General features: G+C 33.8%; 9 protein-coding genes and 1 pseudogene across 10 annotated transcripts; 3 read left to right on the plus strand and 7 right to left on the minus strand.

The window, feature by feature from the left end:
• Window positions 1-12,573: 12,573 nt before the first annotated feature.
• LOC133181070 (integral membrane protein 2B-like) lies at window positions 12,574-21,643 on the minus strand. Of its 2 annotated transcripts, XM_061315612.1 has the most exons (7): window positions 21,491-21,643; window positions 20,805-20,960; window positions 20,331-20,351; window positions 16,802-17,122; window positions 16,513-16,623; window positions 15,242-15,395; window positions 12,574-14,001 (listed from the first exon to the last, which is right to left on the minus strand). In XM_061315612.1, exons 1-7 carry the CDS (start codon window positions 21,569-21,571, stop codon window positions 13,910-13,912), a joined length of 936 nt encoding a protein of 311 aa, XP_061171596.1. In that variant the 5' UTR covers window positions 21,572-21,643; the 3' UTR covers window positions 12,574-13,909. The 2 variants fall into 2 exon arrangements, with proteins under 2 accessions (XP_061171596.1, XP_061171597.1); XM_061315613.1 differs by lacking the exon at window positions 20,331-20,351.
• Window positions 21,644-22,126: 483 nt separating this feature from the next.
• On the minus strand, window positions 22,127-22,984 carry LOC133181367 (uncharacterized). Its single transcript, XM_061315884.1, has one exon. It carries the CDS (start codon window positions 22,982-22,984, stop codon window positions 22,127-22,129), a length of 858 nt encoding a protein of 285 aa, XP_061171868.1.
• A 1,605-nt stretch (window positions 22,985-24,589) lies between these two features.
• Window positions 24,590-29,413, plus strand: LOC133181071 (uncharacterized). Its single transcript, XM_061315614.1, has 2 exons — window positions 24,590-24,666; window positions 25,390-29,413. The coding sequence occupies exons 1-2, from the start codon at window positions 24,609-24,611 to the stop codon at window positions 29,328-29,330; spliced, it is 3,999 nt and encodes a 1,332-aa protein (XP_061171598.1). The 5' UTR covers window positions 24,590-24,608; the 3' UTR covers window positions 29,331-29,413.
• A 1,112-nt stretch (window positions 29,414-30,525) lies between these two features.
• LOC133181081 (uncharacterized) lies at window positions 30,526-85,333 on the minus strand. The gene is made up of 64 exons (XM_061315624.1): window positions 84,893-85,333; window positions 73,553-73,703; window positions 67,512-67,665; window positions 66,356-66,421; window positions 65,964-66,038; window positions 65,659-65,721; window positions 65,308-65,385; window positions 62,586-62,654; window positions 62,405-62,476; window positions 62,167-62,244; window positions 61,552-61,623; window positions 61,345-61,416; window positions 61,087-61,239; window positions 60,362-60,439; window positions 59,944-60,078; window positions 58,883-59,032; window positions 58,201-58,347; window positions 57,834-57,899; window positions 57,578-57,721; window positions 56,745-56,885; window positions 55,944-56,084; window positions 54,908-55,048; window positions 54,120-54,260; window positions 53,697-53,840; window positions 53,495-53,566; window positions 52,952-53,095; window positions 52,233-52,451; window positions 48,760-48,947; window positions 48,184-48,301; window positions 46,430-46,626; window positions 46,175-46,241; window positions 45,802-46,020; window positions 45,545-45,634; window positions 44,970-45,148; window positions 44,596-44,699; window positions 44,267-44,498; window positions 44,044-44,160; window positions 43,643-43,836; window positions 43,135-43,304; window positions 42,770-43,026; window positions 42,426-42,545; window positions 41,776-41,984; window positions 41,311-41,467; window positions 41,052-41,221; window positions 40,615-40,777; window positions 39,776-40,086; window positions 39,361-39,615; window positions 38,846-38,995; window positions 38,480-38,584; window positions 38,157-38,264; window positions 36,840-37,050; window positions 36,489-36,612; window positions 35,776-35,957; window positions 35,352-35,582; window positions 34,914-35,095; window positions 34,471-34,643; window positions 34,069-34,212; window positions 33,903-33,980; window positions 33,267-33,469; window positions 33,071-33,141; window positions 32,846-32,911; window positions 32,507-32,630; window positions 32,004-32,077; window positions 30,526-31,511 (listed from the first exon to the last, which is right to left on the minus strand). Exons 2-64 carry the CDS (start codon window positions 73,665-73,667, stop codon window positions 31,470-31,472), a joined length of 8,715 nt encoding a protein of 2,904 aa, XP_061171608.1. The 5' UTR covers window positions 73,668-73,703; window positions 84,893-85,333; the 3' UTR covers window positions 30,526-31,469.
• Window positions 85,334-90,019: 4,686 nt separating this feature from the next.
• On the plus strand, window positions 90,020-106,948 carry LOC133181072 (uncharacterized). Its single transcript, XM_061315615.1, has 5 exons — window positions 90,020-90,127; window positions 93,143-93,425; window positions 95,129-95,258; window positions 99,580-99,743; window positions 103,750-106,948. The coding sequence occupies exons 1-5, from the start codon at window positions 90,060-90,062 to the stop codon at window positions 104,095-104,097; spliced, it is 993 nt and encodes a 330-aa protein (XP_061171599.1). The 5' UTR covers window positions 90,020-90,059; the 3' UTR covers window positions 104,098-106,948.
• A 1,155-nt stretch (window positions 106,949-108,103) lies between these two features.
• Window positions 108,104-113,437, plus strand: LOC133181073 (uncharacterized). Its single transcript, XM_061315616.1, has 6 exons — window positions 108,104-108,547; window positions 109,753-109,953; window positions 110,278-110,961; window positions 111,211-111,262; window positions 111,470-111,545; window positions 112,249-113,437. Exons 1-4 carry the CDS (start codon window positions 108,112-108,114, stop codon window positions 111,234-111,236), a joined length of 1,347 nt encoding a protein of 448 aa, XP_061171600.1. The 5' UTR covers window positions 108,104-108,111; the 3' UTR covers window positions 111,237-111,262; window positions 111,470-111,545; window positions 112,249-113,437.
• A 6,027-nt stretch (window positions 113,438-119,464) lies between these two features.
• Window positions 119,465-123,400, minus strand: LOC133181424 (uncharacterized; annotated as a pseudogene).
• Window positions 123,401-128,930: 5,530 nt separating this feature from the next.
• Window positions 128,931-130,921, minus strand: LOC133181425 (3-[(3aS,4S,7aS)-7a-methyl-1,5-dioxo-octahydro-1H-inden-4-yl]propanoyl:CoA ligase-like). The gene has a single exon (XM_061315935.1). The coding sequence runs from the start codon at window positions 130,919-130,921 to the stop codon at window positions 129,227-129,229; it is 1,695 nt and encodes a 564-aa protein (XP_061171919.1). The 3' UTR covers window positions 128,931-129,226.
• Window positions 130,922-134,874: 3,953 nt separating this feature from the next.
• LOC133181426 (3-[(3aS,4S,7aS)-7a-methyl-1,5-dioxo-octahydro-1H-inden-4-yl]propanoyl:CoA ligase-like) lies at window positions 134,875-136,867 on the minus strand. Its single transcript, XM_061315936.1, has one exon. The coding sequence runs from the start codon at window positions 136,865-136,867 to the stop codon at window positions 135,173-135,175; it is 1,695 nt and encodes a 564-aa protein (XP_061171920.1). The 3' UTR covers window positions 134,875-135,172.
• Window positions 136,868-141,124: 4,257 nt separating this feature from the next.
• Window positions 141,125-142,819, minus strand: LOC133181370 (3-[(3aS,4S,7aS)-7a-methyl-1,5-dioxo-octahydro-1H-inden-4-yl]propanoyl:CoA ligase-like). The gene has a single exon (XM_061315885.1). It carries the CDS (start codon window positions 142,817-142,819, stop codon window positions 141,125-141,127), a length of 1,695 nt encoding a protein of 564 aa, XP_061171869.1.
• Between the last annotated feature and the right edge of the window lie 1,360 nt (window positions 142,820-144,179).

Raw genomic sequence — 144,179 nt, forward strand, 5'->3', positions numbered from 1 at the left:
TCATGTTGCTTGAAATTGTTGTAGAATTTCTTAAAATATACTTGAGAAACTGCTGGTGATTGTTGTGTTTTTTCCCCTACAATTGTTAGCTACTAATTTGTAAATAACCATGTGAAGAAAATTTAGTTTATTTTCAATTACTTTGATTTATATTTGTATGATTTCTCTCTCTCTCTCTCTCTCTCTCTCTCTCTCTCTCTCTCTCTCTCTGGCGCTTTAGCAAAACAAACAAATATTAAAGAACATTAAAGAACATTATATTTAAAATAGAGTGTGATTTTGTTCATATGTACATGTTTACTTCTCTTAGCCTTTGCACTGCTTACACAGTCAGATTTGTCGAGAGTTTGGAATTTCTTATCATTTCTTTAGTGAAAAGGATAATTGCTAATTTATTCTTTTTATTCTTTATAAAGGCATAATCAAACTGAAAAATATTTAATTTATTCTGGTACTTTAACTTTTTAGAGGGCATACATTTTTCTGAAATTGGATGGGAGGTTACAATGAAATCATTTTTTTATTCCTTTACCCAAATATATTTCTTCCTTTTTAGCTCACCTGAGCTGAAAACTCAAGTGAGCTTTTCTGATCACATTTTGTCCGTCGTCCGTCTGTCCGTCCGTCCGTCTGTAAACTTTTCACATTTTTGACTTCTTCTCCAAAACCACTGGGCCAATTTCAACCAAACTTGCCATGAAGCATCCTTGGGTAAAGGGTATTCAAGTTTGTTCAAATGGAGGGCCACGCCCTCTTTCAAGGGGAGATAATTAGGAATTAGTGAAAAATCATGGCATCATTTAAAAATCTTCTTCTCAGAACCACTGGGCCAGGAAAGATGAAACTTATGTTGAAACATCCTCAGGTAGTGTAGATTCAAATTTGTTCAAATCATGACCCCCAGGGGTAGGGTGGGGCCACAATGGGGGATCAAAGTTTTACATAGAAATATATAGGAAAATATCTTTAAAAATCTTCTTCTTAAGAACAGCAAAGCCATGATTGGTCATATTTATATGGAAGCATCCTCAGGAAGTGTAGATTCAAGTTTGTTCAAATCCTGACCCCCGGGGGTCGGGTGGGGCCACAATGGGGGATCAAAGTTTTACATAGAAATATATAGGAAAATATCTTTAAAAATCTTCTTCTTAAGAACAGCAAAGCCATGATTGGTCATATTTATATGGAAGCATCCTCAGGTTGTGTAGATTCAAGTTTGTTCAAGTCATGACATCCCCCCCCCCCGGATAGTATGGGGTCACAATGGGGGATCAAAGTTTACAGAGGATTATATAGGAAAAAATCTTTTTCTCAAGAACAGAAAAGCCATGATTAGTCAAATTAATATGGAGGCATCCTTGGGAGTGTAGAATGAAATTTGTTCATTTGTTCAAATGAGGGCCCCAGGAGGTAGGATCGGGCCACAATGGGGGATCATAGTTTTACAAATGAATACATGGGGAAAAATCTGCTGCTCAAGAACAGCAAAGCCATTTGTTATAGTGATATTAAAGCATCATTAGGTAGTTTAAAATTCAACCCCCCACCCCCACCCCCCGTAAACTTTTCAATACTGAACTGATTTTTGCTTATTATTCTAGCCAATGTGCTCAGGTGAGCGATGTGGCCCATGGGCCTCTTGTTTTAAATATTGTCTTAGTACAGATACACCAATGTTACAGGACAATGACATCGAAATAACATCTGAGTAATTTGTCTGACCTAAAGAATCGATCTATAAGAGATCATTCACTGTTTTACATTCATTTAAATGATACTAGTAAATTTACAATTATAGTAACTGTAATCCCCCTTCCCCCTTCCAATTTAACCTTATTTTTGCAGTAGTGTTATCATTGTTATTCGCTCTGACCATGAAAAATTGCAAACGTTATAATTTTATAATTACAATTCAAATAATTTGACATATGAAACTCCGGATTTTACATTTATATACAAAAGATCTCAATAAAAGTTGTAAAAGGGAGCAAAGAAGATCATTACCAATTGTAAATATACAAATGGTGATATATTTCTCATTCAGTGATGAATAATCTATATTTTATTAAAAAGGAATTAAGAGAAGAGAAAAGTTTGGCCTTTCAAAATATACTGGTAAGCAATTTATTATTAATTAATAGAACAAACTTAGTAGTAAAAATCCTCTTTTATCTTAGCAATTGATGACCAACACAAAGCATTCACAAGCGAAGTAAATGCTAAAGGGTGAATTAAAAAAAAATGACCACCAAACTGAATTTTTTTGGCAAAATTCAACTACTTGTAACATATTTTTCACTTATATCATCATATTGCAAATGCATTCTAGTTTAAAATCCTGAAGTGGCAATAGAATAGACAATTGGATTAAAAAGTTTCAGAATTTTTATTAGTAAAATTTCTTTTGAAAAAAGAAAATATCATTACACCTTAAAAGACTTTCTAAAATACAAAATCACAAGAAATTATAGTTTTTATGCTTCAAAATGGTAAAAGGGGTATAAATGATTAAATCTAGACCTTGAATGAGTATCTTTTCTTGTACATGTGACAAAAAATTGGCTTTTTGATTGTTATTTTACATTATTTTTTCAATTCTGGTTTGAAAAGTTTTAATATGAAAAAAATATGAAGCAATAAAATTTCCCAAAATTCACTTTTTTGTCCGTTCAAGTCAATTCTTTAAATCTAAGCCAAAAAAGAATTGTTATATACAAGTTCTCTTACAAAAAATACTAGATTTTGAAGTGACCCTATGTTACATTATTGTGTTGCACTCCTGACATCTGATATGTATTTTATTTAACATTGTTTTAAAAATTATAACACACAATAACCCATTCTTACTTTGTAAATCAATTTGTCATGTTGATATTTTTCATCGTTTACAGCAGGTTTTTCATATTTTGAAGACCTTAAAACATGATTATTTGCAAAGTATAACATACATAAATTGTATTTAAAAATATGTGAAATGATGAAAACTATTCCCTGAATTGACTGTAAAATTTCTGTAATTTGTTGATAGACGTAGTGTTTTGAACATCAAATAGTATCAAGCATTTTTTTCAACTTATTTTTTAGTAAAGATAGTTAAAAAGCATCGGTAATTATGAAGCAGTTTTGTTGCACTCCTGACTGCAGTAAAGTTTAAAATTAAAACCATAGAACACAAAAATTCACAAAGTGTTGGCAACATCAACTGGTAATGAAATTGTGCAATACTTATAGTCCAATACTTCATAATTAAAACAGATGAAAGTATTTAAAATTCACATTTTATCTGGAATTATACCTATTGTATGCCAAAAAACTAGCTTAAATGTATATTTAGAAGATAAAATATATTTTAAAGCATATTTTCCTTTATAAGAAAAACACAGTAACCCACCAGAAAAATTCTACTCATCATTTTTTCTTTATTTTTATTGTTATTGGATGATTTATAATTCTAACATATTTGTTGCACTCCTGACCAAAAGCATTGGGGCCTTTAAAGTAGAATTGTGAAGTGAAAATTACATAAGAACTTGTTCTGTTGTTTCAGTGAAGTTGAGGAGGAATTACTTGAATTTAATGACAATGTTTTAGTGTGTTTATTTTTAACGTTCATTAAAAAAATCACAAAAAAGATAAAAACACATCTGAATTGATAAAATTGAAAAAGAAGGATTTTAATAATAAAACTGTCAATAATTTAGCATTAAATTATACAAAAAGATCATTATTAATAAATGAATACTTCTAAGCATGAATAGAAATCTTTTCGTCAAACAACTTGAATCTTTAAAAAATGTGTTGCACTCCTGACCATAGAAATATGGATCTGAAGCACAGACAGATCCTGTAATTGATAAATCTATTTGGTAAAAATGTTCTTTGTGTCTTTATTTTCCAAAATAAAAATCAGAAAATCATATAATGATAATAGTTTTTTCATGCTTGGGAGCAAAACATCAAACTCCTGACATTTTTGGGTATGCACATATACTTGACTCTCATTAATGCTGCTTGTGATTTATATAACATTTTTAAGTTTTAAAATGTATATCAGTTATTATTTTACACTTCCAAAATTCTTTTTTGTCTTAATTTTCTATCAGAATTTTACAATTATTGTTTTCTTGGCAACACTATATTTTTTCTGTTGCACTCCTGACATGGTATAACATTTTTTTAAACATCAGTCATGACCACAACTTGATTAAACAAAAGTTATGACAGTCCACATATAAAGCTAAATACTTTGAATATTATCAGGAAAGTCTTTATTTTCAACATGAAGCATTATATTTTATTTCACAGATCTCCAAAAAATATTGAAATTTCAAAATGTCACAAAAAGGTGTTGCACTCCTGACAATTTTAGCATCATTTTTGGGCATAACTTTTATGTTAATTGAGATATCAACGAGATATTTGGCAGGTATTTAGACACTATCTAAAGACATATGCTGAGGTATAGAAATCTATTTTCATTGCCTGTATTTTTACTGTGGGTTGATAAATATGCATTTGGTCATTTTTTTTTAATTCACCCTAAAGGCAATATCCTACTAGTATATTAGTCCGTTAAAAAATATTGTTTTGCTTTAATTTGCTCTTGTATATTTAAATGTATAAATGTCAGAACCTGCAGAGAACACTATACTTTCCAGCAATAATTAAAATCACTTTAAAACATCAGCATGACATCATCTTTTGTTCTTTTAATACTTTCTATTTCTTGAAAGGCCCAAGACAGTCCAAAAAGTCACCTAACTGTCCAGTAAGTTTACAAATATTTCCATTATTAAAAATAATGGACAGAAGCACATATAGTGCATATTGGAATACAAATATAGGAAAAAGGTGTGTCGATCCCAGATTTAAGGTAAGACGACATGTTTCTCAAAAATATGTTTTACATACCTTGGTATTATATAAAAAATTATTCATATTGTCATTCTCTTGTGATTTCTAAATTGTTTTCAATATGTTTTAATAATATAAGTTCATCAAATATTGTGACATTGGCAATTCAAAACATTACCCAAAAAGATTATATAAGAAATATCACCCTCTGGTGTCTTGCCAAAATGCCTGGTAAGGTATCTCAATTTTGGTGAGGAAATTTGAGTAGCTATACTTCAATGACAAATTCTTGGGAAAAAATATATATTTTCGAGGAACGTGTCGTCTGACCTTTAAAAGAAAAAAATGGAAAGGGAGTGGAGGGGTCCAGCCCCCAATTCCCTGTGGTTTGGTCAATAGTCTTCGACCGATTTGTTTCTAACTTAGCGACAAAAGGGCTTATAATTTGGTTGATTTCTTTATCACCCAGCATCGTGATCTCACTGTGTAACATTAATTCTCTCTGTCTATTAAAGAACACAGTCACTGCCCATTTAGATTTCTGCTACTTTTTCTGCGACAAGTCTCTTCTAAATCATCTAAATATTGGTGATTTAATTAATGAAAACTTTCTCCATTTCCCTTTGTTTTTCTGCATCCTTGAATAGTCTTGCCCAAAAAATGAAAAAATTTTTAAAAGAATATCCACTTTGAATTCAAAGTTCATTATCTTGACAATCTTTAAAGCTCAAAATCCAAAATATCACTTGAGAATGACATCTGTATTATTACTAGATTGCTCATAATATCTGAATTCGTTTTGCATCAGAAATATGCTTTCTCCGTTGGAAGAAGTCATGCTTTCAACATCCACAATCACAAGAAAATGGTGTTCGAATCTTTTGCTATGTGATTAAATATTCTTTATTCAGTAACATTTTAAAATAGCACTTACCTGTAACTATTCTCTAAGTTAACAATTACAAGGAATGAAAGTTTCTTTTGGTTGTATTTGTAAACAACCTTTACCTGAGCCAGTCCACTAAGTAGACAATGCTTACTTAATACAATGGATTAGATACAGGTCTAAGAGAGAACATTATGAACACAATAGAGGTAAATGTTTTAAGTAGATTATAGGCCTCAAACTGTTCTTTCTGTGAGAAGAAAGAACTATTGTCGGGCCTAACGGCCTTCCAATAGTTCTCTCCACAGAATGGACAGTTTGAGGTCTATAACCTTTACGGAATTATATTCTGAATATACAGTATTACTTTTTCTGGACTATATGCAAAGCAATATGAATGAGTTGGGACTTTTTAACAGTACACAGAGACATGAGCATAGTCATGGACATGGGTCTTCCAATAAACCTATTATACACGTTGTCTCCTTTGATTCACGACTACCTTATGTAAATAAGCAGTTAGGCCTTCATTACATTCGCCCAAACTTTACTCTGTCCCTCTGAAAGTTTGAATAGTCTATTTGTAAAAGTCAAGGGAAGTCCATATTTGGATTCTTCGACACCAGAATGCAGGCTCCGATCTGTGGATATTGCAACTCATAGGTTCTTAAACCGCCGCGTTTGGCGGAAGAAAATCACGCCCAAACAGCCCGTTTGTTCCTTAAACTTCAATATACCAACAAAGGAATTGACACAGTTAATATAAGTAATATTCTTAATCACAAAATGGTCCAGTCTTGTATTCCACGTTATTTTAAGATGAAATCCACACATTGTATTTCTTACAAATATACATCGACAATTGCTTTTAAACTTTTTAACTATAAAAAACTCTACACTGCCTAGATATCGAGCATGAAATATGTGAAGGGAATATATGTGTGGGAATATGGACCTCCAAAACATCAGATGTGGGATCAGGTGCCATGGAGGAGTGAGCATCCCCTGCCGACCGGTCGCACCCGCCGTGTGCTCCTTGTCATGATCGAGAAATAACGGAAAAATCCGTCGACAATTCAGTGTATGTGTAAATAATGGTCTAACAATTAGTATATGAAAAAAGTCAGTCAGCATTTGAATTAATGATAGATTGTATTTGCTGACAAGGTCATTGTATCGACCATAGAACTTACGAAATGATGACTTTAAACGAGACTGCTGATATTCTTGTTTCATCAACTTGTTTGTCAATAACTTTTCTCGTTTTAGAAATTGTTCATAAGCAGAGCATGCTCTGGCGTATTTCGAATCAACTGAGAGATATAAATTAACCCCGTATGCAGGTGATAAGGGTATATTGCTGCATAAGTAAGGAAAGTTGACGATTAAAAAGTTAAAGTCATCACGTTTATCATAAAGTTTTGTTGTTAGATTTCCATTTATGTGTTTATCTAATAAAATATCTAAATATGAAACAGATATGTCAGACTCTGTGGTATCTTTTATCTCTAGCTCACCGGGATATATCGTGTCGACATAAGAATGGAAATAACCATTGTTAATTGACAATACGTCGTAGATATATCTAAATGTCGAGTTGAAGGCCACTGCACGTGTTTTCTTCTTTTCACGTAAAAGATTTTGAACAAATTCTGCTTCATGTGAATACAAAAATAGATCTGCTAATAACGGGGCGCAGTTGGTAACCATGGGAATTCCAATAGATTGTTGGAAGACCTGGTCTCCAAAACCACATAGATAGTGTCAATCAGAAACTCGAGCATCTTTTTAATGTCAACTTCAGATTACTTCTGTGTACAATCAGATTGTTTTTTAACAAATAATTTTGTAAATGACCAATGACAAGGTAAGTAAATTTACGAGTTCCATTTTTATTGAAAAAGCATCTGAAAGATAATCTTCCAACGTGTTCATGTTCTTCTTTACCCTACAACTATAGTCCTGCTGGACACGTCATTACTGGTGACCTAAATAGAGTTAATAATGAGGACCTTAAATTTTTATAAGAGGGTCAAAGTTTAGGGAACCTCGATCTTTCAACTGGGGTCATAATTTAATAAATAATATGAATTCAGTGGAAGATTATGCCAGACGATGGGCCAAATATGAAAAAGGAGACCTTGACACTTTGTCAGTATGGATTTAATGTATCAGATGGATGTTGAAAACGCACATTAAGCGATTGAGGGGCAATATAAAAACCATCTATCCTTCCGGCTTCGACAATGCAGAAGTGAAACAAGAATTAAATAGATTACGCGATCAGTATATACTGGTCACCTATATATGCAGGTAACTACATTGTCTTTGTTTGTAAGGCTCTTTATTTGAATTCTATTTTAGAGAAACTAGGATTCAATTCTGAGAGTAGTAATCCATCTTATATCCATAGCTCCCTTTCTAAGGAGGAGATTCTTCAAAACCATATGTTTGTTTCAAATATTTTTAATATTCCTAAAAATCAAAATGAATTTGAATTATCTTACCTATACTGGATTCCAAAACTCGATAGTAAATACTCTACCAAACTTCTTTCTTTACTCCTCACTAAAATATTTACAGCAGTGAAGGAGAAACTTTAGGAGTACTGTGCAACAGTATATTTGAGAAGTGGTGTAAATCAAATGTGGATAATTTAAAACTCCAAGGAACTTAAAGAAAATTTGAAATCACAAAATTTTAGCAAAATCAATAACATCAAAACGCACGACTTTGCAACACTTTATACAACCATTCCCCACGATCAATTAAAGTCCTGGCTTTTTGACATCATAGACAGCTGCTTTTTCAATAAAAATAAAACTCGTAAATATACTTACCTTGTCATTAGTCATTTGCAAACTTATTTTGTTAAAAACATTCTGATTCTGTACACACAAGTACTCCGAAGTTGATATTAAAAAGATGATTGAGTTTCTGATTTATGATATCTATATATTTTTTGGAGTTCAGTTGGAATTTCCATGGCTACCAATTGCGCCCCTTATTAGCAGACCTATTTTTGTATTCATATGAACCAGAATTTATTCAAAAACTTCTACATGAGAAGAAGGAAACACTTGATGTGGCCTTCAACTCGACAATTAGATATATCGACGACGTATTATCAATTAACAATAGTTACTTCCATTCATATGTCGATTCCATATTTCCCAGTACGTTTGAAATAAAAGATACCACAGAGTCTGACACATCTGTTTCATATTTGGATAATTTACTAGAAAAGGAATTTAATGGTTACCTAACAACAAAGTTTTATGATAAACGTGATGACTTCAATTTTTCAATCGTCAACTTCCTTTACTTTTGTAGCAATATACTTTTATCACCTGCTTATAGGGGTTGGTCTCTCATTTAATTCGATACGCAAGAGCATGCTCTACGTATGAGCAATTTCTAAAACGAGGCAAGCTATTGACAACCAAGTTGATGAAACAAGGATATCAACAGTCTCGTTTGAAGTCATCATCAAGTTTTATGGTCGAAACAATGACCTTGTCAGTAAATACAACTTTTCATTATATATATAAGTCATATGCTGACTGACATTTTCATACAAATTGTTAGATCAATATTTACACACTGAATTGTCTACGGATTTTCCGGGTTTTTTTCTATCTTGACAAGGAGCACACGGAGGGTGTGACCGGTAGGCAGGGGATGCTTACTCCTCCGTGACACTTGATCACACCTCGGATGTTTCGTGGGTCTGTGTTTGCTCTGTTCCCGGTTTGTATTGTTTATAGGACTTTGAGCTTGAATACTGTTCGTTATCTCCATATTTCTTTTTAACGCATTACTTACTATTTGCATTACAATAACCAAATACATATTTTATAATTAATCTAATCAATATATACACAGTCAAGGATTCTCTTCTACCCTGTTTACCAAATGGTTTTGCACAACATAAACATGGGGGGGGGGGGGTATCAATTTAATAGGTATCTGTATGTATACTCAACCAAAAAGTTAAAGGGTTATATAGATATAAAAAAAAATAAATCTTGAATTCTAATTTAAAAAATGATTGGTATGATCATCCAAGCACTAAAATTTTATTTGTTTCACTTCACTGACATATTGTTATTCGTATCCAAAGCCAAAGGAAGGTCTTCATCCTAGTCAATATTGCATGCTGAGATTTGGTAATTATGTTTGTATGAACAACTATTTTCTGTCAAAACTTAATGCATACAATAATACCGGACAATTTAAAATCTCGTATGAACATATGGATTACAAGTGCCACAAAGACGGTGTCTTAATGTACGGGAAACCGAAAGGGCGCTAAAGTGATGTTACGAAATGGAATGTCACAAGAACCAGTTGGCAGATTGCTCAACAGGTCGCAAAGCATCATTTACGGCGTGTATAACGTTGTATTATTATACTTTTCTGTTATTCAAAGAATTCAGAATTCCAATTAGATAATTTCTTATTCCTATTCGAAAAATTGTGATTAGGATTCCTACTCGATAATTTGTCATTTCTTTTCGATAAATTGTTATTCCTATTGGAATACGATTCCTTTTCCAAAATACGTAATTTCTAAAGATAGGCATAACATGTAGCTTTTGTGAAATATAGAAACATCTCATGTTCCCAGCAATTTTCACCTTTCACACTTGCTTACAAGTTTGCCCTATCTTAAATTCACCCAAACAATGCAGTAATATTTGAATTCGCCCCATGTTAAATTCGCCCACTTCCGATGAGGGCGAAAGAGGCGAAATTAAATGGGGGAAAAATTTTCCATGTATACAGTATTACATTTTTGGTTGATTTTTACATAGAATATAATAACATAAAATGTACAAATACTAATCTTTTTATAAGCACACAACAGTGTCTGCCATTTTTAAAATACCGTGAAATAAAACATCAAATGTAGGGGGAAAAAAGATAATTGCTACATGTAAATGGTAGTTTTTGAAAATTTTGGGGGAAAAAAGGGATTATTACATTTTGCGTTAAAAAATACTGAGTTGATCTCCACGCAAAGTTTTATAATATCAATGCAGTTCATTACATTTTTGTGATCGGCTTTGGCTAATCGCAGTTGTTTCCATAAGAGGCATCCAGCAATGTAACCATTTGCGCATACATGACGCGACGGACTTCTTTGTTTACTATTCACTGACAGCTTCATGTAAATTTATCATAACAAATTTAAAAGTACTAAGGAGCTTTTCATCACTTCCAAAGCGGAAGTACACCTTTTCCCTGTAGAGTAATTGGTGTTTCGAGTAAGTCTAACTCGGGCATTTAGTTTCTTCTTTTATTATGTAATTGACTCTTCTGTACATTCTGTGCCATGACGTAAGCTACAAGTATTTCATCTGAATATTTCACTTCCCGATCACTTTCTTTAAAAGAAATACTTGTTCCTCATTTCATTGTTACATGTACAAAACTCTATTGTTTTGAGAAAGTTTCATAGGTTTTTTCCTGTTTGAAACTTAGGATCTTCTGTGTGCTTTCATCCCTGTTTCTGGAATGCTTTGGCCAATCTTGAATTTTAAACCATTGAGCTATATTTCCTACTTTTGGACACTCCCTTCTTTGTGTCTACGAAACAAAGTTTAATGATTTGTAGCCTTGTAAAGACTTTTATCCAAAGATATTTCCATATACTCAGTACTTCTACACGTTTTTACAAAACGTACGTGGTTTGAACAAACACAAATCTTCTTTATAATATGCTTTAGTCAGTTTGCAAACATTTTCTGCCGAGGAAGATAAAGACTTCTTTATCAAAAAGGTCGTGGACCTTCATTTTAAAGATATTAAAATCTTTACCACTAAAGGATTTGCGGAAAGTTTGGTTGCAAACTGCTCCATGATTATGAAAAAAGACACAAATATGAAAAGATAGATAGCAAAAGGTCACTTATATAATCCTCGCGGCTGAATTTTCCTGGTAAACTAGGTCACAAATAAACCACTAACAACAGCTTCCTTGTATTACTTGCACATTTTTAGTCAACACTTCCCATGACAAGGTTGGGGCCAAATAGGGTTCCTTTCGAACATATCAGAGTTAATTTAAACTTCTTTTAAAGAACACTACACTGTAGTACCACAACACACTGAGAGACATTTCTGCAGAAAGAGGAAATATATGTATATTGACTCTATATTTATGTGCAAGTCAATATGTATGATTTAAACCCCCATCACGTTTCCAAAAACGACCAACGGCCGAAGGATTTTGAGGCAAAAAAAAAAAGGATTCTTCTGGTGACGTCGGGAGTTCATCGGCCGTTGTCTTGCCCGATTTTGACGTCTTTTTTCGTCGGCCGACCATTTTTTATCCATCGGGCCAAGTTATAATTTTTTCTGCGTCGCTTCAAATGAAGCAGTCGTTGAATAGTCCGTCGACCAACTTTCGATCATCGTCCGAATTCGGTGGTCGGTCGGGTTTTCGTAAATGTCGGCCGACAGTGAAAATCAAACTGCGGCTTAGCGAATGATGATCCGGCGACTGCTGGCCGACTTAAAATTATTCAATTTTTGAAAATTATCGGTGTTCTTAGAAATTAATGTGACTGCTCCGCGTCGCCCGATACTACTGTCGGTCGATCATGTTTTTCAGCCGACGATACGAGAAAAATTTGGTCGCATGACCATCGGCTTAAATGTGACCTAGGTGCATGTTAATGTCCTATACATTTGAAGAATTACAACAGTACTATGGCATTTTTTTTTACAAAGTTTTAATGATTCCAAAGATACATGTCATAATATAAACAAACAATAATGTAAATAATGTAACTGTTAAGAAAACAGACAGTTTGAAAGTTAATGAATAAATTTTATAATTTACTTTAATAGATGACACAAATATTAAACATTTAAAATATAGAAATATAACAGAGTTCTTTTCACCCACCTTAACATTTGTTAAGTAAAAAAATTTATATGCAAATAATCTTTAACATAAAAGAACAAATTTGCACCAATAGAAAACTTTTACAATCTTTCTATGGTGTTTGTACTTCTTCCAGTTAAAAAAACAAATAAATATAACCAAAACAAGAACAAATAGGCCCTAAAGGCACTTCATTTATAAACATTCAAAAGAGAGACACAAGATTTCCAGTTTTGAATCATCTTCATTAATATCCTACTTCTCCGAGAATCCCCAAATCTAGCGGCCAGTAGCGGGTCCTCTGAACTCTCTAATATTGGTCTCTATCATTTTTTCCCCAACTGAATCATATTAGGTGGGCCATTATTTAATTAAGTGAAATTTTGTTTTTCAGAATTATACTTTAACACAAAAAAAAAAACCAAAAAACAAAATGTTAACTTTGAAATGAAAGTGGGATTCTTCAAACATCTCTTTTTCCAGATGTTTCAAACAGAATGAATATTGGAAGAAATTATAAGATCTGCTGAACAAATCATCAAAAACATCAACAACTTTTGTCTGCCTTGGAAATTCTACTGAAACTGTTTACAAGGAAAATAAAGGTTCAGTATTAAAAAATTCTACTGACCTTTGTCTTTTGCCATTTCTCCTTTTTTTTTCAAAATTATATACATATATATAAAAAGACTTAAACAAACAAACGTCAAGCCATACAATATGTTTTTTTTTCACTGTATAACATTTTTTTTCTTTGTGAAATACTTTTTTTTGTATTGAATAAACCTTTTCATTTGAGTGTATGATGTTCCAACAAGATGCATTTTAATGCTGGAAAAAATGACAGGTACACTAAAAATATACAACATATGCATTAATAAACTACAGGAAACTAAATATTATAAAGCATATTTCATACGCTCAACAATTTGTGAAAATAACAAAACTCGAGAAATAAAAAAAAATCTTTAAGAAGGCTCTGTCTTTTTTTTTTAGCCTAGGGTAACTTTATAAATAACTGATTAAGATAAAAACTTACTTGGAAATGACTACAGAGCCTTCTTAAACACGTTTTAACATTTTTGAAATACGCATGTATGAGTTCCAAATAATATACAAGTACCATATATACAATAAAGTTTCTTTGTAGAAACTAGGTGGGACTGAATCCCCTGAAGTGCATTGTTTATCAAGAGATCCAAAAACTTCTCTTTCTCACATCAGAAGTTGCTAGTTAGTTCCTACACTCATTAGCACAGCTTTTTTAAATTACTTTAAATCAGCTCCATCTCGATGAAGTTGTTGCTCTTGGGCTCAAAATAGCTGTACATTGCTTTCTTTTCCCCTGCAGCTCGCTTAGCAATGACTGTCAAAAAAACATTATCAAAATAACTGACCACAAAGACCAAGGTACAATGTAAAATTAAAGCCCCTTTACATCCCTTCATTTGATAGGTTGTCTCTCAGAAAAAATTAATGCAATACAAATTAATCAAACACCTGTTATTATGTCTGTTTAAGTTCCCCCCCCCCCATTTTTATGCAAACTGCATAAAAGAAACCAAATGCATAATTATATGTACTATTTAAAAGAAATCTCCTTTGCAAAATATGAAGCAATTTTGAATAACAGCTGACTATTTTGTCTAATGTGACATCATAGAGTACGTGAATTTTTTGAATTTTTTTTAAGAATAAAGCCTAAGAGGACAAAAACACAAAATGTGATGAAGTTTGACAATATATATTTTGTGGATCATAACCTTGTCATTTCCATCCAACTCCATCAAAAACACAGAGTTATCAAGTGTGCTTCATAAGACAATGGACCATTACAAAAAGAAAAACTGTAGATTACTTTTTTCATGTGGGATTAATTTATACTATGTACGTGGTCACAAATTTTCTGCAGATATTTGTCACAGAGTACTTAGAGAGCATTTAAGACGTACAATTTCAATCAAAGAATCCACATAATTTTCTACCCATGGACTGAACAGAAATTGAGATTCCGCAGAATTATGACCCCATGGAAAAAGTGTGTTTACAGTAATTCATTTGTTTTTCTCTGATTATTAATTTTGATAAATGTATCTTTTAGCTATTTTGACAAGAAAGTCATTGCCAATTTTGTTTTGCCATTTTTTGAGTCATTCCCCTTTGAACATTGACAGAAAGGTAAAAACAGCAAAGAAATGACAATGTATACATTTTAAGTTTGGATAACTACTTTTTAAAATTTTTAATTCATTCACATATACATATACTGTATACAGGGATATTTTCGCCCCCTTTTTGCTAGTGGGCAAATTAAAAACAGGGCGAATTCAAAAAGGACCGCATAATCTCTGAAGCAAAACTTTGAATGGGTGAATTTAAAGTGGGGCAAAATTGTTTGCGCTAAGGGGCGAAAAGATCTCACTGTATACAGTAATAATAATAAACACTGACAAATTTACCCTTCTGGGCCCTTTCCCTCTTTTAACTCTGGATTGAAAAAATTCAGTACAACCACAGATCTAAGTGTTTTTCATTTCATTGAGTTAAGTAGCAATTATTGATTTTGAGTGATAATAATTTGACTCAATTGTCAAACCAGTACTTACAATGATCTCCAACCATTCTCTCCATGGTGTAGGTCTGGAAGTAGGAGCACTCCTTCTCAATGTAACGTCCAAGGAATGAAATGTCCTTAAGAGCTGGCAAGGTCACACGGTACTGTTTTCTTAGAACCTCAGCTCTGGGCATGTAGTAACCAGTCTGTAAAATGTTATCATGTCAACATTTAAAAAGAATACAATATTCACAAACATATCTAAAATTATGTAAACTCTAAACAAGAAAGAATGCAGCGTTAATATACTGAAACGCAAAAGAAACGCAACAAGCAGTAATCTACAAATATTTGAATTTTTTATCAAATGATTTTCAAAAAAGAATACAGTAAGGTAAAACTCGATTTATAAACATCAGAGATTTGATAAAAATGTTAAATTATAATCTTTTTACTTTAGAAAGTAACACGTGAATGTTAAAACACCCCCCACCCCGGCCATTCAATTTCAGCGTGCAAGACTGCCATGTACAACAGTTGCAGCTTGATTTCTACGATGCAGTAGGTTCATCAATCTCGGGATCTGTGCGAAAGAAATATTTGCCATTTTTAAATGCCTGTTTTTCAGATGATGAGGTCGAATTTTCTCTAGCCAAGTGCAGCTAGTGTAGTAACCCTTGGACTTCCGGTCCAAGGACTGTTATTCATACTAATGATACGTAAGAGCCTGTTGAGGCGTGATTTGTTGCATATTTGCATCTCTAACTCTCCATCACCTTTATTTTGATATTTTTCAGCTAGAGCAATGGAAATGCGTACTTAAGTCATTTTTAGGAAGCCTTGGCATCTCTTACGGAAAAGAAAGGAGAATTTATTTTTCGTAACATTGCTTCATTACTTATGATAAACAGATACAAATTCTTAAAACCCCATATTATTGCCAAATATTTTGTTAAACATGCAATTTTTTATTTTTGTTAAGCGGACTCAAACTTAACTTCCGGGTAATGGTATGAAAATCATTCGACCGTTAAATTACCGATATTTACAAAGTTGAAAATGTCCTTACTTTTTAGATACAAAATTTTATCCTATATATAATATTTCCCCCTAAAATAGGATGTTGCGTTTCTTTTGCGTTTCAGTATATAAATGTAACAGTACATGAATTTCATAGGCTTTTTAGTTAAAATTTGTTTTCCCTCCGTTTCTTTCATTATGACTGTAAAATTGAGCTTGACATAGGTTTGATTATCCCAAAAAATCTTTTTAAGGGTATGGTGAATGCTTCACCTATCTTTTTTATCAAAATAATATACATACTGCAAATTTTTGAATGAGATCAATCCAGTCCTTTGGAGGAGTCACTTTACTTCTGTCCAGTTTCATTATGTAACAAGACCTCTTGTCATAGTCAACAATGGCTGTGTAATTCTGCATAAAAAGAGAAATATGGTGTCAGATTATATATGTGTTATCATAAAGACTTGGGTGTTCACCATTTTGTGCAATTTTCCAAATTTACCCATTCTTTTATCTTGCTTTTCTCCATCTAATGCAAACTACAACAATAAGTTGTTTTAAATATTCTTTAGGAGTTAAATTTACATACCTTCTGGAAATCATGAAGAATCATAGTATCACGGAAGTCCCTGAAACTTGGCATGTGGATTCTCTCAATCTGGTCATCAATAACCTGGACATCCTCAGAAAGGTCATAGGGCACCATGTGGTGGTGTTCGTGATGTCTGTGGTGTTTGTTTGGCCTTCGGTGTGGCTTCATTGTCTTTCCTTCATTCGATTGCTGGTTGGACTGGAAGTTGGGGGAGAAATGGGGTTCGTCAACTGGTTCCTCAGTCTTGATGCCATTGTTTTGCATGCCTTGGTAATCAACCTGTAGGTCAGCTCTGAATCCGCACCTTCCTCGAGTTATCTGCAGGGAAATTAGGCAATTCTTGATAACTCTGTACGTGTACATCAATGCATAAATACAAAGTTCCTCAATGAGAAATCAAAACCTTTTCAAAAGTATTTTAAAACTTCTTCCATAGAAATTTGCAGCAGAATAACACTTTTTGTAACATAATGTATAATTTGTATCATTTACATATATTGTCATCATTATGGTTACTTACATTTAGATAATATTACATGGTGCTTCAATATTTATAAACCATCTGGTGAACTTTAAAATCTTAATTTTTACATCTATCCAGCAATATATTAGTACTTTTTTATACTTCTACTACTGAACTAATTGGATTGTCATTATGAGGAACACCTGAATTCATCACACAGAAGCATTTTTCCCGATATTTACATGTATTGATTCATTAGCACTGTAGGGGCTATGTTTCATAACCTTCTTACAGGTATTTTAAGCCGAATAACAGTCTACTCTTCCAACTTGGAAAATTATCACTTTTCAGATTTGCAGCTTTTTCTTTTAAACCTTATTAAATGGCAATTATAAAGATTTCATTTCTTTTATTAGTGTGATCAGTGTAATTAATCAATCTAATTAAAATCAGACTTCTTAGATCCATGCCATAAACACTGTGTGATCTTAAGCAGAGTGTATAGGACGTAGATCTAAGAAGTCCGATTTTAATAAGACTGAGCAATTAATTTTAGAATTGTTGTAACTGCTTCATAGTGACTTTGGAGTTTGAAGATAAAACATTAAAACACGGTTACAGTGAACAATAAATTTTTAATTTATAATAAATTCATGCCTATAGCTAAGTGAGTTTCATTCCTTGCAGTTTTAAAACATATTATGAACTCAACTGATGTAATGAATTATGTTTATAATGATTCAAAATAGGTTGTCCCTGGCATTTTGTGTAAGCATATTTTAATGTATATAAAACATACACAATTGTGCAAACATGTATTTGTCTCATACTCATGTGGAAGTTATATAATAATCTTTTCAATCTTGTCAGCATGACAAGACGGTCGGAGTGTAAAAATCTGATGAACACATAAACTCAAGTACTTTATGAACAATCACCCTAAAAATATCACAGATGTGAACAAAACTTCTTTTCATTGGCTATTTGTCAACTCTCTATATTAGGAAGATCTAAAAACTTATGTGTCAACATCGCAAACTCGAGAAAAGAGCAGAAAATGACATGTACTGAAAGTACCCTGTACATCCACTTGTTAACTGATGAGAAATTCATAAACAAGGAAACTGACACAGTGGTGTGGGTTCATTTTATTTCATCTTACTTCCTACATACCACATATAATTTTTCTAACCTGATAATTAAATTTAATCTGCTGTTTAAATAATTTACGTACACTAATCCTGGACAACTGTTCACAGCAATCAAACATAATTTCATGGAGTGATGTCAAGATATATTTCGACTGAATAACAAATACAAAGATAGATTTTCCTTCTTAATGCCAACATCCTTATTTCACAGATTATTATTAAGATGTCGACGTCACTCTCAGTAACGTTACACCTACATCTAATTAGCCCCTGACAATTTTCTTCATAATAAACCACACCATATTGTAACTGAAAACCTCCAACATTATTGTATCATTAAACCCACCTAGACAGATTTTTGTCCTTTATTTAGAAATTCGTATGAGACTTTATACAGGAAGATGACTAGTCTTTCAGTCTCCTGTCTCTGAAGTAAGAAAGTACTTGTGGGCAATTAGTATAACGGGATGTAGATGAAATGATAAATTGTTTCATCTTCTGTCAGAGGGAAACTCAAATTTAACTGATTTTTTGTTTTGTTTAGTTTTTTCATTTTTTTTTTTTGTGTGTTTGTGTGTGTGTATTTTTATGAGTTTGTATTGATAAAGGGTTTTTAAATTACAAATTTTTGACTTTGATCATTTTTAATTTTTGTTTTTGATTTTAATTTTTTTCCCAAAATGTCCTGGCATTAAAGCTAACAATAAATATCTAGAATTATCAACAAATTCAACCACTTAATGAAAATTACTGAAGAGAATTTAGTTTTCATTTATGTAAAGTACACTTGGAACTTCTAATCAAAATTACAACTTCAGTTGATTAGTTTTTTGGTTTGGTTTTGTGACGTAAAATTGTTCAAACCATTTTCAAAGCAAAATACTTCCTCAATACATCTGCATAAAAGCACCCTATTTGACAATGTCATGAACATCAGGAAATCACGTTACCCATGAATTACACAATTAACAAATATTTATACTTTTAAAGCATTTGTAATGACTCAAGCAAAATATTTTTTTACAAATAGTATCTAAAATTAGAATTCTATAGCATTTATCATGTTATTTAGTTCACCAATAATATAAAAATTATAACCTGTCCATTAACTTTGAACACCTGTTTGAAAGTGAGATATAAGGTACCATAGCCGCAGAAATGAAACTCAGACTAAAGGTTTTATCGGTAGATTTTAGTGATGGTGTATTACTAAATATTTTGCTCGGAAAGGAAAAAGGGAGATGAGGCAGAAATGAAGCACTTAGACCCAGCTTTAGAAATTACTCCCTGCATTTTTCTTTTAAATATACATGTATGTGTACCTTTTTCTCTTTCAATACCTATCATGTCTATGTGACAGTTTGTTTCTCTGATATAGACTTATATATACTTGTAATTGTCACATTTAGCTTGTTTAAATATTAGTTTGAATACTATTACTTTCAAAAGCCTGATATAAAAAAAGGATTTTTTTTCATATCTTATCATCTAGTCAATCTGCTTGCCCCCACTCCTCTTTCAGATATGATTTTTACAACTACATATTGAAGGCATTTTCCCCTTGAAATTTTGGGTTAATTTCCCAAGAATTTTGAAGGCTTTCCAACAAGTTAATTCATCCAATTATTCTCAGTCATAAATTCAAAATGAGTGTAAAATTCTTGAAAACATTGTTTGGTCAACATGATCAGGTCTTCTGCTTTAAAACATTGATAGATGGTGTGTGTGTGTGGAGGGGGGGGGGATCAAGTTGTGAAAAAAAGGAAAATAGTTAGAATAGAGCAAGCTATCTACATGCATTATAATGTCATGTGTAGATTTATTGGGGGGGGGGGGGGGGGGGAATTGAGTATTGAGTATTTTAACTTTTAAAAGTATTTGATCTTTAAATATGTACAAATCTCTTACTCACCCCTTTGACATTTTTATAAGTCTACAAAAAAAAAAAGAAAAGACTTATTGTCGTATAACACTAGATTTTCATACGGAAGTAAAATGTATGTACTGTTACAAGCATACTAAGCCTTAAATCTGGGGTAAGACTAGAGAGTGAGAGAGAGAGATCTGCTACAAGCTCGTTATTATTCATTGTTTATGCAGATATAAACTGTTATCGGATAATCCACTGTACACTGATTTATTCAACCCTCATATTATCTTGTGCATTCTATACAAGACATAATTAGTGTAGTCTATCTAGCACAAACAAAACATAAATTAATGTTCATGTGATAATATCATGTATATAAAAGTACACACATCATGTATTTTTCCCTATAAGTAATTCAAGATATTTGTGTGTAGAGCATTATCTCCCTGAAATGCTCCATCTATTGCCGAATGTGGTAACTCAACTAAATGATTGAAGCCTGGCTTAATTCTTTACCTTGTGAGAGAGTCTCCTGTAGAGAAGAACACCACCAGTAATTCCCGCTGCCAGGACAAGAATGGCCACCAAAATCAGAAAGAGGTTGAGCCAGGCCTTGGAGTGGCGTCTACGTGGAGGGACCACATCCACTTCTGCAGGGACTTCTGGTTCAGTCTTCAAAACACATAGCAAATAATTCTTTTTTCACTTCAAAAACATTACCAAGAGCCTATGATGGCATAAATATGGCGTTCATGCGTGTGTGTTTATAAACAGTGTTTAACATATCAAAACATCTTTGTTAGTTCCCCCCCCCCCCCCATTTTTATACAATTACAGAAAATGGGCAGAATATATTGATAATGACAATATCCCCCATTGGATATTTAAATAAGTCTTACTTCGAAACAGTACATGATATAAAATTTGGGGAGGGGGTTGTTATATAACCTATTTGCGGGGGGGGGGGGCATACTCAATGCTAAAAAAAAACTTCAGAGAGCTTTTTATACCATATCTTAATAAACTGTTGTCAGTGGAACTCACATTACTTAAAATTTGTAAAGAAAAACTGTTTTATGTACAGTAAATTTGCTTGTCAGCTGATAATCTAGATAAAACGAAACAAGTCCCTTGTTCAAAGTAAATACTTCAATTCCCATTTTTATAAAATATTTTTCATCATTTCAATAAAAGATACCTACCACAACAGCTGCAAGGAGCTTCTGTTCCAAAATATCCTTCTTCTCATTCTTCTCTTGGTTGTTAACTTTATAAATCGTCATTTTCGTGTGTTCTGTTTACGAGAAGTTTGTTGTCAAAATGGCGTCTTAAAAGTCACTTCAGCTATTTATAGACAACTAGGAACGACAACTCCGTTGTGGGGTTCAGAGAAACTTTCGTATTCACAATTCATATATTATTCGGAAAAAACCAACCGTGTTTATTTTTATCATTGATTGTATAAATTTTCCTGATATGCTTACAGTCCAAAGTGCTTAGAGCGGGTAAACACATTTTATATCACAATACAAAAAAAGAAAAGAAAAGAAAAAAGAAAAATATTTTCGAGGAAAAATTTGTAGGAGGACACTTTTCATTAAAATTACGGGAAAAAAAACGTCCATTTAAAAATGAAAGGTTGCTTTATGAAGTATTTTAAACTTTGCTTTTTTTTCATACAAAAAATATATCGATTTAGATCGAAAAATATATCCAACTTTTTTAATCCCAAAATAACTACTGTATAAGAAATTCGAACACTTGAAAAGATAGAACATGATCATATATAGAATTCTATAGTAAATAGCATCAATAACGGTAGAATTTTACTTACTTACTTACTTAGGCCTGTCGTTCCGTGAGGAACATAAACCATCGACGACAGTCCTCCAATGAACTCGATTCTGGGCTGCTTTTACTGCATCTTGCCAGGTCATGTCCTGTGTCTTTAGCTCTGACTCTGAGTCACGCCTCCAGGTGTTTCTTGGACGTCCCCTTTTTCTTTTGCCCTGTGGATTCCAAGTCAGGGCCTGGCGTGTGATACTGGATGGTGGCTTCCTTAGCGTGTGTCCAATCCAGCCCCACTTCCTCTGTCTGATTTGTACGTCCATTGATTCCTGTCCTGCTCTTTTCCATAGTTCTTCATTTGAGATCCTTTCAGGCCATCGGATGTTGAAGATGCGCCTGAGACAGGTGTTGTAGAATGTCTGGATCTTCTGCAGGGTTGCTTTGGTCGATCTCCACGTCTCTGCACCATACAATAGGATGGACTTTACATTAGAGTTGAGGATCCGCAGTTTGGTGGTAATGCGGATGTTCTTTGAGGCCCAGATGTTCTTTAGCATGGTAAATGCAGTTCTTGCCTTGCCAATTGTTGACCTGATGTCACGGTCTGTGCCACCCTGTCTGTCCACCACACTCCCCAGGTAGATGAAAGACTCAACTTCTTTGATGGGCTCACCACCAACTGTGACTGGTGTTTGGGCAGTGGTGTTTATTTTCATCAATTCTGTTTTCTTCAAGTTGATTTTGAGTCCTGTTCCTGCTGATGTTGTTGCAAGGCGAGTTGTTTTATCCTGCATCCGACTGTGGTTGTGCGAAAGGAGAGCCAGGTCATCGGCAAAGTCTAGATCGTCAAGTTGCGTCAGGAGTGTCCACTGTATACCATTGTTCCTGCCTGATGTGGTAGTCCTCATGATCCAGTCAAGAATTTTATTGATTAATTATTTATTCTCCTGCAAGACTTTATAGTAAAATTATAATGAACATTGCTGTTGAATGAACATAGGTGGTTTTCCAGTATATATACATTAATTCCTTATATGAACTATTACATGTATGTTTGGTAATTCTTATTACCAACTTAATTACAGATTAAAAACCAGAATACCAATTAGTTAACATTAGTCACACCAATACATTTCAGTCGGTAATAAGTGGTGAAAAATATGCTTGTTTTACAGTTTCTACGTATTGACTGAATAGAGTACATAAAGTGTATTAAAAGATACATGTATATATAGGGAGATCATGCGTCAGAGCCCTCACCAGGTTTTTTTGAAGGGGGTGGGGGTGGAGAGGGTCTGGGAAGGGAACCCTCCTAAATCAGAAAAAAAATCTTTACAAATGGGTACACTTGTACAATTTTGATGGAATTTGCATAATTAGAGATGTCAACGGATATTTGAATATTTTTGATATTCAAACGTGACTTTATGATTCGAATATTCGGGTTATTATTTTTTTTTTTAGAATACACAAAATGATATAACTATATGATGAATTTAATTGGAACAGTTGTCACAGTGGAATTATCCCTCATTTACTTATTGGCGATCAACTTTGATCATCCTATTTCTTCTACTACTTTCTGAATATAGATCTACTTAATTTTAAAACTTGAGTGCTTCAGCTTTGTTCTTCAAAAAAAATTATCAAATGTTTGGCGATCTTTAAAAAGGGGGGGTTGGGGGGTTAGTACTGGATTTTCAGTGATTTATAAGAACACTCAGTGAATTCCCGTCTTGTATAATGTGACCAGATCTAGTATCGATGTCAACAAAATGGCCCTTTTTAGACTATGTAAAAGATATGAAGAGTGTACCTATCGGTCTAAAATTCATTGATCTTAAATCATACATGTTTTATAGTATCATTCTGATTTGATGTTGCATGAATTACTTGATTATTTCAGACTACATATTCCCAAGTTTTGAAAATCATTATATTGGAAAATGAGTTAATTAAGAAAACAAAGGTTACAATTATATTTTTTATTAGGCATATACAAGTAATTGTTTAAAATGATATATAATCGGACGATGCAAATATGAAGTAAATCAGAACTTATTTATTTTATCGAATATTCGAATATATTCAAATACTGTCAATTAATGAATAATCGAATATGAATTATTAACAAATTTGACATCCATAGTTTTGTTGCATTCTGAAAGTCATCTTTTCCCAAATATTAAAAAAAATAAAATTAAAATAAAAAAATAAAATAAATGTAGCACTACGCTTTATGCAGGCCTAAAGGCTATTTATAAATCTCAAATTGTTTCTGGCGATACACGTATGCATACATGTTCATGACGTCATAGAGATATAACGAAATAATGAACTGACGTCATGCGCAACTATGTTTTCATAGTTCCTACGTTGAATACTCAGGTAAGACTGTATTAGGCTCTGATGACCAAAGCGATACCAATTCAGACGAACACCACTTTTGTAAAATCTAAGACGAGCGTCTCCTTCTTTTTCAGTTGCAACGAAAGACGATCGAAGTGCATGCTGAGTGTTGTCTTAAAAATCATGGCTAGCCAGGATCAGGAATCGGCATCAAAAGAAACCAACACAGATGTTATTGGAGGTAAATACATCTTGCTAATCATATAATACAATATGCACCAAAAATTATAAAGTTAACATATCATTTACTTGATTTCACACTTGATATATTTACATATTATAAAATCACTCTGGGCTGTGTTTATTTGTGTTGACATTTGAACCATTTTTTTTTTACTGTTCATACACCCTAAGTAAGTAAGGGTGGCAGTAGGTGGAGTGGGTGTAGGAGTCGTTTGCATTTTTCTTAAAATTCAATTGACCCTATTTTGTTTTCCTATCAGGAATCAATATTCATTGGAAGGGGGTGTAACATGTTCGCGTTCAAATAGTGATTTCACTGGAAAGAGGGGGGGGGGGGGTGCCAGTGCATTGAGCTAGAAAGAAAGAAAAAATAGTTCGTTTGTTTTTGTATGAAAAAAAGATCCCAACAAAAAGGCAGATATATCGGATGAAAAAGGAAAGCACTCTGAATTCACTCCCTTGTATTTTGAACCAAAAAATTTTATGATTTTCAATCGAGTATTCATGAAACTTATGCTATACTCACATTAACTACAAGTATTGTGAGTTTCTAATGTCATTTGAACTTTTTAAAAGTTTGCCCCCATCCCCACCACTACTTGGAAATCCTTGAATCTTCCTGTACATGTATATATTTTCGAATTCAAATGTTACGACCCATTAATCAAATTACAGTTAATGTGTAAATGAAACCGCATTTCCATAGCCCTTTCCTTTTCAGATCATTTTACAGAAGAATCCATTGAGGATACATCCTTAGAATGGGACTGTTTTGCGGATGAAAATTATGACATCATATGTCATGCAGAAAAAGTTGATGATTTCTACTGGGCTGACATCAGTGGGATGGGGTGTAATTATAAAACGGATTATCCAAATGGAGATGGACAGAATTTGTTACAAGATCAAAATTCATCCTCTCTGCAAACAACAATCTGGAAACCATTCAAACAGAATATGCCACGTAAAGAAAACTCAGCTGAACTCTTATCCGCAACATCTTCCTTGACTGATTATTTCAGTTGTTTTGATTCAGATTCTGACGACGAGGAAAGAAAAGAAAGGCGGCATTTTGATGCGGAGTTCTCTAGTTTGAATCTCTGCCTAAATATCTCAGTTACAGATAAAAACAACGAGCCCCGAATTTTCATTACCACAAAGACGGAGAAGAAGAAACCGTTTTCAGAAGGAAATTCCAGTTGGCTATATAAAGAGACAGAAGATCTACTTTGCGATGCGTCAGAGTCATCGTCATTTCTATCTGATTTCGATGATTACGAGTTCATGAACTTTTCGGATTTACAGTCAATGGTAAATGAACAGAACGACAAAAGTGTGATGCGGTATCGTCTAGTAGACATTTCAGAGTCAGATATGGAAAATAATCTGGAACATGTTCGTGAGTCAGAGCCAAAGGAATTTATGCCTTCGTGGTGTCAAATTTTCAAACCGATTAGCGAAGAAACGGAAAATGAGGTTACAAAACACGATGTTAGAAGCCTTGTGGAATCTTTTGAGAGTTTGATCAAAGCTGAAGAAGAGGGCTCTAAAACTTCGTATCCAAAAATTAAAAAGGAGGATAAGGCACATTTGAAAGTTGAATCTGAATTGGTTAAAAGGTCTGAAAAGAACTTCGAAACAAATGCAGAGGAAACGGTTTCTACATACATAATCCAATGTGAAGAAGATTTCACAGATGAATGTTTTCATGTCTTTCGAAAGTTAAGCGAACGCATTATACAGGAGAGTTTCCATGAACTAGAACTGGAGTCCCAGTGTGATTTGTCATTCATGAACTCTGGACAAGTTATGCCTTATTGTGGAGGGGTGAAGACATCCACCTCTGAAGAAGATCAAAGCCAATTAATCAACAGAACAAAGTATTTGAACATAGAGGAAGAGATGGTTCGACTTGGTCAAGACACCAATGATGAAAAGTTGAAAATGGCATTGAGAGCTACAAAAACTGAAGATCAGTCAACAACAATTACAATTCATGCACAAATGAATTGCAAAGGAGAAGAAATCGTCAAAAGCATTTTCTATACCCAGGAAAAAATTATTTTGCCTCCTGAAATGCCAATTCAAATAAAGGAGAAATATTTTGAACAAAGCGATGCGCACACATCTATGGACATTGCTACGATAGAAAAAGGGAATATACAGAACGACACGGAAGAAGGCGTATGGCGTAAACAAGGTCAAATGGTACCTGTCGCAGGTACCACTTTGCAAATTCCACCACAAGTGATTATTGGAACATTTACACCAGTTTGCAATGCTTTAGAAAAACACAATGACCAAAGCAACATTTTTGCAGAAAACATTGCCTTGAAGTCTGCAACACTCGGCAAAACGCCAGCTTCTGTCAAGAAAGATACTTCTGTAAGGTATAGTACTGAACAACAAAAACAAGAATATAGCACACATAGTGTATTCAAAATAATTCTAGATCAAGTGAACTATACTTCCGCTCCTGTGCAAGAATACATCCGAGAGGAACAAGAAATGGAGTGGAATGAATTGGGACAAATTGTTCCTGTTGAGGAAGATTGCCTAAAACTTACACAGGAACAAGACGATTATCCACTTCTCCCTTTACAGCAAGAAAAGACAAGTCAGGATAAACAAGAGCAACTGGGTCCTCTGCAAAACACTCCTTGCGGAATTGCAGATAAAGAGAACAATCGTACTCTGGCATCTCTACAGAAAACTTTGTTCGAGTCACAAAAAGTGGATGAGCTGAGTTTTAGGAATACCAAGGGAATGAAGGACGGAAAAAATGTACATGCTGAAGAAGATAGCTTAAAAACTATACAGAAACAAGTTGGATATCCCCTTTTTTTACAAGAAAAGACAAATCAGGAAAAACTAAATCACTTGGATCCTCTGCAAAACACTCCTTTCAGAATTGTAGATAAAGAGAACAATCGTACTCTGGCATCTTTACAGAAAACTTTGTTTGAGTCACAAAAAGGGGATGAACAGAGTTTTAGGAATACCAAGGAAATGAGGTATGGAAAAATTGTACCTGCTAAGGAACAATTACAAGTTGAATCTTTTCCTCTACATCAAACAAGGACAAGTCAGGATAAACCAGAGCAACTAGGTCCTCTGCAAAACAATTTTCATAGAATTGCAGATAAAGGGTACAATCATACTCTGGCGTCTCTACAGAAAACATTGTTTGAGACACAAAAAGGGGACGGACAGAGTTTTAGCAATACTAAAGGAATGAGGAATGGGAAAACTACACAACACACCACAGAGGAATTGTGTGGTCCAGTGTCAAAATACACACAGAAACGTCGATCCAGAATGACACAAGAAAAGCCACAAGAAACTAGGGCAGAGCTTTTAAACGTACGAAACATATCGGAAGTCCTTGGCAAAATTGAGAAAATCTGCAGTGGCAAGACGGTGCATCTCCAGCAGGAGTACACTATCCAAGACAGAAGGTACATACCCGCCGATAGATTCCATCTGGCAACACAACCTTTTGCAATTCCAAACCCTTCCGTTATACCAGGAAATTATGAGTCGGTATCGTTGAACTCTGATGCATATAAATTCGTGAAAGCAAACCCATGGTTAGTACCGGAATCTAATAAGAACACAAAGAATGGGCAGGGAACTTGTCAAGAGGTAAAAGTAGGCGACGGACAAAGAGAAAACACACTCAAGTTGCAATACGAGTCCGAGGAAAGTACAATTAGACTAGAATACACTCATCAAGATGAAGCCAATACAGGCTTACCTGACGAGCAGAAACAGGATCTATCATTGACACCTACAAGGATTCCTGAAGATCAAGGCCCATTTCCAATTACCAAGCATTCCAAGAGGATTATCCAAGATGGCAGAATTGTTTATATTGATGAAAATAGCTGGCGTACACAGAGTAAAGTGGCTAGATTATGCAAAATTTTTGAAAACAGTGGATCAAAAGTACCAAGAATAACTTACCGCATGTCGCAGGAGGCCAACAAATCTCGAGCTGGAAACCAAAAGCTGCGTCTTACCGTAATGGAGGAGGATCCTAAACAAACTAACAGCACAAAAGAAGACAAATCTCCCAGGAGATTTGACTTTGATAGGTACCTCCAAAACAGAGGGGAAAACATAATGACAAGGAAGGGCCACGATGATATCAGTGATGAATCGTATTACCATGTGGCAAAGTTGCTGACTATCCGAATCATTGCCAATGCCAGAATAGAAGTTTCCAGGGAGTATATTGAACAAGATTATTCAAAACAAAAGATAGCGAGGAAAGGAAGATTGGATGCCCCTCCTAAAGCTAGCTTACCACAGTCAACTTGCTGCAGTGCCAATATGATGAATGATAAATTCTGTAAGAGGGGCACAAAAGAATTCTCTCCTCGACATACCAAACAAACATCAGAGCTAACACAATCGCAATGGAATAAGAATAATGAAAATCCAAAGAACGACACACCTTTAAAGGAAAATACTGTGTCAAGTAAAATATGTAAAACTTCAAAGGAAAAATTCCAGCCAAAGGAATATGAAGAAAAGGACACTTCCTGTCAGAGTCAGGGGAGACAAAGAGTGTGGCGCAGGGAGGCAGAGCAGAGTAACGGTTACCTCCCCAACCCTCCAATTGACCAGAAAAGGAAACGTGTTCAATTTGATATCTAAAGCATATCTGTTACCGAGTCATATCTGTGATGTTAAAATATGAAGTATTTAATTTTGTTGTAATAAAATTCAATGCATATCTCTTCCTCTTTTTTTTTTCATTGACAGAGATACTGTGACAATGTAACAAGTATGAAACACACCATTACTGTTTTAATAGTCCATGGAGCTCAATAATCATGGTTGGACCAATCATTTTCAAAAAATTTCAAAAAATTTCAGGTGTCCAATTTCTTATAATATTGTGTATAAAATTTCTATCACATTCTCAGGAAAAATGTATTAACTATCTTCTAGAGTAAATACATACATAGAATGGGGGTAGGGGGCATCGTCGCAAACCACGGCCAAAATGTACGATCCTCTCCCATTCTGGAGAGAGCTAAATGCGGACTCCGGACCGTGGCTTGAGACGATGAGGGGAGCAATGCAAATATATATGAAACAAACAGTACTATAAAATACATTAAATTTCATAGTTAAAATGAGCACAAATATACAGTCAAACTTCGTTATCTCGAACTCGATGGGACCGAGAAAAAACTTCAAGATATCCGAGGATTCGAGATATCGAGGGAAAAATACTTATAGAAAAAGAACTTGGGACTTTCAAATCACTTGACATATCCATGATGTTCGAGATATCTGTGTTCAAGATACCGAAGTTCAACTGACCAATGTCTTACACATGAAGTGGTATTTCAATTGCTTTGAAAGCGAATGCAGGTGAAATTTCATTTCTCAATAAGTTTTTCACCTAGAAAATCAACTTGTTTCATGCTTTGATATGTGAACCTACATGTACTTTGATGAAGTATTGTCATACCAGTAAGTTCAATGTCTTGGTAAATAAAATATTATACCCCCGATATTCATCAATGGTGAAAATTAACATCTTAAACTTCTAGGACCTGATACAATAAACTTCCAATTTTTAAAACAAAGCTCATTACTGAACAGAAATTAAAGTTACTTTGATATTTTCAAATTTCCTTTCTAAAAAGGGTTTAATACCCATTGTGCTATTCAGGTGTGGTTAAAATACAATGTCTTACAATTTAAGACTGGTCATGTTTTATTTTACTCTAATAATAAACACACAACTAGTAACAACAAGTAAGAATCTATAATTAAACCTACTCAAATGATAAGTAACAAGTGATATATTTGTTTTGATGTTTTATTACATCCTCTCCAAAACAAGTCTTGAAAATATTAATAATAAAGAACATTAAAAAAAGAAGGAGAAAAAAGATAAAATAAAAGCCTCAGAATATTGCAACAAGTATAAAATATTGCTGAAAATGTAGGATCTATTAGCTACTCCTTACATATCACAGATATGAGCATCACAGTCTTAAAGGTCATGACCAGCAGTGACCTACAGTAAAACAAACTTATAACGAAGTGCTAGGGACAGACGATTTTGTTTCATTATAAAGAAATTTGCTATATCTGTTAAATTCACAATATATTTAAAAGCTAAGGGGAATGAAAATCCCTTTACTTTAAGTGCCAATTCATTATAAGCATGCTCACTATAAGCATGTTTTACTGTATATACATGTAGATATATGTTTTCATTAGAAAAAAATTAATAAATAAAATTAATGTAAATGTACATATTACCAAACAAAGGAATCAAACATGAAAAAGGGAAAATGAAATATGTATTCACTGCAATACATATTCAATGCACTTCATTTAAATCTCCCTAATTTTCATTTACATGTGTATTTCAAAAAAAAAAAAAAAAAAATTAGTATGCCTTGTGACATGTACATGTATTTTATAAAGCTCTCTAGTTTTGAATTTTAATCAACTACTTTATTTACACTTTTAATTTCTTACTATATAACATTTCAAATATACATAACTTATTTATACACATCAATGTATAATCAAGTGGTGCTAATTAACAAGTGCTAAGCAGCTTAGATGGACGGGTAAAATTTTAAAAATAAAATCTCATTTACAGGTAAATACAAATATGTACATGTATTATCACCAGTTTAATCCATTTGATTGTTGGTGTCTATTTTTTTTGAGAGAGAGAGTTTTCCGTTCACTCTGACTGTGGAAGACATTTTCTATACAACTTGTCACATATCCAAGTCTCACAATTGATTCCACAACAGTCTAAGCATTGGTCAGGGAGTATCTGTCAAAGTCTGAGGTACTCTACAGAACATACAAAACAGTTACATTATCATTTTAATGTTTCAAATATGTGCTGTTATTTACACAAAATTTTATGGAAGATATAATTTGCATGAAGGGAATTTGAAACAATGTAACATATATACTAGGGGATCCAATGCACTGAAATTGACCTGCAGGGAGATACAAGTATTTTCCTCCTTACCTAATTATAGCTTTTATACAGATAACATTTCAATTTGAAACATACATGCACTTGTGTGTCACAAAAATTACAAACATGACCATGCAAAGCACAGAAAAATGTATAATATAGAATTCATTTTTTTATTTGAAGTAGGCCAGTCTAAGTATGTAGTTCACATTTCACGTTAAAACTTTTATCTTGCATGATTTTTTTTTTGGTTTTGTTAAGAGTTAAAGCTCAGAGATGTAAAACGATCATTTTTGTCCTCGCTATTTTATATGAAAGTTTTACTTCATCCTAACAATATAAGTTACCGTTATACTTACATCTACAAAGGAGGGGGTCCCTGAAAATGACACATCCCTATTGTGTGGAGACTGGTCCATCAAAATAGTGGAACCTGGTAACAGACAAACATGTAAAATACAAGGGAAGAAGATTTATTTAACTGCTATAAATATCTTGAATTTGTCTACTGTGAGCTCATACTTGAGGGAAATAAAGAACAATGGTGCAAAATTTTTAATGTGCAGTACGTCATATACATGTACATATTTGTTTTATGAAAACTCAGCACTATACCCACTTAATTATCTCTTCTTTAGAAAAATATACATTTTAAATTCTATAAATCATTTGTTACTCAACAAAGGTAAATACACTATCTATTATGATGCAACACATCTTCTTCTGTGTTACAGAATGTTAGATATTGAGTTTCAGCTTCCCTACAAATCTCATTTCTAAAAGCAATAGAAGTTTGGACTTTTTAAAAAATGTGCTTATATTTAAAGATTTCCTTTTCTTTTGAAGTTTATGAATGACTTACTGGGATTATCATCCATGGTGTAGTGAGCTGACAATGTATACTTGTTGTAATCTCTCTCCATCCCTACTTTTTGCCAGAATTTGCTGACATCTGCATCTGGTATCTGGACATTGTATATCCTTATCTGCAATTCAATATGCAAAGGAATATACAGTAAATTCTTTTCTTGATTTAATTTCCAAAACATTAAATTGGTTTATAAATCAATAAACCCTCAGGAAACATCTTGCAAAACCTTTCTGTGAAATACAGGAGATTTTACAAGGTATTAGGGATGCCATATACCAATCATAACAAAAAATCCTATTACTACTTAATCCAAGGGTGTTATCCACTTACATCATCCAGTATTCCTGTTAAATAATTACTTCCATCAAATCCTATGTACAACACCAAGTCTGATGCCTACAAATATAAACACATGTACATGGAATCAATTGTGTACATAAAGATACTGTACAAGTAAATTTATAAGTGACAACATTTCAAAGTTTTACTTTCCCCTTTGGAATCTTTATTTCCACATTTCACATCACAATCATTAAATTGAAAACAACATCCTACCCAAGTAATTTCTTCAAGGCCTGTAGATTCCACTTCTTTGGTCCCATTGACAAAAAGAGACAGAGTAGCAGCTATAAAAGAAAGTTTAACGAAACTTTTACATGTATTAATTTTGTGCACATTTTTTTTTACAGGTACATGTACATCTCCATCATTTAAATAATTCCTGACACTGTTAGGAGAGTTATGAATTTACCTTGTGCATTGTATCTCATCAACACATGATTATATCTGTTGTCTGTGAGGGAAGTTGTTCCTGTCACGCTGGACGTCTTAACCTGGCTTTTGAAAACCCCTCCCTCCACAAAAAGGCAGAGATCACTTCCGTTTGTACAGAGTATCGGGATCTTGGTGGAAGGGTATCCTGTAGGAAGGTTCACCCAAGCTTCCATGGTAAAACTGAAAGTAAACCATCTCATTTTAATGTCTCTTTGTTCCCAAAAAATATTTCTTTCACCATGTAATGTGCACTAAATGTCGATCCCAACACTTGCAATTTTCAATCCTATATGATCCCATCAGTGGCTCTTATATACTCAGCTTAAGATATGTGAACTGATGATTTTATTTTAAATACCGTATATACTCGCCTATAAGTCGGTTTTTTGGGAGTTAACTTTGGGTCCAAAACTCTTCATCCGACTTATACGCGAGTTATAAAAAAGAATGGTATTTAAGCAGGTCAATCCCTATAATTGAAGCTTTAAAATGCAACCGACTTACAGGCGGACCGACTTATAGGCGAGTATATACGGTATGCTAATTAATCAACGTAATGTATCATGTTTTTAATAAATGTGGGTTCTAATGATAAAATTTCTAGAGGCACTACCTTTTCTCTATTCTCAGCCCGCTCATATTCCCAATAATGCCATATGTAGATCCATCCAAAGATAAAGCCTTGTTGGTTCTGTAAGATAATGTAACATTACACTAAGTATTTCATACCTAACAGTGGGAGGGGGGATTTAACTGCCTGTTCTGATTCTGTAACTGACCTGTCCTTGCATTCAAATCTCATGTCTGACCATATGACCCCTGTCTGGTTGTAAGAGAACACCCCAATCCTTCCTCCAGGAATGGAAACATCATAGAGGGTACCGGAATCAGCAATCATGGTGTCCCCCTCCTTCACGTACAATCTGTGTGAACAAAACACAATGGTAACAGAGGAAGAACTTAAAATCAATTGCATGAATATTTATAAACAAGCTGTAATAATCATCTATCTGTAACAAATTTTATTAACTTAGAATTTGTGTTGTTGATACAGAATTTTATATTTAAATATATTCAATTTATGAAGAAACATTTATTCAGTTTGGTTAACTTTAAGAGCACATTCAACATTTCCTCTAAACATGTACATTTAAGCACATTAAGAGAAGTAAGCAGATAACCTGAGAATTCCCCTTGATGGAGTGTGTTGTATGGTCCACCTATAACTAGTTCTACACTTCCAGCCTGTCAGTGTGGGGTCCTGCCACAACAATCGGGAGTATGACGTCACATCATAACTCTGATATAATGCATTAGCATAATTCTGTCCTACGTTGTTAGTTGTCTGCATAACCTACAAATGTACACACGATGCTCCCATTTTTTTTGCCTCCAATGTGATTAAAAAAATGGTGTCTGATGTTGCCTTTCATGTATTTACAATAGAAAGTGGGTCATTGAAAGAGTGATTGTCAGACAAATAATACTAACAAGAAAATCTTTATAAATCAAGAATGAATGTGTTTACTAATTCAGTATCACATCTTTCATCTAATTCTTCTGTTTGCGATCTTATTACTCTTCAATACACTGTACCATACCACTGCATCAATACGAGACTCACCCTAAGCTGTACCCCTTTGATACCTCCATATATGTTGTAATTTAGATGGACATGTCTCCACAGTGTTATGTAGTATTCCTGGGTGGAGTGATAGCCAAAAATAAACCCTATGTAACCATAGCACTCATCACTCTGGGCATATGTAGTAACAGAATATTCCATGTGATCAAAGTAATGATTCCCTAGGAAAAAAAAACAGCAAGAAAATATTAATCTGTTAGCTGAAAGAAATATAATTCTTATTCAAGAAGCCCAATTCAAATTTTCCATTCATATTAACAAAGTGCAATGAAGACACACATCTTTTTGTTTCATATTTTTTATTGTTATAAAATGATTTCATTTTACCCCTGAGACCTTTGAAATGCTTATTAAATTGTAATAAAAAAATCTAATTTTAATGACATTTCAGGGAGATATGAATTTAAAAAAAAACACCTATATAAGCAGCTGGTTTGAGAGTAGTCTCAGTTTGCCTGACTTCTCTCCCCTTGTCCATGATATGCCAAACAGGTGCCTTCTCTGAGGTCAAGGACGGGTTAAGGTCAATAGAAGTGTAGTCTGTGAAGTTTATGGAGCTGATGTCCTTGTTTTTGGGACAGGCATCAAGGTTGTTCACAACACTGTCCTGGTCAAGGTCACTTTCACAAACATCACCAACTCTATTTCCTTTACAAAAAAAATGTGATATGTACATGTAGAATTTCACTGCCTATAAATTAAGTTTTAATATGAAATTCAAACTGTTGAAATAAAGCTTTTACGTATCAAGATGAGGCATCACTGTTATTTTGTGGAGAAATATGAATATAAATATATTTTCAATTTCTGAAAAATTTCTAAAGGCCCGGATCACAAATACCATTGGCATCAGCTTGGTCTGCATTGGAGACATATACACAGTTGTCCACTGTATTGAGGACTCCATCATTGTCAATGTCCGAGTCACAGAAATCTCCAGTTCCATCCCTGTCAGTGTCAGTCTGCTGGGAGTTTGGAACTTCAGGACAATTATCCTTAAAGTCTGGTATGCCATCACCATCTCTGTAGAAAATACAAGTTTTATAACACTGAATATGCTAGCTGGAAAAATGAATGTAGGTGCATTCCACTATGTTCATTAGCTGCCACTGATATGCCTTATTTTCCAAAGATAATCCCATAAATTGTTCTAACCCGAATACCACAGATGAAGAAGCCTCTAACTTAAAACAGCAATTAAATGGTAGTAAAAATTGATCTTTTTTAATAACTTTTAAAATATATTCAGAACATAATGGCTGGATAAGTACATTAACCTCTTTGAATGAAAATAGCTTCTAGAGACAAACAACATCGGCTTTATGTACGGTACATGTTTATTACAATGTATGTACTACATCATAATGTTTACCCAATATCTTATTTATTCAATCATTTTTGTTTCTCTTAAAAACAATAAAAAAATTCATAAAACTGTTTCAAACACATCTGTAACATAATTCACATGTTAGAAAATGTAACAGTTGCTTTCTCAAGAATCACGTCTGGAAAGAAAGTTCAAAATGTGCAGATGTAGTAGATTTTACAACTTACTTGTCTTGTCCATCACAACTGTCACCCACTCCATTAAAGTTAGAATCTGTCTGGGCAGCATTACTGACTTGTGGACAGTTATCACACTCATCTCCTACACCATCCCCATCTGTGTCAGTCTGGGCTACAAAAGTTAATTCCATTACTGAACAGCTGACTCTACTAGATTTTCAATATGCATATGTATGTACAGTATCTACCAGTATGTCCTTATCAATGATGTGTAGTTAATCTATATGCCCTAAGAAATTTACATAGGGATAGCAACTTGAAAGAGAAGATATTTTCAATTGCATTAAAATAAATTCATCTGCAATACCCTATGTTGACAAGATTAACAAAAATATTTACCAGTGGTAGCCACAAGTGGACAGATGTCAACAGGGTCCAGAAATCCATCGCCATCCTTATCATTGTCCGTGTGACAGACATCCCCCACTCCGTCCCCATTGACATCAGACTGGTCAGGATTGGCTACATTTGGACAGTTATCACAGCGGTCACCAACACCATCAGAGTCAGTATCATTCTGATCATAATTGGCCACATACAGACAGTTATCCTGTGGGAAGTAAAAATGGGACTACTGTAATCAAACACAACAGAGAATACTGGGAACTTACATTTAAGAAATGTTTTTAAGTTTTGTGTGAGTTATTGGTGTGTAAATCACACAGACTTGTCATGTACGCATATTTCATGAAGTGCGCTAGTGCTTCATGAAAAATATGCCTAAGTGCAAGTCTGTGTGATTTACACACCAATAATTCACACTAAACTTAAAAATATTCCTTATATTTACATTTTACAAGACTAGTTTAAAAGCACCAATAATATACTCAATATTTGAATTTCTTGCTGCCCTATATCATTACATTTTTATTTACGTCTCTATAGCCTCATTGTGACGTCACTTTAGCGCAAGTTTCACCGTGTCTATTTCTACGCGTGAGTATACACAAAAATGACTTTCAAATCAATTTCACACTTGGCTTAGTAGAAAAACACAGCAAATGTAAATATTTCCAAGAGGAAAATATTCTGGAGTTTCATGACATTCTTTTTCTCAAATACACTTCTTTCATCAAACCATACATTTCATAGAATGTTTCCTCAGTTGCACAAATGAACAGTCATAGATGTCAAACTGAGAATCACAAATAAAAACTCACGCTTATAATAGTTGTTTTACAGTGCATGTGTACTGGCTTGGTAAGTGAAAGAACATAAAAGTGAAAAGTTCCTTCCAAAAAATAGAAGTTTTCTCCAACAAAGTTCTTGAAAGCTATATAGAGAATTTTTCATAATCCTTGTAATATTTCTCCTAAACTCATTTTCCTGATCCCTATATTCTTCAACTCTCGATGACTTTTGCAACAAAATCTCATACTAACACCTTAACAACTAATCTGAAGTGACATCATACCTGTGATGTGACATCATACCTGTGATGTGACATCATACCTGTGGCGTGACATCATATGTGTGAGTGACATCATACTGTGAGGTGACATCATACCTATGAGGTGACATCATACCTGTGACATGACATCATACCTGTAACATGACATCATGCCTTTGACATGACATCATACCTGTGACATGACATCACACCTGTGACGTGACATCATACCTGTGAGGTGACATACCTGCGAGGTGACATCATACCTGACTATCGTAGATGACATCATTGTCATCATCATCATCACAAGCATCTCCCACACCATCTGTGTCAGCATCCTCCTGCCCACTGTTGGGATCTGATGGACAATTATCCTGAAGACAATAAATTTTTTAAGTATTGTTTCAACAAGATCATTAGTAGATATTCTTATTACTTGCTCCAATTCAGCGACAGTATCATGATTCCAGTCATTTTGTAATTTAAATTTGCATTAATTTACAGCCATTATATACTGTAAACATGTAAGTTTACAGGTAATTTAAGCTGTATTAAATAAGTAGAATGAATCATTCAGACTGTTCCTTACTGAGTTACAGCTGTCTTCAGAGCAGGGCAGTCCTAGTGTAGGGACTCCATCTTGATCTGGATCATCTCCACAAAGGTAACCATTACCTGCCCATCCATTGTTACACTTAAATAAAAACAGATAATAAATTTCTTCAACAAACCTTACAAAAATGCCCAAGAATTTTCTGTAGTACATGTATTTGCTATACAAAACTGTTTTTTCTTTTACAAACCGTGACAAAATATGATGCAATATCTTAGAATACAACAAAAATTTAGTTCTCTAAATCCCCCTCCCCATGACAAAAATATAATGTCTATCTAAATGTGCAAGTCTCAAAATTAACTCTTCATATCCAAATGACTAATTGGCAGTTCTTCTTACCACACACTTGTATTCCTGAGGTCCTGTGTAGTAACACGTGGCATTGGCATCACAGGTGTGTTTACCTGAGAGACAGTAGTCGGCCAACTCACAGCCGGTCACGCTATTACCTACATATCCCTCCTTACAGAATCCACAACTGTAACTACCCTGAAATTTAAACAATCAAACATTAAAACTGATTTCACTATTTTCTAAGAATAATCAACTGTCTTACATTCACAATGGATATTTTCAATTATTCTCCTTCCCACCTACATGTTAATAATTTCGAATTTAGAAGTCCTGTCTACGTGTATACAACTTCTATGTGTCATTAGTCTCATTTTCAAACAAATATGGAAACATTAATGACTGTTTAGAAACTATAATTGTCCTCTATGAAGAAATCATAATGCACAAAAAATATAATTTCTCTCATGCTCCATCCCCACCAACCCCCTACTTTTTTCAGGTAATTCAGATCTTTCTTTCACTTAACACACTCCAGCTGATTTGAATTTGTTCAAACTTACTTGTGTATTTGTACAGTAAGCATTTGGATCACAGCCTCCATTGTTGGATAGACACTCATTGACATCAGAGCAGGTCTGGTACTGTGTAGGATCTAACACATTATTGTACAGCTGGAACGTCCTCCTGCTTATATTGAGAGAAAGCCCATCCTCATAGGTGCCTACATACCCCAGAGGACAGGCCAGACACTGGAACCCAGGCTCTGTGTTTCTACAGCGCTGCATAAAACAGGGTGGTGGAGTAATGGTGGTACACTGTAGATAGAAAGGTCAAAACTGCAACATTTCCTATAGTTTTTGATACCAATTACTTAATATACATGTCTCTTCACTTGATAACACACAAATGAAATTTAACTTACTTCACATATATATTTACTATAAGTAGTAAGGTCTTTTGTAGCCGGAAAATTACCTCATCCACATCTGTACATGTTACTCCATTGCCTGTATATCCTGTGGGACAAGAGAGACATCCATGACTACCATCCATATTATAGCAGAGATCAGGGTGGTAACACAGTGTGGTGCTGCCCAGACAGGGACACTGGGTGGTGGAGCCACACGAGTTACATCCACTGCCATCAGAGGCAGCGTACGTCCCCGCCTCACACGGGTCACAGCGGTCCTTACTAGCTGAGCTGTAGTAACCAGCAGGACAATTCTTACATGTACTTTGTCCTACCTCATCTTGATATTTACCAGGGGAACACATTGTACAGAACTCTGAAAAACAGGATCAAAATTTAGAATTAATGTAATGACAGGTTTAAGTCACATATCAAATATGCATCCAATCTTATTACTCTACCCTTTCAAATTTTTTTTTTTTTCATTTCTTCGTATTCAAATACATGTACATACAGTAGCCTGCTGGTTGTATTCAATTCAAAAGCTAAACACCAAAATTAACAATTAGCATTTTTCATGAACTACCTATACAATGTACACGTACAATTGAACTTCAGTATCTTAAACACTGATATCTCAGACGCCACGGATATGTCGAAGTGATTAAGAAGTCCCAACCACTTATTCTTTAAGTATTTTACCATCAGTTTCTCGAATCCTTGGATATCTCTCAGTTTTTTCTTGGTCCCATTGAGTTCAAGATAAAAAGGTTTGACTGTATTTATTATGATGCAACACCTCTTTGCTTTTCATTTGATCCATTGTTTAGTTAATAACTCTAACACTACACACTACCTTTCACACTGAAAACACTGATAAATCAGAAATGAGAATTCCACTCACTGACATTTCCATCGGAGTAAGTTCCTGTCTGACACTGGTACCTTTTCCCTCCTCTACAGGCGTAGCCTAGCTCACACTGAGTACAGGAGGTGGGGCAGTAGGTGTCATTACAGGTCACGTAGTGGAAGTCTGGACATGGGGTGGCATACCCATCCTTACAAATCTGTAATGGAAAAAAATATTGAAAGTAACATGACAATAAAAATTTAGTCATGTTATATCAGACATTGAAAAGACTGAACATATTAACTGATTTCAATTTTGTGACACCCCCCCCCCCCACCCCCTTTTTTAAAATCAGGAATTAATAATGAAGTCATTAATTAACATACAGGCACTAAAATCTGAAGGTCTTTTTTTTAAATGAAAATACTGAAGTGATTTCTCATATAATCATTTCTGGTATATTACACACTTTAATAACTACTGTAACTCACCCAGCCCTCAGGACATGTGGTACAGGATGCTGCTGCCCCAAAACTGTGCTCTGTGGGTGAGCGACCACAGGTGGAGCCAGAGACTGGGGGGTCACAGCGCCCACAGGGCTTGATGGTGGAGTCTCCCTCACAGTACCACGAGGTTAAACATCTTTGACAGGTTGTGCGGTCTACAAAGCAACAGCTCATATTCAAGTCAATTACTGTTGAATATTTTCATCTCCTGGAACTTAATAACATAATAAAGAACCCTACTTACAATACTGATATTTGGCATAAGAACATCCTTTAAATTCCAGTCTTACACCAATGGCATTGTTCCAGGTGCGTGGGTTAATCCTGATGTAGGTTCCATACACAGCAGGCACCATAGGGACACTTACTACTGTGTCCCTGTCAATGGCTCCCTCAAAAACCTACAAACAGATAGGGAACTTACAGACAAGTCAGATATAGATACATAGAGCAACACCTACAACAGGTAATATAAAACACTGTCTGAATATTATATTCCTGTCAGATGTTCACACTCAAAAACATACAGATAAAGAAACTATATAATGACAAATATCACACTCACTACTGTGTTGTTGTCAGAATTTTTCTAAAATACCTGCAGTTGACCAAGCAGGTTACATACATTTACAAATAGATGTACCATATAATAAGGATGGAGAAGAGTACCTCCTTGTCTAATCCCAAGGGCTGTGTTAATATGACATACCGATGCTCCTGAAGAGTTTGTGTAAGTGTTCCAGCTGACTCCATCAGCACTGTACTGTACAGCAAAACTAGTCACCCAATTGTCCACAGAATCCTGACCTTGTATCTGTACCACGTGGATAAAGGTAGCTTCTGTTAGGTTGACCTCTATGTACTGGCTGGTATCAATGACAGAGGGGACCCAGCCTCCTGTCAAAGACCCCAAGTTGGCTGGAAGAAAAAGCATCATGATTATAATGCAATGCAATTATAATGCAATCACAATTAATACTACATGTACTATATGTAGTATGATAAAGTTTAGACAATGGTTAAATTATACTATCATAAATACTACATAATACAACATTATCAAGATTATCACTGCAGTTTCATCATCATTATATTTACAGTATACAAAAACAGATTTTTTTTTCCTTTTGCTTTTTTTGCAAGTATTGAAAAATGACACCATTTCCAATATCAGATATCAGTATTTTTCCCAATTTCAGGATTGAAATTTCCAAATTTGCTAGGCATATTCAAGTGACTTTGTCAAAATAACCTTGAACAAGACGTACAGTGTATATGTTTGGATTACAAATTGCATAAGATTTATCTGAACCTTCTGACAAGCTATTTTTAAAAGAGAAAACCTTAGTCATATTTTACCAGGCAGTTGTGTCATGTTGAGTCTGCCTCTTTCACCTCCACTGGTAGAGGAAGTAGACGACACAGTGATGTACTTGTCTAGAATGACTCCACTCTCCATTCCCAGCGCATCATCACAGGCTGTACACACACACACAAAAAAAATAACATGTACAAAATGTAATCACTAGCTTACAGTGAAAACTCCTCATGAACTCTTAGGTTTTATTTGAACATTTTTTTTTTTTTTGCTTTTTGTTAATTCAGTGCAAAAATCAAAGTCTTCTTTTTAACAGACACTATAAAAGTCACAAACAAACACACATACATTATCAAGAAGGAATCAAGAAATTGGGTACACATACTGTATTCATAATAGTAATATCCTGGAAGTCTGTGGTAAATTTCCCCGGTGGAGACATTAACAGTCATGGTATAGGGAATGGCTTTGTACTCCACATCAATAAGACATGAGTTGTCAATGTCCACCTCCACAGAGGCGGTGGCTCCACGCGTGGGGCTACCACCATCCACCACAATCACTGTAAACTTCAACAGTGTATTGGCTTCATAAACCTCTTTGTATAGGTCCATGGTGTCATTGAAAATGGAGATAGGGGGACTGGAATGAATATGACTCCAAAATTAGAACCATCAACAATAAATTTTGCAACATTGTGACATACATCTAGAAGTGCTTTTTTGAATCCTGAGTGATAGTCTGACTTACTCCTCTGTGATGGTAGAGATGTAGAAGGAGAGAGCTGAGTTATTTCCACTGTCAATGTCTGTAGCATTCAGATCAGCTAGAGCTGACGACTTGAGAGCAGGGATAGCATTGAGCTTGTACAGAGTCTGTGTTAACTCTGGACAGTTGTCATTGACATCAGACACCTTAACCTGCAAAGCCAAGCAAATCATAATCCTTAGGATCAGGGAAACATGAGTCACGGGTAATAGTTCCCACCTGGGTAACATTGCTATTTATTACTAATAACCTGTGCCAGGTACATGTAACTATAGAGCTACATGTACTTTTGACAGCATTTGTGCCAGTGGAGGGTATAGATTCTTTTAAATCACATTGATTCTTTCCACTATGGGTTTACAGTCAAAACTGTCTTAGAGGCACCTTGAAATCAATGGCTACTCCTTAAAACAGATTAGACTGTATTTACTTTGACAGTGATTGTGCCAATATACATGTCAGTGATTCTGTCCACTATGTGTGGTTTTACCTTAACAGTGATTGTGCCAGTGGAAGGTGGAGTTTTGCCTGTATCCACAACCTCCATCACAACACTGTATGTGGTGTTGACCTCATAGTCTAGACTCGAGTCCAGTGTAAATAGTGCTGTTTCTGTGTTCATCGTAAAGGTTTCTACTGAACCATCATAGCTTTCAGGGGTTATTGTAGATGGGGTGGCACATTCTAAAATTAAGAATTCAAGTAAAAATTCAAGTTCAATGTTTTGGTCAAGCTTACAAAAATTTCTGTTGTAAGTTTTGAATGCAAAGAATATAACAGCTTCATCATTAGTGATAACACATACATATTAATATGACAGATTTTAGCATAGTTTAAACTTAATTTTGTCACTTTCAATGGAGATCCAAGCGGCATTTATAAGACACATACCAACAAAAGTATGACCATTAATGGTGGTATAACTTGGGGCAACTGTAGGTGGAGCCACTGCTGCATTCACATTAGCTGTTGTCTTGTCCTTCAAAGTGAAATGTCTTGCCTCATTTCCTAAAATAACAATCTTTTTTATTAAAACTACAGTTCATCAAATTCAAAGCATACACAAGGATCATAATTTTCAAAGTTTCTACAATTTTCTTAACTCCTAACTAACCTCTGAGAACATTAATGGTAAACGGAGGTCCCACTGAGAAGATATCAGCCAATACAACTTCAGCTACGATACCATTTTGGTGGAAGTCTTCCGCGACTGTAACAATGTAGTCTCTGGGTGGTTCCTCAGCAGGATCCACAATGAACTGGAAGTCTTCCGTCTGAATGTATAGACTGGAGGCACAGGACAGACGTTCCACATGGAAAATTGAGAAGTGGTACCTCTCCCCTACCTGGTAAATGTACAGGAAATTATAAATTATGAATTCAGATTTAATTGTGAAGGCTTGAGATTTGGAAATATATGTAGTTTTACTTTTTTTTCATTACCTCCAGTTCAACATGCACTTGCTCTGCTGGCAAGGTACCGGTGACTACACACAAGCTCGTTGTGGGAGACACCAGACCATACTGTGGTATGATGTAGCTTCCACCTAAAATTACAAATAATCAATGTTTGTGCAACTATTCTCTTTACACTACAGTAAAACTCATTTAGTACGAACACGGATATAGCGAATTCAAGGACGTAGCGAAGTTTTCTTGGATCCCCAGCTATATAAATCTTACGAATTCCTTATACGGGTATAACGAATTACAGATATAACAAAGTAATTTCACAGGTCCCAGTGACTCCATTATAACCGAGTTTTACTGTATCTACTTTCTTTAAAATTTCCATTTTTTGAACTCCAGTATGCTACCTGGGGTACTAGCTGTACTGAGACTGATCTTTTTACAGGGTACATTAGTCCCTGTGTTTCTGGAGCTGATCTCCATCACAAACTTCCCATTGAGGTACAGCCACAGATCATCCCCTCCTCCAATAGTGATAGACTCTGTTCCTTGGAAAACAAATCCAGATCTGATGGCTGAGGTGAATCTGTAATGACAATCTTCAGATTAATTACACACACATATATCAAACTTACTCCAAGTTTATATAATGAAACACAGAGAGTCACACCTGGATTTCTCTATGTACAGAAGATATTGGGTAGGGATCCAGATTTGTAGGATAATTTTTACCATAAATGAGATCATGACCAGCATACTCTATTAAGATCACTTTTTATTCACGAGAACTATATTTTCATGTAATTTTGCGAGAATGATTGCTAGCCTAAGCGTTAGTTTTGTTTTTGAGTATAGTTATACAAGTATAGATTATATACAGCAATAACCAAAATCCTTAAAAATGTTGTCTCACTTATAAATACCAAGTATCGAAAATAAGGTCTCAAAAATTTTGGTGATCTACAGTAAGGGAAAACAGTACCCAAAATTGTGCTCCACACCATAGCAGTCCTTGTCCTGGTTACCGAATCCCATGTTGTCCACAGGGAAGTAGCTGTTCTGGGCAGTAAACCTACAGAATGACACGTAAACACTGTCAATTCAACATATCAAACATGCTCTTATATTTGTTGCAACTCTGGCACAAATGTGGATTAAATACATACAAATGCTGTAAATTTCTCATTCCAAAGTTACACGTCAAATATATCCTTGCAGTGTCCAGAAACCACCCCTTACCTGTGTGTTACTGGGGAGGAAGAAGAGATAAGCGTCAATGTGATATTGTCTTTATATACATAATTCACCGAGGTTCCTGTCTGATCCACGAACCAGCCGGAGAAGGTGTCAGATTTTGGATTAGATGATCGCGACAGCCAGGACCCATACGGACTTGGAACATATGTCGGCTTAGAAATGATGGCATTCGAGAATCCATTAAAATCTGAATTTGTTACACTGTAATAGAACAAAATTGTGCTAAATAACATCATCATTTACCTGTAAGGAATTATAGCACTTGAATTCTTTTCTCTTGAACAATTTGACATGTCTCACTTTGGAGCATTGAATTTCATTTGTATGCAAAAATATCTGCAATGTCTCAACAAACCTATAATCATAGTAAATGATGGGCAATATCCAGTCTGTGGCTCCAACTGTTACATTAGGACTAGTGGCTGTAGAAAAAAGAGGGAATAGTAAAAGTAGCTTTTAAAAACTAATTTGCTATGTGAAACAACCGAGGCAACACTTTATCAAAATTCCTACGGACGTCAGATACCTTAACAGCATGCACATTTCTCTAGTCTTTGATCAGTATTAAAATCAAACATAATTTACAGATATATGCCAGTCTAAATCTTACCAGCAGCAGCCTGTGTAGTGATCACTACTGGTTGACTCTCGGCACTAGTTGCATTAGACATTACCAGAGCCGCTGTACACACGTAGGTGGTGCCTGCAGTGATTCCGTCAGCTGATGTAAAGGTATGCGTGGTGCCATTTACAGAAGCCTGAGAAACCACTCCTCCTGGATTGCTAGTACACGTCAATCTGTATTGCCTACAAAGTCATACGTGTACCTACTTAATTTAATTAGCGACAATGGATAAATGTTTGTCAAATATACTGAGCATTCCCTTTGGCTACCCATTTACCCATTCTCTTACGAGGTTAAAGACATGGACAAAGTGCACAATACAAAGCATTTACAATTCAATAAAATGATTCTTTGATTGTGGTGATCAGTCCTAAATTTAAATTGCCTACTCATTTATATACAGGTAAACTTTGATATCTCGAACTTGGCGGGACTGAGGAAAAACTTTGAGATATCCGAGTGTTCGAGATATCGAAGTTGATGAATTTGGTACCGATATTGTTATGTTACATGTTCTATTCACAGGAAATTACCCCCCCCCCCCCTCCACCACGTGCATAATTTAAGCGGTAAATGTTTCAGTTCGTACTTAGTGATATCTTTTTAAAAATACATTTACATATACACTTCTAACGCATATATTATTATATTCAATACTGCAACACTTACATTTAATTTTTACAAATTTTGATCGCTTTCAATAGTGATAATCATGCTGGTTTCAGGATTTCTGATACCCGTATATGTGTTACGCTTTGTAAATGATAAACCGATCACTGTAGTAAGGATTAAGACGGAAACATGAATTATTGATCTACAATAATTTATTAAAATTGCCAATATGCATAAACAAAAGCAAACTTTGTTTCGATTGTATGAACTTTAAGTTTTCTTTATTACACCACGGTCAGATAATCTAACTATCCCCCGGGCTAGCTACCGGGTCCTTCGTTAGATTGCCTTATCAGACATGATGTGTACTGAAGATTTAGATTTTTGGTACTGACTTTTATACTCAAAATAATGTCTTTAATTGTTTAATTTCTTGAGTTCAATATCACTTTGATGTGTTCAGTGTTTACTTTGATATGTAATAATATGTATAAGCATGTATTTTCGATAAATTTTAATTCCTATTACAGTAATCATTCCCAAGCCGCTGTTTCATTATCGTGTCATCATATCTCTGAGTGTGCATTTAATTAACATCTCCAAATCACCTGGCCTGCATAATTAAATTTAACTACCAAAAACAACAGTTTGGGGCTAATAAGGTGTGATTATCAGCAATAGTCTCATGAAGCCTGTGCTAGACCTAACCGAAATGTTCAACAGACCGTAAAATTAGCATAATGGGATTATTGTGTATTAAGGTGTGAATTCAGCTGAGCGAGAAATTTGTTGGACTTCGAGATAATGCATGTGTTTATAGCACTTGAGACCGTAAATCTACTTCGAGATAAGCGAGGTATTCAAGATTTCCGTGTTCGAGATACTTCAAGATATCCGTGGTATTTGACATATCGGTGTTCGAGATACCAAAGTTTACCTGTATACATTTTTAAAAAGTCTATATAGTCCTGTATAAAATCTGAACCTTTTTGTCACCCTATGTTGACTTTGAGGGTCAAGGCTTCTACAAGATACATGTATTGTACTTGCATGATTGTAATTTTTATAGTTCATATACACAAGCTTTCATCCAAAACAAAAGTATGGGAAATTTGATCAGTAAATACCAGCCACTAGCCACAGCATCAGCAATGTAGGTACTGGAGGACACAGTGTTATTCGGGCGTGTCCAGGACACGGTCAGCTGGGTTGATGAGGGGGACGATGCCACTAGGTTCACTGGGGCTGTAATACAAATTTCTCAAATGAAATTAAGTTAATTCAATAAAAAACATTGTTATGCAAACTATCATGAAATATTTAAATCTTGCTTAAAATATTTAAATCTTGCTTTAAAAAAATTATCCACCTATATTTGGTAATTCCCTTTTCAAAATTACTGGTGTCATTTTTCATGTTAATATATAAATCTTTGGGAAAACAGTTTTTTGAAAATTTCAGAATACGTATATCATTTTGAAAACATTTTTTTTGTTATGTTGCTCAATTAAAATGTAACCTCAAAAAAATTTATTGCCTTAAAATTGAAAAAAGGTGTCTTTTTCATAATAAGAATGTCAGAAATCTGAAGGCATCCCTCTATCTTTTCCTTAACTTGGATCTCTAGTAAAATAATTATTGTTGGATGCTTAGTGAAAAAAATTCTTGTTGTGTGTAAAGACTTCTGAAATACATTTACTTACAGCATAGAAACTTTGTGAGCTGTTGGTTTTCAAAATACATGGGGGAGGTTTTATTGGAGTATCCAAACAGAACTCCTGCGACGGAGGCTGGGGTCCCACACTGACCCCCACTGATGGTACTCTGTACAGCAAGGAGGGTCTCATACAAGTAACAATCACACCCCATCTGTAAGTTCTCATCAAGCTTCCTGAAGAAGAGTAAACATCAACTAGGTTATTTCAATGTCTCTCTGCTTTGGCAAAAAATGATTTAAGCACTGAATGCTGCCAATTTTTTTTGGTTTTTTGTTTTGTTTTTTGGCAATGAATACTGTAAAGTCGCGTGTATTGGCCGCAATGGTGTAAAAGACGCACCCCCAAAGTTGGGGTGAAAATCCTAAAAAAAAAACGCAGGTCCTATGTAAAGTGCGCATCCAAAAAAAAAAACGCAGAAATTGGATGTGGCTTTAATTTTTCTAGTACAGTAACTTAAGGTAAAAATAGGAAAACTTACGAATCTCAAACGAAAGTATCAAGTCAGCTTTTTTACTCTATGTATTATAAGTGTGCATGTGTTAACATTTAAATTTAATCTTTTTAATAATTATCTAACCAGAGATAATAAAAGACAAACCTGTTTATCTTCTTTTCAAATTAATTCCAAGCGTGTTATGAAGTTATGCTTACTGGTACATGTATAATGCATAACAAGCGCAAGTCGGTATTTACATAAACAAAAATCATACCCAAGCAGTATTAGTGTCAAAGGTTTGGCTTTGGGTAATTAAACAGTTCTTGGTATCCATCGATAATTATTTTAGTTAGCTAGTGCAATGAACAATCAGTGCTGTGACCATGATGACGTGCTAAATGAACATTTTAATATTTATGTCTTATGAATATTTTCTTAAATGTGCTTGATTGTATTTTACAAATATGTTTTTATATGTGCTTCTGACTGAAATATGTTTTAATAAAATTCTTTTAAAAAACGTGTCGCTTTCATTGCAGGTGTTGAGGTGATAATTGTTAAATAAACAATGGTCATATCCTATGTGACAACATAGACTGAAGTTATATATAGCAATGACGCGACAATAGAATCCCTAACGATTTTGTACCTCTAATTGCATATCTGAAATTTAAAAAAAATAAAAATGAAAGAAAAAGTGAGCAAGCTCACATACCCCACGCTTCCCCAAAACTCGACAATGCAACACGTAATGAATGGCACAGTGCATTTTAAATACACAGTATAATTCAAAAAAGGGGCATTACTTGCAAAAAATCATCACATCAAAACTTCTTGCATATAAGGACATTCAAATCTTTGTATGTTACAAATTTAACTGGGCTGAAGTTTCTAGATAAATAATGGAATCAAAATTTCTTGGTAATATACAAATCTATACATTATTCTGAAATACCTACAAAGTTTCAGGAAATTCAGTGCCGGAATTATGCTGACAAACTGTTATTTAAATTCCTCAGTGATTTCGATTTGTTAATGAGTGTAAGTCCATGTCCAACACATGACAGTTTACACATTTAAATAATTGATGGAAACAAAATTATGATGTAGTCATTCATATGAATCTGTTTATATACTGTACTTATGAAATTATTTAAGGCAAAGCACACCAATTTGAAGGGGGGGGGGGGGGGGGGGGGGGGGGGGGGGGAGAGAACTATCGAAGATGGTGTGTGTGTGAGTGTGTGTTTGTGTTAAACCATTAATATTTTGATCTCAAAATCAATAGGGGTCTTTTAAGGTCATAAAATATTTCACATAGAATTTCATTATAAAAAGCTGATTCCAGTGGAGTTTCTTATTACCTAGCTGGAAAGTTTCTTCAATAAAAGGCAAAACTCTTAAGGCAAAAATAATGGAATCGGAATTTCCTGGTAATATGCACATCTACACACTGTGTACTAAATATCTACAAAGTTTGTCCAAATTCTGTGCAGCGGTTTAAGAGGAGTTGTGCTGACAAACTGTTCATCTCTATATTCAAGATATGGCCAAAAACCTAAGTTGAAAAGTGCTGAAATTCCCAGAAAAAATAATGGAATCAGAATTTCCTGGTAATATGCACATCTACACACTGTGTACTAAATATCTGCAGAGATTGACCAAATTCTGTGCTGGGGTTTAAGAGGAGTTGCGCAGACAAACTGTTCATCTTTATATTCAAGATATGGCCAAAAATCTAAGTTGAAAAGTGCCGAAATTCCCAGAAAATATAAAGGAATCGGAATTTCCTGGTAATATGCACATCTATACATTGTGTGCTAAATATCTGCAAAGTTTGACCAAATTCTATGCAGCGGTTTAATAGGAGTTGTGCTGACAAACTGTTCACCCCTATATTCAAGATATGGCCAAAAACCTAAGTTGAAAAGTGCCGAAATTCCCAGAAAAATAATGGAATCGGAATTTCCTGGTAATATGCACATCTACACACTGTGTACTAAATATCTGCAAAGTTTGACCAAATTCTGTGCAGCGGTTTATGAGAAGTTGCGCTGACAAAAAAACAGGACTGACGGACTGACTGACTGACTGACACACTGACTGACTGACTGACTGACGGACGGGTCAAAAACATTATACCTCACGCAACTTGTTGCGTGGGGTATAATAAGATATAGAATTAAGGATAATTTAGAATATATCACAAAGATTATAGTTGTTGACTCATTTATAGGAATTAATATATCTAACAGTTATGTCTTAAGCGACATGCAGTTCTTGTATATGATATAGGCGTCGGTAGTTCAAAATGGTGGAATATACAATGGAAATAAAACAAAAACAAAGATCGTTTTTCATTGTGATTTTATTTATGAAACGATCATCTTTTTTTCAACCATAGGGTAGATATATATGACTACAACAGGTAAGGCTGATGCATATGACTCTCTGAAATTAGAGTAATAATAATAAACTTTGACGTAATTGGTTACAAAGAGTAATCAATTCAAATGATCCGGGAAAATGGTCCTCGGCACTGAGAAAGTGACCTGGAAAAAAGGGGGTTGTATTTTGTTCCGATGTATTAAGCGCATCCGTAATTTTAAACAATTTTCTGAAGAAAAAAAGTGCGGCCAATACAAGCGACTTTACAGTACTGTGTCAGAAATCGCAGAAAAAAGTAAATTGTATCATACTGACATGGAAATTACATTCCTGAAACATAGGGATTTGCATTTGAAATGAAATTCTTCCGGAGGGAAAACTTATGCAGGGACTATCCTCTGTATACTTATCATCAATAACCTCCCACATGTAAATTACCAAGCTAACAATTTACTATGAACATGAATCAAAAACTGACAAGTATCAGTCATATTGACTGCCCAGAATAACACTATTACACGTAATCAGCTGGGAGAACAATGAATGTACATATACACTAGTTTAATGATCTATTCTTTCCATCAAAAATATCAAAATCTTTGTATCCTAGATAAGCTGAACACTATTCACTCACAGAGTTTTGAAGATTTTGCTGCCTTCAAAGTCATCGAACGCCTGATACTCAATGGACTGTAATTGATTCTGGGAAATGTCTACAGATCTCAGACTGGTCATGTTTGGTAGCTTAGGGAAGAAGATCAGCTGATTGGATGAGATGTCCAGTGTCTGTAAGGCGGTCAAGGAACTGAAGGATAGAGGCTCCACATAACCGATGGAATTTCCACTCAGGTCCCTGTTAGAGATGGAAAATTGAGCTTTTTAATATTTTGGACATAAAATTACATATAGGTTACTCTTGATGGCTCAAACTTCAATCTCTTGATCTCTCAGTGATCTCTGATCCTGATTTTTAGTCCTATATAACTAAGCAAATATATTCTTGATTTCTCACACTCTCAAAACCTTTGACCTCTCCAAATCAAAATGCAGTCCTGTAATGCATATTCTATTGTAATCTACCCTCAATACCTCAAAGTCGTAACAGATATTTGTTGTAATATTCAACTTCTTAATCTGTAGAGACAATATCAAGGAATAAAAGTACAATGTTCCTATTAATGCACACAATATAACAGATAACATTTTAGCACAAGTTTATTCAGTCAAAAGCTTTTGATAGAAATCATCTTAATAGGCATCATTCATGTAGTCTAGACATTGACAAAGTGAATACGAGATAAACATCAACACATCAGGGGCAAATCTCACCTACTTCCAAAAAATCATACTTACAGATTTTGCAGGTAGATCAGTGGAGTAAATACATCTTTGGATATTGAAGTCAAAAGGTTATTGTCGAGGTCAAGGTCAGTAAGTGATGCCTGATTGAGGAAAGTGGAGGACGTGACAGAGGATATCTTGTTGTTGGTCAGGTCACTGTTAGAAATATTTCAACATTTCATCACACCAGAAATACACGGAGTAAAACCAAGTATTACTTTTACACATAAAACATCCAAATGTTAATTCATTCAACAAACTAGTTCATAGCCAGGTTATTTGATTAAAATTTGTGAAAAAGTTAATTAAATACATGTAATATTACAGTATATATTTCATAGAATCTAACAGCTTTACAGAAACATTAAAACTCCAAGGTAAAACTGCATGTCCAAATAATACAATATACTTGTAACTAGAAAGTTAAATTATTAAATTATGCATTTCTAAATAAATACTTAGAATTTACTTAAATTACTTAATGAGTTTAAATAGTTTTTTTTTTTTGGGGGGGGGGGGGGGGGGAAGAGGAGGTCAGAATATTGAGATACTTACACAGTAGTGAGTGTTGCTTTGTTAGACAGAGCATCTGTTGGGTAGTCAGTTATCACATTGTCTTGGAGGTATCTGAAACAGACAGGACCAATATTTTAAACATACAGGTGTATGTCTTTAACAAGTAAATCTCAGCAACAGGTTATTATAGCCTACATAACAATTATTGTAAGACCTAGATCTATACATTAATAAAACCTACACTTTTCTAACTGACAGGTTATCAAATGCATTGATGGGTATTGATGAGATGTTGTTACTGTATAAAAACAAGGAATCCGAGATGACAGAGCTGTTGGCAAAGATGTTTCCTTGAAGTGAGGTCATGCCATTCCCATACAGATGTCTGAAAAAGATCCATTAATAATCTCTTACAAGTCTAACAATCTCTAACAAGTCTAAAAGAGAGCAAAGAAATATGCTATGCAGTCCATTAACTAAATCTAATGGTTTGATAGTCCAGCTGAAATTCAATTTCCTTTGTCTTCTAGCATTTGATTTATTTTCTTCTCAAAGATTCTGATAGACTTTTTTCATTCTTTGGAATAAACCTCCTTATATCTTGAAACAATCAATCAACCACTTTAACATAATATTTACGAGAACATGAATTTCAAAAACTCACAGATCATCACTGATAGAGATGGTGTCAAAGGTCCCTTCTTCAATGTAATCGATTTGATTGTTCTGAAGAAAGATGTCTCTGGCTTGAACATTCACAAAAGAATCCTTTAGGAGGTAGGTCAACTGCATCCCACTGAGGCTCCTGATAAGATAAAAGTCAGAACATATAGTCTGGCTAAAACCAGGAACTGTCAGCGATTTTTTTCTACCCATTGGGAAAGGGTCCGGTACCGGTTCAATTGGGAAAAATAGCATCGAAGTAGAACAAAGAAGAATTTTCTGTCATTAAACAAATGGAACGTTTTTTCCATTTATTCCAACCTAATTACTTATTACTCTGTGTTTTAAAGAAAAAACAACAAGTATTTATTGTTTTTCATATCAATGTCCCTTGTTTCCGCATTTTCATGCTTTCAATTTGTCAAAATGTATGACACTAAGCTGTCTACACCACAGGTCCCACCATATTACGACTTATCTCTACTTTCGATTTAAGTGGAAGTGAAACAATTAGTTAACTTGTGCAACGTTTCATGTAAAAAGAAACACAATGTCATCGTAGTCTGTTGCTTGGTAGTTAAATGGAGAATTTTTAGTCTTGATATTGGGAAAAATTAACGTTTAATATTTTTGGCACTGGGAATGGTACCGTTTATTGGTACCAGTTATAAAAGGAAAAAAAAGCTGACTGTTTACCAGTTTTCATATATCCTGTTTCACCTATGAATCTATTACGATTATTTCTCTATTATCTCCAGATACATGCAGGTATTTGTTTGGTATACTCACAGCTGATCAATGTTTACATCCACAAAGGCTCGAGACTCCAGCTTCTTCAGGACATTTCCTGTCATGGACAGAGATTGGGAAACACTCACTCCCTTAAAACCCTCAGATCCAATGACTGAAATCTCATTATTCTGAAGAGACCTATTAAAAATAAAAGGCTATTTCAATACAATATCTCTTCAGTTGGTTGGGGGGGGGGGGGAGGGGGAATGAGGAGCATCTTGGAAGTTCTAGCTGCAGAACTGTAGCTCTCCGAAAAAAAAAAAATGACGGACCAGAGAGCTACAGTGCCACCCACAGAAAAAACTGTATATTACTGACCGTGTGTTCCTAACACATTTTTTCACTATTCCCACATCAAAACATTTCCTATAACTGTTGTTAATAGCCCTTCTGGGCCTGAAATTGAGACCATCCAAAATTTCGCCTATTAATACTGCCATTTTGGGTGGCTAGACAATTCGGCCAAACGCGCTTCGTAAAGATGTCAACCACAAGAGTAGTTCAGTAGTAGTTGATAGAGGTCTAAGGAATTTTTTGAAATCGAGCTTTTGTGCAGTTGAGGTAAGAATTTTGAGAAATAAATCCAGAACCGAGCGCAACTTTTTGAACACAATAAATATACAGTTTTTTGGCACTGTAGCTCTCCAGTCCATCAATTTTTTTTTTTCGGAGAGCTATAGTTCTGCAGCTACTTGAAGTTCATGATTGACTGATCTAGTACGAAGATCGAAATACAATCAAGATTCAGACAATGTTTTAACTGTAAGAACGTGCAGAGATACAAAGATCCTCATAAAAAAATATTAATGTCTTATTCATTTTACTGTAAAAACTGAAAATTAAAATAAAAAAATCATAGTTCACTAGTTGTCAAAGATTTATAGACAAATATACTTAGTGATACTCAAAAATATCAGCCTTTTATTCTAATTAAACTTTCTACTAGTTTTATTTACATAAATATATTTATATAGAGTATATTTAGGGGAGTATACCTATCAGTTTACACTATTCATTTATCAAGTATACATACAGGTAGGCCACATTCAGATTATTGAAGACTCCTGTGTTGATTTCCGTGATTCGGTTATTCTGGAGCTGGAGGTGTGTGATTGTTTTATCTGAGAAATCTCCCCCTGTTGGTAGTTTCGTCAGCTCATTATTACCCAGGTACCTGTAAATTACGTCAAAAATGCAAAAAGTTAAGATGCCACACAACAAAGGCTGCCTGGAAAAGACTTGAGCCTCTCTGTGTGGTGAGCTAAAAGCTTGATAATGAGCTTTAATATAGAGAAAAACAAATATCGTAACCCAGAAGGCTTATAAAATGGATCCTGAGGTATTAAAATCTTGTCAGATTTTCCTCACCCCAGTGCAACTCAGCTTGGAAATGTATCCAAAAGTTAAATTCGTTTTAATGTATTTCAATCTGTATGCTTATATGAAAATTGATAAATAACGCTTACGTGTAGGTAAAAGAAAATTGAAGTTTTTTTTTTTTAAACTAGAATAACCTTTATGTAGTTACCATTTCATACTGCAGTCAAACCTCGCTATCTCAAACTCAATGGGACCGAGAAAAACTTAAAAAATTTGAGCTATCGAGGGTAAAATACTTAAAGAATAAGTAGCTTGAACCTTCAAATAATTTCAACATATCCATGGTAATCAACATATCGAAATTCAGCTGTGATTGTATCTTATTTTATCATTCTCATTCTTCCATAAACTCTAGTCAAAAAGTGAGTAGCATAAAAATTGGACAATGGTCTGTATTTAGCACATTTCAAAATCAACTACAGTACAAAATACACAAGTGTATACATGTACTTACAAATAGTTCATAGTTGTAAAATTTTTGAAAGTGCCATCCTCAATGTAGGCAATTTCATTGCTCGCTGCTCTAAAATCTGTAAGTACATTGTCCTCAAACATGGTAACCTTTAACCATCCTAGTTTGTTGTTGTTCAGGTACCTGAAGAAAGAAAATAGAAACAAAGCATTCCTGAAAATGCATTTTTTTAAATAATGGTTCATTTGTATTTGATTTCAAAATACATGTATTTGTGACTTCCACATGACTAAATATTGAACATCTTTCATAGATATTAAGGAAAATGTCACACTTAAAGTTGAAGTTAGATATAAAGATGAAAGTGAAATAAGTAAAATGTATTACAGTCAAAACTCAAGAAACCTACAAAAAAACTTCCAGATATCTGATGATTCTACATATTGAGGTTAAATTACATAAAAAACAAGAGATGTTTGTGAAACACTTATAAACCCCCCCCCCCCCCAATAAATGGAATTTTTCTAAGTCCAAGTTGCATAACTCTGTCAAAAATACACCCTGCTTTAGCTGGGGGCCAATAACATAACGTCACAGTGCACAGTTTCTCTATCACAAGCTATCACAATTATGTCACGATGCATTGCAGCATGTAGTTAATCTTATATCCATATTTTGAACTTGACTGATTGCAACAAAGAATTTATTTGGTTACATAGAAAATAAATTTGTTATCCAGGTCAAATCAAGGGTGTATGGGGATTTACCACAGGTTGTATTCCAAACACCCTGAGGCCAAAGGAAATACACCCTTGATTGAATCTAGATAATTAATATCCCTATATATATAGTGCTGAAGGAAATGAGAAACTTACAAAGTTGCTAAAGAGGTACATCCATCAAATGCATCATCTGGGATATAATCAATTTCATTGTTGTTTAATTGGAGATGAACCAGATTTGACATATCTTTAAAAGGGTTCTTGTGGGTAAATCTAAAATCATTTCCATGAAGATATCTGAAAATAAGCATAGTTATTTTTGTATTAATTTGATATAAATATTCCTTATATATACTCAGTAAATCTTAGAATGGACAAACTCTAAAATATTATTAAACACTAGTCTTACATGTATCTCAGAGTTTTGCAAAAGGTATTGTCTTCCACTGCAAGAATCCCATTATACTGAAGTCCTCTGTAAAATGTAATAAAATCTTCAATCTCAATACATTACAAAAGTATTTAGCGAGTTTCAATAATAAAACTAATGACACAATATTTTGCTCTCATGGGAATCATTAAAGCAAGAGAATGGTAACTTGAAAGACAGTTTACTATTGCTTATAGCTAATTCAGCTCTATGCTTAAAAAAACATCTACATGTACTGAATAAATTACACAAACAGGATGACAATTGGTTTTATAGCTGGCCTAGTAATTTATTCTTGCTCAATGATGAGAAAATTATTTTCAACACTTTCATGAAGATGGCTTACAGAACAGTAAGGTTGGCGTTAGTGAAGGTGTCCGCCTCCAGGAAAGTGATGTCATTGGATCCCAGATACAGCTGTCTGAGACTGGTCAAGTTGGCAGAGCTTCTAACAGTCTGGGGGACATACTTAAAACTATTAGATGATAGCTCCCTGTAAAAAAAAAAGTTAAATAACTGAATACTGCTAACCAACTATTTACTCGCAATTTGTCCGATTGAATACCATCTGCAGCTATAATTTTTAGCAATTGAAGAATATTCTATGAAAACAATTAAACAAATAATCCGCAGTGAGAAATATTTGTAGGTAAAAGAAAGTTGCATCTCATGGATATTTCTCACATGCAAATAAAAATTGGTTCTGAGTATAAATTGATTGCATGGCAATTCATCACTTTGTAGTAAAAATCCTATACATAAACATGTACTTTCACTTGAATGGTAAAGTTAAAATCCTATACAGTAAAACATGCTTATAGCGAACATGCTTCTAATGAATTGATGCTTACAGCGAAGTGATTTTCATTCCCCGTGGCTTTAAAATTTATTGTGAACTTAACGGTTATAGTGAATTATGCTTATAACGAAGCAAAATCCTCAGTCCCTGGCAATTTTTTTCAATCGTGTTTTACTGTACATACATGTACTTTCACTTGAATGGTAAAATATAAGAAAATTGTACACACAGGTAAAACAGTTTGGACAGACAGTCCAGCGCATCATTAGGGAACTTCTCATCTGTAAGGAGATTACTGTCCAGGTACAGATAGGTCAGACTAATCAGGACACAGAAGTAGTCCGACTTCACCTCAGCAATCTTGTTAGCGGATAACTCACTGTAAAGACAAAATAAAAAAAATGTCATACAATAATTATGAAAAGGAATTTTGTAGAAGTTAGAAAGGATATTATTCTCTTAGATAACAATAAAACACTGTAGGTGACAAAAAGGCAAGACCCAAAGAAGAAAAACCTTTTACAAATTGAGCATCATATCACACTAAAAGATACTGGCACTTTATCAAGAAATAAATGATAATACTTTTTAGAAAAAGAGATCTAATTAAAAGCTAAAAATTGGTTTGCCAAAAAAAAAAAAACACTATCTTTTTATATAAGTATCTTTTCACAGATACATATTATCAGCTACACATAGAATACCAAAGAATGTATGTAACTCTGCCCCTCCAGTTAATTCAAACTGAAGCTGATTGAATGTCAGACTAAGGCCAAAAAAAATTAATAAATAGTTTCTCAGGCACGGCCGCATCAGGTCAAAAACGGCCGCATTGATCAATTTTATTGACATTTTGGAAAGGGAAATAACTCAATTTTCTATTTTTCCAAGTTGAAAAAAAGAAAATTGAGTTATTTCCCTTTTCATAACAATAATAGATAGACGTTTTTATTAGATAAACAATATTCTTCTAGTCTATACAGTCCTTTATAAATTAACTTTTAAAGAAATGTTTAGTCTAGAATAGCATAATTTAAAGTTGAGTACATTATAATTAGTATATTAATAGAACAAAAAAGTGAGGATCAGTTAATATCATTTTGTTGAAAGACTGACATGAAAAAAAAGATACCTGCTTTAAAAAAAAAAAAAAAAAAAAAAAAAACCTGCCTGCCGCATTGAATTTTGAAATTTTTGGCCTGAGAAACTATTAAATAATTTTTTATGGCCTAATTTTTTGCTTCTCTAAATGTGCCCTTTCATTCAAGCTTTACCTGATAAACAACTTACAGTTTCTCAATATTTGGCGATTTGGTCCATACTTTGAAGGCTCCTGACTTGGCATTAAAGGTTGAGGTCATGCTCAGACTAAATGCATCTAGGGTGTACTCTATAGGGTTGGTGATTTGGTTAGTGTCTGCATACCTGGAAGGAAATTCAAAACTCAAACACATCTGACATTTAGCATTCTTTTTTTTTCTTGAACTTTTTCTCTTAAAGATGAAAACAAAAAAATTATCGAACATTTCAAATACTGTTTGTTGCACGTTTAAAATCACAAATATAGATCAACTGCTTCTCAATCATTGCTTTTTAAATGAGCAGAATATCACTAGTTCAAATATATGATTATTTTTTTTTTATGTGCACACTACATAAAATATCAATCAACAGATATCTTAATTGTTGGTTACAATTTAATACTTACACTTCCTTCAGAGAGGTGTAAGTTTGCTCAGACAAAACTTGGTGAGGAAAACTTGTTAAGGCATTGTCACTGACCCACCTACAATAATAAAACAAAACCAAATCTGTATTCCTTCAGGAGCAGTCTAGCTATCCTAGCAGGACACTAGCAAAAGTCATGTGTAAAACACTAGATAGCATTGAATTAGTACATTTTTAGAATCCTTCTTACTTCATATGCCAAAAAATTACAAATGAACCATCAGATACCCACAGCTGATCTCGTCTTTAAAAGCTGATCTTGTCTTAAAGACAAGATCACCCATGTGTATCCGAAGATGCAAATGGACTTTATTCTATTTGACCATTACATCAATATTTTAAGCTCTTTACAGGACTATTTTTAAATTCCCTTTGGTCTTGAAAATGACCAGCCCAAGTAAGAATCATCATTAGTTTTGTTAGAACATGCTTTACTAATATAGATCAATTTGACAGACAGATGGGTGCAATATAAGACAAATATGGTGTTTCTTTTTAGCTGGGAAGTAGACATGTACAATATTTAAAAAAAAAAAAGCAACACTTAAAAGAGTCAGTGAGCTAAAAGATGTTCACTGCTTTGACACACTGAAGTGAGCAACATTTTTTATCAAATGACACACAGTAGTACAAAAATTTAAATTCTGTAGTCCAGCTAACTAAACAAGGAACAGAATTAGGACATTTGTAAGAAGTAACACATACAGATTGGTCAGGTTGTCGTTGATGTTCTCAAAGGCATCAAAGTAGATGTTGGTCATCTTCGTTTTCTGGGAGTGAAGTCTCAGTGTCCTAAGAGTGGGCATGTTTGTGAAGTATTTACTCTTTAAGATCTGTAGGTTGTTTCTCACTAAATCCCTGTCAAGAGTAAAACAAACTGGATATTGTACAAGATTTTATGCCTTTTGTTTTCCATTTCCATTTCATTTTTGCGATTGTAAAGGGGTGATACTTTGTACTTACAAGTGCAACAAATTAGGTATGTTTCCAAATACACCTTCTGCCACCGTGGCCAAGTCATTATCATGCAACTCTCTAACAATAAAAAGCGAGGGGAAAACATTAATTTCTGAATTTAAGCAAGTTTCCCAAAATTGATCACTTTAGCTATCAATACTTTTTGCTACTGAATATATTATTGTAAGGACAGTCCAATTACATGATACTCACAGAATGAGCAGTTTCTGTAACTGAGAGAAAGACCCTGGTTGTATGTAATTGATCTGGTTGTTACTAAGATTTCTGCAAAAAAATTTGTAAACCCTTGCATTAATACATAATTATATTAGAAATAAATTTTGGCAACAAATAAATCTTAAAGTGGGCTAAAAGAATGCAAGAAAATAATATGCAAGTTGTACAATTAAGGAATGTTTTTAAGTTTTGTGTGAATTATTGGTGTGTAAATCACACAGACTTGTCACATAGGCATATTTCATGAAGCACTTCTTGAGAAATATGCCTAAGTGCAAGTCTGTGTGATTTACACACCAATAATTCACACTAAACTAAAAACATTCCTTATATCTACATTTTATATGTTTAAAAGCACCAAAAATATATTCAGTTTTTGAATCATTTGCTGCCCTATACCTTACATTATTTATTAACGTACGTCTCTAGCTGTAGCTCTTTGTGACATCACCTTAGTTTCTCCATGCATATTTCTACGCATGAGTATACATGAAAATGGCATTCAAATCAATTTTACAGTTGGCTTAGTAGAAAAACATAGCAAATGTAAATATTGTATTTTTAATGACAATATGGAAAAAAACAACTTACAGGTGTTTTAAATCAGAGTTGACCAAATATGCCAGGTGGGCTTTGGATACTGTTTGAATCTGGTTATCATCTACACTCCTAAAAATACACAAAGATTCCATGTATTTTTTTTTTAAAGCAACTCTAATCAAGTTATTGAACTGTAACTTCTTCACAGTAAGCTGTTTATTTATGAATGGGAGGACTTGAGACCTATCAAACTTTTTGGTACAAAGCTTCAGGTAAAATTGAAACTTACAGAAACTGTACTTTGTTTGCATTTTGGAGGGCTTTTCCAGGAAAATATCGAATGCTATTTCTGCTAAGACCACTGTAATGAAAAAAATAGAAATTACAACTATTTGAAAACATATTTCATTGATATTATACAGGATTTCAAAAAATGTTTTCTTAACTTTTCTCCATTGGCAGCAACTTACATGTATTCCAAATTACTTCCAGAAAACAGATTGTCTGGAACCCATTCAATGTCATTTTTGATGAGCGTTCTGTAGATATAATTTGAAATGTATAACAAAATGCCATAAAATAGTTTCTAACTGAAACATAATAGATAAACCTATATCTGATTCAGTGAAAAAAAACCCAACAAATGTAAACATAGAGAAACAGAAAACTATCCAAATTTAGAAAAAGACTATTATACACTTCTAAGCTTATGACCTTGTCCATATTACCCTGGGTTAAGGTTAAGATGTAACCTTAAGTCACAAGCAACCTTTGTTGCAAGTGTAAGCATTTAAAATTTCTCCATTTCAAAGTTGTGGGTAGAACAAACAATAATTCAATACTTTTGTACCCTGTGTCCCTACTCTCTTCCAAATAACCTTTGTATAAGGCCAAAGTTTTTATTTTTTTTGGTTTACGATTTTCTGTCTCCAAAAAATGCATTGGGTGGTCGAAAAATAAAAATAAAAATAATTTAGGATTCAACAATTTCATTTTAAAATACCAGCAATGTTTATTTTATTGAAAATAATACACGTCAATAGTACTTTTAAGTTTTATTGTCTAGATCACATAACTCTTTTTATTTAATTTTAATTCATTTCTAACTTTAGACTGAATGTCATTTTCATTTAGTTCTGATTTTTGTTTATCAATCAGTGCTTGGTTCATGATGTTCAAATTCTTTTTGTGCTCTTCAGTGATATGTGATGTGTTATAAACCTCAGTATCCCCACAAACTAAAAATAAGGATCCAAATTTAAGTTAAATTTAGATTGAAGAAAAATACAATTTAATTGTTTAACAATATTGAAAGTAATTAACGTTGAAATAAAAGTTATAATAATTTGATAATGCAGCTATCAAATTTAATGTTCCAATAATTTCTCAATCAAGTCCTTCTTTAAATTTTGTCATGTACCTGCACAGTAGGCAATGCTCATTATTTACTTTATAGTAATTCAGAGGGCTCTGATCTCAATTGAGTATCAAATTTGCAAAGATTTGTATATTAAAATTACTTCTATAAATTAACAAAATGTTTTATACACATTTGAATTTATCCAGTGAAATACCAGTCAGCTTTACTTCAACTAAGATGTATCTCTCAACACTAAATTGGCTTCACTATTATCCATGGATTTATCAGCCTATGATTTTGGGAAACACCATTTTTGGGGAATTGGGAAAAAATTATCGGCTATTTGATGAAATTGGAAAATTTTTTAAAATGTTGCTTAAATCATGTATTCAGGGGTAATTCATTTAACATTTCAGCATGAACTCTAATTTGGGCAACCAAACGACAATTAAATATGATCCATCTTCATCATACAATGATACAAGATCAATTATGAATAATAGACTAATAAAGGTAAAATGGACTTCAATGAGTATAAAGTATTTTTACAAATTAGGGTAGTACATGTACATGTGTGTATGAGATTTCAATTTAAGTCATTATAGTATCTGTTTCTGGAGATTATAAACCTCCTGCAAAAATTATACTAAGTACACATTTTCTAAAAGTCCTCTTCACCTGCAGATCAATAGAGTAGGTGGAAATAACTTAATAAATCTATATAATTACACAATATCATCATTTTTAGAAAAACGGAGGAAATTCGGATTAAAAGTTGGCGATGTTTTTTCAGTGTTTTTAAACATGTGTTATGACTGTAGCTTTGCTAAATGAGTCAAATAGATGAAAATTACAGACAATCTGACAATTTTACTTTTTTCCAAAGATAATTAAAAATAAAAGCATTGTTCACCAATTGGGAAAAAAATACTGCCAAATTGGAAAAAACTGAACTCATTTTCAATTGGGAATGAGGCCGAATTTCGGCCCATGAGAAGGCACTGATAAATCCCTGTTATCTATAGGTGTATCCGTGTCTGCTAGGTCGATCAGGGTTGGGCATACACTCTCCAATATTACAGTATGAATTTAGCCAATTGAGACATCGCAATTAGAGAAAGGGATCATGCATCCAAGATTTTATTCACTTTTCCATGCAGAAAAAGTCCTTTAAGTGTGTGTCATTGCTTTCAGTGAGGAATTACCTTGTTACATGACAGAACCGCCATTTTTGGTTTGCACATGTGTTTATTTACGGTCACCTAAATGTTTGTAAAGGGCTCATATATTTATAAGCGCTTATTTGACTAAGATGCATTCTAAAGTTTAAAACCCACCAGTTCAGCTGAGAAAAATCCGGAAAAATATTTCGGAAAAAGACATTATTTTTATTTTCATGATTGGTGAAAATTAGGGTCGGCGGAATCGTAAACCAATTGAAAAAAAAACTTTGGCCTAAGGTCAATTTAAGTCACACCTCTGGTAACAACCTTATTTTTGTATCAAGTAAGAATTTCCAGATTTTTTTTTTGGTTTCAGATACATGTATGCGGACAAGAATTTACTCTTCTTTAATATTCCTACTTCTTTAAAATTTTGACAAATCAATTGACCTGAAAATACCATACCAAATCAATTGATCCGAAATATGCAATTGCATATTTCAAATAGATCTATTTCTACAAACTTTGAAACAAACATATGCAATAGCTTTGAAGAAAATATATGCAAAAAAATATTTTGTCATCAGGACAGAAAGACAGCCAAACATGGTGACCCATATAACCCCTAAACTTTATTGTAGATGGTATGAAAGATTTCATTCTGCATACATCATAGTTAAACTTGATGGCCACGTTGGATTGGTGTGGTTGTGAGGGAAAAACTTGATCTTGTTATCACAGAGCATCCTGTCAAAAAAAAAAAACAATAACAGAAAATAAAACTGAGACTATAACAATTGTTATAGGAAAACCACCAAGGGCACAAAAAAGTGCATGTCAGGTTTGAACAGACAGTTTTTGTTTATCTTTCTTTTATCATGCATTATGACTTAGATATCATAATTACCAAAAAAAAAAACACATTTTAAGGGAGATAACTTTGGTTTCTATTTAAAAGAAGCATATTTTCTTTTATTATACTTGCATGAATTTACTTTCTCCTAATAAAATTATACATACATTCTTTGCATGCTGGTTGTAGAAATATCTGGGAACTGCACTAGACTGGTTTTATAGATGGTCCTACAAACAGCAATAGAATCGTGCTTGTTTCAGTATACTACTATACAGTTAATGATCTTCTGGGAGTACTGGCAAATTATTGAATTAAAAGTTTCTAATCTTTTGGCTGGTGAACTTTTTTTAACAGTTTCCAATGTTCTGTTTCATAAAACTTGCAACAGTTACATGTATAAACATATGGTTTAGGAAATTAAATATATATAGTAATAAGCTGTATTAATGCAATAATCTATATCTCTTACAATTCTTGCAGATTGGTCAGATGAACAAATGTGGCATTGTCAAAGTACTTGAAAGACATGGCATTTATGATGGTTCTAAAATGAGAGCAAAATTTAATGTTTATATAATGATATAATCACTTCAAAGCCAAGTGACATACAAAGGTGGAACCAATTTATCTACAAAAATATTCCAGCTTTCATTTGTATGTAATCAAATAAATATTTGTATTATGTAAGCATCTCTTAACTAAATGTTCATCAGTTCTGTGAAGCATCAATATTTCAAAATACGTCGTACTACAAAACTCAGTAGATACTGTTTATTTGCAGAACCCTCTGCACTAATGCAGGAATTTGTGCGACTCTGACAAATGAGACTTGAACTTCTGTTACTGTTCATTGATACTCACATTTTTGTTACAGATGAAGTGAATGAATTCACAGTCAGGTTATCAAAGGTGTACCCCTTTATAACACTGAAAAAATAAACACATTCTGTATTAACAAAGTTAATTATAATCAAATCTGAGTTCCAAATGTGTTTATCTAATACCTATCTGGTATATGTTCAAAACATGATTGAAATTTATTAATCTCCATACAAGTAGCATGAATAAATCTTTGAGTTACAGTAGACCAACAATTTCTAATGTGCAAGAGATGTCTACACATTCTGCAAATGTCCTTGATTGTTGTAGATCACCAAATTTTGGCAAAACCTTCTTTTCATGAGAGAGTTATTTGGTATTTATAAGCGAGACAAAATTTTCACAACTTTTGATTATTGTCTATATAATCTTTTTAATGCAAATATATGAGAATGAAAATTTTCACAACCAGGTCTCATTGTAATTATGCTAAAAATTAATGTTCTCACGAATAAAAAGTGATTCATAGTATATACTTGCTGGTGCATCTTGTCCCTATGTACTTGCATACATTGTTGATTAATTAATATTTATATTTCTATTTGTTTTCTCTGTGATAACTCTTTGAAAGTTAGGAGAGTTGATTTCTACCGGAATGCAAATTTCGCCAAGCGAAAGGTCAGGAGCTAAGAAGGCCTAATATGCATGTAATTCTCGTGCGGCTGTCTTTGTTTCTGACTCTAAGGAGGCCTAATATGCATGTAATTCTCGTGTGGCTGTCTTTGTGTTTGACGTCAGTGGGCAGGGACTATTGATATTGACATGTGAGGCCTCGTGTAATTTAAATCTATTAGTCTACATTTTTTAAAATCTAAATTTACAATTTTATTTCACAATGAAATGGAAATATAAGGAATCACTGTCTAGTTAGTAGAGTATGCCAGGGACATCAACGATAGTTGGAAACGTGGGATAATTAATGCATAACGGGCTTCGCCCGTTATGCAAATTATCCCACGTTTCCAACTATCGTTGATGCCCTGGCATACTCTACTAACTAGACAGTGATTCCTTAAATACATGCTACATTTTTTGTTTAGTAGAATTCTCAATGACAATTTTAAACAAGTTAAAGAAATAAATATTGGATTACTAAACAGTGTATAGCACTTAATTTGTTTGCAACATCAGAACTTACACTGTGGGACCACTACATCCTGTCACGATTCGCTTCGTCTCGTCACAGTTACACCCCCCACTACACTGCCTCCCCGAGTCAGACCCCGTCGACAGGAAGTAATGGTCTATCACACCTGGACTGTCACTCCACAGTCCCTCAAAGGAGTTTGTAGCTAGAAAACAAATACAAAAATGCCGAAATTTATGTGTATATAGCTCAATATTATTATATCCTCATTTCAGTTCCTCTGGACTTACATATATAGGGTAGTGAAAATTAAAAATCTGTGCAGACTTCTTCCTTTATATCAAATGAAAATTAGGAACAGCAAGATGAAATATTTTTATAACACATTATAGATTTTTTTTTTACTTAAGGACATACGCAACATAGTTTGAACTTTATTGTCTTTTCCCCTGGAGTTGAAGAGTTCCAATACTTGAAGGAACTGTGTGCTACATTTTTATGTCTATATATATATGCTGTTGTACACCTCTTCTAAAACAAGTTTGGATAAACAAAACACCTAGAATATATGTTTAGTAATTTTTGTGTATTTTTCTCTGAATTAATATACATGAATTTTCATCAACTGATATCTTTTCAAAACCCCTGGTAATGCATGCTGATTTTTTGTCTACGAGCATCTGATGGCACTATAATCTTAAATTAAGAATATCTTGAAAAATTATCAGTAGGTAACAGATTTATGTTATTACACATTGGATCTTATTAAAACCCAAGTAACACTTCGAAAAAAAAAAATTCATACTTGAAAATGTACAGACAGATCGAGGCATGCCAGAAACTTTACTATTTATGGTCATGCAATACACATTTGTGGAATTGTTTGCATTGACAGCCAAAATCAAAATCGAAGTTGTCTTTTTAATCATCTAATAAAATGGATATAAATTAGACACTTGATCACATAAAAGTGCCAAGTTAGTTGTACAATTTTATTAGTTCTCAAGATCTTTAAATAAAATCTACATATGCATGTACACATGGTATATGAATACTTGTCAATTAATACTTTTTTGATTAGACAAGGTCCCAAAAGGTCCATACATTTTTAAATCACAGGAGCAAATTACATCATAATTCGGTAATAGATCAATCATTACATATCATATATCCAACATCTGACCCATCCTACATCCATTAATGAATATGTTTTTGTTTAAAATTTAATCAACAACCTTTTATGGTGTTTAAACATGTTTATACCAACACACAGTGCTGTTGATTTAAGATCATCTTTGTGACAAAATCAATAAAACTTTATGTGTTGCATCCAATTATCACAACAAACTGACATTACCCTTTTTTCTCACACCTCAGTAGGATTTAATCTTTGATAAGAAACACAAGGTTCCCAGAGTAATTAAATATTTATTGCACTAGATACAGTGTCAGGAAAATTACTTTCCAAACTAGTTTTAAATTAAATGTACATATCTCTTACCAAAAACAAACTATTATCTCCTTATTTTCCCCCCAAAACCTGATATTAAGAGCAAACCTGAATCTGCACTACCTGCAGGGGATGCTTGCATATTAATATCACTAATAATCATGGTCCTGTTGATCTTGAGAAAAAGATTTTTAAACTATTAAACTTTCCTATTTATTCCTATTAAAACTTTGATCCTCTCGGGGCCCCACCCTACCCCCACCTGATTTGAACAAACTTGAAAGTGCAGAAAGTACACTACCCAGGGATGCTTGCATATCACAATCATTGTCCTAGCTGCTGTACTTGAGAAGAAGAATTTTAAAGAAATTTCCTATACACTTTGAAGATATGTAAAGTTAGCTACTAGTAACTGGCTACGACAAGTCGGTAAAGTTAGCTACTAGTAACCGGCTACTAGTAACTGACTTAAAATGAGAATAAAGCTAGCTACTAGTAACTAGCTACGACAAGTGGGTAAAGCTAGCTACTAGTAACTGGCTAAAACATGTCAATAAAGCTAGCTTCTAGTAGCTGGCTACTAGAAACTGAATTTAAATGTAGTTCTAGTATCTGGTTACATTACAAATATTAATTTAAAGGAAAAAAAATAATGTATTGAATGCCTTTAAAAAAAAATAAATAAGAATCTTGTAATTTTGTTTCGCTAGTCAAAATATCTTATATTAAAATATGCTACTTTTGATCTATACTTGCAGTTTAATACTATTGTTGCGTATGCATTTTCAGTTAGTCATATCTTAGAAAAATCGTAAGTGTTCAATTTCTTTTATATATTACAAAGACCTAACTTCCGTCAGAACAGCCTTCTACTTCTTTTTTTGATTTCACAAACTTTAATTATTTTGTCACAAGTTGTTTAAAAAGTTTATTGATCAAAATAAAATTATATTCTGATCAAAACATATAAAATTTAGTATAACATAGTCAATAAATACAATGGATTTAAAAACGTAAATTTGTTTAGTACAGTTTCATAATATACATAAATGTGCTTTGCAGAGTAAATTTGTACATAAAGTTAACATCCCCCAAGCAGGTAGATATTTAGACAGCAGATATATATACTGATACAGCTGATAAAAAAATTCTTCAAAGTTCTCAACATGACATATTACTAATGATTTATATTTATCTTTTAATATCTCTTCAGCTGCTAGAGAATTTTTGTGAGACATACGTAAAGTTTGCGATACAAATATTAACATCATTGAAGTAACTTCACATTTCACAAAACGCACTAGTAGCTGAAGATATCACTACAGATATCTTGGCAACTTCAGTGCAAGATCATGTGGAGAACCAAACAGGAAGTTTATATCAACAATATAAGATATTAGATATTAGCTAAATAAGAATCCTGTTACTTCAATGATATCAACATTTGTATCCCAAACTTGCATTATATTACATAAAAAGTACGAGTAGCTGAGTATATCACTACAGATATCTTCGTGACTTCAGTGCCAGATCATCGGACGGAATAGATGTCTTCGAAATTTATAAAAGAAACGGCACACTAACAGTTTTTCTAAGATATGACTAATGCAAAATGCATACGCAATGATAGTATTAAACTGCAAGTAGAGATTAAAAGTAGCATATTTTAATATAAGATTATTTGACTAGCGAAAAAATTTTTTTTTAAATGCATTCAATACATTACTTTCATTTTCTTCAAATTAATATTTGTAATTTTAAGCCAGTTACTAGAAGCTACGTACCTTTACTCACATTGCAAGCCAGTTACTAGTAGCTAGCTTTACTCACATGTCGTAGCCAGTTAATAATAGCTAGCTTCATTCACATTTTAAGTCAGATACATGTACTAGTAGCCAGTTACTAGTAGCTAACTTTACCCACTTATCGTAGCCAATTACTAGTAGCTAACTTTACCAACTTGTCGTAACTAGCTACTAGTAGCCAGTTACTAGTAGCATACTAGTAGCCAGTTACTAGTAGCCAACTTTACCCACTTGTCGTAGCCAGCTACTAGTAGCCAGTTACTAGTAGCTAGCTTTACTCACATGTCGTAGCCAGTTAATAATAGCTAGCTTCATTCACATTTTAAGTCAGATACATGTACTAGTAGCCAGTTACTAGTAGCTAACTTTACCCACTTATCGTAGCCAATTACTAGTAGCTAACTTTACCAACTTGTCGTAACTAGCTACTAGTAGCCAGTTACTAGTAGCATACTAGTAGCCAGTTACTAGTAGCCAACTTTACCCACTTGTCATAGCCAGCTACTAGTAGCCAGTTACTAGTAGCTAACTTTACATATCTACACTTTGATCCCTTTTTGGGGTCCCAACCTACCCATGGGGCCATGATTTGAGCAAACTTGAATCTACAAGTACACTACATCAGGAGTTTCATTAATTTTTTTTTTTTTTGGCCCAGTGGTTCTTGAGAAGAATTAAGATTTCTTGACACCTATAGCTACCCTATAATTTGCCTTTCCTTAATTCTTTCCCCTTTTCAGAGGCTCTTATTCTTTATAATATGAACAAATTTGAATCCCCTGCACTCTAAGGTACTTTGGCACAAGCTTGGTTGAAATTGGCCCATTGGTTATACAGAAGATAATGACATTGTGAAAAGTTTATGACATTGACGACGGACAAGGGACAAATTTTGATCAGAACAACAACAGACAAGGGACAAAATTTTGATCAGAAAACCTCACACTAGCCTGTGTTTCAGGTGAGCTTATAATGACATTATACCCCAAAAATATTGGAATAAATTTATATCAGTGGTGCATGGACATAAATTCAATTCAATTCAGTTTACTGACATCACCAAGTTGGCATACTGTCAAAATAAGAAATCAAATGACAGATAACAGAAAAAAAGAGCAGAATATCATAACATAATTGCATGCAATTCAATTTTACACAGTTCCTTATAGACCTTGGCATTGTTTCCTCTGCATAAAGCATTTATCTAAGTAGATACATAAACGTTTTGTAGTACAAATGTATTATATTCACATGGGTTAACAATTTCTTTAATGGGATTAAATTTATTACTTTGTGAAGATTTGCCATGATTTTTACTTCTCACTAGACACAGACATACAGATACATCATACAAGCCCAAACTGCTATACATCTCAACTCTAAATCTGTAGAAATTGTATCTCAAGCAGAATGTAAAGTTTGTTCAGTTCTGTAATAGTTCTCGGGTAAGGCGCATTCAAATTCTATTTAAAACATTAACATGAAAAATTTAGGTCCTGCAGTCTGACCTCTTTCTCATAAATCTTCTCATGAAAGTATAGACTTTGATCTCTGCATAAACAGTAAATGATATTGCTTTATTTTGCAAGCACTTTCTTTTTTTTCTTTTTCTTTTTTTTTTTTTTTTTTTTACAAGTTTTGCATTTTTTTTTGGGGGGGGGGGGGGGCAAGAAATTGTCTCTGCATTAAAAGATTCTGTGAATTAAAAAAAAAATAATTCATTACTCATCATATGAAGGATTGCAAAAATTAAATAAATTTATACATGATTTATGTTAATGTTGCTTTGTTTAGTAAAAATAAAGATATACACAAAACATTAGGGATATTCAGTTAATTTTGAGTATATGTCTGATAATAAATCTGTGGTGTGTTTCCATGTTGATGTTAAAAAGCCCTAAGTTAATAAGTAAATTCTTTTCTATAATATTGGCCCTTGTATGAATCTGCAAACTATAACTGTCAACATGTTTGTATACAGACAGATTTGACTTTCTTTCATAATACAAAGTAAACGATCTGTTAATATTTATTAGATAATTGGTAAACAAACATACCTATGCAAATTTGCTTGCTCAGGATCTGACCAAAGGAAAAATTCAAAGCAAACATTTGACAACTGTACAGTTAATCGTTATGTTAAAATAGAAAATTTGCCTATTGCTCTGCCCTGTATACTGGATTTTTCACACTCCAACATCAATAGTAAATCAAAGACACAAGGCCCTTGAGACACAATGCTCACCTGAGTGGCAACCATCTAGATAAATGAAATGTCTCATTATTGACATGAAGACCATGATTTCAACAATTATGAAGTGCACCCTCAAGGTAAGACAGGCCAGTCAGGAACTATTAGAATGTACTTCAGCCCATGGCAGTCATGTGAGCTAACATTACTTTGCTGTCTCATGAGAAAGCTAGAGAGCAATGAAATATTTGATAATATGATATACAGTCAAACCTCATTATCTTGAATTCAATGGGACTGAGAGAAATTTTTGAGATATCTGAAGATTCAAGATATTGAGGTTAAAATACATAATTAAAGTAAAGGTTGTTCGGATATCAAACTTTGACTTATCCATGGTACTCGAGATATCCATGTTTGAGATAACAAAGTTCAACTTGTGTGCTTAACTTGCATTTTATAATAGATATTTATGTCTTCTGTTGATATGTAACAAGTATGTTTTATGAGTATAACAGACGCTTTTATGTTTTTGTCAGCTTAGGCTCATGTTTCTGTTGTACATGTCTGAAAATAGTCTGACTCTAAATAAAAGTCACTTACTTACTAGTCTAATTTTTATTAGACCTGTAATCTGTTTACTTACTGGCATAGTTGATGCCTAGAGTACCATATCTATCATTCCAGTAGGTAGCCCCCATCCATGTCCCCTCAACTGCACCAACCAACAGGATGAGGGACAGGTAACCATAGGATACCATCTCCTTGGTAACAACTGTCTGTTGTAGTTACATGAACTGAAAATAATTTGACAAGTTTTTTTTTTTTATTTCAATCCTGTCATCAATTCAATTAGAGACAAAATTTTATGCAATTTACAAGTAGCATGTGAACATGCTGCAGCATAAAGTCCCAAATATTGAAACCAAAGAAAAAGGTTGCATGGTTTAGGAAGCCTTTTTAATGACCTGCAGTTAGTATTGTAAAAGTTCACAGTAACCCCCCCCCCCTTTTTTTTATATGTTATAGCTAAACAAACGGGTATGGGAAGGTTTTTAATTTTTGCTCAAATTTGTAATTTTCCACATGCAATTTTTTTCTAATTTAAAGGTACTCTGCTTCTGGAAACATCAAGTACAAGCTACATCATGCATCTACCACATTTTTCCTTTTTTTATACACTGCTCACCTGAAAACATATTATAAATACCATCAAGGATAGATTTACTTTTAATCTATGGTTTCCAAAGCAAAGGTATTTATTAAAATTCACCATTTTGTGGTCTTTGACTCTATAGATATCAATGCTGCAAATCAAACTCATTACAGTAAAACATGCTCATAGCCAAGTGCCACATACAGACAAATTTACTTCATTATAAACTTTTAATTCTTTATAACCGTTCAATTCACAATATATTTTAAAACCATGGGGAAGGAAAACAGCTTCACTGTAAGATTGAATTCATTATAAGCATGTTTGTTGTATAAGCATTCTTTACTGTACTGAAAATTTGGCATTTTCTACACCTTGTCCTTTGATCATGTCATATCACAGAAGATTGTACCTATTTTTTGCTCCTTATATATAAGCTTCTTATGCTGAATTATGATATGCAAGTTAATTGCAAAATTCATCATTTGAAATCTTGCAATAAGCAAATACTGGCAAATGAAACCAGAAATCTCTGACAAGACCGTAGGTCTACTGGTTTGTACTTATCAAAAATGAGGAGAAAAGCAGCACTTGGACTTTAAACCTTGCAACAGCAATAAATAAAGTAATGATCCTTGGTTTAGTCTCTTTTTGTGAAAAGATTTATTGCATTCAGACTCAAACTGTAGGAGGAGTAGCCTTTTAAAAGAATTTTATAGAAATTTTGATTTTAGTAACCATGGCAACATCATTCATCTAAATCAAACACTGGTGCATAGAATCATGTACCTCAGTGTAATCTACTTGTGTGCCAAGTTATATTGAAATCAAACCAAAACTGTAGAAGGAGTGTTTTGAAATTATTTCACAGAAATTCCTATTTTGAATAACATGGCAACACAGTTTATGGAAATCAAAATCTGATAAAGAGAATTATGTATTTCAGTGTAATCTACTTGTGTGCCAAGTTATATTGAAAACACACCAAAACTGTATGAGTAGCACCACTTCGAATGTATTTCACAGAAATTTTTATTTTTTAGTAACCATGGCAACATCTTTCATCAAAATCAAAAACTGATATGAAGAATTATGTATCTAAGTGTAGTCTTATATTTGTATCTCAAGTATTAATATTGAAGTTAGACCAAAACTGTAGGAGTAGCATTTTGAAAGTATATTTCACATATAATTTCTATTTTTAGTAACATGGCAACACTGTTCATCAAAATCAAATAAGAGGCCCGTGGGCCACAATGCTCACCTGAGTAAATTTGGCCCTGCTGTTCTTCACCAGATTTTCCCATTGTAATAGGTATTGTGGCCCCACCCTATCCCCGGGGGTCAAGATTTGAATAATTTAGAATCTTCACTACTCCAGGATGCTTCCTTGTAAGTTTCAGCTTTTCTTGCAGACTGGTTCTTGAGAAAAAGATTTTTAAAGATTTTTCCTATATATTTCAATGTAAAACTTTGATTCCCCATTGTGGTCCCACCCTATCCCCGGGGTAAGGGTGCAACGATAAACCGTTTGACGGTATATCGCGGTATATTTTTCCACGGTTCAATTCACGATACGCTAAACTGATATCGCGGTTCGGTTCAATCGGTCCAGAATTATCCGAATCGTCCGTTTTGTTTCCTTTTTTACAATTTCAAAATGGCTTCCGCGCAAAATGTGAGGTCGCCGATAACGCCTTAACGGAAGTTAAACTCATCTCCAGCATCTTACAGACCTCAGATTTAACACGGAGAAGGACTTAATGTGATTATAAGTTATAGATGTTAAGACAAATGATAAACCCTTTAGATCTAAACGTATTCTTTGGTAATACATGATATGTCATCACCTGTGTATTTCGATGAAAATTCACTGTCTTGTTGACTAAAACATGTTAACATGAGAAATATGACAACTGGTTTTCTACGGAAATAAAATGAATAAAAGAATGAATGTCTTCCTTTTTCATTCCAATTTAAAAGGAAGATTATTAGGAAAGGTCCCCGTAGTTCCCTGTAAATGTTCATCATTGGTTTAGAAAATTGTCAAAACTCAAAGATCTACCTAACAATCCAATTCAAGTTAACAAAATTTTATTTTAACTATTATTAAAATTTATGAACATTTTATATAACCCTGTCAAGGTTTAAAAAAAATATGATACAAACTTGAAAGACTTTTTAACCTTGTCATGTATTCTGATACGTATCATATCGTGAACTGAATACCGTGATACAAATCGTATCGTGAGGTTAGTGTATCGTTGCACCCCTACCCCGGGGGTCATGATTTGAACAAGGTTTGACATTAACGTTAGTCCGTTAGTCTCAGACTAATACATTTTAATTCGAACTTATAAAATCTGTGGCTAATTAGTCCGAATGGACTAATAAAAATTTCTGGAAAAAAATCAATAAATTACTGATGTTCGATTCTCGACAACTTTCACTTGGAAACTCCGCATGTATTTTTAGCTTTGTAGCTTTGGTGGGAAGTTAGGTAATTCCGAGTCAATTCGGCACTTAATTTTAGGACCGATTGGTATGATATTAAACATTTTAGCGATCATAATTTAATATGACACATAAAGATAGATGTCAGATGTTTGGGTGTAATGTATAGAGAAAAAACGAACGAAATCGGGAATAAGACCGTAATTCCTGATCGCGAGATTTCAATGAAACCTGGAATAAAACATTTCACTTAAATAATGCTTTGTTTATTATAAAAAGTACATTGCAATGTTTATTTTTAAATTATCCCTTACAAAACATTGATTTTTTTTTTTAACGGACTCATAAAATCGCGTGCGGACTAGTTAAAGTAAAGAAGCACTAGTCCGGTTGGACTAAAGCCTAAAAAATGTTAGTGTCGAACCCTGTTGAACAATTACAATCTACACTACCCAAGAATGCTTCCATGTCAGTTTCAGCTTTTCTGGCCCACTGGTTCTTGAGAAGAAGATTTTTAAAGATTTTTTTCTATATATTTCAATGTAAAACTTGGATTCTCCATTGTGGCCACACCCGACCCCCAGGGGTCATAATTTGTAAAATTTAGAATCTGCACTACCCCAGAATGCTTCCATGTAAGTTTCAGCTTTTCTGGCCCACTGGTTCTTGGGAAGAAGATTTTTAAAGATTTTTCCTCTATATTTCAATGTAAAACTTTGTTTCCCCATTGTGGCCCTACCCTACTGCAAGGGGTCATGATTTGAACAATTTAGAATCTACACTACCTCAGGATGCTTCCAAGTAAGTTTCAGCTTTTCTGGCCCAGTGGTTCTTGAGAAGAAGATTTTTAATGACCCCACCCTATTTTTGTCGTTTCTTGATTATTTCCCCTTGTAAGGGGGCTTGGCCCTTCATTTTAACAATTTAAACTCCCCTTCACCCAAGGATGCTTTGTACCAATTTTGGTCAAAATTGACCCAGTGGTTCTTGAGAAGAAGTTGAAAATGTGAAAAGTTTACAGATGGACGGATGGACAAACAGATGGATGGACAGACAACAGGTGATCAAAAAAGCTCACTTGAGCTTTCTGCTCAGGTGAGCTAAAAATGATACAAAGAATTATGTATCATAGTGTAGTCTACTTGCCAAGTTATACTAAAATCGGATCAAAACTGTAGGAGCAGTAGCATTTTGAAAAATTGTTTACAGACAGACAGCTAGACAGACGACAGACATTTTATTATCCCATATGCTCGACACATAGCGAGTCCATGAGAGTGAATGCTAGATAATATATGCACTGTTTCTACAACTATGTTTGAAGGAGCCAATAAACCAAACAATTTTTATTGTCATGTTCACAGAAATGACTTAAGTATACCAGCCCACAAAGGTGAATTTTGAATTCTACAGAATAATTAATAATTAAGTCGTCACACTGGAGAACCACTCTTACTGGATCAATAGAGCTGTTTGAGGACTTAACAAGGAGCATATAAATCAAGAAAAAGTTAAATCCCTAAGAAAAATAGTTTTTTTTTAAAGTTTGAGAAACATTTATGTTTAATTGTGTCAAGGTTATTAACCTCACAATCTTTTTGTGGAAAGAAATGAAGTACTGAAAGCTTTAAACCACTCAAAAAATACAGTAACTCACTTGGAGGACACTTAAATGTGGAATTGTTTAAAAAGAAAAGCTCAATGATTCTATTTTGAGTGTTCAAACTTGATAAATATAAAACATCTGTATCAACCTTTGGCAATGACATCAAGAACCAAATACTGCAGACATTGAGTATCATCATCATCAAAGTATTAAAGGATGAGCAAAGTCCAAAAAATAAAGCATATTTTAATATCTACAGAGATGGTCCTATCATTATTTAATTGCACATTTTGGATCAGAGATTGTGCTCTGTATGAATTTTTGAAAGACAGGTCACTTAATTTTGAAGATATTTTCAAGATATGTTAAACAAGAGGCCCATGGGCCACAACCCTCACCTGAGTAACTTTGGCCTTGCTGTTTTTCACCCGATTTCCCCCTTGTAATACCTATTGTGGCCCCGCCCTACCCCAGGGGTCATGATTTGAACAATTTAGAATCTACACTACCCCAGGATGCTTCCACATACGTTTCAGCTTTTCTGGCCCAGTGGTTCTTGAGAACAAGATTTTTAAAGATATTTTCTACATATTTCAATGTAAAACTTGGATTCCCTATTGTGGCCCCGCCCTACCCCTGGGGGTCATGGTTTTTACAATTTAGAATCTACACTACCCCAGGATGCTTCCACATAAGTTTCAGCTTTTCTGGCCCACTGGTTCTTGAGAAGAAGATTTTTAAAGATTTTTTCTTCATATTTCAATGTAAAACTTGGATTCCCTGTTGTGGCCCCGCCCTACCCCTGGGGGTCATGATTTGAACAATTTAGAATCTACACTACCCCAGGATGCTTCCACATAAGTTTCAGCTTTTCTGGCCAGGTGGTTCTTGAGAAGAAAATTTTTAAAGATTTTTTCTACATATTTCAATGTAAAACTTGGATTCCCTATTGTGGCCCCGCCCTACCCCCGGGGGTCATGATTTGAACAATTTAGAATCTACACTACCCCAGGATGCTTCCACATAAGTTTCAGCTTTTCTGGCCAGGTGGTTCTTGAGAAGAAAATTTTTAAAGATTTTTTCTACATATTTCAATGTAAAACTTGGATTCCCTATTGTGGCCCCGCCCTACCCCCGGGGGTCATGATTTGAACAATTTAGAATCTACACTACCCCAGGATGCTTCCACATAAGTTTCAGCTTTTCTGGCCCAGTGGTTCTTGAGAAGAAGATTTTTAAAGATTTTTTTCTACATTTTTCAATGTAAAACTTGGATTCCCTATTGTGGCCCCGCCCTACCCCCGGGGGTCATGATTTGAACAATTTAGAATCTACACTACCCCAGGATGCTTCCACATAAGTTTCAGCTTTTCTGGCCCACTGGTTCTTGAGAAGAAGATTTTTAAAGATTTTTTCTACATTTTTCAATGTAAAACTTGGATTCCCTATTGTGGCCCCGCCCTACCCCCGGGGGTCATGATTTGAATAATTTAGAATCTACACTACCCCAGGATGCTTTCACATAAGTTTCAGCTTTTCTGGCCCAGTGGTTCTTGAGAAGAAGATTTTTTAATGACCCCACCCTATTTTTGTCTTTTCTTGATTATCTCCCCTTGGAAGGGGGCTTGGCCCTTTATTTTAACAATTTAAACTCCCCTTCACCCAAGGATGCTTTGTACCAAGTTTGGTTAAAATTGGCCCAATGGTTCTTGAGAAGAAGTTGAAAATGTGAAAAGTTTACAGACGGACAGAAGGACGGACGACGGACAACGGGTGATCAGAAAAGCTCACTTGAGCTTTCAGCTCAGGTGAGCTAAAAAGATGCAATTCATGACTTCATAATGCACTGAGTGGCAAGAAAATTGTGTCATTTTAACAGATATGCAGTCACCAAGAATGCAAGTGATATTTAATGCATTGTCAACTAAAACTGAGTAGTTTTGACTTTTCAGAAATTCAAACATGGCCAAGAAAGGCCCTAACTGAATCTTGCTCTTTGTCAACTTTCAACCCATCAATATTATGTTAAATTTCTCTATAATTAAAATCCTTCATTTTTTACTTAGTTCTATTTCTATTTTAAATAAAGATTGTGGTAAACTCACTGTTATTGGTTGACAGTTAACCATTAAAACTTTAAATTTTGAAAAAACTTCATGGGATGAAAAAATATCAACAAGTTTAAATATTTGGAAGGATGCAATTGAATAAAGAAGAAATTTAAATTAAAATATCCAGTTTCTAACTTCCCAAAATGCAAGATGCCTGTACATGCCTAGGTATCGCATGTAGGAGCAAGGACCTAAATATTATTTATCAAACCATATATCCTTCTGATCATTTGACAGCATGATCAAGACCCATGTAAAGTACAGAACATAATGGTACACAGGGTGCAATATTAGATGGTAAATCTTGATAAGTCATTTTATTATCCTTAATAGAGACCCCCTCATACCTTGTTTTATCAACTTTTTTTCAATTCTTAGCACGCCAGATTTATTTAAAAGTCTGGCCAATTTTTTAGTCCTTTTTCCTGATACACAACACACTGTCAATAAAATGGCAATACAGTAAAATTCTGTTTTAAAAGAAATCAAATTACCTTAATTTTGTATTGGCAGTTAATGTGCAAGTCAAAATAATTGCTTCTATCTGAGTTGACAAAATTAAAACCTGTTTACTTTTTTTAATACACACAGTGGTACATGTAATCTAAATTCATCACGCTAGCTTTGATAGACAAAATAGTAACGCTGAGGAATATATTAATTATAAAGGTCAGCTTTTGCTTGAAAAAAAAAAAAAGCATTAGCCAAAATTTTCAAGGCTTCTTAAAATGGTTTGTTAATCTTTAAAATCCAGAACAGGCAGTACTTGTAATACGTGCATTAAATTTTTCATGAATAAACCTGATGAATCAAAGAACATGAATGTCCTGTTCTCATTGAAGATGAAAGTACTTCAAAATTTCTATTTAACATGGGATTTAATGGTGAAAATAAACCCAGTCTGTAACTTATATCATTTATGTCTATTCAAACACCAATTTATCATCTTGTGATCTCCCCTTTTCTTGTATTGATAAAATCTTTGTCATTTCAATAAATGACAATTCACACTATTGCTGCATTTGTACTTCTTTTACAATAGCTTAGGGCTGGTTAATTTAAATATGAAAAGTTCAAATTAAGATCACATCATTTTTTAACCTATAAAGTACTATATTTAAACTTTTTTTTTTTTTTTCACAAAACCAAAAAATCATGAAAAGTACCAATATAATTTATATTTGGAAAGATTTTCAGATCTGCATTACTTTGATTACATTTAATGCATTACTGTTACTGCTTTTTGATAGCTCATTCTACGTAGCCCAGACGTTATTCTTGATAATTAGGAAATTCTATCACAATGTCCTAAACCTGCTCTTTCTTCAAATGTACAAATTAAATAAGTTTGAGAAATGTTACCTGGGATTAAAAAAAAAAACTAAAGAGAAATCAATACATTTTTCATGGGGAAGCTCTGTTAAAGTAAAAAAAAAAAAATAAATAAAAAAGAAAAAAAAAATTTACTCTACTCTTGTAAAAATCAATATGAGAAAGTATATTGCAGAGCTGTTCACCCTTATTCTGCAGTTTTCTGTGACTTAAATGGTTTTTGTCTGTAATCTGTGCTTTACATTTGTAATTTGATGTTGGCAATACATTGTCTAAATTTTCTAATGTATATTTCATAGCATTTAGATGAGAATGATCCTTACTAAGTTCTAGTTGATATCCATTTTGTCAGCATGTATCATGCATACTAGCAATCCAAACTTATATCAGTGTTATTAAGTTTTTTAAGTGAAACCATATCATCGCTGATGTATTAAATTAAATACAACATAAAAAGAACTGAAATTTGGAGCATAACCAAGAAGCATAATTTTTGGAGGCCAACCCATAGTCCATATTTTAAATTTTATTTCAGAACAGAAATCCGGGATTAATATAGAATTTCCTTAAAAGTAAACAGCTCTGATATTATCACATGTATCAGTCAAATAACTCTTCTCTCCCTCATGGCTATATGATTCACAATTCTATTTTAGCAACCTTGTAAAACATTAATCACTAAAAGTATGTAAACAGTAATGCATAGTCTCCCCTGGATTTTCATTATTTAGATCAAAATTGTGTTTCTAGTCTGATTTCAGAAAGCTCAAAAATTCAGTAAATTTTGTGATCTTTGAGATCTGGTGAAGGAAGTTTTGCTACAGATTGTTTTTCAAACTGAAGCATTTTGACCTTATAAATTTTGTACAGACTTAACAACCAGGGTATGCCAAAGAAAAAAATCTATAGATATGATAGATATTGGTAGGTGAATATTTCTTTAGATGTGATAGATATTTACCTATAATCAATATTTTACATCTAGGGAAGTAAAACGCGACTAGAGGGATCCAAGATTTATTTAATTAACATCATTAAAACGACTTTTTAAAATCTGTTAATATTCCAGCAAGAAGTCCCTCTGTCACACTAAGTACACAGTCACAGAGTTCCAACTTTGCATGTATGAAGCTGTGTGGCCCTAAACAATTATTAAACAGAGCAAAAAGTCACAATTTCAACTATTCTACTGCAGAGCTGCATATCTTCTTTCACAATGTATACATGTAGCCCTACCATTCTTGTGAGAGAATAATTATCTAAACCTGCAAATTGACACCCCTTTTGTAAAACTATTGAAAATAAAACAAAGGAATTAGCTGGAAGGTGTACATGACATGGCAAAAAGATCATTTCTTGCATATAAATATAGTTACATTTAGAATAAATACCCTCAACCCTAAAACATGAATACATGTATCAACATTTGTAGTGCATACAACCACCATGCCCCCCCCCCCCTTCCCTCACATGTACAACTACATGTACCAAGATAATTAGGCCAATTTTTATTAACCTTGTTATTTTCTTTTCTATCTTGATATGGTTTAAATGAAGGGGGGGGGGGGCATACACACATTAAAGGTATTCCTTAATCTGCCTCTATAATGCATGTTTACGTTACTGCATAAATATGTCAGTAAACAGGCCTAATTTGATTTCTAAATTTTATATAGACTATCAAATTTAATCCTCTTTAAGAAATTACAGTGAATGAAATTCATTTAAATTACTGACACAAAATAAAACCCCAACAAATTAAATTTTTAAAAGATTGAAAGAGATTTATGTTACAACAATGTAAAAATGCCTATCATTTTCACAGCTGTGCAGCTTATCAAAGCACTTCAAATTTTCAGAATCTTCAAAATGTTCAAAATGTATTCTTTATCACCCATTAATCAATGACCTATGGTATATAGGTCCTTGTTTTAACATCTTAATATGTATGAAGCAATGGTTTGGTTTTTTTTGTTTGTTTGTACATATTCCTATGTGATCAAATAGATTCGTCAATGTATATGTTTAAACATGTCTCTTAACTTCTGTTTTTACATAATAAAAATAAAAAAAGAGAAATTAAAAATCACCTGATTACATGTATATTTTCTGAACAGGAAAGTATACTTTATTTGAACATACATGTATTACTTCAAAAGATTATAAAAAAAAAAATTATAACTAGAACTTACTTGTCAAAACTCTGCTTGCTTAAACTTAAGTCTTTAGTTAGCCTATTGGTTTGACCACTCTGATAGAAAATGTAAACCAGGACTAATTAATCCCCCCCCCCTCCCCCCTTTAAAAATCAACTATTTTTATCCTCTAATTACATGGAAAGAAGTATCAAGTTAAAAAAAAATTCTAGTAACCATGGAAACATTTCACCTTTTGAACTGAAATCAAAATCTCCTCCAGCCAACATGTAATGTTACAAGTAGAAGATTGAAAGGTCAAGTTTGTGGCACTTTCACTTGACCCCACAACATTTGTTTACTTTGACCCTGACCTCGGAATTGATTCACTTTTTCCTATCTCTGCATCTCTGTATCAAGTACTAGTTTGAAATGTCAAACTCTACTCTCTTTCTCTCTCCTCTATTAAAATATATATACATGTACATTTAATCATGTTCCTAATATAGGTAATGATGGAGACATCTATTCCTAACAAGACATCCACTTTGATTTTTCCCCCTCAAAGAAATTTATATGCATGCAACGATGGCTGTTTTCTACCTCAGTCGCAATTAAGTGTGCAGCTAAAAGATCAATTATACTCCACATTATCGTGTCCAAGGCAATTTTAGTGTTGCAGGTACGGGCCAGTTACATTATCTGCTTGCAATTCTGTTGTGACTTGTGAAGGGATTAAATCAATAAAAAAGAGAAATAATGTATTCTCTATTTTTCTGCACTTTTACAAAGTTTTGTTCAAATTAAAACAAAGGAATCAAATGTCAAAACAGATGAAGAAATATACACTTCAATAAAAGTGAAAAAAAAATATTTGTTTATTTATTTATTTATTTTTGGTCTTCATTGTAATTTTTTTTTTTAAACAATTTATCTATAATTTATGCATAATACAAATGAGAATATATTGCCTTGTCCTGTCTAGTGTATTTAATTCAATTCATAACTTTTAAAATATGTTAACATTACAAAATATTTTTTACACTCAAAATATTGTAATCATCAAAAAGGAATTAAAAAAAAAAAATAGAAGTTGGTTTAGGATCTTTTGACTTAAAATTCCAAGAAACATTAAAAGTACATTTAAATTGTACTTTACAGACAGGTAATAATTTTTTCATTTTAAACTTACCTCTAAATTTTTATTAAACATGATAAATCCATGGGAAATTCAATATAATTTTAACTCCACAACAAAATCAGTTTAGAAATACGCAGAAAAAGCCTGAAATCACCACTGATCACTGTATATCTTAATCACGCTCAATAAAATCACACCTGTAATTCCATGAATAAGCCCGAGAAAATATTGAAAGATTGTAAAAACGGTGTATTATTCCACAACTTTAGGTGCCAATTAAATCCTCCCTTTCAATCTGTCTCAGATTTAAATGGTTAGGGCACTGGAAAGTGCCAAGAGAATGCTATTTCGTTACCACTGGCCAGAGAGTGTCAAAGCAAAAGATAATTTTGTCAAAACATATTTGCATTCAAAACAAGATAAAGTGGTCTCTTTTTACTCAGTGGTTACAAAGACAGGTAAACATTCCAAAGACAGATAATGCAATTTCGTCTTTTAAATATGTGAACTTTATTGCCTCAACTTTAGTTGACTCTACTTCCTGCTAAATATAATCAGCAACTTTATACCACATTATTCAGGAACAATCAATAAAACTATAACATGTACAAGGTATGCACAATTAAATCTAACCAAAAAGCACTGAAGCAACTCTTGTTTTTATTTATTCAAATTAACATCCCAAAGGCATATCCCATTTCTTAGTTACTACAGGGATTTATTATCGACAAGTGATAAAATTTAAAACCTTTTTTTTTTCTCACTCTCTACAATTTGTTCATGTAGTATGTGACCAAACATTAATTATAATAACTGTTATCATATACAAGTCAATGGAATTTCACAGTGACATGTATCTAAAATGGTCAAAATGTTCAATGGATTCAACTTAGTTGTTGAGATGTGATTCTTTAAAAGTTTGGCCTAGATTGTAACTGCACATATATTTGTTATGCACAAATCACAAATGTTATTTATATAAGTAATAATATATCATATATATATTTTAACATCTATATAGATACAGGTTGATTAGTGATTTCTGTTGATTAATTAACAATTGATTAGCTTCATCATGTTAATGATTTCATTTAAGAGGTTCAGTTTTCATGAAAATACATATTTATTTTTACAAACCTGTATACATGTTGTACAGATGCTTCATGGTCCCATCATGGGCTGTTTAGGCATTGCATGTCCACTACAACCTCCAAAGGTGCCCTGACTAGGGCATTCAAGTCCCAGTCTGAAACCACTCAGCTTTCCGCCCTTCTTCATGTTGTTTATGATGTCTCTGCTTCAACACACAGGATATGGTTACAAAAATGTCCATACACAAAACGTTACTAATGTTACTAATGTTACACTTTTCACTACTCTTCACGCTTTTCTGATACCCGCAGTTACTCCAATGACCCTGCTGTAAAGCCCCCCACATGGACTGCCCCACAAATCTTCAGCATCCTACCTCCACTGAAAGGCACAACATCCTTCTGCTTCACGACTGACAGTCTGCAACCAAATCTTATAGTGTTCAAAATATGCATAGCTAAAAATTCTTTTTATGTATCAATTAGTGAGTCCCAAATATGAATTGATTTACAAAGTTAAATGATTCTACACCCAATAGTATAATTTCTTTAGCGATAAAAATTGAAAATGGATTGGGTAAAAATTCAGAAAAGCACTTTACTGTGACCTACTTTTCATAGGCTCACCCTGATGCCCCAACATGCATTTGTTGAAAAGGTTTGATGATAATAAACTTTACAGTGTCCAAATTATGCATTCTCAACCAATCTGAAAATAAATGTCAGACAATTTCAAAATCAAGACATCATAGCATTCTTTTGGTTGTCATGCCTGAGGCCCCTAAATGCATCAATTTTTACGATTTGATGAGTGCAAAATGTTATCTTGAACTTGATGGGACCGAGAAAAACTTCCGAGATATCCAAGTATTGGAGATATCAGGGGTGAAACAGTTAAAGAATAAGTGGTTGGCACTTCCAAATCACTTTGACATATTCATGGTATTTGAGATATCATTGTTCGAGATAATGAAGTTCAACTGTATCTAAATTTTAACAAAGTATTCTTTTATACAAAGCCTTTTACAGTTTAGTAATGCCATGAAAAATTTTATTAAACAATATATTCTCATCCTTACACTCATAGAAATTTAATTAAAATCTAGCTGCCCTGTGGTTCTTAACAAGAAGATTTTTTTACCAAAATACATATTTGATATATTCATCACTTTTTCTTTCCCAAGTTATCTCCCCATTACCCAAGATTTGCTTTAAACAGAATTATAGTCAACTGTTAATACAACTGCATGAATATCAGATTTGATTAAAACATTTTTATTGAACTTGAACAATTTCTTCGAAATTGAGCTGAAGGAAACACACAAAGGAAGATAAGGTCAGGTCATACAGATTGGTTATGGTAAGAAATTATACATAAAAAATTGCTCCTAGCATTAATTAAGATTGAATTTTTTTTTTTTTGGGGGGGGGGTTTAACATAAAGTGGTGTTCTAAGAGTAAAGAAGGATGGAAAAGCTGAGGTACAACATAAAGGCATGACAACCCAATCCATGCATATACATATACTGCCTACCTGACTTTTCGTCCTGAATTGGTTAAAGAGTTCACCCTCTGTTGCCCACTGTATCAAGAAGGAATAGATGAAGGTGAAAGCCTACAACATTGTTTTTACAATAGATCAAAAAATAATCAAAGCCTGGGGGAAAAAAACTTAAGAGACTACCATTGGGACACTTTTGCTAGCCAAGGATTTCCAATCTGAAATCTACTCGACAACATAGATTTCGGATCAGAAACCCATGCCACTAGGAAGGATAATTCAATACTTATACTTCTGTTTCACTCCAAAATGAGGTCACTTTTCAGGCAAGGATCCCAATTTTAATTTTTTAATGTTTATACATTAACAAACGTTTACATGTACAACCCCAAAACCGGGCTCTGATAGGAATACTTGTACGACCAAACGTAGAACCAAAAAAACTCATTGTATTTAAAGAAATTTACTGACACACATTTACTATAAGAAATTAGGTCAACAACAAAAAATGATCTGTTTGATGTACTCTGACTAACCCATTAAAATTGCCCCTACCCAATCAATTTTTTCAGTATGTCAAATTCTTTTCTCTTTTTTAAAATAGATTATCTGTATTGCTTGTTTTCCATCTCTAATAGGATCTAATTCTCTATCCTTAAATATCCATCACGTACATAATACTCTGATATTAATTCAAAGCATTTTACAGTAGAAAAAGAATTTGCCAAGAGAAAGTTTCAAAAATGTAATTAACTACGCAGTAATTAATTAACAGAAATTGCATTGAAATCTATGGACACAAATAATTTTTTTAAAATAAAAATTAAAATAATATCAATAAATACTGGGGTGGAAAGATGCATTAAATCAACACAAATAGAATGACAATTGAAAACATTTTTTTTTTTACCATATAGATTTTTAAAAATTGATTTTTATAACTTAAAAAAAAAAAAAAAGGGAGATCTATATCTCTTCAACAAGGTCCAGGTCATAAATTAGGACAACATTCCATTCTTACATGCTAATAGTAATAAATAGTAATTATGTCTAAATATACCGAGTATTCCACCCGTACACATATGTTATGTAATATTCAAATTTATTGAATCTGAGGTTATTAGGGATGGAATACCTAAGGTCTATCAATTTCAATTTTCTAAGATACTTTTTAGATTAAAAGACTTTAAAGAAATAGATAATTTATATAATTTGTTTAGCTGTCAGGTGTCTATAATGAAAATTTCTAAGTCTCACAGTGGTTTATAGGCAATTGACAAAATGTTAGAAAATATTTAATTAAAAAAACTACCTTATACATACCTACCTACCCACCTTGAAAAATGTGGGTCGGAGTACATCAAATAAAAAAATTTTAATGACGGCCCTAGTAAAAACTATATTACATCGATAATACATCAGTGGCATAACCAGCCTAATTAAGTATAATGTTCATGCGAATTAGGCAAGAGGTCTGGGGTCGCTTTGAGGCTCCCAATGGGTCCAGGGCAAATGAAGCCAAATTAGTTCAGGTCCAGTTGGAAAAATCTCAGAAGATTCATGACATTTTGAAAGACTGAACTTTTTACTACAAAACACATAAATCATTGTTTCAATAAAAAAGCTAGGTCAGGATAAATCTTAGAATTCTATTTACATGTGAAGACAATTCTCTCTTTATAATCACTTCCATTTTTTTTCTTCTTTTTTAAAACTAAAATCAGGGTCACCCCCCCCCCCCACTCTAGATCCGCCACTGCTCACTCTGCCTTTTTACCCATACATAAGTAGTGCAAATTTTAAACGAAACCTCTTTCTAGTTTGGACATTAATTTCTGCGCTTGTATGCACTTACAGATGTCAACATTTAGGGTCAACACTTAAGGGAAACAACAGATTCCAGTGGAGGATTTAAGGGGTCACACCCAGCCCCCCCCCCCCCCCCCAACTGTCAAAGTAAGCGTAAATCATAGTTTCGTCTAGAAAACGTAAAAATGTCTACTCGGTAGACCTCATTTTTACCCTACAAAACCTCTAGAATCCAGTAGCTTCCGGGGGCTTCGCACCCAGGCCCCCGCCTCAAGGCGGCCCCCAGACCCCCTGCCTACTTTTTGCGCTCCCCTAACTTCAAATCCTGGATCCGCGCCTGGATTCTAGATTGCTGTGTGAACACTGGTGAACATTTCGCCCATCATCTATAATTGATAGCATTTATACCAGCTAGTTCAATCATCTTCGATCTCATTTCAGCAAATATGCAGTAAAACTAAAAACGATAGTGACAATATCGCTTTTAGTTTTACTGCATATTTTATTGTTATTCTCATTTCTCCTTTAAACGTCCCTGGCTACAGAGCCTGCTTCTCCGAATTCCCGCCAATTTTTTCTTTTTTTAAGAAACTCGATCCCGATAGACAGCATAATCATGTTCTGTTCTATAAACAGCTGAACTGTTAAAATACATTTCCTATCATTTCATAATTAAGAAAATTTTAAATAGCATCGATTTTCTTTTTTGTTCGTATTTAGTGAAAGAGAATGCGACTGCATGTGAAATATAAGTTCGGGCACGCGAGTCAATTAATTACGTCATTAGTTTCGATTTCCAGAAAATGAAGAAATTACAATGAACGACTTCAAAATGAATAGTTACTTATTTACTTTCATAGCGTTATTCGGGGTTTCTTTAACAAAGTAAGTGTTTATAATGTTCTACTGGTTATTTTTCTTTGTATTTTCTCAAGTGTCATTGTTAAGTATTTGAAGTTTTTAATTAAAATAGAAATGACTATGAGTATGAATATACTGTTATTATGGGAATTTTATTGAACAAAGGACTACATATATGTAGTACGTATATTACTGCAAGATGATCAAGGTTTGATTTTGCTCTCATTTTGTTTGATTAAATACAGTGCACTGTTGAGTAAGTGGCATAGACCTTCATTAATAAACTTCAGGTTGATGAAAGGAAATGGACCACTCCTGTAGTATATTTCTCTGTAATCCCATGTGGTATTTAAGAATTGAAATGTTGCTTGATTCAAAAGGGGAATAACTTTAGAAAAGATGTTTAAAGACTAGCAAAGTTATTAAATCATCAATATGTTTGGTTCTTAATGATCATGATTATTTAATATGATGTAAGCATCAATGCTAAGAATGTACGTGTGACTTATAAAAAGTTTCCAGTAAAAAAGCTTTCAAGCAATGATAACTAGAGGGTAATCAAAGAGTTGCAGACATTTAATACTTCTAATGTGGTGTAAGAGGAACTAGTTTGTCTGTGCATGACCACAAAGTGTACCCAATCTGTCCCAAAGTATAATGTGGTGGTCAGGCAGGTTCGATCACCAGTGGCCAGATAGCTCTGTTGATAGAACTAACTAGTAATTCAGGGGGCTCCGGTTTGAATCCTGGTCTGGTGCATCACATTTTCCTGTTACAATGGTAAAGCAGTTCAAATATATACCATTTATCATTATTTATAGTAGAATGTCATTGGAATAAAACCTTAAATGCTCCAAAGTTGCACTTAAAATCAGTTCTGAATTACTTAAACATGTAAATAACATTTTTACCTAATTCATAATATACTAGAACTCTATATAAGGAAAAAAGTTCACTTACTTAATGTACCATGTTGAAATTTGAAAGTCATTGTTGTTGTAATGGTAACCTCCCCTCCATCCATTTTGTTGGCTACAAAGGAGATATTGATACAAAGACTGTCACAATTTCTACTGTTGAAAATTGGTGCTATGACAATAGTTCATTATAAATATTTAGTTATACAATTGCAGTGTGTACTAATGAAAAGAAGTGATACTTAATCAATTTACCATGAAATCTATAAATGTAAATATATAAGCACTGAATTGTAAATTCTTTATGTACATTGTGTCATTAACATGGATGGATGTGCAGACAAATTTTCATAATGCGCTAAGATTCATTATCCAATTTATCAGCACAGCAGTCCTTGTTATGATACAATGTAGGTTAAAAATTTACAATTCAGTGCTGAATTTAATCATTCGGTGGTTGCCCGCGTGGTGCAGTGGTTAGAGCGTCTGCTCTAGAGTCGCGGCGTAAGGAGTTGATCCTTACGTCGCGGGTTCGAATCCCACTGTGGGACGTGGAGACCGGTCCTTCGGATGAGACAGTATAAACCGAGGTCCCGTGTCGCAGTAGGTGCTTGCACGAAAAAGATCCCTCACTGCTCAATGGCCGTAAGTGCCGAGTATAGGACAAAATATGCAGTTCTCCACCGGCAAGTGGTGTCGTCTCCATATGAGTGAAAAATTCTCAAGAGGGACGTTAAACTACATACAAACAAACAAACAAACAAAATCATTCGGTGTACAATAATGTTGAATACTCCCCTCCCCCTTTTTCAAACACACCCACTGAAACTACTACTAGATCCACCAGACATATTTTGTGATAATTCAATTAAAGTAAATGCATGTAAGCTGTTTGCTAGGCTTTACTTTCTCTGTACAAAGCTACAAATAGAAGTACAAAGTTAAATCAAGCTTTAAAAAAAGATGATGTAAATACATGTATTATCTCTTTTTTCATTCGTTTGTTTAGGCTTACCTTTTTTTCATACTATTTCCTAAATTTGATCATTTTGTCGTCAAACTATGAAACTAGAATTTCCATTTTGAAGTAAAGGATGTATTAGACAATATTTTTGAGAGACAATATATTGGTGAAGGGTGCAGTATCTTTTGTTTCTGATAAATGTAATACGACCACTACAATTTGATTTTATAATAATTAGGTATGTGTGTGTGTTTGTAGTATATGTATTATTCATACATTTTTTGATAGTCAGTGAATACACATAGCTTTCATTGAGGCATTGATGAAGGCTGTGTCTGTTCATTACTTTTCAAAAGAGAATTACGTTTGAAGTAATTTAATGCAGTGATTATTGTATAAAGATTGTTTGTGTAGAAAAACAAAACAGTCATTGTAACATAATCAATAAATCAGATTTCAAAATGATGAAGGAGACCTTAGAGGATGAATACACTGTAGGACATGCATATAAACTTTCAAAATGAGCATTTTTCTTATAAGTGCAAGAATGGTCAACATCCAATTTACAAATTTACGTAAATACATTAAGTAAAAGTATGTATTTATGAAGTATGAATCTGTTTTCACAGACGGAAGTTAAATCACAATTTCTTGAATCTCCATACAATAATGAAGACTTCCATTGTTTTACTGACTTTATACATCATCAGTGCATGTTTTTCTATTGTTCTCTGTTTAACGGTAGTTGTATATTTGCATAGATAAAAGACAAACATGCAGTCATGGTTTACAAGAGAAAAAAATAATTCTTCTTACATTTCTCTCTCTCTGTTGTAAGCAAGGGTTGTGACATTCAATTTGAATATTACAATACATGTACATGTATATATATTATTCAATTAATATTGAATATTAATCACCATGTGATTTCCTTAACCTCAGTTAACTCTGTGAATACTAAATTCGTAAAGTAGCATGTTTTGTGTTAATTAGGACATTGTGTTCGAACATGTTAAATTGTCAGGCATCATCAATTTAAAATCTGATGAACTTTCATGAACATGGCCATATTGTTAAATTCATTTTGAAACCTTTGTAAAAAGTGTACTAGCGCCATACGGAAATAGTGGCTATTGACCTTTTGTTATAATTTTGCAGTGGCATGGATCTGTATTGTTGGAGTGGACATGATAAATCAACAATATCAAATCAGTCATGTACCATAGAAAATAATACGACAACAGCTGCCCCAGACAATACCACAATTCAAAATAAAGATGGTGATCAGGTTGTGTCCTTCTGCTATGAGCTTATTTATCATGACAATTCCACATCATTAAACTTTGAGTCTGACCCAGTTTCTGCAAGAACAGCTCACAGGAATGCCTCGTGTGATTTCCTTGGACTCTGTAATGATAGTATTGTGGGAACACATGTAAAGGTTTGGAAATTACTATTTCACTTTTCATATGAAAATTCATTGAATTTTTTTAAGTAATTTAGATGTACATCGTAATACAGTACTAGGATGTTACGTTTAGGTTAATGTACAAGTAGCGCTCCATTCCTTAAAAGTAATGGAGCTGAGGCCCTGAAGGGGCCGAGGCCCATATCTTTTAAGGAATGGAGCACTACTTGTACATTAACCCGCTTAAAATCCACTGTTTTAAATGCTTGTAATTATTGTTTGTTAATATATATTAATGAAAAATATATAAAAGATACACAGTATTTAATATATATATATACATATATATATATACATATATATATATATATATATATATATATATATATATATATATATATATATATATATATATATATATATATATAGGGAGAGGAAGGCAAGTAAAGTGTTATTAAGTAATTTAAATCCAATCTGTCAACTAGTGTTGTACCGATAATCAGAAAACATCGATTGTCGACAAAAAAATGCTACCGATTTCGATCATCGATTATTATTTTTCATAATCGATCATTGGAAACGTACTTCTTTTAAATGCATTCTGGAATTATACATTCTCAGTTTGAAATTTATTTCTTTGTAATGAAAGAAAATGGCCATTACAAAGCCAACTAACACAAAGCAGAGGTGATTAAGAACCAAAAGGTGCATATATAGAAAGTGTAAAAGAAGCAAAACAACAAAGAAAACTATATATTATATATTTAATATATTCATGTTAAAGAAATATAAAATATTTGTAATAGTCTGCTTTTTATACACAAAACTATGACATCCAATTATAATCGGTAAAATCGCATCGGAAGCAGTAACCGATTCCAACCGATGATCGATTATGAAAATTAACCGATATCCCATCACTACAGCTTCGATGGCGTAGTGAGATGAAATTCAAATGTCTATCTTGGTGAGGGTACCAGGGTTCGATTATCAGCGGTACCATTATGATTTTTTCTTAGTATGAAAATAAACTTTAGTTAATGAAATTTTCTAAGTTCTTTCTTTGGTAGAGGTATGGGAAGAAGAATTTGAACATAGCAAATACCATTTTCAGTGTAATTTGCAACTGTCCATTCCTGAAAAATAATGGAGCCCTCAAACAAAAGAGTGACATCACTAGTGGATTTTAATGGACGTATCTATATAAACACATGGTAACATCCAAATAATAAGGGAGGGCATTTGTGTAAGAGGAATCTCATATCAAAAGTATACCACCAGTAGTTAAAATGATACTTCATTTCAGTCTTGAACACTATTTATATTTTGTTGAAAATTATTGGTACAGTTGAACTTTGGTATTTCGAACTTGGATATCTCAAATACCATGGATATGTCGAATTGATTGGGAAGTCCTTGCCACATATTTCTTAAGTATTTTACCCTTGATATCTCGAACCCTTGGATATCTCGAACCCTTGGATATCTTGAAGTTTTTTCTCGGTCCCATCAAGTTCGAGATAACAAGGTTTGACTGTATTTACATCTTGTTCATATAAAAGAATAGGTATTAAGTATGAGTACCATCAAACATGTGACTACCTTCTTTTATGATTATCAGCTTATCATTTGCTTTTTATCATGGATGGACATAGAAAAAGTACATTAATTTTGTATAAATCTTAAGAAAGATTCAAATTAGAGAACAGCATTGATATAGCACATTTTTTTTGTAGACAACAGTAAATGATATTGAAGTTATACTTATATGCTGTAAGGGAGACAACTGTAATCATAACCCTGATGTTTTGCCGGTGATAAAGCCTGTTTGTAATAATCTTCAGTCTAATGGAACAGTGGCCATGGGTATGTTATGGTTAATTGAAGGCATTGATCATGATTCTGTGATCTTAACAAAACACAGGAATCTGAAATTTATTAAGGGTTAGATGATGATATTTGCAACTTGAAGTAAATTTTGAACTTTTAAGTTTTGACAGCTGATTAGTATATTTTTAAATTTCTCTACAAAAGGTTACTATTGAAAATTGCCCTTGATATCTATGTAAACTCTAGTTTATTAAGGTGTGTGTATTTCAATGGATTAGTTATGAAAATCATTATAAATTACCTAAGGGTTTACAGTATGTACTGAATATTTTTAAAAGCACTTATTTAGGTTTTGTGTATCATAATAAAAAAAAATTATATTTGATTTTCTTCGCTTCTAATTGCTTTACCAGAATTGTATAAAATATATGAAGTTTGACATTATAGATATGCAATTAAGATATAAAATTCCATTTGCTAATCAGGCATCAAAATTCTAAAATGACAATTTTGCAGTGTTTTCAATAAGATTTTCAATAGAAGGAAATATATATGGAACAGAAGGAAACCAATCTCGGCGAGGGGTCTGGGGGCCGCCTCATGCCCAGGGCAGAGCCCTGGTAGGGGGCCCGGGGGGGGGGGGGGGGGGGATGGGCAAAGCCCCTTGGCCGAAAACGGAAATTGGCATTTTTGACTCATTTTTCTTACCTCTTAGGCCAATAAATTTTTCACATTTCTGTCACTATATACCAAATTTTACCTATTAAAGCCATTTAGAAAACAATTTGTACCCTTTCACTGATTTGTTATATGGACTTTTAACAGACTGACAGACAATTGTTTGTGCTAGAATTTCATTTCATACTCATGCTGCATAATTAGTCCCTTTCACATTAACCAGTCAGGAAAATTATTCAAAATTAAGGAAATAATTTATTTAAAAATAAACTTTTTAACACGTAGTGACGTACAACCCCCCCCCCCCCCCCCCCCCCAAATGAAATATTCTGCATTCTGTAATCTGCAGACTAAAATATCATAAATCTTTAAATTTACTTACTATTTTGTACAGATTGTCAGAACGAAATAATTAAGAAAATGGATACAAATACAAATTACTAGTACATAAAAACCTTCTTGTGAAAAGTTAAACTGTTCCTGTACTTCAAGAGAGCTAACACAAATAAACGAGAATACAAATTTACATTTTCAATTTGAGGAAATTCTGTAAGAATTCCTTTGTCCCATGTCTCAGTCACGATTAAAAAAATGACTTTTATTTGTAAGGTCTTACAATTTTATCGGTCTAGATATAAATATTTGCTGTTGTAATAATCTTGACCTAGCTTGTGAAGTGACAGTGAATGTTAAAAAAAAAACAACATATTTTCCTGTTCGACATTTTAGGCCGTAGATACCTGACACTTGCGTCAATGAAGCGCCAAATTCCCAATAATCTTGATCATATCTTGTATAGCTAAAGTTAAATCCCGATCGTTGAGTTGTGAATTTTATATGAGGTTGGAATTATTCGTTAAAAATTTATTCTTCAAACGTTGCTCTCGCGAGTTGTAGCCTTGAACTGCCTTGTTCAGTAGTTGTAGTACATATTGGATCAAATCAAACTTCAATGAAAAAGAGCGCACTCAAGGGAAGTTACTCTAGAAATATAGATAGTCGCGATAAAATCTACAGATTTCGCGTACCAACCCCCAAAAAATCCCAATTACGGAAATTTCATAGCCGGCAAAATTTCTCGTACAGGCAGTTAATTTTGCCGGTTGCCAGCTCTTATTGAAAACACTGAATTTTGACACATGAACATAAACACATTGATTTTTTAATCACAATTTTATTGTCCCTTTCTCGTGTAAGAAAATGAAGGACATTAATGCAGATAACCTTTCACAATTTTTCTTTCCTTGGGAAAATTTAGTCATATACAGAAGAAAGTTAGTTATTTAATTTGAGTCTTACATACATACAGGTAACTCTCGATACCTCGAAGTCCGCGGGACCGAACGAAAACTTTGAGATATCAAGAGTTCGAGTTTTCAAGAGTCTGGAATTTTCCGGGTTTGTTAACAGGTTTTAAAATTAGTCTTACCGGATGTAATGATTTTCATGCAGTGCTAACTTTTACCAGTCTAGACGAACTCCAAAAACAGCGTTTCCGGAAGTAAGAAATTGAGACTGAAAAAGACTCCGAAAAAAGAGTCCGCGCATGCGCACACACACAAAAAATGGCGATTTTTCGGCAAAAATAATGGGTCTACAAAAACTGTCCGTGCAAAGTTTTGGAAAGTATGGCAATTATACCAGTACTCAGAAATGCTAAATAAAAGACTTCGGAAGAGATCGTATTTGTCAGATTTTTGATTTTATTTGCAAAAAATGAGATATTTACTTTCAAAGTTAACGTTTCAAGTCAGATCAATTATAGAGAAAATGATACGTTTTGAGAAGTAAATATGCATAAAAAAGGGATATATCTGCAAAATGGGGCAATATATATTGTAACTGTTAAAAACTTGACTGAATTTTACACATAAATTAGCATTCCGGTTTTTTATTTGTGTACGACATCTGAATTGGACGCGTAAGTTTTTACCATCGTTATTTACCGATTTTTTACCATATACGAACAGATATTATTATGAACACATTTTTAAAACTATTATCTATCAATATGAAGACTTTAAAACCCACTCTTCTAGATATTAAGGGCACAACATGTCTTCTAAAAATGAACCTGTTAATACATCTGCTCCGTGGTGAAAAATGCACATTTTCTGATTAAAATAAATACAAGTTGGGTGTCTTCAAAAACAAATAAAAGCACCTTTAGTGTAGGAACGACATAAAATTTAAATCAAGGAGACAATAAATTTAATAAGAAAATATTTCTTACCGGCAGTATTGAATTTGATGCCGTATATCCAATTCACTAATATGCAAGAGTTTGAAGCGATAAATAAGTCAATATTAACAAAATAATTTAATAAATGCAATTATCCATTCAACAAAAAATAAAATGAAGTAATATTGCACTAAATACAGCCATTATGCAGCCGTATATTTGGAGAAAGCGAACGATAATCCATCGTTTGTTTACACTGGACGCCATTTTGGCGCAATGCATGATGGAGCCAAAGACTTCGTTTTCGGAGTTCACGCTGTTTTTGGAGTTCGGCTAGACTGTTTACACGTGGATTTTATAAAACAACAATATTTTTAAGTGATTTAGATGAATATTTCATTAAACTAAGTAAAGCAAAAAAAATGTATATCGTCACTTCATGTATAATTATTTATTTATTCTTTGTAATACGGACATCATACTGCGCATTCGTTACATGAAAACGACATTTTACAGCGTCGTACATATAGCATTGACTATTCCAAACATTATCATTGAATGCAGTTCTGTAAGTATTTGTCCAATAATAGTCGTCATATTGACATTGTGGCTGTTTCTGATTTTTCATATTTCGTTTAACTTTGACACTGACTCAAAATAAAAATTAAATTATTGTTTCGTCTTGTAATCAATTACTACTTTTCACGGACACTGCGTCTCTAAATTATCGTAAGACAGTCGATGATAATTATTTTAATAGCATATAGGCAAAATATGACTTATTATAAATCAATTATCACCTTGCAGCATAAGTGTCACCTGAATAAACATCCCCTTCCTCGAGACCCGCGTCTTCTGCCTGGGGCCATTTAAATGTCCAGGTAAAGGTGTTAATTATGTAACCTGGTGTACACATAGCCACTTCGAGGTATTGAGGGTAAATTCTTACAGAATATGCATAGCGGGACTGCATTTTGACTTCGAGGGATCAAGGGTTTCGAGAGATCAAGAGTTCGAGATATCAAGAGTAAATTTGCTTAGTTATATAGGAGAAAAATTCGGGACCGGAGACTCACTTCGAGCGATCAAGAACTTCGAGAGATCGAAGTTTGAGCCATCAAGAGTTACCTGTATTATATTGTTTATTATAGTAAACTGCATACATAAATTAGTGCACTTAAAATTTAGCTTAATTTTCTGCTACATTTGTTTAGTGCAATTAATCCTAAATGAGCACTTTTGAGTCTTAATGAGAACAAAATGTATTAGGGTGTACATGAATTAGTGGACAAGAAGCAGCTCAAAAGGTGCTAATTTAAAATATATAATTTACCACTGAAATTAGTATTTTTACAGTATTTTATATTTACTACCGGTACTTGGAAGGTATTAATTCTAAAATGTAAAAAGTATTACTTGTGCTACTGATATTCTTTTCCCCGTCAACTCTTAGATTCAGACATATATAATTGTATATATTCCACGTCTTTAAAACAGGACATTACAAAGAAACTTGTTCCGGTTCCGATGATTTGTGTATGAGCATCACAGTGTACAAAGAAGGAACCATTTTGAACCAAAAGTTGCAGTGTGGGAGTAAACAACAATGTTCTGCAGCAAATAAAACATATATTCAGGAAGAACTCTGTCACACACAAGAGGTATGAATTGAAATCCCCCTCCCTTCAAAGTATTTAAAAGGAAAAATTTTGTTTCAGCTAGTACATGATTTTTAGCTCACCTCAACAAAGTTAGGGGAGCTTATGTAATACCCTTGGCATCAGCATCCCAGGTTAAAGTTTTTAGAGCAGATTTCTTTTCAAGTGTTTATATGCCCTATATTGATCAGAGATGCATGGACGATGCTTTTAGTATTACTATTAGTATTGGTATTTCATTGTACCAGTCCAAGTTTGAGATGATGCCAAAGAATGACCAGGTAAATGATGTTTTTGGAGCAGGTTCAAGTTTTTTTTGGTGCAGGTCTCATTTTCAAGCAACTATAAGCCCTATATTGACCAAATTTGCAGGATGATACATCCAAGGAAGCACACTACCAGACTTGCTTCAGATGCTGGATCTGACTTATATTTTCTGGATGAGAGACCAGTTTCAAGTTTTTTGAGCAGGTTCATTCTAAAGGAACTACAAGCCCAATGTTGACCAAACTTGCATGGATGATACATCTAAGGATACACACCTGCTTGGATGCTGGATTTAATCTACATTTTCCATATGAGCAACCAGGTTGAAGTATTTTGAGTAGGTTTATTTTAAAGTAACTATAAATCCTATGTTGACCAGACTTGCATAAAATGATACATATAAGGATACATACCACTGGACTTGCTTCTGATGCTGGATTTAACCTACATTTTCTGGATGAGTGACCAGGTTAAAGTTTTTGGAGGAGGTTCATTCCAAAGTAACTATTAGCCCTATGCTGGGCAATCATGCATTGAAGATAAATTTATTGATGCACACTGCCAGACTTGCTTCAGATGCTGAATTGACATACATTTTCTGGATGAGTGACCAGGTTAAAGTTTTTAGAGCAGTTTCATTCAAGGGTAACTTCAAGCCCTCCCTAGACCAAACTTGGATGATGCTTCAAGGGATACACACTTAAGACATGCTTCAGATGATGGATTTGACCTTCATTTTCTGGATGAATGACCAGTTAAAATTTTGAAGCAGGCTCATTCCAGTGTATCTTCAAGCCCTATCTGAACCAAGCTTGCATGGATTTTGCATCTAGTGATGTGTACTATTAGACTTCCTTCGAATGCTGGATTTCAACCCCCCACCCGTTTTTTTGGAAGAGTGACCAGGTTAAAGTTTTTGCAGCAGGTTCAGTCCAGTATAAATTCAAGCCCTACCTGGATCAAACTTTGGTGGATGATGCATCTAGGGATGCACACTACCAGACTTGCTTCAGATGCTGGACTTAACCTACTTTGTATGTTTCTGGATGAGTGACCAAGTTAAAGGTTTTGGAGCAGGTTTATTTTGATTTAATTTAAAGTCCTTCATCATGTTCATAAAGCAAACTTGTATAGATGATAATTTTAAGTGAAGGGATGCATACTACCAGACTTACTCTGGATGCTGGATGTGAAGTATGCTTTCTGGATGACTGACCAGCTATTAGAGCAGGTCCATTCCTAAGTGACTGTAAGGCCTACCTGGACCAAACATGTATTGATGATGTGTCAAGGGATGCACACTAACTTACTTGCTTTGTATGTTAAATCTGACCTGCATTCTCTGGATGGGTGACCAGTTAAAGATTTTTAGGACAAGTCCATTCCCAACTAACTGCAAGCCCTACCTGCACCAACAAGATTTTAGATTGTTTTCACCTGATTGACAAAAATGGGGTATGATTTCTTTAGCTCACCTGAGCTGAAAGCTCAAGTGAGCTTTTCTGATCACATTTTGTCTGTAGTCCTTCTGTCTGTCTGTCCGTCTGTCTGTAAACTTTTCACATTTTTGACTTCTTCTCCAGAACCACTGGGCCAATTTCAACCAAACTTGCCACAAAGCATCCTTGGGTGAAGGGGGTTCAAGTTTGTTCAAATGAAGGGCCACACCCTCTTTCAAGGGGAGATAATTAAGAATTAGTGAAAAATTAATAGCATGTTTTAAAAATCTTCTTCTCAAGAACCACAGGGCCAGGAAAGATGAAACTCATGTGGAAACATCCTCAGGTAGTGTAGATTCAAGTTTGTTCAATTCATGACCCCCTGGGGTAGGACAGGGCCACAATGGAGGATCAAAGTTTTACATAGAAATATATAAGAAAAATCTTTAAAAATCTTCTTCTCAGGAACAGCAAAGCCATGATGAATCATATTTATATGGAAGCATCCTCAGGTAGTGTAGATTCAAGTTTGTTCAAATCATGACCCCCGGGGATAGGGCAGGGCCACAATGGAGGATCAAAGTTTTACATAGAAATATATAGGGAAAATCTTTAAAAATCTTCTTCTCAAGAACAGCAAAGTCATAATGAGTCATATTTGTATGGAAACATCCTCGGGCAGTGTAGATTCAAGTTTGTTCAAATAATGACCCCCGGGGGTAGGGCGGGGCCACAATGGATAGAAATATATAGGAAAAATCTTTAAAAATCTTCTTCTCAAGAACAGCAAAACCCTGATTGGCCGTATTTATATAGAAGCATCCTCACGTAGTGTAGATTCAAGTTTATTCAAATCATGACCCCCTGGGGTAGGGTGGGGCCACAATGGAGGATCAATGTTTTACAAAGAAATATATAGGAAAAATCTTTAAAAATCTTCTTCTCAGGAACAGGAAAGCCCTGATTATTCATATTTATGTGGAAGCATCCTCAGGTAGTGTAAATTTTATTTTGTTCAAATCATGACCCCTGGGGTTAGGGTGGGGCCACAATGAAGGATCAAAGTCTTAAATAGAAATATATAGGAAGATATCTTCTTCTGAAGAACTGCAAAGCCATGATTAGTCATTTTGATATGGAAGCATCCTCAGGTAGTGTAGATTCAAGTTTGTTAAAATGATAACCCCTGGGGATAGGGTCGGGCCACAATGGGGGATTAAAAATTTTACGTACTAGGAACATATAGGAAAATATCTTCTTTTCAAGAACAGAAAATCATGTTTAGTCATTTTGATATGGAAGTATCCTCAGGTAGTGTAGATTCAATTTTGTTCAAATGATTACCCCGGGGGTAGGGTGGGGCCACAATGGGGGATCGAAAGTTTTACATAAGAACATATAGAAAAAAAATTTCTTCTCAAGAACAGAAAAGCTACGTTTAGTCATATTGATATGGTAGCATCCTCAGGTAGTGTAGATTCAAGTTTGTTCAAATGATGACCCCTGGGATAGGGAGGAGCCACAATTGGGGATCAAATTTTTACAACAAAGCCATTTGTTATATTGACATGCAAGCATCATCAGGTAGTTTGAAATTCAAGCCTCCCCCCCCCCCCCCCCCCCTTGTAATCTTTTAAATTACTGAACTGATTTGTGCTTTTGCCTAGCCAATGTGCTCAGGTGAGCGATGTGGCCCATGGGCCTTTTGTTTCTTATACCTCGAAGTTTTATCAATTGGATTAAACTGATCAAGGCCTGTGCCTTCATGGACAAAAATTTCATAAATGTTGCCTCTAGGGATGCACACTAGTAGATGATTAGTTTAGTGTGGGACTTTGCCTTACTTAAAGATAACATTCATTGAGGTGAGCTCTGTAATTTTTGATTACCTATGTTTTTTTTTTTTTTGCAATGATAATGTAATCCTTGCTATTAATGCAATGTAGTTTAGTTCACAGTGTTGTAGAGATAAAAATGAATGTATTCAAATCAAATTAAAGAAAAACCCATGGTAACCATAACATTATTTGAATTTTAATTTGCTATCTAAAATACATGTAACAATGCAAATGTGCTTAATATATTTATGTAAAATGTTTTTTAAAGTTTCTTGATTTAGAAATTTGGGGAGTGGAAGCATTGATTTTGTACCCATATTTAATATTTCTCAACCATGATGATAAATTTTTACAAATACAAACCTGCTGGTAGTAACTTATTCATTAAATTTGCCATTGTTTCAAGAATTACAGCAAATTGGAAATTTTTACAAATGTACTGTTAAAATGACCCATTTTTTACAGGATAAAGGGGAACAAACAGAAGTTTGTTGTTGCTCGGGAGATTTATGCATTCCTGTTCCAGAAAATGTCACCATCATTATCCCCAAAGACAACAATGACACAGACTCAGCACTAGATAAGGTTATTCATAACAAAGTCCAAGTCCAAAGTAAGAAGGGCACTGATTGGTTGTTTGTGGGAGGACTAATTGCAGCAGGAGCCTTGGTTCTTATCGTCACAGTGGCTGTCTTGGTTGTCTGGCGATTGAAAAAGAGAAGACAAGCGGCAGCTCGTAATCGTATGTTGTTTTCCTACATGCCGATTTCAGCTTCAGAAGTGGATGATGATGACGTACAGATGTTACTTTAAGGATTTTTTTTTTTAATTCACAATTACTGGCTAGACTGGTACATGCTGGATGAAGAATTAATATTACCAAAGAGAGCAGTCTCTTTTTGTCAGATTTTGTTCAAGAAAGATGCAGGCCACAAAACTAAAATACTATAATGAGAAAATTGCATTCATTCCCAATTTATTGTGATATGTATGTGTGTTTTTGTGTACCGGTATTTTTGCAACACATATATTGTAATCAGTTGCTTTGAGCCATGATTTATTGTAGAATAAGTTGATGTTCTCAGAGGATAAAATGTCACATGCTAAATGGCAGAGTGTTTCCAATTCTGGTCTTTCCTTTTGGAGAATATTTAATGCAATACAATGAAGATATTGCATAATAATTTGTTTGGTAAAGTGTTTTTTAGTGTAATTGAAGCAGTGCATGATCACAATCAGCAGATGAAGTTATATTTCTGTTGAATTTCTAGTTATATTTTTGTTGATTTCTTATTTGAACCCTAATTTAATTTGTTTTATAAATGAGATGAAGTCAAGGTGGACAAGCATGTCCTCAAGTACTGGTACTAACTACTGGTAAGTGGTTTGCTAATTTTGTACCAGGTACTCTGTATAAATTGTCTTTTTTGTTACTGTTGAAATGGATGCAAGAGAATTACAGTAATTGTAAATTTGCGTCCTTTTTTTACTGAATCTCATTTGCAGAGATTTGTATGTCTGCCATGATAACTTGAAAGATTTGTCATTTTATTATTGTTGTTGTGTTTGGTATTACACACAACACAGGTACATGTACTGTAACTTTTGATCTCATTTGTTAGAACTACTCATATTAACAGCCATCTCTTTGCTGGCCAAATGCTGTTTGTGAGGAATTGAGCAGATCAGAAGCATTTAGCTAGGGAAGATGATAGATACATGTAATTTCAGCAATTTTTATTATTTTAATGAGAGATTCTTATTGCAAAATATGTTACAAGCTTAAGAAAAAAAAATCCATTGCCTGAATTAAAAAACATGTATTTAGTATAGGGTATTCAAAATCAAAATGTTTCCCAAAATTATGTTTCTATGTGTATTATTTTAACCTTACCTGAGCCAAGGGCGCTAATGAGCTTCCCTGATCAAAGTTTGTCCATTGTCCATCCATCCAGCTATCAGTCAATCTATTAACTTTTTACATTTTTGACTTCTTCTCCAGAACCACTAAGCCAATTTCAACCAAACTTGCTACAAAACAACTTTATAGGGAGTCACAGCCTCTTTCAAGAGGAGACAATTAAGATATGGTGAAAATTGTCATATTCATATGGAAGCATCCTCAGGTAGTATAGATGGATATTTTTTTTCAAATCATGACCCCCCAGTGATAGGGTGGGGCCACAATGGGCAATCAAAGTTTCACATAAGAGTTTTTAGGAAAAATCTTTTAAAATCTGAAGAAGAACAGCAAAGCCATGGTTAGTCATATTTGTATGGAAACATCCTCTGATGTGTAGATTCAAGCTTGTTCAAATCATGACCTCCATGGGTAGGGTAGGGCCACAATGGGCAATGGAAATTTTACTTAGTTATACATGTATTTGGGGAAAATCTCTTAAAATCTTCTTGTTTCAAGAACACCAAACCATGATTACTCATATTTATATGGAAACATCCCCAGGTAGTGTAGATTTAAGTTGATTTAAATCATTACCCCTTTGGGTAGAGTGAGGCCACAATAAGTGATCAAAGTTTAATTTACATAGAAATATAGGGGGGTATAAAAATCTGCTGATGAAGAGCAACATGACCATAGTGACTCAGGTGAGCATTGTGGCCCATGGGCCTCTTGTTTCACTTCCATTTCTTTGTGATAAATCATGATACAATTTTGTGCCATAATAATTGTAGAGATGTATGAATTTTAATGATATGTTTCAGTTGTGTTAGTGTATGGGTCCAGATCGAGTTCTGTAAATCTCTGTTGATGTTAAATTCATGTAACTCTTGCAGGTTATGAGCACACACTACACAATTTGTTGTAGAATGTTACTGTACAGAAAATTATTAACTTCATACTGCTAGTTGGGCATTTGTCACAAAAACATTTCATACATGTATTGTCAATGCAAAATTTTATAATGATGCAAAATATTATAAGATAAATTTCATTGATTACATTTTACATTTATTACATTGTAATATTACTTCAAGATGAGCACGAAATGTTAATATGTAATGTCAGTAATCTCTTGTGGGTTAAGAATATTAGATAACTTTTAACAGTACAACAACTTTAGTATTTTTCGTTATCCTGATCACATCTCTGGTGTTTCCAGGGGTCTTTATTTCGCCCTTTCTATGATTTCCATTGTTTAATATTGAGAGAAAAATCTCAAAATCGGTACAGAGGGTACATGTAATTAACTTCAAAGACGGAATTGTTGTTGACATTTGGAAGTCACAGTTCATTATAATGAATGCAGATGTTATTGTATTATTGTAAAAGCAGAAATATTCGTTGGGGATTTTATTTCATTTATTTGGTTGTTACCAATTATCAACAAAATTTAATCCCACATGAAAATTTATATGAAAATATAATGAGTATGGTTACAATGACGAAGTTTAATGCCCACGAAACCCTTTTAGATGGCAAATCAACAAAATTTTATTCCCACAAAAATTTGTGCTTCTACATTCTACAGTATATTTTAAGTTGTTACATCAAAAGCATTTGAATCACAATGTTTTCCCAATTATTATAATTATTTCTGAAAAATAAAATTATGTCCTTGACTATTTTTTTCCACACATTTCTTAGTTTATATAGCTTGTTTGTAAATGTTGTTGACATGATTAAATGTTTGAGTTTCTTTGACATCATTCTTTTTTTTTTCAATATGCAGTTTTATTATTGATATGCTCTGTAATGAATCACAAAATGAATTGACTATGTCTGCAGATACACTGTACGTGTACATGGCGTAATCACTGGGTATGGAGTTGTTGGCGAAATCATGAATTAGCGCTCTACGTGTCCGTGCCGTATATTGTATTTATAAATGATTTTTTAGCGGTATTCATGAATTAGCTCATCGTTGTCTGCACCAAAGCCAGCTAAAATATGAAGCCTGATTTTTTAAGTACACATACAGTAGGAATAACAGGTTTTCTTGGAGGGTGTAAAATTTGGCATTTTGCCTCAAAGTGTATGTTGGGATTTTTTCATTTCATACACAATTTGCAATCACATTTAAGTGATATACAGTATATTCTACCCGCAATAGAACAGAAATTGTGATTCCACAGAATTATTATCTAGTGAGAAAAAGTGTTTCCAGTATGTCTGCCCTCCTCTTACCCTGTCAGTGACCTTGATCTTGCCTAAACATCCTTGATTCAGGTCTTGAAACACCCTCGGGTTGTAAGCAATCAATTAATCAAGTATATTTATAGGGTTCAATTGTTTTTCATTTACAAAGTTATAAACAGGACATATTAGATATCTTTTTTGAACTTCCACAGGTAACCTTGGCCAAGGACTTGACACACCTTCAGATAATGCAAAATTATTGTATGAGATATAAGTGTTCAGAGTTTCTCTCTAACAATCTTGAAGATCTATCTTGAAATTGACCTTTTCTATAACCTTGACCTCACCTTACTGACCTCAGCAAAGGTCTTGTTTATGTGTTTGATACGACATGGAAAAGTCTGCAAGTTCCCAAATTAGATTAAATTTTTAAAAAATTACTTTATCAACATTTGAAGAAAAAACAAGTCGTAAAATATTGAATTAAATTAATATTTAAAATAAATGTTTAATATTTGCTATATACCGTATATCACTTAAATGTGATTGCAAATTGTGTATGAAATGAAAAAATCCCAACATACACTTTTGTAAATTATATAACTTTCTTAAAACTGCTTACATGCAAAAATATATACATTGTACATATTTCTAAGAAGCGAATGATTTAGCTGTGAGCCGAAACATCCTGGTGTTGAAATAACCTGCACCCATTCAAAATGGCGTCTATGTTTCGAAAGAGAACTTTCACTTTGCTCAAACTAAACAGAAGGACCTCATTTCTAACTAAGTATGACTTGCACATACGTAAAGATGATTTACAAAATACTTCCTTTAGAAATAATCTTAAAAATTATATAACTGATCATAAATACAGTTTAGCCGCAGTAAAAATTTATGGAAACCACGACCTGGAGGAGTTGGAGGTATCCGAAACATTCAGTGAAACTACATTCTGGAGATTTGCTTTGTACAGAGTAAAGGAAAATGTTGGTAACTCACACTGCCTTGAAGAAACTGTTAAATATCTTGGGACACGATCCTCCACAATGTTTTCCAGAGGGTATGACGCGATTGAACGTTACTTAAAAACCAAGGGGGGGCTGCAAAACTCACAGGAGGATACTGCATTCAGGGCACTAAAGAAATTTTATGTGAACAAAGGTGAAGAGATTAAAGGGTTTTGTTGTGCATGCTTATCAGATGTTAATATTGATTTGAAATTATTATGTTCTGTCAGTTCAGCTGCATGATGTTGTTATCGGTATTTGTCATGAATATATTTTCACGGACAGAAATAAAAATTAAATATGGTATTAATATATGATGCCTCTGGTATTTAATGGGTCAATTTATAATACTCCAAATGAGTTATATATGATGTAAGCATCAAATAAAATACATAAATTGCATTAGAATGGGAATAACTACATGGTTGTATCTTCTTGTTTCTTATTAAGCACTGGTAAAGCAGGTTTAACAGTTGCAAACATCCATTTTACTGGCTCCACTAAAGAGCCGCTGATAAAAACTCAGTTTGACTGTAAAATTCGCATAAAGAGCTGCAAATAACAAAAAAGAAGTTGGTTATTCCCTAAATAATGCTATTTACATGCATGTATGTCTGGTACACCCAAAATACCATATATATTATTACCCTGAAATGAATTATTTCTAACACAGCTGTTCTTAAATGTACCAGTACTATTGTCAACACAACCAAAGAGCTAGGTTCACTTTATGCATAAAATGGCACTGTAGATATACCAATTTATTGACTAACACCTAATGTTTCATTTTAAACATCAAGATAAAGTAGAGACTTAGTGCTTTCATTTCCTATTAGAATTTTTCTCCTTAAAGTCCAGGTCTTGGAAAACAAGCTTTATGGAATTGCAATGTTCTTGACTTTTAAGGAAAACAGGTATATTTAAGTACTTTCAGAGAAGAAAAATAATATGAGCGCACCCTCTGATCTAAAAAATAAAACATGTTTTGTAATCCTCAGAAACGGTTCTATCAGTAAATAATTGCATATTTTAGATCAGAGATTGCGCTCTATATTAAATATCGAAAAATATCTTTAAAAATTGGCTGTTCTTGTAGAATTGATCAGGATATGAGGAAAATGACGCATTTCATGACGTCATAATGCATTGACTAGCCAGAAAATCACGTCATTTTTGGTAGATTCGCAATCGCCAAATGTCTAAATGAAGTTTAATGCATTATCAACTAAAACTAAGCAGTTTCAGTTTTTCAGAAATTCACAGGGCCAAAAAAGGCCCTTAGTGAATCTTGTTCTTTATGTCATAAAAGTATGTATATAAAATAAAACCATGAAAATAGTTTTATTATCTCATTTTCAGAGGAACATGAAAATAGATTGATGATGTTAAAAGATTTGTCATCAGAAGAGCAGGTTGCTGCAGTCATTTCACAGCATCTTATTTGCCAGTTGCTCCCCTTCCCATCCAGCTACTTTATGGATAATATTCATACCAAAGGTCCAACGGACAAGTGTCCTTGTGGATGTGGACAGCCTCTTAACTTTGGAAGTACACTGCTGGGTAAAATGCATACTTTTGTTAAGCAGTGCATACATTTATCTTTTACATATTTATAAGCATTGTGACACAAAGACTGGTATGATATCAATTTTAATTAAGTATATGTTAATTGTAATAATGAACAAAAATTGATACAGTGCAATAGATATCAAAATATTTGTGAACACATTTTATTCCTTCCTTTTCTCATATTTTAGCCAGCAAATCATAAATATCCATCTCTCTCCTCCAGAATTTATATCTTATTGATTTAACAATAATTCCTTCATATACTGTAACACAATTCAATGTTTAACCTATTTTTGAATGCATTTTCTCTTTCAGGAAGTCCCCATCTTTTCCACGGTTTTGTTGATGGTGTCCTCATACCTGCAGAGAATCATTCTATTACAGAAGAAAATTATACTAAATCTGCAGTATTCACAGCAAGAAAGAAGACTGATGATATTTATTATCATTGTCTGGTGAACAAGGAATGGATGGATAAATATGAGAGCACTGTTTATAAACTTGATGAAGAAATTCTTAATAGGGAATACAAATCAGAAATAAATGTAATTGATGAAAAACAGCTCTGCAAGCAAGCGATAGCCATGTCTCTTTGCAAGTACCAAGAACAATCTAATAAAAAGGACAGTTCTTATGCCCCAGCCATGCCAGTGTTTGGTATGACAAGTGACTCCTTTGAAGTTGCTGTCTATGACCCTGTGCATGACTATCTCTTGAAATCCAACAAGCCATTAAACTTTTTTGAAGAAGATTCCCAAAACCTGAAATTTTCCAGTGTTGTGGACTTATGGTTGTTGATTTATCACAGCTTGTTTTTTACAACTCCCAGTCCACGTGTTGTACATCAATTAAGGGGAACAGCAAACCTGATCCCACAGCTGGGAGAGAAAAGATTTGAGAAAATTGTGAAAAGTTCAAGATGGATGTTTTTACCATATTTTCATCATCAATCATTTCCAGAGATTCATGAAGGTGTCATTAAATATGTTGATAGAAAAGGTAAATTTTTTTTTAAATCTTGAATATGTTATGCAGCATGGTAATGGAAATTTAAACAAAAAATGCAACAAGATGAGTTGTAAGTTTGACATAGTGATATATGTGTAACCATTATAAAGATTATGCAAGAAAAATCTGTAAGATAAACACATGTTTTGCAGAAGTCAATATTGCTCTCCCATACATTGCATTTATTTACCACTTGTTTACTACATATATTAATGACTTTAACATGTATAATTCTTTCAGAAGATGCCTCGGGCTACAAACATTAAAAGATATTACAAAAATATTGAAAAAGGTAACTTAAAATTCTGTAAATTCTTGAAAACCAAAAAATATTGAGCTTTAATAAGCATTCTTGAGGCTATCAGTATGTTTTACTCACAAAAGAAAGAAGAAATTAAAGTTAAACTATCTCACAAAAATAAGGTATCATGATAATTTGGTGATCTAAAGTATAAATGAAAAAAAATGAGTTATAATGTTGGTTTGTGTCTATATACAGATACATGTAGTACAGCTTTCTGGTGTCATGAAATGCTTAGGAGCTTCTGGAATTGCTGACCATTATGGCTTGCAAAGTGAGTAAAGACTTATAAAAAGACACTTTATTGGCACCTCCTGTTCATATATTTGGAGGATAAAATATACATTATAATTTCTGTACATTTACTGTTAGGAAATTGAGCCTAAGTAATCAGGATGGTAATCAATTGGACGATTCACTTTCCAGATGAAATTTGCATATATCTACCTACTAATCATAAAAGATGTTCATTTCCATACTCTATGATTTCATTAATCGACTTAATTTCCTTGAGAACACAAGCATACGTATTGTCACAATTTTGTTACTTTTTTGTCATTAGTTTATCAGTTGTATATGTACCTTATCTTTATTTTGGCATCAGGAGTGACTTCTTATTTCTTTTAGGCTCTGTTGGTCACAGCAGAGCTGTACGCCAGTCTATGTTACTGTATTTAGCTACGGGTACTCATCAAATTGTTTGATAATTAAGCTTTGCCAGTTATTCTGTGTGTTGGCTGGTAATTGTCAGAAGAGGTTTAGATGCGTTGATGTAACATCTGTTTTTGGTTGTAATTATGTAAATCTAAGAACTCCTCACAACTAGAGGATAGTTGTGACCAGTAGGCTCAACTGTTTATACACACCTGCAGTCATTACCATATTAATACTAAGTAATACACATTGTGGCTTTTTTCCCTATTATTTATTTTTCATAATGTTTTTACTTGCTTACAAATAATTCCTTGATTTTTTAGGGGCGTACCGCCATTAAGACTGTGATATAGATCCATGTACTGTAAAAGACACCAGTACTACACGTATTTGTTTTAAGGAAGCAACAGGGACAGACAGAGATTTTATTTGGGATGGGATATAAAAAGATATTCTGAAAAAAAGCATGGAACTTTGTTACGATTATTATACCAATCATTCATTATATGATATGTACGGTATTTTATATCAAGTCATTACCTTTTTTATGTAAATGAAAAATATGATTTGTCATGAGCATGCATTCCTCATTTAAGGAGCATCTTTTACTGTACAAAGTAAATAAAAAGAAAATTTGAAAGTGTTATCGAATATACAGTGTAAAACCCTTGTCACACCAGGGTTGCGTCCTCAAGCGATCCCGCGGCATCTGTGGAAAAAAAAAAGCAGAACGCGGAAGTGCTAGCAGTAGAGTCTCCTACGGCGCTGTAAGAACTCGGTGGGGTTTCCAAGTGACGCGATTGGGTCACCTAGAACGCAATGCGATGGCGCGCATTTTGAGCATGCATACAGTATGCGCTTGGCTCTGCGTTCTGATATACACGCAATGGAAATGCCGTATAGTCACCGTAATAGCGCGGTAAGGTCTTCAACAGCGCCACAAGAGCCCGTTGGCGCGCTCAAGTGACGCACATGATGGCAGTATGGACGCAATGGTATCTTCGACCGAGCTGAAGTACAGAAACTTGTAGGAGTCCTTTGAGATGCCAGTGCGTCAAAAGAACGTCTTGTGCACGCGGTTGGCGCACTGTACGCCGTTAACTCATCGCACGCATGGAACACTCAGAGGGAGCGCAGTAGCATGCCGCAGGAATTCCCTAGAAGTGCTTTGGTTGTTGTCAGGATGCCGTGACATCTCGTATTTTGAAAATTTCATTGAATTTTCCTGATATTCCACGGATATCCCAGGAATTTAACAACGCCAACTCTGTTGGAACGCAGCCCTGATGTGACAGGGGCTTAATTACCAAATCACTTAAAAATTGTAAATGGGGAAGATGTTTAGCACCAAAGAATCCCCCCCCCCCACTCCTCCTTGTTTTTGTCTTGAACAGCAATTTAATTTTGACTGTATGAAGAAAAATTTCAGTTTCATAGTTAATGTGTTTCGATTTCAAGCATGTGCCTGTATTATACTTGGATGGGTGACCGCTTCATGTTATATACAGTATATCTACATAAAAGTATACTAATATTACATTTGAATGTGTATTTTTTTTAGCGCTTTGGCGGATAGCAACTTCAACTAATTCAAGTGAAACGCTAATTGTCTTGCACATATATACACGCACATAAAATGCGCTAATCTTAATTGTTAAAAAATCAAATTCCGGAAAATATCGTACACGCTAAAATATAATACATTTACAGTATGTTGACCCAGTACTTGACTTTGAATTATTTAATCGAACAATCTCAGCAGCTTAACGGTCATAACGAAAGATTTATAATTTCTTTAGAAACGTGAAAACAAAAGAAAGGTTATATCCAATCACAGACCTAACGCTTGTCAATACAAATTGTACTCAATTCCTTTAATTCATAAGAAAAAAAAACTTTGCCTTATATATATTTTTTCTGATAAAATGTCTCTTTTTATTTGCTTTAGGTCTATGATTGGATGTAACCTTTCTTTTGTTTTCACGTTTCTAAAGTACATGTATCATGTGCAATAAGACTTTATTCTCAAGGTCAGTTAAGGGGATTTTATAAACACTAGTGCCAGTGACCAGTGTTTGAAACTCATCGTAAAGCTATAGACATGCAGGGGTGAAAGCTGTCAGCCCTACCAAAAATCCTCTAGCCCGAGAAAATAATGGTCTTTATAATATAAATTTGTTTTTAGCGATAATGTGAATGGGGCCAGATCACCATAACTTCGATTCTGAATCTATAGCAGGGCTCTAATTGGCGACTAATTTAGTCGCCATGGCGCCTAAAATGTTTTATTGGCGCCTAAAATTTTTCCATAAGTCGCCTTGGTAACCATTTTAGATTGAGTTGGCGATCGTCGAATTCCGGAATTTTCATTTTTAACATTTTTTTCTGAAAAAGCGAAAAGAATTTTAAAAGAATGCGCACGTCATGGGTCTCTATATTCTATTAACATTTAAAGTTGTCGCCTCAGAAAAATTGCCTGGCGACTAAAAATTTGCATTGGCGACTAAATCTTTTTGATAAGGCGCCAGCTAGCGCCTAATTTTAGAGGCCTGGATAGGCTAGCGAATTCTACCCCTTTTACCCATTACACTTTGTTACCGATACTATAAACTGATCTGAGAAAGATTTATCAAATATATGAATTTTAATTTTTAAGGGAAATTTTAACACGTCCAGCCGGGCGTCGATACGTGCAAATTTGTTCGCCCATGGCAAAATTTGTGCGTCTCGGGCGGTCGGGCGCACGGTTATTTCAAACACTAGTAGTGCTTATAGGTCACATAAAGTCCCCTGTACACATGTGGTAATGGTTTAAATGGACAAACTTGAATCTACACTACGTCAGGAAGCTAACAGATAAGTTTTATCTTTTCTGGCCAGTGGTTCTTGAAAAGAATATTTTTAATGATGCCATTAAAATTTAACTAATTCTTGATTATCTCCCCTTGAAAGAGGACATGCACCTTCATTTGAACAAACTTGAATCCCCTTTACCCAAGGATGATTTATAGCAAGTTTGGTTGAAACCGGCTCATTGGCTCAAGAGAAGTTAACAGTGTGAAAAGTTTACAGATGGATGGACAGACAGACAGATGGACACCAGACAAAATGTGATCAGAAAAGCTCACGAGAGCTTTCGACTCAGGTGAGCTAAAACCTTTCTACTGTTGAAATTGTATTGAAACAGTGAATCTTGAAGAAGGGATTTATTCATTCAAAATCCTATAGTAAAGGAAATAACCTCCGTCTTTGATTAGTTTGGGGACAAATATGAATATGCTTACAATTTAAATTGTAGCCCCATGTTTTAAAGACATCAATACTCACAAATCAAACATTATAACTGGTCTGAGTAGATATTTCTCAGAAAAAAACATACACATGAATTTATCATAAATCATTGTAGCTTAGTTGGGGTTAATTAAATATTCACTCAATGAAATCAATGAAAATAATTAAACACAAATTCTGTATATCAATGTATATGTGTCATAATCTTATAATGAAAGTAATACTAAGTAAATGGTTGATAATCTTTTCAAGGGTTTTTTTCTCTTCCATATAATATACATTTGTAATTAAGGACATTGGCAAGGTTCCTGGTTATTGTATAGAATTTTTCAAGAACTTTTGAGTAGGTTTAAATGTACTAAATAGGCTATATTCTGGATCGTTTTACCTACCAATCCAGCATTCTTTTTAAGATTTTGTCAAATTAGTGTTTTTACAATTCTTAATGCATTTCCTATGTAAAATGTTGATAAAAGGGACCTACATAATTTTTTACCATAATATTTTTTCAAAACCCATTTATTTCATACAGTTTTTGTATTATATACATTATTGTAACTTCATTTCCTATGACTTCTAGATATTTTGGTTGAAAATGTATATATAGAAAAAAGACATGGATACACCGGCACCGATCATCATTTTTGAGTTGCGTCCCTTAACAGCTAAAATTGGTCAAGTGACTGGTTGATTGTTTTTATCATGTAATTGACTGAATTGATTGAAACACGTTGTCATAAAAATATTGGCATGGATTTATTTTTAACTTTTATTCGTAATTACTAAATGCTGATTCCTTCACACGACCTAAGACCTGTTCTCAGTCGGCATGGTCGACCTACCTTTCAGCATATGTCACATCTTTGCCCTTCCCAGCATACTGAGCATAACTATGGTAAATGACGACCTGTTTGCTCTTTGTCCCTGAATACAATGTACAACAAAGCCATTACTTTACGGAAGCGTATTAGGGCCGCAGCAGTATCTTTTATTAATTTGTTTTAACAAATTACTAATTTGTTATAACAGATTACTAATTTGTTATAACAGATTACTAATTTATTATAACAAATTATCAATTTGTTAAAACAAATTACTAATTTGTTAAAACAAATTACTAATTTGTTATAACAGATTACTAATTTGTTATAACAGATTACTAATTTGTTATAACAAATTACTAATTTGTTATAACAAATTATCAATTTGTTAAAACAAATTACTAATTTGTTAAAACAAATTACTAATTTGTTATAACAGATTACTAATTTGTTATAACAAATTACTAATTTGTTATAACAAATTATCAATTTGTTATAACAAATTACTAATTTGTTAAAACAAATTACTAAATTGTTATAACAAATTATCAATTTGTTATAACAAATTATTAATTTGTTATAACAGATTACTAATTTGTTATAACAAATTACTAATTTGTTATAACAAAATTTAATTATTAATTTGTTATAACAGATTACTAATTTGTTATAACAGATTACTAATTTGTTATAACAAATTATCAATTTGTTAAAACAGATTACTAATTTGTTATAACAGATTACTAATTTGTTATAACAGATTACTAATTTGTTATAACAGATTACTAATTTGATATAACAAATTATCAATTTGATATAACAAATTAATAATTTGTTATAACAAATTGGTAATTTGTTATAACAAATTAATAATTTTGATAAAGTGAAAGTGTATACAGATCTATGGAAGCCAGATGAGATCAGAAATCTTTTTATAAGTTGGATTTGTGAAAATAGTAAATGTGCAAGCTCTGCAGCTACAGCTTTTGACCAATATGTTAATCTGGATTTACATCTTTTAGCATTTAGAGTTTTCACTGTCAAACATTATTGTTATAAAGATACAATGCATTAAATTCTTTGGTTACTTATTCTTAGGAGCTCTATTTGAATTTTGTCCTCCTCCCCCACCAGGGCTCCGTCCTTGACTCCCATTTACCAGGTCATTGCATCCCCGTTCGTATGCTAGGAAAAAATATCTTATCAAAGACATGTTATTTGGAGAGGGAATTTTTCCCACCCTGAATCAACATGTTCATTATAATATTTTTTTTTTCAATATGTCTTTTATTTTATTTCATTTTACCCCCCCCCTCCCTCTCTCTCTCGGTTCATTCTATACATGTACCAAATGATTTATGCCTACTGTTCAATCCAGTTTATGTATCATGAATAAAATATATTTTAAACTAAACCGCCGTTCCTAATGCAAAAACCTGAATCTGCTCCTCTGGTTATCCTCCTTGGCCCCAATTTATGCTGGGGGCAATAAAGGCAACATTGATAAAAAATGAATTTGTAGATAAATTATCATAGAAAAATTGATAAACACTCTGTAATAACCTTTTCTGAAAACGAAAATAAACAATATTCTTGAGTGGGTAGTACTTCGTAAAATTTGAATTTAGATACCTTGTGCAATTTTTTCATGTATGTATGTATTTTTATAATCAAAATACGTGCCTTTTGGAAAAGCCCTCAAAGTCCCACTAAAGCCTTCATAACTTATTATTGGCTGAAAACTTTGACAGTTGTTTCTTCAAATTCATTTGTAATTTGTATCCTGGTTGTCTCATATAGGACTACTCATATATTTTACAAGAAATCGTTAAGCAATATAATTTGTTATAACAATACACACAAAATATTACACATGTGTAAAGAAGGAAAAAATAGGTCTTCTCCCATTTTGACCCCTGTGTTGACATTGAAAAAAGTGTTGATTTGAATGGACGACGTTGAAATCATATTTAATTGTCCGGAACTTCGAATTTTTCTCGAAGGATCCAACATTCTGTATTTCTTCTACATAATCCCTGGATCCAGAGGAGCAGATTCAGGTTTTTGCATTAGGAACGGCGGTTTAGTTTAAAATATATTTTATTCATGATACATAAACTGGATTGAACAGTAGGCATAAATCATTTGGTACATGTATAGAATGAATCGAGAGAGAGAGGGAGGGGGGGGGGTAAAATGAAATAAAATAAAAGACATATTGAAAAAAAAAATATTATAATGAACATGTTGATTCAGGGTGGGAAAAATTCCCTCTCCAAATAACATGTCTTTGATAAGATATTTTTTCCTAGCATACGAACGGGGATGCAATGACCTGGTAAATGGGAGTCAAGGACGGAGCCCTGGTGGGGGAGGAGGACAAAATTCAAATAGAGCTCCTAAGAATAAGTAACCAAAGAATTTAATGCATTGTATCTTTATAACAATAATGTTTGACAGTGAAAACTCTAAATGCTAAAAGATGTAAATCCAGATTAACATATTGGTCAAAAGCTGTAGCTGCAGAGCTTGTACATTTATTATTTTCACAAATCCAACTTATAAAAAGATTTCTGATCTCATCTGGCTTCCATAGATCTGTATGCACTTTCACTTTATCAAAATTATTAATTTGTTATAACAAATTACCAATTTGTTATAACAAATTAATAATTTGTTATAACAAATTAATAATTTGTTATAACAAATTATTAATTTGTTATAACAAATTATTAATTTGTTATAACAAATTATTAATTTGTTATAACAAATTATTAATTTGTTATATCAAATTGATAATTTGTTATATCAAATTAGTAATCTGTTATAACAAATTAGTAATCTGTTATAACAAATTAGTAATTTGTTTTAACAAATTAGTAATTTGTTTTAACAAATTAGTAATTTGTTATAACAAATTAGTAATCTGTTATAACAAATTAATAATCTGTTATAACAAATTAGTAATCTGTTTTAACAAATTAGTAATCTGTTATAACAAATTAGTAATCTGTTATAACAAATTAGTAATTTGTTTTAACAAATTAGTAATTTGTTTTAATAAATTGATAATTTGTTATAACAAATTAGTAATTTGTTATAACAAATTAGTAATCTGTTATAACAAATTAGTAATCTGTTTTAACAAATTAGTAATCTGTTATAACAAATTAGTAATCTGTTATAACAAATTAGTAATTTGTTTTAACAAATTAGTAATTTGTTTTAACAAATTGATAATTTGTTATAACAAATTAGTAATTTGTTATAACAAATTAGTAATCTGTTATAACAAATTAGTAATCTGTTATAACAAATTAGTAATCTGTTATAACAAATTAGTAATTTGTTAAAACAAATTAATAAAAGATACTGCTGCGGCCCTAATACGCTTCCGTAATTACTACTTTTCAATCTTGTTGTATAGATGATTCTACCCGTTGAAGGAAGTGCACGTGCTTTTGTTTACCTCTATAACATACGCTTTACTGGTTTTCACCGCTTAGAGAATTCTACACGGGAGATCACTCTCAATCACTATTTTACAAGTGAAAAAACCCATGTATTAAACCTTTTTTCTCCGGATAGCCCTGACTTGCCAATGTCCTTAATATAATATAATATAAATTAATTAACGAAGGAACATTTTAGGTTATTGCGTGTACAAAATACATCTGTGGATCTTGAATACAAAATCATCAGTGAGATCTTACTTTAAGTATTTCTCTCATTACCATCACAAAATACAGAAAAAAGGCTCATGAGCCACAATACTCACCTGAGTCACCGCAGCTGTTCTGTTGTTTTTTTCCAAGACTTTCCTTGTTTATTCCCTCATAAATTCCCTTCCCCCTATCAAGGCCAGCTCTCCAAAGAAAGCATGATTTGTTCAAATATTTGAATCCACATTGCATAGTGTTGCTGTGATTTTGTTTTTTAAAATCAAAATTAAAACCAAAATGTTATTTTTAGCTCAACTGGGTTAGTTTATGGAATAATATCAGCATTGGCATCCAGGTTAGTTACTGGAGTAGTTTTCTTTCCAAGTTTTCTATGCCCTATTTTGATCCTAGTTGCATGGATGATAATCTATTATGATTAATTGTACCATTCTGGTTTACATTGCTGTATTTCTGCCAATATTTTCCAATGTTTTTGGATCATGTCTCATTTCCAAGTAACTATAAGCACAACCAGGACTAAACTTGCAAGGATGATGTGATGCATCTAGGGATGTACCAGACTTGCTTTAGATGCTGGATCTGACCTACTTTTTTCAATGAGTTAACAGGTTTAAGTTTTTGGAACAAGTTCATTCTTAAGTAACTATAAGCCCTATGGTGACCAATATTGCATGTATGATGCATCTAGGAAATAGGGATGCACACTACCAGATTTGCTTCAGATGCTGGATCTTACCTACATTTCCAGATGAGTGAACAGGTTAAAGTTTTTGGAGTAGGTTCATTCTATAGTAACTTTAAGTGCCACCTGGATCACAGTTGCATTTATTATGCATCTAGAAATGCACACTAACCAGACCTGCTACAGATCCTGGATCTAGCCTAGATTTTTTGAATGAGTGACCAAACTAAAGTTTTTGGAGCAGGTTCGTTCTACAGTTACATGTATAAGCCCTTTGGTGACCGAAGTTGCATGGATGATACATGAAGGGATAAAATTTACCAAACATGCTTTGGATGCTGGATCTGACCTTCATTTTCCGGATGAATAACTAAGTTTTAGTTTGGAGCAGGTCCATTACCAAGTAACTTTATGCCTTATGGTGGCTTAACTTGCATGTATGATGCATCTAGGGATGTACACTACCAGATTTGCTTTGGATGCTGTATCAGACCTACATTTTCCAGATTTTTGGAGCAAGTTCATTACCAAGAAACTTTGAGCCCTACCTGGACCAAGCTTGCATAGATGATTCATGCAGGAATGCAAGCCACCAGACTTGTTTTGGATTATGGACCTTTAGTTACCAAAGAGATGATAAATTAAGATGTTAATTACAAATTCCATTATAAAATTTTAACCCTCTATAACGACCAATTCTTAGGTTCCAGGGGCAATGATTAAAACAAAATTGAATATACACTATATAAATAAGTAAGTATTCCGTAAACTGACGTCATTTTCTGCCCAATTTCTTGATATGAAGACTTTTAGACGACCTATCCTTTTTACCGTTTCTTATCTTCCCTCAAAAAGGACGTGCGTGGCAATTTTGAGCAAACTTAGTTAAAATCCCTTTATCGAAGTACGCTTTTCAGCAAGATTGGTTGAAATTAGTGCAGTGGTTCGAGAGAAAAGGTTAAAAGAACTTATCCATCAGAAAAACTACCTTGAAACTTTGGCTCAGGTAAGCTAATGATAATTCAAATTTCCTTGATTAAAGGAATAGATAAATCTCGAGTTTTTTTTCTGTCAATCTTTCCAGCTGGCGTTTTTGGCAAATCCTTGTTATGAAAAACAATGTACTTGGGAACAAACATGTTCTAAAAAAAACAGCCTCTTCGTCAATGTTCATATCTCTGCGGACAAATTCGCGCAGTGCTTCTTCGGTTACCGACGCTCCGTCCTTTCTAACAATGGCGGCACAAGGAGTGTCGTCTGCGTGCTTTACATCCTTAATGGGGAAAACGACAGCATCTTTTATTGCTGGATGTTTCTTTATGATGGATTCAATGGCAGAGGGTAAGACCTTAGATCCCGATATTAGCATGACATCAGATACCCTTCCAAGTATTTTCAATCGACCATCTTTTGTGATGTGACCAAGATCGTCCGTTTTATACCATCCAGACTAAGTGAGTACTTTCTTGGTTTGCTCCTCATTCTTTAAGTACCCTCTGAATGAGGGGCATGAACGTACAAGTATTTCACCATTCTCTTCGAGGGGAACCATCGTGCCATCAGATCCTACGACTTTGATTTCCATTCCTTCAGTTGGAACCATCCCAGATGAAGTAGACGACGAGCGATTAATATTCATTGCTAATATTCCGTTGTCTGTGCAACCATAACAGTCACAAATGACGTCATAAAATTTTCCTATTCCATCCAAACATTTTGCTGGAACAGGTTGGCCTGAGATAATGACTGAATGAAATTTCCACGGAAAAGATTCCCTCGAAATGATTTCTAGCAGAAAAGGAACGATAAAGAAGCCAGCGATTGGTTTTTCTCGCTCTATAATCTTGGATGAAAAATTGATCATGTCGGAAATTGACGAAAATGCAAGTGTACTCGAAAGTGTTATACGTGTTCCTCCATACCTGAGTGCGCTCCATGGATATCCTCCAGCCCAGTAAAATGGTCGGTCATTAAAATATTTGAAACAGTCCTGTTTTTCTCTTATGTAATCTACGTCCACTGCTTGGGCCATCCTTTGACCGTTCTGTATAATGTAATAATGGCTGTATTCTACTGGCTTTGGACGTCCAGTGCTACCCGACGTTGTTAAAATAGCTCCGATATCTTCTGGGTCTATTTTTGGCAAATTGATTTCCTCATCGCAGAAAAGGTCTGAGATTGTCAGGAATTTTTTCGATATACTCAAGGGGCTTTCTAATACTACCCATTTAAGAGAGGCTATATCTGATTTTCTGACAGAGCCTGTTTCAGGATCAACTGTAGTAATGTTCTGTATTGTTTTCCAATGGCTATCCTCATGTCCTGGGTCAAAGATCAACATGGAACATCCTCCAACGCTATTCGACAAGTCTTTTATTCCATTCCCTGACTTGTCCAAGAAGGGAAAGTGAATTGGACGGGCACCCGTTAGCTGTACTGCAAAAGTACCCACCAGCCATTCTGGTGTGTTATTTCCTCCAACACCCACAATATCGTCCCTTCCAATCCCTTTACGTACAAGTCCTTTTGCCAGTTTAACAGATTCATTATAGAGTTTGCCTATGTAATCGATCTCCGTATTAAATCTTGATTGTAAAACACGAACGCTTCTTTATCTGGTTTCAGAGACGCCCATTTTTGCAACAGATTTGGTACTTTTATGTAAGGTGCTTGGGAAGTCTGATCTGAACGAACATAACTTAGTCCATTCTCCATGCCTGATCTCAGACCAATCTGTTTTCTGGCGAAATGTCTGGACACAGGTTTTGTATTATTCGTTATATATGCAACCGAGAGCGAAATCTGAAATTAAATTCATTTTCAGGTGAATTTTAACAGCGGTTTATAAAAAAGTGTAAATTTGTTCCAACTCAGGTTATACAAGTAATTTGTCTTTTTGGATATATAGAATATGAATCAAATACCTTGATCCGCCCTTGCTGCTACCTGTGCATCATAGGTATTTAGTTACTGATCTCAACATCGCCCAAATGTTGTTTTCCTTTAAAAACCAAATCTTTTATACGTTGAACAGATTTCCATTTTCAAAGCCTCCTGTGAACATAGGCTTGGGATAATTTCTTTAAGTGGAGTGGAGTGGAGAATTGTGGCAGTCTGTTTCATTTCTTTTTTTCACATAATATTTTGAAAACATTATCAATGTCATCATTCATTTAACATCGCCCCGTTGGAACATTATGTACATATACATATACTTGTATATCGATGCAATACTCTCTATACAAGTAGAGTAAAACACGCTTTTAGCCAACAATTTTAACTCATTATAAATGATATTCGTTATATCCGTTCAGTCCGCATATAAATACGGAATCGGATATAACGGATACTTCGCTGTAAGCGTGATCTCACTTCCGCAGTTGTTTTCCAGTGCAAATCCATAACAATACATGAAGTAAAATGTATTCAGGTTTTGAATCTCTGAAGTAAAATGTATATCATGCCCGTAGCAACGGTTTCAAAAGTGTGGGGGAGGGGGGTTTAGCTGCAATAATGTAGCCCTCTCCCTTTTTTTTTTTTTTTGGGGGGGGGCTACAACTCCTTAGGATCTCCGTAATGTTGCAAGTGCGGGAGTGATTCACTCTCGCACAGATTTCGGCTCAAATTGTCAGTAAATGGCTAATTCACTAACATTTCTTACCTGAACTCCAAAAATGTAGTTATGCAAGACATAAATCGATCCAAAAATATACAGAACAATTCATATATCGGTTATTTTTCGTGTATGTCAACATCACAACTTGAATTTATCCGCCATGTTTCTGACGTTGATCGATCTTATTTTGGGACAGCCAATGAGAATTCGGATTCTAGGGAGCGGATCTCCTTATTTTAAACATAAATATCGTTGTATACGAAAATAAATTTCACATGGAATGGTTTTATTTATCGATGTTTAGTGATACCTCCTTATCCTCCCCAATCATGCAATTTGCCAGTGCTCAACCCTACAGCAACAGAAGGGGGGCATTTAAATGAAAATTTACTATAGCAACTTACTATACTCAGAAAAAAGTGGGAAGGCTTTGACAGCCAATCCATGTAATCTGTGTGATTCAATAGCATCTGGTCTCTACCTCATTCACAGAATTGAGCAACCTGTAATATTATTCATGAACATAATTGATCTATTAATTTATCCTGTCCATGGAAACTTAATAACGTTTATTGTGGCAATGCAGTAGTAATGTGTGGTTAGTTTTAGACATTAGCTTGTCTTACATTTTAATTAGTGAAGTCATTTGATTGAATCTTGTAATAAATCACGAATAAACATTTTACTCGATTAACAATGCAGTAGTTTTTAAATCTGGAAAACCTTGCAGTCCATACGAATGATCAATGATTTTGTTAACGTATCGATTAATTGAATCTTCTATAAACGAGTTACACACGGAATTATGCCCTGAACAAGTAAAATTTTGCTAACCTACAAACATTGACCCCAAATTAAGGTTCATCGATACTCTGATAAGAGGATAACTTTTGACATAAATGTCTATTATTCCTTAATAAATTTGTCAAGTTAAAGTGTCTTTTTGTCCAATTTCGCACTGCAAGCTATGCGATAATTATTTGTATTTTACTTAAAAATACATTTCTTTCGGAAAATCGTAAGAGTTAAAGAAACATTTTATATGAGTGAGCAGAGGATTTATGAACCTTTAAATGATTCCAAAGTAGAATAAAGGTACAAGGAGAGTTTAGTTTCTAATATCTATGGAGGCGTATGAAAGAAACATATATATAATATAGGTTTACGAAGCAGCATACAGGTGTGTCTCGATCAGGACCACTAGTGTTGTACATTAGTACTAGTGACACAACTACTTCACTCCATGATTCTCCGTACGCCAGTTCACGCTAAATAATAAATTCGTCCATTCTGTACTTTAGAAAACATAACCTTGAAATTATGCCAGTTCACGAAAAAATGGGACTATAACTTTGCTTACGTGATCTGTCATGCTGATTTCAAGAAGCCTGACACTATCACTATGATAATATGGGATTCTAAAATAATATATGTACATGTACGAGGGGTTATCAAAAAGTTCGTGGACAAGTGCCATAAAATTAAAACCGCTTTAGGTACATCAATGAATTTTAACACAATTAGTTAGAGTCATCTTTTCTATCTATAGAATAAACCACAAATCATAAGTTTTATAATTTAATAAATTGTTAATGTTTTGTGAGCAATGGTATTTCCAGTCGGTGCAACCTCGAACCTGACATTTTTTCTACCTGAGTTTAACTGAGAAAAACTCTTTTTGATACGAGCATTTGTCATCCAAAAAGCCTGTTATTTTAGACATGTGGTATGATACAATTGTTCCGTAAAATTTGCAATTTTTACCTAATTCTCTAAGTTCTGTCAAGGATGTATTCACTATTTGAAAAGAATTGACCTATAGGAGAGAACAATTTCCCGGAAAAAGTCACTTTCAAAAATCAATGTTCATTAGTTGTTAACTAACGTATATAAGTCTAAATTTTTCAAATTTGTATTTTGAACCCTAAAATTTAACTTAACAATTAACTTCCAAAGTTGGCCAAAACAGCATTTTGTCTGTTATAGAACAGATTTTTGCATGAATTATGGCCTAGAGGTCCTTTAGGGCAGGCCTCCCCTAAAAAAAATATGATATTTTGATAGGTTGTAATGAAAGGTATAATTTAAGAAAGGAATTTTTTAGGGGCACCCCTGCCCTAGGGTCAAAATTCACAAAAAACCTATAAAAAATAAGGAAACCTGATTTTAAAAACCTAGTTCGCATTTATACATTCTATTTTCAAAGCCAGAATTGCGAGATCGATAAAACAGTTGGGTATAAACACCGAAAATACTTTTTTTGAGTCGTGGTTCGAATCCACCTGGTGCCACACTTTTATACGCTTTTAAATTCTTGTCTTTTCATATACTTTTTATTTTTTTTTTATAGCGCCTTGTGTAATTGCTTTCAATTATCTATCTTTTATGCCTGTTCATTCTTGATATAGAAGGCAACTAAAGAGAAAGCAGATCGTAAATTCCATTGTAACTAAAACAGTCAAGCGGAACTATACCTCACATGCATCAGTATAGCACACTTTCTTCGAGGACAAGAATTATTCACTCTATGTTACTCGATACAGATATTCTCGCCTGCGATGAGCATGAGCTGCGATGGATTTCTATTGTATATTATATAAATTCCTTAGAATGTAATCAATGTAGTGTATTACATTGCTCGTATTCCGTCTGTGCTACTAGTTCTTGTCTGCCTTATTGCACTGGAAAGTATACGTACAGCTTATATTATCTGAGCTTAGAAATATATTTAGAAATACATACATGTACCGAGTCAATAAATTTCAGATCTAAAGTTTTCAAACAGTAGGATAACATATCAGCATCTACACTCCCTTGAATTTAATTTTTATAATTTGTATACATAAATGGCATGTTTTATTATATCAAAGGAAATGTGTTGTAAAATAAACACACATCAAGAAAAAAAAAGAACATAGACATTACCATTATTCATAATGAAAGTAAGGGAAAAAATCAAATCAAATAACATTTTGAGAAAACAAACTCAAAATGTGTTGACAATATAATCATGCTGTGTAAGAAATGTCTATGGAAAGGTTCCGCCTATCTCTACATACTGTTATCAAATGAAAAACAATAAAATGAAAACGAATTATTACATGCATGTAGTCTAAAGTCATTGACCGTAACGAAATCGATCGACAAACTGTAATGATTTAAAAAAAAAAATAATAATAGGTCCAAGCTACATTTATAAACAAGTGATCCTTTATCGTTTATTTCATATAGACTGTCCAAACAATTAAGGGCTTGAAAATGACGTCAAAAAGGAGGAGGGGTTTCTTTTTCTAACATTCTATGAAGTTTTGCCCCTGGTACTGTATATAGACCTAGGAAATGTTTAAACGGACCACAGAGAAATGAAATCTATCCTTATTTTTAAGTGCCAAAAAAAGATTCAGAGAGATGAGAGATGCACAGTTAATGTCAATTTGTAGTCAGGAGATCAAGAGTCAGTCACGTCGAAAAGTGACGTTGACCATGTGCATGTGGTAGATAAAGCAAAGCAAAATATGCTGGCATAATCAAGTGAGGGTCGTTCCCTATGTATAGATCCATTTACAATATTATGTGCATTGAAAGCAGCTGCTTATGACATTGTCAAGCCATATAAAGAAGACAGGTTTAAGTCCTTACTTAACTTCAGGGAATCTCATCAAGATAAGTGTCTTAGGTAGAGAGAGCGGACATTGAGAAACAATGACGTTGTCGAACGTCAAGAAACTATAAACGGCGACAGCGCCAGTGATCATATAATGTCTTTTTTATTATATAATAATTTGGCATATAATCAACTTATCAAGCTAAAATTTTCAACATTTCTTTTAAAAACTTTTGTTATTTTGTGTTCCTTATAACGAGGGGTTTTTACCCTTATTACGCAATCTTAATGCCATATATAATTTAAATTCGTCTGGTTGCTTGTGTAAATACTTGTTTGTATATAATAAAGACCCATAATATATGTAAATGTATATTTATCTTCACCTTTTCATAATGGATCGTAAGAAGAAGCAAAGATATTTATTTTCGTCATACAATATATTTTGGAAACACCATGTAGCAATAATTACATCCTAAATTTTGCTCTGACCTTCAATTGATATATTCTTAACATTAAAATTTGATACTTCTGAATTCTTTGAAAAATGTTCTCTTCAAGTATATTTTCACAGTACCACTTGCCAAAGGAAACTTGAAAAAGAAGATGGGAAACATAGCGGCAAAAATGCCTATGGTACGACAAATAAGTAGGTTAAAAATTAAATCTAAATTGAGACACAATTTTCTTTTGTATTTCAGTGCACACTTCTTGTTAAATCTCCAAAATTTGCAGTCATCTTACAAGTGATAAAATTATTCGTCTATGAAATAGCATGCACTCACCAAAACATGGCAAAAATTATCATTTCTTCGTTCTAATAATACAATTTTTCTATCTCCATATTTTTTGAAAGTATCTCTTCAAAATGTTCTTAAAAAATTAATATATAATTTTTTTTCTTGACAAAAACAAGGAGCAAGGACTTACTCCACCTTATAAATATACTTTTATGTCACAAAATTCGCGTCTTTTCGAGAAATATTTGAAATCGTGTCATTCAAAGGTAATATTACAAACAAGATTAAACACAAAAAGGGGTTAAAACGCCAAAAACGTTATTAAGGCTGGAGGTGAGATGGGATTGGACACTTCGCATGAAAGACAAATCTCTTTCCTTCACATGTCCGCTCCGGTCATTGCTTCAGTAGGATTTTCTTAGATAGAATGTTCTATCGTTAAAATGATAAATGTCCTAAGGACCCGGGTGGTGAGGGCCTGTCCCGAGACACAGTTAGATTATTCTAACTAGGATTTTCTCAAATCTCAATTAAGAACCAAAGAAAAGCTTGCATTTAAATTTATTAATTATATATGTACTAGTTTTTTTTTTTTAAATATACTATATATTACTAGTAATAATATCATTATTTTAATATTGATATACAAAATTAATGATCATTAAAAAATGGACACTTCTTTTTGTGATACACATACGTATGTTATTTTTCACGAGAGAAAGTTCTTTGCTTCTACACGTAAAGTAACTCATCTGAATTTTAAATATAAATTGGGATTTATCAAGAATGGCAGATAGTTTTTTTTTGTTTTTTTTTTCAAAGATGTCGGCCTATTTTCATCACAGGAGACAACAATATTTATAATTATTCATTGTTGATGAGAGGAATCGATAACCTTCTTGTTGCACTTCTGTCTATTTTTCCAGTTTGTGTTTTTGGTAAACCAATGCGGTGAAAAACAATGTATTTAGGAACGTAAATGTTTTCGAGAAAAACAGCCTCTTCGTCAGTGTTCATATCCCTGCGGACAAATTCGCGCAGAGCTTCTTCGGTTACCGTCGCTCCGTCCTTTCTAACAATGGCAGCACAAGGAATGTCGTCTGCGTGTTTAACATCCTTAATGGGGAAAACGACAACTTCCTTAACATCTGGATGTTTCTTAATGATCGATTCAATAGCAGAGGGCAAGACCTTTAACCCCGAAATCAGCATGACGTCAGATACCCTACCAAGTATTTCCAATCGACCATCTCTCGTGATGTGACCAAAATCGTCAGTTTTATACCATCCAAGTGAAATCAGTGCTTCCTTGGTTCGTTCTTCATTCTTAAGGTATCCTCTAAAGGAAGGAGATGAACGAACTAGAATTTCGCCATTCTCTCCAAGGGGAAGCATCCTTTCTTCAGATCCTACGACCTTGATTTCCATTCCTTCAGCTGCAAATTTTCCGACTGAAGCAGACGACGAACGATATGTATTTTGTGCAATGACCCCTAGTTCAGAAGCTGCATATACGTCTGAAATAACGTCAAAATTTTTTCCTATTCCCAACAAGCAATGTGCTGGGATAGGTTGTGCACCAGTAAGAATAGAGTGAAATTTCCAGGGAATATTTTCCATGGCAATCATTTCCAAAAGAAATGGAACGATAAAGAATCCGATATTTGCCTTTTCTTTCACTGCAATCTTGGTAGAAAAATAAACCATGTCAGCTATCGATGAAAACGCAAGCGTACTTGAAAGAGTTACACGTATTCCTCCTGTGGCAGCGCACCAGCAAGGATACCCCCCAATCCAAAAGAACGGCCGATCATTTAAGTATATGGGTACTTCCTGCTTCTCTAATATTCCAGCAGTGTCCATGAGATCGTCAAGCTTATGGGCATTTTGAATAAAGAAATAGTGACTGCATTCTACTGCCTTTGGAAGTCCTGTACTGCCTGACGTTATTAAAATGCTCGCGGTATCTTCCGGGTCTATTTCTGGTAAAGTGATTACTTCGTCGCAGAACAGGTCCGATATCGTAAGGAACTTTTCAGACGCACTCAGGGGACTTTCTAGTACAATCCACTTAAGACAGATTATCTCTGATTTCTTTACAGAGCCCGTTTCTGGATCAACTGTAGCAAGATTCTGAATTGTTTTCCAATGGCTATCCTCATGTCCTGGGTCAAAGATCAACATTGAACATCCCCCAACGCTATTCAACAAGTCTTTTATTCCATTCCCTGACTTGTCTAAGAAGGGAAAGTGAATTGGACGGGCACCTGCCAGCTGTACTGCAAAAGTACTCACCAGCCATTCTGGTGTGTTATTTCCTCCAACACCCACAATATCGTCTCGTCCAATCCCTTTATGTACAAGTCCTTTTGCTAGTTTGATGGAATTCTCATAAAGCTGGCCGTATGTAATCGATTTCCTTGTCAAGTTTTGATTGTAGAAAACACAAGCTTCATTTTCTGGCTTTAGAGATGCCCATTTTTTAACAAGTTTTGGTATGGTTGTGTAAGGTGCCTTGATAGGTTTTTGTGAACGTATATAACTAAGCCCGTTCTCCATTTTATTTTTGTGCAAATTAGAGCACATCTACGGAATGCCATAGCTGCCTAATGTGATGGGTCTTCATTTATGAACTTGCATTATATGCTGTGGGTATTTATTATGAGAGGTGGTTTTACATTATATGCTGTGGCTATTTCTTTATGATGAGTTTTTAAAACCTTCTTCTCAATATGACATTTCTAAAAGATTTTAACTTGTAGCTCACTTTTATTACAAATGGGAGATTGTAGAATACTACAGGTATGAAATACTGTACAAATTTTATCACAGGAAATAATCTTTGTCAAGTGTACATGTTTTACAGTCGTTCGTTTTATACAATGTCAGTGACCTTTTTTGACCTAGCTTTATTCATACAGAGAAATATGTAGTGTGACATTACATGTATAAAACTAGACATGAACCGATGCACGCTGCAAGGGTCAATGAATATGTGAATTGATCAACTGGCCAAATGTTATATTAGAGTCAATGGAGTTTTTTTAAAGCATTTAAAGAAATCATTATTAGGCGGGTTTTGTGGTGATTTTTTTTTTTTTGGGGGGGGGGGGGGCTCGAAGTTGTATATTGTATACTTACATGTATACAACCTACTGGAGTATATCAAGTTTAAGTGTACCGGAAACGATATTACTTAAGTACTTCATGGTAGTTCATACATCTCTTTTATTTACTTTTGAGCCCCCCCCCCTCCAAAAAAAATTAAATTAAACGCGATGCGCCGTCATTATAATTATACATCATATGTGTACATTTATCGACTGGGTTCGAGGGCAACATGCGTTTTGTCGGACCCATGCCAAGACCCAAATGTTTGCCTGAGGCCGTGAGGCCGAAGACAGCCCGGGAACCTTTTACTTCATGTTAGTGTTGTCAAATCGGACGATTTTTAGTAACCGGTTACTCGCTTACTTTTCCGATCGAGTAACCGGTTACTCTGATGATTTTTCATTAGATCTCGGGACATCTTTGCTCGTGGTAAACATGTATATACTGAATAGTACCGTATTTTATGTAACGTCATTACAATTTTCATTTTCCAGTATATTTTTTTTTATAAAAACACAAATGTACTGATATGAACGTCATGTACAATTATAAATACACATAATATCTTCTTTAAGAAAATGTCCTTGAATAATTAAATTTAAAAATTTAATATAATTCAATTTTTTAAAAAAAATTCAACATGCGACGAAAACAACCTAGTTTGGATGTACTATATCCTGTCAAACAAAAAAAAAACATTCTTATGAGACTGAACAAGTTGGAATGGTTCAGAAGGAGCACGTGAGAAAATAAATGCGAGAATATTATCATGTTGTAAATTTTGAATTTACTAGGAGAGGATAATGCAAAATTTTAAGTTTATACAACATGATAATATTTTTTATGGATTTGCCTTCCATAAGCTGCACTGATCTGTCTTATTTTAAAATATTTCCATGCTTTTGATTTCTAGGCGACATGCAACTTGTTTAATCTTATACAGGTGACTAGCACGGATTTAAATAAGGTAATTACATGGATGTATAACCAAGGCTTCAAAACTTGTATAAATTAACACACCACACAACAATAAAAAGTCATTCAATTATATAAACTGTGAAATTTAAATACATGTACATCAAAAAGCGATCCCATTCGTAAAATCTAACGCTATATATACAACGGTATATAAAATTGGGGACGTGTTAAAATATATGTATAAACATTTTTAGCTCTACTGGTCAGAAATCAGAAGAGCTTATGCGATAGTAAGGTGTCCGTCGTCCGTCTGTCTGCCTGTCTGTCTGTAAACGCTACTGATGCAGTTTTGGTCCGATTTCAATATAACTTGGTACACAAGTAGACTACACTAAGATACATAATTCTATTTATCGGTTTTCGATTTCGATGAACAGTGTTGCCATGGTTACTAAAAATAGATTTTTTTGTGAAATACTTTCAAAACGCTACTCCTCCTACATTTTTGGTCTGATTTCAATATAACTTGGCACAATAGTAGACTACACTAAGGTATATAATTCTCTTTATTGGTTTTTGATTTCGATGAACAGTGTTGCCATGGTTACTAAAATAGTATTTTTTGTGAAATACTTTCAAAACGCTACTCCTCCTACAGTTTTGGTCTGCTTTCAATGTAATTTAGCACACAAGTAGACTACACTAAAATACATAATTCTGTGTATTGGTTTTTGATTTCGATGAACGATGTTTCCATGGTTACTAAAAATAGAAATTCCTGTAAAATACTTTCAAAACGCTACCCCTCCTACAGTTTTGGTCTGAATTCAATATAACTTAGCACACAAGTAGACTATACTAAGATACATAATTCTATATATCGGTTTTTGATTTTGATGAATGGTGTTGCCATGGTTACTATAAATAGAAATTTCTGTGAAATACTTTCAAAATGCTACTCCTCATACAGTTTGGTCTGAATTTAATATAATAACGTGGCATACAAGTAGACTACACTGAGATACATAATTGCCTTTATCGTTTTTTCGATTTTGGTGAATGATGTTGCCATGGTAACTAAAATCGAAATTTCTGTAAAATTCTTTCTAAAGGCTACACCTCCTACAGTTTTAGTCTGATTAAAATCTTGCCACAAAAAGAGACTTAATCAAGGATCATTATTCTATTTATTGACAAGCAATAAGAAAAAAGGGGGAAAACGGGCCAAACTCCAAAACTCGGGGGGGGGGGGTTAGCACTAATCAAGGACGGACGGACAGATTATTCATTTTCTTGCCCCAGGCGAGGACAGATTATTTAATTTTCAACATTTTCGAGGACAGATTATTTATTTTCAAAATCTGCCAGCCCCCCTCTCAGAATCAAATGGTCGTCCCCTAAATTTATTAGGCGTTCTTCTGTGATTTTACATGTATGTACATGTACTGTGAATAAATACGTATGTTTTCTACAATTTTATTATTTTTTTAGCATGATTTCCATAAAAAAGGGCCTCAGTCATACTGGAGAAAGAGAATTATTTCATATGTATTTGATTAGCATTGGGATTACAGTATGATGCTTCTCTGGGTGTAAAATTAAAAGAAAACCACAATATATTTTGGAAACACCATGTAGCAATAATTACATCCTAAATTTTGCTCTGACCTTCAATTGATATATTCTTAACATTAAAATTTGATACTTCTGAATTCTTTGAAAAATGTTCTCTTCAAGTATATTTTCACAGTACCACTTGCCAAAGGAAACTTGAAAAAGAAGATGGGAAACATAGCGGCAAAAATGCCTATGGTACGACAAATAAGTAGGTTAAAAATTAAATCTAAATTGAGACACAATTTTCTTTTGTATTTCAGTGCACACTTCTTGTTAAATCTCCAAAATTTGCAGTAATCTTACAAGTGATAAAATTATTCGTCTATGAAATAGCATGCACTCACCAAAACATGGCAAAAATTATCATTTCTTCGTTCTAATAATACAATTTTTCTATCTCCATATTTTTTGAAAGTATCTCTTCAAAATGTTCTTAAAAAATTAATATATAATTTTTTTTCTTGACAAAAACAAGGAGCAAGGACTTACCCCACCTTATAAATATACTTTTATGTCACAAAATTCGCGTCTTTTCGAGAAATATTTGAAATCGTGTCATTCAAAGGTAATATTACAAACAAGATTAAACACAAAAAGGGGTTAAAACGCCAAAAACGTTATTAAGGCTGGAGGTGAGATGGAATTGGACACTTCGCATGAAAGACAAATCTCTTTCCTTCACATGTCCGCTCCGGTCATTGCTTCAGTAGGATTTTCTTAGATAGAATGTTCTATCGTTAAAATGATAAATGTCCTAAGGACCCGGATGGTGAGGGCCTGTCCCGAGACACAGTTAGATTATTCTAACTAGGATTTTCTCAAATCTCAATTAAGAACCAAAGAAAAGCTTGCATTTAAATTTATTAATTATATATGTACTAGTTTTTTTTTTTTTAAATATACTATATATTACTAGTAATAATATCATTATTTTAATATTGATATACAAAATTAATGATCATTAAAAAATGGACACTTCTTTTTGTGATACACATACGTATGTTATTTTTCACGAGAGAAAGTTCTTTGCTTCTACACGTAAAGTAACTCATCTGAATTTTAAATATAAATTGGGATTTATCAAGAATGGCAGATAGTTTTTTTTGTTTTTTTTTTTCAAAGATGTCGGCCTATTTTCATCACAGGAGACAACAATATTTATAATTATTCATTGTTGATGAGAGGAATCGATAACCTTCTTGTTGCACTTCTGTCTATTTTTCCAGTTTGTGTTTTTGGTAAACCAATGCGGTGAAAAACAATGTATTTAGGAACGTAAATGTTTTCGAGAAAAACAGCCTCTTCGTCAGTGTTCATATCCCTGCGGACAAATTCGCGCAGAGCTTCTTCGGTTTCCGTCGCTCCGTCCTTTCTAACAATGGCAGCACAAGGAATGTCGTCTGCGTGTTTAACATCCTTAATGGGGAAAACGACAACTTCCTTAACATCTGGATGTTTCTTAATGATCGATTCAATAGCAGAGGGCAAGACCTTTAACCCCGAAATCAGCATGACGTCAGATACCCTACCAAGTATTTCCAATCGACCATCTCTCGTGATGTGACCAAAATCGTCAGTTTTATACCATCCAAGTGAAATCAGTGCTTCCTTGGTTCGTTCTTCATTCTTAAGGTATCCTCTAAAGGAAGGAGATGAACGAACTAGAATTTCGCCATTCTCTCCAAGGGGAAGCATCCTTTCTTCAGATCCTACGACCTTGATTTCCATTCCTTCAGCTGCAAATTTTCCGACTGAAGCAGACGACGAACGATATGTATTTTGTGCAATGACCCCTAGTTCAGAAGCTGCATATACGTCTGAAATAACGTCAAAATTTTTTCCTATTCCCAACAAGCAATGTGCTGGGATAGGTTGTGCACCAGTAAGAATAGAGTGAAATTTCCAGGGAATATTTTCCATGGCAATCATTTCCAAAAGAAATGGAACGATAAAGAATCCGATATTTGCCTTTTCTTTCACTGCAATCTTGGTAGAAAAATAAACCATGTCAGCTATCGATGAAAACGCAAGCGTACTTGAAAGAGTTACACGTATTCCTCCTGTGGCAGCGCACCAGCAAGGATACCCCCCAATCCAAAAGAACGGCCGATCATTTAAGTATATGGGTACTTCCTGCTTCTCTAATATTCCAGCAGTGTCCATGAGATCGTCAAGCTTATGGGCATTTTGAATAAAGAAATAGTGACTGCATTCTACTGCCTTTGGAAGTCCTGTACTGCCTGACGTTATTAAAATGCTCGCGGTATCTTCCGGGTCTATTTCTGGTAAAGTGATTACTTCGTCGCAGAACAGGTCCGATATCGTAAGGAACTTTTCAGACGCACTCAGGGGACTTTCTAGTACAATCCACTTAAGACAGATTATCTCTGATTTCTTTACAGAGCCCGTTTCTGGATCAACTGTAGCAAGATTCTGAATTGTTTTCCAATGGCTATCCTCATGTCCTGGGTCAAAGATCAACATTGAACATCCCCCAACGCTATTCAACAAGTCTTTTATTCCATTCCCTGACTTGTCTAAGAAGGGAAAGTGAATTGGACGGGCACCTGCCAGCTGTACTGCAAAAGTACTCACCAGCCATTCTGGTGTGTTATTTCCTCCAACACCCACAATATCGTCTCGTCCAATCCCTTTATGTACAAGTCCTTTTGCTAGTTTGATGGAATTCTCATAAAGCTGGCCGTATGTAATCGATTTCCTTGTCAAGTTTTGATTGTAGAAAACACAAGCTTCATTTTCTGGCTTTAGAGATGCCCATTTTTTAACAAGTTTTGGTATGGTTGTGTAAGGTGCCTTGATAGGTTTTTGTGAACGTATATAACTAAGCCCGTTCTCCATTTTATTTTTGTGCAAATTAGAGCACATCTACGGAATGCCATAGCTGCCTAATGTGATGGGTCTTCATTTATGAACTTGCATTATATGCTGTGGGTATTTATTATGAGAGGTGGTTTTACATTATATGCTGTGGCTATTTCTTTATGATGAGTTTTTAAAACCTTCTTCTCAATATGACATTTCTAAAAGATTTTAACTTGTAGCTCACTTTTATTACAAATGGGAGATTGTAGAATACTACAGGTATGAAATACTGTACAAATTTTATCACAGGAAATAATCTTTGTCAAGTGTACATGTTTTACAGTCGTTCGTTTTATACAATGTCAGTGACCTTTTTTGACCTAGCTTTATTCATACAGAGAAATATGTAGTGTGACATTACATGTATAAAACTAGACATGAACCGATGCACGCTGCAAGGGTCAATGAATATGTGAATTGATCAACTGGCCAAATGTTATATTAGAGTCAATGGAGTTTTTTTAAAGCATTTAAAGAAATCATTATTAGGCGGGTTTTGTGGTGATTTTTTTTTTGGGGGGGGGGGGGGGGCTCGAAGTTGTATATTGTATACTTACATGTATACAACCTACTGGAGTATATCAAGTTTAAGTGTACCGGAAACGATATTACTTAAGTACTTCATGGTAGTTCATACATCTCTTTTATTTACTTTTGAGCCCCCCCCCCTCCAAAAAAAATTAAATTAAACGCGATGCGCCGTCATTATAATTATACATCATATGTGTACATTTATCGACTGGGTTCGAGGGCAACATGCGTTTTGTCGGACCCATGCCAAGACCCAAATGTTTGCCTGAGGCCGTGAGGCCGAAGACAGCCCGGGAACCTTTTACTTCATGTTAGTGTTGTCAAATCGGACGATTTTTAGTAACCGGTTACTCGCTTACTTTTCCGATCGAGTAACCGGTTACTCTGATGATTTTTCATTAGATCTCGGGACATCTTTGCTCGTGGTAAACATGTATATACTGAATAGTACCGTATTTTATGTAACGTCATTACAATTTTCATTTTCCAGTATATTTTTTTTTATAAAAACACAAATGTACTGATATGAACGTCATGTACAATTATAAATACACATAATATCTTCTTTAAGAAAATGTCCTTGAATAATTAAATTTAAAAATTTAATATAATTCAATTTTTTAAAAAAAATTCAACATGCGACGAAAACAACCTAGTTTGGATGTACTATATCCTGTCAAACAAAAAAAAAAAAACATTCTTATGAGACTGAACAAGTTGGAATGGTTCAGAAGGAGCACGTGAGAAAATAAATGCGAGAATATTATCATGTTGTAAATTTTGAATTTACTAGGAGAGGATAATGCAAAATTTTAAGTTTATACAACATGATAATATTTTTTATGGATTTGCCTTCCATAAGCTGCACTGATCTGTCTTATTTTAAAATATTTCCATGCTTTTGATTTCTAGGCGACATGCAACTTGTTTAATCTTATACAGGTGACTAGCACGGATTTAAATAAGGTAATTACATGGATGTATAACCAAGGCTTCAAAACTTGTATAAATTAACACACCACACAACAATAAAAAGTCATTCAATTATATAAACTGTGAAATTTAAATACATGTACATCAAAAAGCGATCCCATTCGTAAAATCTAACGCTATATATACAACGGTATATAAAATTGGGGACGTGTTAAAATATATGTATAAACATTTTTAGCTCTACTGGTCAGAAATCAGAAGAGCTTATGCGATAGTAAGGTGTCCGTCGTCCGTCTGTCTGCCTGTCTGTCTGTAAACGCTACTGATGCAGTTTTGGTCCGATTTCAATATAACTTGGTACACAAGTAGACTACACTAAGATACATAATTCTATTTATCGGTTTTCGATTTCGATGAACAGTGTTGCCATGGTTACTAAAAATAGATTTTTTTGTGAAATACTTTCAAAACGCTACTCCTCCTACATTTTTGGTCTGATTTCAATATAACTTGGCACAATAGTAGACTACACTAAGGTATATAATTCTCTTTATTGGTTTTTGATTTCGATGAACAGTGTTGCCATGGTTACTAAAATAGTATTTTTTGTGAAATACTTTCAAAACGCTACTCCTCCTACAGTTTTGGTCTGCTTTCAATGTAATTTAGCACACAAGTAGACTACACTAAAATACATAATTCTGTGTATTGGTTTTTGATTTCGATGAACGATGTTTCCATGGTTACTAAAAATAGAAATTCCTGTAAAATACTTTCAAAACGCTACCCCTCCTACAGTTTTGGTCTGAATTCAATATAACTTAGCACACAAGTAGACTATACTAAGATACATAATTCTATATATCGGTTTTTGATTTTGATGAATGGTGTTGCCATGGTTACTATAAATAGAAATTTCTGTGAAATACTTTCAAAATGCTACTCCTCATACAGTTTGGTCTGAATTTAATATAATAATGTGGCATACAAGTAGACTACACTGAGATACATAATTGCCTTTATCGTTTTTTCGATTTTGGTGAATGATGTTGCCATGGTAACTAAAATCGAAATTTCTGTAAAATTCTTTCTAAAGGCTACACCTCCTACAGTTTTAGTCTGATTAAAATCTTGCCACAAAAAGAGACTTAATCAAGGATCATTATTCTATTTATTGACAAGCAATAAGAAAAAAGGGGGAAAACGGGCCAAACTCCAAAACTCGGGGGGGGGGGGGGGGGTTAGCACTAATCAAGGACGGACGGACAGATTATTCATTTTCTTGCCCCAGGCGAGGACAGATTATTTAATTTTCAACATTTTCGAGGACAGATTATTTATTTTCAAAATCTGCCAGCCCCCCTCTCAGAATCAAATGGTCGTCCCCTAAATTTATTAGGCGTTCTTCTGTGATTTTACATGTATGTACATGTACTGTGAATAAATACGTATGTTTTCTACAATTTTATTATTTTTTTAGCATGATTTCCATAAAAAAGGGCCTCAGTCATACTGGAGAAAGAGAATTATTTCATATGTATTTGATTAGCATTGGGATTACAGTATGATGCTTCTCTGGGTGTAAAATTAAAAGAAAACCACAATATATTTTGGAAACACCATGTAGCAATAATTACATCCTAAATTTTGCTCTGACCTTCAATTGATATATTCTTAACATTAAAATTTGATACTTCTGAATTCTTTGAAAAATGTTCTCTTCAAGTATATTTTCACAGTACCACTTGCCAAAGGAAACTTGAAAAAGAAGATGGGAAACATAGCGGCAAAAATGCCTATGGTACGACAAATAAGTAGGTTAAAAATTAAATCTAAATTGAGACACAATTTTCTTTTGTATTTCAGTGCACACTTCTTGTTAAATCTCCAAAATTTGCAGTAATCTTACAAGTGATAAAATTATTCGTCTATGAAATAGCATGCACTCACCAAAACATGGCAAAAATTATCATTTCTTCGTTCTAATAATACAATTTTTCTATCTCCATATTTTTTGAAAGTATCTCTTCAAAATGTTCTTAAAAAATTAATATATAATTTTTTTTCTTGACAAAAACAAGGAGCAAGGACTTACTCCACCTTATAAATATACTTTTATGTCACAAAATTCGCGTCTTTTCGAGAAATATTTGAAATCGTGTTATTCAAAGGTAATATTACAAACAAGATTAAACACAAAAAGGGGTTAAAACGCCAAAAACGTTATTAAGGCTGGAGGTGAGATGGGATTGGACACTTCGCATGAAAGACAAATCTCTTTCCTTCACATGTCCGCTCCGGTCATTGCTTCAGTAGGATTTTCTTAGATAGAATGTTCTATCGTTAAAATGATAAATGTCCTAAGGACCCGGATGGTGAGGGCCTGTCCCGAGACACAGTTAGATTATTCTAACTAGGATTTTCTCAAATCTCAATTAAGAACCAAAGAAAAGCTTGCATTTAAATTTATTAATTATATATGTACTAGTTTTTTTTTTTTAAATATACTATATATTACTAGTAATAATATCATTATTTTAATATTGATATACAAAATTAATGATCATTAAAAAATGGACACTTCTTTTTGTGATACACATACGTATGTTATTTTTCACGAGAGAAAGTTCTTTGCTTCTACACGTAAAGTAACTCATCTGAATTTTAAATATAAATTGGGATTTATCAAGAATGGCAGATAGTTTTTTTTTGTTTTTTTTTTCAAAGATGTCGGCCTATTTTCATCACAGGAGACAACAATATTTATAATTATTCATTGTTGATGAGAGGAATCGATAACCTTCTTGTTGCACTTCTGTCTATTTTTCCAGTTTGTGTTTTTGGTAAACCAATGCGGTGAAAAACAATGTATTTAGGAACGTAAATGTTTTCGAGAAAAACAGCCTCTTCGTCAGTGTTCATATCCCTGCGGACAAATTCGCGCAGAGCTTCTTCGGTTACCGTCGCTCCGTCCTTTCTAACAATGGCAGCACAAGGAATGTCGTCTGCGTGTTTAACATCCTTAATGGGGAAAACGACAACTTCCTTAACATCTGGATGTTTCTTAATGATCGATTCAATAGCAGAGGGCAAGACCTTTAACCCCGAAATCAGCATGACGTCAGATACCCTACCAAGTATTTCCAATCGACCATCTCTCGTGATGTGACCAAAATCGTCAGTTTTATACCATCCAAGTGAAATCAGTGCTTCCTTGGTTCGTTCTTCATTCTTAAGGTATCCTCTAAAGGAAGGAGATGAACGAACTAGAATTTCGCCATTCTCTCCAAGGGGAAGCATCCTTTCTTCAGATCCTACGACCTTGATTTCCATTCCTTCAGCTGCAAATTTTCCGACTGAAGCAGACGACGAACGATATGTATTTTGTGCAATGACCCCTAGTTCAGAAGCTGCATATACGTCTGAAATAACGTCAAAATTTTTTCCTATTCCCAACAAGCAATGTGCTGGGATAGGTTGTGCACCAGTAAGAATAGAGTGAAATTTCCAGGGAATATTTTCCATGGCAATCATTTCCAAAAGAAATGGAACGATAAAGAATCCGATATTTGCCTTTTCTTTCACTGCAATCTTGGTAGAAAAATAAACCATGTCAGCTATCGATGAAAACGCAAGCGTACTTGAAAGAGTTACACGTATTCCTCCTGTGGCAGCGCACCAGCAAGGATACCCCCCAATCCAAAAGAACGGCCGATCATTTAAGTATATGGGTACTTCCTGCTTCTCTAATATTCCAGCAGTGTCCATGAGATCGTCAAGCTTATGGGCATTTTGAATAAAGAAATAGTGACTGCATTCTACTGCCTTTGGAAGTCCTGTACTGCCTGACGTTATTAAAATGCTCGCGGTATCTTCCGGGTCTATTTCTGGTAAAGTGATTACTTCGTCGCAGAACAGGTCCGATATCGTAAGGAACTTTTCAGACGCACTCAGGGGACTTTCTAGTACAATCCACTTAAGACAGATTATCTCTGATTTCTTTACAGAGCCCGTTTCTGGATCAACTGTAGCAAGATTCTGAATTGTTTTCCAATGGCTATCCTCATGTCCTGGGTCAAAGATCAACATTGAACATCCCCCAACGCTATTCAACAAGTCTTTTATTCCATTCCCTGACTTGTCTAAGAAGGGAAAGTGAATTGGACGGGCACCTGCCAGCTGTACTGCAAAAGTACTCACCAGCCATTCTGGTGTGTTATTTCCTCCAACACCCACAATATCGTCTCGTCCAATCCCTTTATGTACAAGTCCTTTTGCTAGTTTGATGGAATTCTCATAAAGCTGGCCGTATGTAATCGATTTCCTTGTCAAGTTTTGATTGTAGAAAACACAAGCTTCATTTTCTGGCTTTAGAGATGCCCATTTTTTAACAAGTTTTGGTATGGTTGTGTAAGGTGCCTTGATAGGTTTTTGTGAACGTATATAACTAAGCCCGTTCTCCATTTTATTTTTGTGCAAATTAGAGCACATCTACGGAATGCCATAGCTGCCTAATGTGATGGGTCTTCATTTATGAACTTGCATTATATGCTGTGGGTATTTATTATGAGAGGTGGTTTTACATTATATGCTGTGGCTATTTCTTTATGATGAGTTTTTAAAACCTTCTTCTCAATATGACATTTCTAAAAGATTTTAACTTGTAGCTCACTTTTATTACAAATGGGAGATTGTAGAATACTACAGGTATGAAATACTGTACAAATTTTATCACAGGAAATAATCTTTGTCAAGTGTACATGTTTTACAGTCGTTCGTTTTATACAATGTCAGTGACCTTTTTTGACCTAGCTTTATTCATACAGAGAAATATGTAGTGTGACATTACATGTATAAAACTAGACATGAACCGATGCACGCTGCAAGGGTCAATGAATATGTGAAATGATCAACTGGCCAAATGTTATATTAGAGTCAATGGAGTTTTTTTAAAGCATTTAAAGAAATCATTATTAGGCGGGTTTTGTGGTGATTTTTTTTTGGGGGGGGGGGGGGCTCGAAGTTGTATATTGTATACTTACATGTATACAACCTACTGGAGTATATCAAGTTTAAGTGTACCGGAAACGATATTACTTAAGTACTTCATGGTAGTTCATACATCTCTTTTATTTACTTTTGAGCCCCCCCCCCCTCCAAAAAAAATTAAATTAAACGCGATGCGCCGTCATTATAATTATACATCATATGTGTACATTTATCGACTGGGTTCGAGGGCAACATGCGTTTTGTCGGACCCATGCCAAGACCCAAATGTTTGCCTGAGGCCGTGAGGCCGAAGACAGCCCGGGAACCTTTTACTTCATGTTAGTGTTGTCAAATCGGACGATTTTTAGTAACCGGTTACTCGCTTACTTTTCCGATCGAGTAACCGGTTACTCTGATGATTTTTCATTAGATCTCGGGACATCTTTGCTCGTGGTAAACATGTATATACTGAATAGTACCGTATTTTATGTAACGTCATTACAATTTTCATTTTCCAGTATATTTTTTTTATAAAAACACAAATGTACTGATATGAACGTCATGTACAATTATAAATACACATAATATCTTCTTTAAGAAAATGTCCTTGAATAATTAAATTTAAAAATTTAATATAATTCAATTTTTTAAAAAAAATTCAACATGCGACGAAAACAACCTAGTTTGGATGTACTATATCCTGTCAAACAAAAAAAAAACATTCTTATGAGACTGAACAAGTTGGAATGGTTCAGAAGGAGCACGTGAGAAAATAAATGCGAGAATATTATCAGGTTGTAAATTTTGAATTTACTAGGAGAGGATAATGCAAAAT

The sequence above is a fragment of the Saccostrea echinata genome, unplaced genomic scaffold, assembly GCF_033153115.1.
Source record: "Saccostrea echinata isolate AGI-Se365-2 ecotype Australia unplaced genomic scaffold, CSIRO_AGI_Sech_v1 ptg000008l, whole genome shotgun sequence".
NCBI lineage: Eukaryota > Metazoa > Mollusca > Bivalvia > Ostreida > Ostreidae > Saccostrea > Saccostrea echinata.

Bases quoted from the DNA above. Each gene is read 5' to 3' on its own strand.
- LOC133181070 (XM_061315612.1), bottom strand. From the start codon at position 21,571: ATGACGATTTATAAAGTTAACAACCAAGAGAAGAATGAGAAGAAGGAT. The intron at 15,396-16,512 runs GTATGTATATTA...AACATTTTACAG, and splicing joins ATCTCATTCAAAAATTTGCA to ACTGGTTACTACATGCCCAG. The intron at 14,002-15,241 runs GTAAGTACTGGT...TTTTTTTGACAG, and splicing joins GAGAATGGTTGGAGATCATT to TCATTGCTAAGCGAGCTGCA.
- LOC133181370 (XM_061315885.1), bottom strand. From the start codon at position 142,819: ATGGAGAACGGGCTTAGTTATATACGTTCACAAAAACCTATCAAGGCA.
- LOC133181071 (XM_061315614.1), top strand. From the start codon at position 24,609: ATGGCTAGCCAGGATCAGGAATCGGCATCAAAAGAAACCAACACAGAT. The intron at 24,667-25,389 runs GTAAATACATCT...TTTCCTTTTCAG, and splicing joins CAACACAGATGTTATTGGAG to ATCATTTTACAGAAGAATCC.
- LOC133181072 (XM_061315615.1), top strand. From the start codon at position 90,060: ATGAACGACTTCAAAATGAATAGTTACTTATTTACTTTCATAGCGTTA. The intron at 90,128-93,142 runs GTAAGTGTTTAT...ATAATTTTGCAG, and splicing joins TTCGGGGTTTCTTTAACAAA to TGGCATGGATCTGTATTGTT. The intron at 99,744-103,749 runs GTATGAATTGAA...CATTTTTTACAG, and splicing joins AACTCTGTCACACACAAGAG to GATAAAGGGGAACAAACAGA.
- LOC133181081 (XM_061315624.1), bottom strand. From the start codon at position 73,667: ATGGTATCCTATGGTTACCTGTCCCTCATCCTGTTGGTTGGTGCAGTT. The intron at 48,302-48,759 runs GTAAGTAAATGT...TTTGTATTACAG, and splicing joins GCTCACAAAGTTTCTATGCT to CCCCAGTGAACCTAGTGGCA. The intron at 44,700-44,969 runs GTAGCATACTGG...TTGTAATTTTAG, and splicing joins CAGTACAGCTAGTACCCCAG to GTGGAAGCTACATCATACCA.
- LOC133181073 (XM_061315616.1), top strand. From the start codon at position 108,112: ATGTTTCGAAAGAGAACTTTCACTTTGCTCAAACTAAACAGAAGGACC. The intron at 109,954-110,277 runs GTAAAATGCATA...TTTCTCTTTCAG, and splicing joins CTTTGGAAGTACACTGCTGG to GAAGTCCCCATCTTTTCCAC. The intron at 110,962-111,210 runs GTAAATTTTTTT...TAATTCTTTCAG, and splicing joins TAAATATGTTGATAGAAAAG to AAGATGCCTCGGGCTACAAA.
- LOC133181367 (XM_061315884.1), bottom strand. From the start codon at position 22,984: ATGAGGACTACCACATCAGGCAGGAACAATGGTATACAGTGGACACTC.
- LOC133181426 (XM_061315936.1), bottom strand. From the start codon at position 136,867: ATGGAGAACGGGCTTAGTTATATACGTTCACAAAAACCTATCAAGGCA.
- LOC133181425 (XM_061315935.1), bottom strand. From the start codon at position 130,921: ATGGAGAACGGGCTTAGTTATATACGTTCACAAAAACCTATCAAGGCA.